At 43.2% G+C, this 144,179-nt stretch overlaps 2 protein-coding genes across 2 annotated transcripts; both read right to left on the bottom strand.

Annotated features, from left to right (window-relative positions):
- Positions 1 to 16,114: 16,114 nt before the first annotated feature.
- LOC311050763 (replication factor C subunit 5-like) lies at positions 16,115 to 17,125 on the bottom strand (the record flags this gene model as incomplete). The annotated part of the gene is made up of 1 exon (XM_084064911.1): positions 16,115 to 17,125. The coding sequence occupies one exon, from the start codon at positions 17,123 to 17,125 to the stop codon at positions 16,115 to 16,117; it is 1,011 nt and encodes a 336-aa protein (XP_083921037.1).
- A 13,613-nt stretch (positions 17,126 to 30,738) lies between these two features.
- dchs1a (dachsous cadherin-related 1a) lies at positions 30,739 to 142,238 on the bottom strand. The gene is made up of 21 exons (XM_084064827.1): positions 142,102 to 142,238; positions 130,304 to 132,124; positions 58,211 to 58,399; positions 56,310 to 56,541; positions 54,547 to 54,783; positions 52,923 to 53,954; positions 51,954 to 52,141; positions 50,992 to 51,088; positions 50,691 to 50,848; positions 48,260 to 49,106; positions 45,774 to 46,013; positions 42,754 to 42,879; positions 42,387 to 42,596; positions 41,348 to 42,214; positions 40,756 to 40,869; positions 40,427 to 40,638; positions 39,953 to 40,104; positions 39,289 to 39,419; positions 38,363 to 38,649; positions 37,428 to 37,569; positions 30,739 to 35,196 (listed from the first exon to the last, which is right to left on the bottom strand). The coding sequence occupies exons 2-21, from the start codon at positions 132,101 to 132,103 to the stop codon at positions 32,600 to 32,602; spliced, it is 9,858 nt and encodes a 3,285-aa protein (XP_083920953.1). The 5' UTR covers positions 132,104 to 132,124; positions 142,102 to 142,238; the 3' UTR covers positions 30,739 to 32,599.
- Positions 142,239 to 144,179: the final 1,941 nt, after the last annotated feature.

Genomic DNA, 144,179 nt, shown 5'->3' with positions numbered 1-144,179 from the left:
ACCTTGTGCGTATGTCACAAGTGCCACGGCAAATAGCTGTCTCGTGTCCAGCGTCCAATTTGTAAAGGCTATGCACTGAAAATGGCCTTTTTCTGACCCCTGACCTCACTGGACGGGCCCGCCACTTTTCAAAATACACCTGTTCGGCTTAGCGGGGAGTATGGCGTTGTAGGGGAGGTGTCCCCACACGCGTGCGTATGTCAGAAGTGTCGGCAGTGTCCGCCGGCGCCTGTCCAGTGTCCACTTTTGTCTGAAAACGGCACTTTTCTGACCTATGACCTCACTGGACGGTCCGCCACACTTTTTTTTACACCTCTCCCGCTTAGCGGAGAGTGTGGCGTTGTAGGGGAGGTGTCCCCGCACGCGTGCTTATGTCAGAAGTGTCGGCAGTGTCCGCCGGCGCCTGTCCAGTGTCCACTTTTGTCTGAGAACGGCACTTTTCTGACCTCTGACCTCACTGGACGGTCCGCCACACTTTTTTTTACACCTCTCGGGCTTATCCGAGAGTGTGGCGTTGTAGGGGAGGTGTCCCCGCACACGTGTGTATGTCAGAAGTGTCGGCAGGGTCCGCCGGCGCCTGTTCAGTGTCCATTTTTGTCTGGAAACGGTACTTTTCTGACCTCTGACCTCACTGGACAGTCCGCCACACTTTTTCTTACACCTCTCGGGCTTATCCGAGAGTGTGGCGTTGTAGGGGAGGTGTCCCCGCGCGTGTGCGTATGTCAGAAGTGTCGGCAGTGTCCGCCGGCGCCTGTCCAGTGTCCACTTTTGTGTGAAAACAGCACTTTTCTGACCTCTGACCTCACTGGACGGTCCGCCACACTTTTTTTTACACCTCTCCCGCTTAGCGGAGAGTGTGGCGTTGTAGGGGAGGTGTCCCCGCACGCGTGCGTATGTCAGAAGTGTCGGCAGTGTCCGCCGGCGCCTGTCCAGTGTCCACTTTTGTCTGAGAACGGCACTTTTCTGACCTTTTCTGACCATTTATCCATTTAGATAAATTATTAATGTTTAAAAAAAACGTTTTTGTTACACAGAAACATAATATGTGTTGTATAGCTTCGTTTAAATGCTAAATTTGTAGTTTTAATGTGCAAATTAACCGTTTTTCTACTTTATTTTTATTTTTAGCTGTGTACTCTTATTCTGAAGAGATCGTCCACCGGAAGTCTTATAGTTGCTCCGTTATAGTTGCTGACGGAACACAGCTGCATACACATGGGTGTCTGACTTTGTTTTTGTTTTTATGACAAAACATTGGAAAATGTAGACATGGAAAATACCACGGAAGGATAGCATGATGTTTCATTTCAGGCAGCTCTCAGCCCAAGTAAAGGTAAGCTTCCACTTCTTCTTTTTTGTTTGTTTAAAGGTATTGCTTTGCTTCAACTCTTCCATGCTGTGAGCATTGGTGCATTTTGAGGTATTTTTTACTTTACTGGAGTATTTCCAATTTGCAGTACTTTTACTTCTACTCCACTACATAAAAAAAAAAATGAACACATCACTCTAGTTTTGGCCTCTCTCAACGGGACATTCTGCGTAATGAGTACTTTCTACTTTTGGTACTTTAAGCACATTTTGATACCAATACAATACTTTTGTACTTTTACTGAAGCAAATTTTGAATTCTGGCCTTGTACTTGTAACAGAGTATTTCTAGATTGCAGTACCTTACTTAATTGAAAAATGTGAGTAGGCCTACTTTTTTCTAGCCTGGTAAACCCTCCCTCCGGAAATCTCATTTCAATCATTTCGAATTGAAATGAGATTTCCGGAGGGAGGGTTTACCAGGCTAACTTTTTTCCACCACGGTGCACTGACGTAGCGTACAACCTGAACTGTTGTAATATATTGCATTACCACAAGATGTCAGTAAAAGCTCACAAAATACGACACTATCAACTCCTCTCAATCCACTCAATTAATTTTCTTCTGAAACCCACTCATTCTCAGCTGTCATCTATTCCTTTATCTACTGTACGAATCTACAATGCTGACACCAGCAGAACTCACTGTGTTGTGTTGAGTTGAGTTATTTCTGCCATAAGTGTTTATAAGTGTTAATTGCAAAGTTATAGATTTTAAAGTGTAGTTTTGCAGATTTGCAAGTTCCCAGAGTTCCATTAATGATGGAGCGTGCACACACACACACACACACACACACACACACACACACACACACACACACACACACACACACACACACACACACACACACACACACACACACACACACACACAGGACACACAGCCTGCTGGTGCTGTGGTTTAAAATTTAAAACCACTTGTTTGGTTTCTCTGAGTTGGAGAAAAGGAAATTATCTGAAGCAGCAGGGTATGTCTTGCACAAGACCACTGCAAGAGGTCACTGACTTGTAAAACAAGAGTTTGACCACAAATGGACTGTCTTAAAAAAGGAGCAAAACAACAAGCAGCAAGAAATTACAGCAGACCAAAGTCTCACACCGGAGAAGGCACATTTACTGGAAACTATACATTTTGGACAAGCAAGACCCTGTAGAAATGTTAAAGATTTCAGGCTGGGACTCAGGGCATTTGTCACAAAGCTAATGTGCATGTGAAGGGAGCGTGAGACACAAACCACAGGGTACCCCTCCCCCTGTCATCTTATAGAACAGTTTGTCTTGTTTTTTAATGATCATTAAGCACGCTTCCAGATGTTGGGAGGGAATTCATCCCCACACAGTCCTTCCTTCTGTGTTCCTCAATATAGCAATCAGAGTGAAAAAGTATGTCCCCCAGAAAATCATGGCAGCGCACCACACAGCAGACTCCGCTGCCCTGTATGTCAATATTACCTGTGGAAACAATTACAAACCGTCCTTAGTGATTACTTTATATATGGAGCTGATCTTTTTTTCTGGTTTGTGATATTTCAAACAGAAAGTCAAGCTTTGTTCTGTCTTTGTTTCCTGTTTTGGGTTTTGGGGTTTTCAGATCTTATTCTTAGTACGTTTGTCAGAAATGTACCATTCATTCATCATTATTATGGACTCTTCTTATATGATGTCTGCATTCATAAAAGACAACAATAATATGTAAATCAATGGCCAGCCAAAGTTAATTATACACTTCACTCATACAAAAATCTTTATTTTGCAGGATACAGAAACAGTAGGACAAAGACTAAAACGGTCTTTTCAAGATGAATCATGCAAACTTTATCATGCAAACTTTTCACATTCTAGAATTATTTTTACTGTCAGCAATTATCTTGATTGATTGTTTGCTTTATAATATATTTAAATCCAATGGCCCATGGCAGATTGTTATTATTATTATTCATTATATTTTCCATTTGGTGGAACATAAACACAGAGACGTCAAGAGGGATTTTAACTAGTGGAAATAAGAAAATAAGCAATAATAATTTAAGAGCATTATAAAGTCAGTGCGCCTTTATTGAGCTGGAGGATGTAAAATACTTTTTCCTTGATCGTTTTTACCATACCTTTTCACACGCCTTTCTGTGGTACCACCGTACCACACTGACCCTGTGTATGGCGTGAGAACAGTGGCACCCATAAAAAAACAAGCTATCCCATTGCTCTGATGTTTTCAATTAAATTCACCTGCATAATCAGAAGGACAACCAGTCAGAGGCCGCAAATAAACATAGGGGGCAATTTTAGCATCGTAAATCCCACAAGGGGTTGTTGGCATGTTCACTGAAGTGTTAAAGCAGTTGTTAATTTTGTTTTTGTGAACGCTACCTGTGGTTGTCAGACAGAGGCTGTGGTCAGGCCATGCACGAAAGGGTAGTTGTTTAGGTCTTTTAAACTGTTTACTCACTTTGGCTCACAGTTTATCTCTCTGTTGCAATTCCCCAGTTTTGTAATTGCATTCTTTTCAGTTTAATGTCATGCATTTTCAACAGTCTTTTCTCAAACTATGAATTAGGCCAACTGCTAAATAAAGGGGTTTGTTCTTCAAATTGAGCACATTTTATACATGAACAAAATGTTTTCATGCCTTGTCCCTAGTGATCTCAGTATGTCTTAAAATCAAACTGTGTAAACATAGTTCTTGATTTTTTAAAATTGATTTAGCACATATTTCAATCAATCACTTTGCACATAGCCTCCAGTCCAAATGTGAACTCCTACAGTATTTTTGTTTGTTACATACAGTATATGAACAAAGAGATGGCCTCAATTTATTATCGTGACAAACGGTCATTTTTCGCTTCATGTGCTGACTTCCTGGGACATATTTACATTTTTAAATGTTATTATTAGCCCTATAGCTGTATTCATGACAAGCAATTATCTTTTGACTATTAATAATGCATGGAGATACTTTTCGAGAGACTATGCTCTCTGAGTTATGATATTGACTAGCTAGTACCCTGTTCAATGCATACGACCGAGTGCTAGGCATGTGATAAAATGATTATTTTCGTTTTCATAATCAATTATCACTAATTGATTAGTGCTCTTTGTATTGGTTAGAATATTTGATTGATACATTCCATTTGTATTCATTTAGGCCACCTCAAATTGAAACATTACAGTAGCATCAAAGCTACGTACAGTATAGACTTTGTCAGTCATGTGATAACTCTTGTGGTTCTATATGGGGCTGTGTCAACAGAAAGGATTTTTTGAGCTGCCAGCACCTCAGGGCGCTTCAAGCTGAAAATAATTCAACTTTTGGAGAGAAGCTCCACTCATCAATGTCACGTTTGATCCTCCTGGCTGTGTCTAACGACACTGTCATTTATGACCTGACATTGAATTGATACCACAAACATGAGAAGTCCATGTCTTACCATTGTTTCAGATAGGCTATTTGTGTCAAAAACGACAAATGACATGACATTTGAGCACAGCAATGGTTGATAGGTTTGATCGTTGCAGGCATCAATACACTCTCTGAGCATTGTTTCTGCTCTGGACATGATATCCAAAACGCTTTCTGTGGACACGACCCCTCAGAATTTTGGGCATGTACGAGTACAAATTTTGTACATGGACTAAAACCACCAATAAGGACGAACTGTAATTACTTAAGCCCCGCCCCCTCTGTCTGCCCATTGGCTGGGCTTTAAACAGCCATCATTCCAGTTTGCAGCATGCTACCAAGTACAAATTTGGTAAGTGGACTCAGACCACCAATAGGGACGAACTGAAATGAGTTAAGCCCCGCCCCAAAGGCACCGCTTCCTTCACACAGGGTGTGATTTTTTATATTACTCCTACAGATTTTATCCAAAACATCCATGCAAATCAGTACACAATATCTCTATAGTCATGTGATCAACCCGGATTTGTCCAATTTGCCAGATTTCATTCTCATTGGCTAAGGTTGGCTTCCAAAGTTTGCAGGATTGGTCCGTTTTGAGCAAAATGCCTCAAATCATGAACGCAGCTTGCGATTTCCCTGAATTTTCACACGCACATACCCACTAGGCCGAGGTAGAGGTGCCACCCTTTTCACATTGGCCTGTTATAGCACCACCAGCAGGTCTAATTTAGCAACACACATTTTTCGAACAAAATGCCTCAATCATGAATGCAGTGTCCGATTGCTGCGAAACGCCTAAGAGGAAATGGCACCCTTTTCACATTGGCCTATTATAGCGCCACCAGGAGGCCACGATAACCTACCTGACCTGGCGGAGACCTTCTAGTTTTCTGTTTGTTTTTGCTTTTCTTTGTCTTTGTTGTATTACCCTGCTGTGCCCAAATAAATAAATAAAAGAATTAAATAAAATATTTTTCTTAAACTAACCAGCACCTAAATATAAGGCTCAGGGGTAGAGCGGCCGCTTGGGTTTTGGGAGGTTGCTGGTTCGATCCCTGCATCCTCCTGGCTGTCTGTCAAAGTGTCCTTGTCCTTGAGCAAGACACTGAACCCATAACTGCTCTCGATGAGCAGGTTGATTGCCTCTACCATCGGTGTGTGAATGTAGTACACATTTGTAAAGCGCTTTGGAAAAAAGGCGCTGTATAAATTCACCATTCCTCAGCTTTTCGTCATCATCTTCCTGATGCATGTAAGCATTTCTAGCGATGCCCTTCCCATCACTTCCTATGGTGTATTGCAATGCTAACTGAAAAGTATGTGTTTTGTATTTATAACAATGATATAACACAACGACAGCAAGAATCTGCATTTTCATAATCAGTGTTGTTGATTTTGTTGACTAATCATTTCAGCCCTATTTGAGACAATCTTTCAAATGTACCAAATATAAGGTAAGGCAAGGAAAGGCAAGTTTATTTGTATAGCACGTGTAACCTACTCTATACTGCCTGTTTGGCATATGCCATTCTGTATACCCTGAACAAATGATTAAACAAGTCTCTAAACTCAGTGTCATAAGAATAGTCCGAAGAATACATCATCATATGAGCAGCTCTGCATATATTCACCAAATGTTCCAGTATGACGTGAATGATTCCCTTGACATTGTGCTCATACAGCTTTGAACTGCATACACACCATCCAGCTGAAGACACTATTTGTTTTCTTAAGCAGTCTGTTTATTCTCCCTACACCCTCCTTTTGGCACACACACAATAGCCAAATTGAGTCAATTACAAAGAAAACCCTTCCTTTTTGTCTCTGTTATTGCTTCCTTACAAAGGTTATTTTTTAATTAAATAGCAAAGGCAAAAATGGGATGATGTAGTTGCAATTACTTGTAGTAATACACATGCCGTGCTTCGCTGGTGAATTACATAATTACTTCTGGCAACATATTTATTGGCCAGAACTAGGAAATTTGAAACAATGACCATTCACAACCTTGTTATGACACTTTAATATGGTTCTTTTTGGCAAAGGAATAACAGGAAGATAGACTGGATAAAACAAATAGAGGGTAAGTATTGACAAACAATGTGGATGCTCTTTTGATGCTGTGATTCAGCTATTCTTCAGTATGGAACCACCACCTCAGCAAATAAATACTAACGCTCTATTATTCAACATGGTAACTGGTATCACCTCACCTGAAATGAACTACTGTACCAGTCAAACTGTAATGAAAGTAAAATGTGAATTCCACTCAAAACAACAATTCTCAATGGGTTGCTCAAGAGTAAATTCTGCACACACACACAAAAAGGCCTCAGTCAGTTGAGTCAGCAGCAAATGTTAGTGGTATCTAGACATTAAGAAGGCATTGCACATTACTAGAGGCTGGTAGAATAAGAAACTCATACTGTAGGTCTGCCTATGTGGCAGAGAGTAACATCTTTCAAGGCCATACTGTATGTCAGAGGAAGGGCTTAATGGAGTCCAAGGACCGTGTATTGATCTGTTTTTCTTGAGAAGTCAATTGAAATAATTCCAGCAACAGGTGTGTCACAATTAATAGCACTGGAAAAACTGAAACGTAAAACCCAATTTATACTTTGTTGTACAACAGCGTTGCGTCAAAAACGGCAAATCGGATTAGGAGTTGCCCCCACCAAAACCCATTTACACTTAATCGTACGAAGGTGTCGCCTGACGAATATTGTCGAATCTTGAGCTGATATTTTCTCAGAGCATAACCGCCGTACAACCAACTGAGCCAAGCCAAGTAAGTTAAGCATTGCAGCCAGCCTAGTAACAATCATAACTATGAAATCTTAACTACTAATGCTAATGCCCCAGCTGACACTGCTAATTTAGAGATAACTAACTCAGCGGGACAGAAACGGCATTGTACAGAGAATAAGGAGGCTGATTCTGTTGACTTGAAATAGCAGACTGGTACTCAACAACTCCGGATTGGGCCAGAGCTCTTTACGAGTTGTCGTAATCTAAAATATCGGCTGTAAATGTGAGAGAGTTTTACTGATGCAATGACATTACATGCTGAATAGCCCACTACATTCAGCGTTTGATCATATCTTTCGGTATGCAATGGTATTCAGGTCTTGGGCATAACAATGTAAACCACATTGTACAGCCTTCTAGTGTTGCCAGATGGATACACCAGTCAAACCCGGCCATCCCTTGAACATGCAAACACAAGTAGTCCGCACATGTCTTATTTTAATGTCTTTGTCTCTTTTAAATGTGTCTGTTGTTTTTAATGTGACAAGCACTATGAGTTACAGAGAACGGTATTTTGCTCCCATGTATGCTGAGTGTGTATTATGGAAATGACAATAAATTGATTCTGATACGGTATTCAAAAAGGTCAAGGTCACAATAAAGGTCAAGGGCAAAATTGAGAAGGAAGGGTGGATTTTTATCTTATTTGCCCCAAGGAGATATTTTGCCGAAGGCAGGGTTTGCACCCCAAGGTGCGTTTTCTTTTCTTTTTTTCTTTTTTCTCGCGGTCAGGAATGGTTTCAAACCATTTAATTATGACTGATCGTGGCTCTGACCATAGGCCTGCACATGGTAGCTTATTCATAGGCTTTTGATTAGGAGCAACAGTGCAGTCATGGGAAAATGTGAAGAAACATCTCTGTATCTTTTAAATACATGCTAAATATTTGCTCACCACTCTGTTCATCAGGCATTTTGACGGGTGATTTATAGAACCCCTGCTAGTTGAATGAAAATGTGATTTTAATATTTTGTTTGATAATATTGGGGAAGTCTTAAGGATGGGGCATTTTGCAAAGTTTGTATCTTTATATTGGAAAATAGTGTTGACAGTAAAATGAAGTGCAGTGAAAAAACATACACTCCTGCGCATAGACAGCATCTATTTAGGTGGGGAATCAAGTTGTAAAGTGAAAGCAGATGGGACCGTAGGCTAGAATATTTTCCACTTGAAGTATACCGCTCTTGTTTGGAGTTCTCTCAGTAGCTGGGCCTGTTCCAGAAGCAAGGCTGGAGAACTGAAGTTCGAACTGCTTGGCCCCTATCACTCTCCTCTAGCTGTGGTTGGGCATGAGATTGATTTACAAAAGAAGACCTATTACCACACTTACTTAGGACACAGATGAGGAATGACACCAGACAATACCATTATTTTTGTGCATTCCACTGAAGCAACCTACCATATTGTACACGTCTGTCAGTATAACTTTCTACAGGAAACTATAACTGGGCCAAAATACACTGCAGGTACTGTTGTGTCCTTTCTATCAGTTACGGCAGTCTGTTTAGTATTATACAGGTGCTTCTAATGTGGATATACTGTATATATTCATAGATAAATCTCAAAGAGACATATTCATCCATAGGAAAAATAAGTAGGCTAATATGTACACGTGTAAAGCCTTGAGTGCAGTTACAAGTCTCTACTACTAACTTTTATTTTATTCTTTGTTGCATTGTATATAAACTGATTTCAACAACATATCAAACTGGACAAAATAAAGAGTTAATTCAAGTGGCATTCAATCTGTGTACATTGAGAGGAGGAACGAGTCCTGCACTTTTGTGTCACAAAGTGCATGACTATGTTGTTACCTGTGTCTGACAAAACACCATGTGTATCATCATAGATAGATAAGAATGTGCTGAGTGGAGTGGAGACTGGAGACCTCCAGCAAGGCCTGAAAATCTCCCCAGTTTGTTAATTTGGAAGTTTGGCCTGATGGTGGTACAGCTGGTGCTAAAAGGCCACATGGGATCACTGATATCAATAGTCGTCTTTGGCCTTGTAGCATGAATGTGCGCAGAAAATGTCTGTACGACAAGGGGTCAAGAGATACACTAATATATATGAATATATGAATATGGATATTTTGTGGCGCAGCTGGTGCTAGAGAAAAGGTAATGGGGACACAAAAATTAATTGGTTTCATCCACTTAGGATCATGAATATGCATAACAAATTCCATGGCAATCTGGCAACTTTTTGACGAAGAAAATTAAATAACTAACCTCCTTGATGGAGATGTTGCTCCCTTTCAACATAATACATGCAGTATATTTCTTATATTATATATTCTCCTCAACATATATTTTGGAAGAAGATTTTTCTGATAATGGAATTACACAAAACAGAAGTAGGTTTTCTATGACCTTGAACGTCGGTAACCTAATATAAATGCTGTATACAATGCATATGTTACTCTGTAATGGAACTAAAAGAACCGCTTTCATGCTTGTCTCCAACACTGTAAATTCCCAAGTGTTAATTTAACCCTGAGAGTGCACAAATTTGTACACTCTCAAGAGTTAAATGAACACTCTGAATCTTACTGTAACACCCACAAGTAAACAGCTATAGGAAAAAGATCATAGCTGCTGACTCGACCACATAATGAGTGAGCAGATGGAAGTCCAGTCTCTGTTGGGTGAAATGATACCAAAAAGTGTTTACAGCGGAATATAAATGACTAGAGTTTCGGGGGGCTACGCCCCCCTCAACCCCAGCCGCGCACGGGGCCCAGCGTGGCCGTGTGTATATTGGGGGCCCCAAATCGCCGGAGTTAAACTGTGGAAATTTTTTTTTGAAAAAGGAAAAAATTTGAAGAAATAATATTTGTTATGTTTCATCCGCCATCAGGGGGTCCGCGGACCCCCTGATGGTCCACTGACCCCCTGTGGAGTGTTGGGACGCGCGGGGACACCCCTGGAACATTGCGGACCATTTCGGTGTTTTTTATTTTTTCATGAAGGTGGTTGCTTGTTTCTGGCGCAGGCTGTGCAAACCTGGCAACCCAGCGCATGCTGCGGCACGTTTAAGTGGCGTAGCGTCATGAGGGTGAGTGGGGCCGTGGCTCGGTCAGTGAAGACCCTGTAGTGCGGATGATATGTGGCATAGAGGGGCAGATTGTAAATCCACAGAGGAAACATCCGTGGGCTACCATTGGTTCAGCGATGTGTGCGGTCGCCCTGCGGCCCCTCCTCCTCCACCAATGTGCAGTATTGAGAGCCCTGACATCACAACAATTGGAGCGATGGGCACTGCACTGTGGTTGGTTAGGGTACACCTAGGGCCCAGGTAGAACCCAGTGAAAGCCTGCATGGGCAAACGCAGTTAGGACCCGCCTTGGTCCCACATAAACATGGCTAGTTGGGGCCCACCTAAGGGCCAGGTAGAAGCTACTTATAGCCTGCATGGGCATCGCAGTTGGGACTGAAGTGGATGGCGCTGACATTGCTGACATGGGGTCCATATGGTTTAGGCCACCTTGAAACCATATGGGAACTACGCTGGCATGCTGGCTGTAATGCAAACGCTGCATCATACCTGCAGTGTGTAGTTTGATGTTGTGTGTGTAGCAGATATACCTGCAGTGTGTAGATCAATGTCCATAGGAAAGTCAATGCCCAGCTGTGTTTTTTTTCCCCAGCAGAGTTTCTAGTGTCTCTGTGTCTCTGTGGAAGAGGTTGCACATGAACTCTGCAGCCGCACTGAGGCGCTCCAACACAAACACTCTGACATTAAGCTGCTTGACACAACAAACATCAGCACCACGCTGCTGTTTGTCCAAAAGACACAATATCTCCTCTCCCACTGACGTCATGTGTTCATTTATCGACAGCCGTACAGACTCCTTTTGACACATTTTACGTCGTTTATCCAGCTCTCACTGACTCTCCACATCGGGCTGTTATTTTGCTGCGATCAAGTCAACGATGTGAGAGATTAGCTATCACAGACGGACGGACAGGGGGTGAAACATAGTCTTGCGCCATGCCTTTCGGCCTGGTGGAGACAATAAAAAACCGAAAGTAAAGGAAATGGCCATTTCTGCAACAGAAGTAGTCAATAAACTATGCTATGAAAACATGGGCCACATTGGCAAAGAATGTAAGAAAGAGGCAATCATGTAGAAAATAGCCGATCTCCAAGCTTACAAAGCCTCTCAACGTGAGGCGTTTCGAGCTTGTAGATCGGCTATTTTCACAATATTTACTTGTGGAACGGAGTCTAACAGAATGGGGGGGTCCCAGATCAAGTACGTGTATTTGTGGGGGGGGGGGGGGGGGGCGGCGTGAAAGGGTTGATAAACACTGCTGTAATCGGAGCGAAATTATGTGAAATTACTACATGACCATAATGCAGCCTAACATGCGTTGCACGTGGCGGTCCTGCCATTACGTTAGTTACTGTAGTTGCTGTGGAGCGACATAGTTCTCCAGAAGACACACACAAACATACACCATGTACAATGGACGAACTGAGCAGCAATATAGACATTCACCACACGAACGTGCATTGTTGACAAAGTGATTGCACAGCCGCTGCAGGCATGACAACCAGATTAGCGTTAGCGACATGGCAGCTATCACAGCGCCCTGTCCGTCGTGCTGCAACTGCCTGTGATGGCTACAGCAGTAACAGCAAGCTGTCTGCGATGCCATTGTCTGGAGACTGCTCTTAGCGTGACAGGACCAATGAGAGTGAGCGCTGTAGTTGTTGCTAAGATACGGTGGCGTCTCTGCCCCATAGCTGGTAGATCTCTCACACATGATTGGCCTAGGCTGCGTTGCCAGGTCTGACTTTGTGTCTAAGCAATGGTCGGCTTATTTTTGCGCGCCTTTGGGCTCGTTTGCATTGTGCGCACGGCAGCGCTTGTTTAGCGTACGTCAGCGCGACGTGGCAACGGACGTGGCAACGTGAAAGGTGATTGGCTGGTGAAAAGAAACACCCGACGTTACACCAGAAATGGTGCCTGGAGAAAATGGTGACCAAAAAAAAAGTTTGGAAAAAAAGGGAAAAAAAACCCGCAGCGGCTGCCTGGTGTTGTGGTGATGAGGTCGTGCGCACGGTAAACGGTACGAAGCTGCTTCCACTTCCGTTGTGTCCGACATTTGGTGAGTAGAATTAATTATGTTGCGAGGTGGGAACGGTGTAGTGAGGCATGCCAGGTGGCCTACGCGAAACGTAAATTCAGGCCGGCCGCCGTGGCGACAGTGTTGGCGACATGTGGTCTGACGGTGTTGTGTTTAGTCGATCACAGAGCTGTGGGGTGTCGCCATTTATATAGTTAGATAATTTGGGCAGAGAAGACCTCAAACTGCTTCCAGGCTTGTTTCTGGTGGAGTGTTTGGGGTTTTGCTATCCTGTAGCAAGCATTAGACATTGGACTATATGTCTCGCAACACAATGCTTACAGTGCAAATTAGTTCTCATTCAGAACTTAGCTGATGGAAATAACATTTGCGCTATTCAATCTTGAATATATTATTCTATATTATGTCAATCCCAATGGCTTCATGTTTATTTACCGCCACTCCCCAAGTAAAACAACACTGTCAATGTTGCATTGATATAAAAAAAAATGTAGTTTGTAATTTGTACTTTTGAATACTCAATTATAAAGCATGTGCTTTAAAGCATGTATTTTTACTTCCTTAACTTTAACAGTATCAGTAAAGTATCTATACTTTGACTCAAGTACTGAGGTTGAGTACTTTATTACGTATGGATAAAAAACTTCATCTGGATGAAATCCATTAATTTATGTCATCCTGACAAAACCCATGCCTTCTGGATGTTCTACAAATGTAATTGTGACTAAGTGTACATAATTGTCAGCTTAACCACTTAAATCCCTGTGTCCCTCGTGGGTCTAGACCCCCTCCTTTTTTTCCTCTATTCTATAGTCTACTCTATACCAAATCTCTTTGCCAAAAATAGCCGACCTACAAGCTGTTGTGAGCTTTTTAGATTGACTATTTTCAGCGAATATTCGCCCAAGAATAGGGACACTAGGGTTCAAGTGTTTCAAGGCGTACTTGACACAATAGCACTGTTGAGAGAGAAGCCAAACCCAAACGCCCTGCCCTTACTGTAGGAAGTACTGTTGGATGAAAGCAGAACAGAAATGGAGAAAACGCAAAATTGCCACACATCTTGACACAAGATGCAATCTACAGGTATAATGAAGCTGTCAAAACAGAGAGACAATCCTATTTCTCAAATTTGATCACAATCAATAGCAATAACACCAGGATACGGTTCTGGATCTGAGATCAGGCCTCTCCGTCCAAATGTGAGGAATATGGCCTCTTTTCTTAAAGGGAAAAATATGTAATAGAATTGTTTCTGGAAATGATAAAGTGGTTTCTCCAACTGCCCATCCTCCCTGCATGAATACTTTAGATGTGGTCAGTGTTGACACTCTTCACAAATTGGTCGCAGGGACAAAACGGGGCAAGAAATGCTTGAACTCACTATCTTTTAATATGGTACAGATTTCTCCTTTAATATTAAAAGTGATGTTATCTCCTGTGTGTGTGTGTGTGTGTGTGTGTGTGTGTGTGTGTGTGTGTGTGTGTGTGTGTGTGTGTGTGTGTGTGTGTGTGTGTGTGTGTGTGTGTGTGTGTGTGTGTGTGTGTGTGTGTGTGTGTGTGTGTGTGTGTGTGTGTGTGTGTGTCAGGAACGTGACGGGCTACAGACAGTCTAGCTCTAGCAGAAGATATTTATTTATGTCCAGTCAGTCCAGGTGCAGACAGCCAGATCAGTCCCCAGGGTCTTTAAATCTAGATAATGCATGTTGTCATTGTGATAGAATGCACAGGATACCTACGCCTCCATTTCTACCTATTGATGGAATACACACATTGGACACCAGCCCAGGCGCAGAGGGCCAGGTCGGATGTTAAGTTATCTGTCTTTTATATTATAATGTTATCCTATTTGTTACTAGTGTTACTATTCTGATGTCTCTCCACTACCCCCAAACATGTGGCTTTCAGTTTACACACACATAAACAAAGGACCACAATGGAAATAAGCTCTCAAGCTTTTTTTGTGTTTCATCCTTTTGACAGATCTATATGTACAAATATCACATGCCTAAAATAAAAACATCAATCAATTAATCACTCAATCAAAAAGATGCTGAGAAGCTCATTCTTTTGTGCATAGTTCAGTCAGATAACTAATGAATAGATTGAACCAATATAATAGAACGAATAGATTGAACCAATATTATAGAATGAGAATACAAGTGTGGATGTAATAGCCACAAAGGCTACTGTACGTATCATTCATTGGACTAATATAATGCCCTTTATACTGGCCTTCCAAAATAAAGCAATAAGCTACCTGAGGTCGCAGTTTACCAAGTATTTTATAATGGCTGAGGGGCGTAGTGAGGCTCGAGGCACTAGCCGAGTGCCTCCGGGTCACTGAGACCCTCTCAGTCACAAAACCTAACTGTCAGCTCAATCTCATTGTAACTAAGATGTTTTATAGATAATTCATCATTTTTGAAAGCCTGATGTGGCTACTACGTCTGTGAACTTCCCGTGTAAACTGCTAGCCTCGGTATTTAGCATTGCAACCGAGAATCCAGCACAGATGGTTTGCGAGGGATGGGGAGCGCTTGTTTTCCTTACAAGCCACGCTCAAAGCCCCTCAGTCCTGCACGGGTGGTGCTTAGAAACCCTGCACGGATACGCTACAGATACACTGGATAAAATTGGCATTTTCAACCCATACATAATGCTGCTTCTAAAGTTCTCATAGTTTTTAAGGCACTAAATGGTTTGGCCTACATCACGGACAGACTGTCTTTTATTCCCATTAGCCAATGTCCCATTAGCCAATTCTAATATAGGATGCAGATCCAGTCCGTGTGCAACCAAGTACAGGGCCTAACATAAACTTTGCAAGGATATTCCATGGTTTTGACATCCCATCAAAGGAGATGCTGATAAGCTGGGAAAATGTTCATTGATAGACTGTTTTCATTAATATTGAGTCAAAATGATAGGTACAGTATGATTACTAGACTGGGATCAACACATTTTGCAGTTTCTGAATCCGGTCTAGAGGAGATATAACCACGTCTGTGCTTCTCCAAAATGATTTCCCTTGGCCAGGTGTCATAATTTGTTTCGTTTGATATAATCGTTTTGTTTGGTAGCCTATAATCGTTTGGTATATCCATGTATTCCAACTCGTAGTGCATCTGGCGAGACTAGACTACTTGATTTGGCATTAGTGTGGGGGAACAAAAACGAAGTGGTGCCATACATAACCGGAAATCATTTGGGGAGTTCTAGAGTAGTCGTGGCCTAGACTGGATCACACTGGTTTGGAATGAGCCACAAGTTATGGGCGTAACAATATCCTCTATCGAAGTGAATCGTGGGGTCCGGAGACCCCCAGAGGATTTTGCAGTGTAGATTTGGGTCTCAGAGATTCCTAATTGTATCAAATGGGGGTACGTGGCCTAATGCATAATCAAACATGCGGTCCTTGAAAAGTTTAAGAACTACTGGGCTAGGAGGCCTTGTTGACCTCCATGTCTCGGACGGCCTGGAACGCTGCCACCATAGAGCTCAGCTGGATCTTTTCATTGGTTCCTGATGCCAGTCTGTGCTCTACGTCAGCCAACTTGATGAGCAGTTCCATCCGAATGGCAGGGGGAAAGTCCACTCTGTGTATGAGCGGGTGGATCTCTGTGAGGATATCATTGAGGGCCAGACCTTTTCGTGCCTTCAGCTGAAGTATGTGATTGTACGCTGTGGTGAAGTCTACCTTGAGAGACCAGTCTAGGATGTCTGCTATGTCTGAATGGTGCGGGTGACCTGTGCATGTGTACACTGTGTCCTCCGTCACCTTCCCACAAGCCATACTGGTGCTCTGCAATATGTTGAGTGATCTTCTCATATCTCCTGATGATAAGGTCACAATGGCCTTCATTCCATCTGGAGTTATGTCAATACTCTCCTCCTGGACGACATGCTCCAGTCTGGGGATCATCTGCTCCTGGGAGAGGGGACCAAAGCGGAACCTGGTGCAACGTGACTGCAGGGCCGGGATGATCTTGGACAGGTAGTTACAGATCAAACAGAACCGTGTGTTCTCTGTGAACTTCTCAATCACTCGCCGCAATGCATTCTGGGCATCCTGGGTCATGGCATCCGCTTCGTCCAGTATCACCAACTTGAAACCTTTCTTAAAGATGGTTCTGGTGCTGGCAAAATTCAGGATGGGACCTCGTACGACATCGATACCTCTGTCGTCTGAGGCATTTAGCTCCAAAACCATAGAGGTGAACTCTTTGTCCTGGTAAAGTTGCCGGGCACAGGCGAGGATGGTGGATGTTTTACCTGTGCCAGGGGGGCCGTAGAGCAAGAGGTGGGGAAGCCTGTCCTCGCTGATGAACTTCTGGATGGTGCTTAGAATGTCTTTGTGGGAGATCAGATCATCCAGTGTCTGCGGTCTGTACTTCTCAACCCAGGGCAGATTCCTGGACTGCAGCGGTGTTGTGCAGTTGGTAGACGCCATCATGCTGGATTGCATCCGTGGAGGTAGATGTCAACTTTGTGTTTATGTTTGTTGATCAAAATGAAGTTCCGTTTTCATGCGCCTCCGTGCTTTGCATCAGCACCTCCAGGAACCGGGCTACAGGCTGCTTGGAGAGAACCAGGACAAAGCCTGTCTCAAAGTTCTTGCCTGCTCTGTCAGGTCCATTTATGTTCTCTCATGACGTCCCATGATGACGTCATGCCGACTTGGTGCAAGTAGCAGTTTCCTTGGTAACAGTATTGTATTTTATTTTTAGATGTTCAAGCCACTACGCTGCCTTCACACTTAGATGGATGTCCAGTGTCAAGGGGTCTATTTGCATGTTACGTTTGTGGCCCCGCCTATGTACTGTATGGTGAAAATGACACGTTTTGGGACAGTTGACAATGTGCGTGCAAAGTGTGATCGCAATCGGACGCTGCGTTCATGATTTGCGGAATTTTGTTCAAAACAAGCCACTACTGCAACTTTAGATGTAAATCTTAGCCAATCAGGATGGAATATGAAAAATCAAACACATCCGTCTTGATCACATGACAATAGAGATCATGTGTACCGTTTTGTGTGAAATTTGGATAAAATTGGAAGGAGTAATATAAAAAAAAGTGTTTTACATAAGTCGGCCTCCTGGTGGCGCTATAAAAGGCAGAAGTGAAAAATGCAGGGCAAAGGTTTTTCCTTGACCTCTAGAGAGTGCGTATACAAAGTTTTACACGATCGGTGCAGTTATAGGTAAAACACAAATCGGCCTGTAATAGCGCCACCATGAGGCTGATTTGAACATTTTCAAGTGGCATTTCTTCCTCTGCCTAATGTGAATGTGCGTGCAAAATTTCACGGAAATTGCATGCTGTGTTCATGATTTGAGGCATTTTGTTCAAAACGGAGCACTCCTGCAAACTTTGGAAGCCATTTTTAGCCAATCAGGATGGGATATGAAAAGTCTGAAAGACCCGTTTTGTTTAATGACTATAGAGATACTGTGTACCGATTTGCGGGATTTTTGAACAAAATCTGTAGGAGTACTGCCAAAAAATATGTTTTGCACAAATCGGCCTCCTGGTGGCGCTATAAAAGGCCGATGTGACAAATGTGGGGCAGAGGTTCTGCTGTGGCATCCAGGGAGTGTGTGTGCACAGTTTCGCTGCAATCAAGCCAACGGTGCCGGAGATTAGCTGTACACAGACAGAATGACACACACACGGACGGACGGACGGACAGGGGGCAAAACATACTCTCTCGCCATGCCTTTTGGCCTGGCGGAGACAAAAAATACATCTGTGTGCTTTGCTCCTTTCACAACTCGTTGTGAAAGTTTAGAGATGGACAAAATAGTGCAGGAGAGACATAATATAGTAATGACTCATCTCTCAATGAGCTCATGAAAAAACAATCTGCGTTTAATTGGTAATGATTAGTGAGAATCAATGGAATATGCTGAGCCTTGCACAGAGACTCATTTTCAGTGGGGTCTGGAATCGGGATCAGCATGATAGTAAGCAGACCAAGAATATATTTCCTGAACCAGACGTATTTTGTAATCCTGGAGCAATGCCACATTGCCAGAACTCTCAGTATGGTACTCTCAGGTAATGCATTTTAGGAGTGCAACAGTTAATACAAATAATGAATTATAAACAATAATCGATAATCGATCATTAAATAACATAATCGATTAATAGTCGATCCCTTGTTTGGGCATGTCATTCAAGGCGAAAAGCTTCATAAAATATAGAGACTACAGTACTACAGTAGATCGCCTATTTCCACTATTTTTGCAAGACACAGTTGTGCGACAAAGTATAAAATGACGCCTAAGTGGTTAATTGATTCTTTGGTAATACATTTAGGAAAAAGCACCCTTCTCTATTACCCGATGAATCGAAAAAATGATGGATAGCATACACTAGTAAAATAATTCTTAGTTGCAACAGCCCTAATGCATTTTCCCTCTTGCATGAGATTTAGTCACATTTGAGAGACAACTGATCCCAAAATACCACTTGTCACCTGTGATGACGTGTATCTGTAACCAACATTATTTCCGAACAATGGCAAGATTGCAGGAACTATCATACTGTCAAATGAGCAAACTGGGGGGACTTTTAGGCCTTGGGCAGAGGTCTGCACACAAGTGCATTCTTCTATCTATCTCACGTTATCTTATGAACATAAAACAGTAGAGTTATAAATATAGATGGGCTCAGTCCCTTTACCACACTAAAACACCAAGGGAACCAATTATTTGCTGAGGAGTCTTGATATTGACTATTAACATTACTGCATGTATGCCATCCTTTGATTTGTGGTCCCTACCTACCACCCCTAGCCTGAGATAGTTGGCAATAGGATACAAAAACACAGGCCCTTTGCATTATACTACCACTGATCTCTGATGTGCATGTATGATGTTATTAGTTCAGATTAAGGTAAAGTAGATCTAAGAAAGGAACCCTTTTCATGTGACAGAACCAAAGAATCCCGGAGGTCTTTATTTGGCAACTATTCTCTTTTATACTATGTGCCTTGTGCAACATTAGTCATGGCACTGAGTGACTGGCCGAATGTGGCCTGAAGCCCAATGGTAACTTTGTGTTGTGCTGTGTTACAGTATGTTAACATCTGGATTATTTTATATTCATTTGTTTCCTCCTCAGTCTCTCATGTGTCGATGGCAGAAGGGCATTGTGAGTATATTGCACTAACACCACTGTATAGGGAGGAATAAATATCAGTCACGATTACACATTTTGTTCTGTTAAAAAGAAAAAAGTGCAAAAAAAGATGGATCTAAAGGATTTGCAGTTCCTAGCTGTAGCTTAGCAAAAAAAAAGAAGGAGAAAACGTTTAATGTGCAGTGGACAGTGCTAATTTAGATCATACAATGGTGGTAGCATGTTCTTACAAACAGTCACAGTCCACACAAATCTTCAAAACTGCAATATTAGTCAGATTATTTTAAGCAAGATTTAAAATGTTTGTTTTTTCAGTGTATATGGTGATCCCTTTATTTTTCAGCTAGAAAATAATCCAGAAGTCGAAAATCCGAAATGTTATTAAATAAGAACAGATGTGCCAGATTTTTATTCATGTGGAACACAAATGATAACCTTAGAGAAGAGTAAGGCCATGCACGCAAGTAATTCGTCTCTGACTGCTTATCTATCTTGATTCTTTGTAATAACATCCTCATACAATATCAGAAATGTCACCAGTCCTCACCTAGCTCTTAGGATAGAATGCTGCAGGGAAAAAAAGGTCTTGGCAGCTAAGCTGCGCCATATGTTCTCAATTGATCATGTACACCATAATAAATCCTTAAAGACGCACAGTGTGTGCGTTTGATATAAATATCATTGGGGATCATCATAAATTATATTTGCCTTCATGATAGTTCTATTATTGCAACGCTTTCCTTCAACCAAGTGCTCTATGCAAATGAGAGAAAGCCATGACAATCTGATGGGATAAGTACGTCAATCTACCACTCAAGGCTCATACTGTAGTCTGAAGCATCTGTCTGGTAGGCCAATGCTGGAATTCTGCTGGCTGGCCTGTAAACCTACAAGATGTAAACTTACTTTACTATCCTGCTGCCCCATGATCCCTTCAATGTAGAAAGGAAACCCTTTCTACATTATGTCCAAGCCTACTGTACTAAGGCATCCTAAACTAACAATTAGAAATCTGCTCACCAGTCCTTTAGTGAGGTCTAAATTCCAAATTGCATGATTCTGTCATGAGTCTTTTTAGATATAGCCTAATTTGTTCAACTATATTAATGATTTCAGTAACTATAATCAGATGTTTGGAAAGCTAATTAACTATTTGGCATTAGCTAGATTTGACCAAGCTGTCACGTATGCAACTCCATATAACACCCCATCTGGATTCAGCCTTTATGACGTATTTGTGAAATAATACTTAGTTAGTGAGCTGTAATTGTTTTTATTTTGTCTCTCCATATCATAAGCTACAGTATGTTTCCATATGGACATATGGACACATGGCAGCAAACAATGGTTCATTCCGAAACGGTTATCTTTTAAAGTGCATTCACTTTCAGAATGACAGTATGTTCTACATTATCAGTAGGCTACATCTGAATAATTAGGAGTATGCCAGCGTGTCCATGTGTTTTGTCTGTTTCTATTGGTTCCCAAGATTTCATTTGATCCTGGTAACCGGTTGTGTAGTCACAATAATCTGACATTTCAAAATTGGAACAATACTGCAGTGTTGCAAAATGCTTACAGTTAACATAATATGAAGCCATCCCTTGGTATCTGGGTGGTGTAAAAGCCTCACGCTCCACCGCAGAGACCCGGCATAAATTCCTGGTAGTTGTGCCTCCAGTTTAGCGGGGTACTCCAATCCCAGTACTCTAATCGGGAAAGTGTGGATTTTGTGTTTGTCCGTTTGCCTTCCCACACAGCAGACCAGTTGTCTAATTGCCTCCAAACTTGACACAAATATCACTCATGGGTCTGGGCTTTGAACTGGCTACTTTTCCCCCTTGCAATGACTGCTGTACAATTTCCATAAAGCATAAACTTTTGCCCCATATTTCTGCCACTAGGGCACCTGCCCGCCTACTGCGCATGTGCGGACGAGTCTTATTCCAAAGCCAGTCTGCCATTCAGTAACTGCATGCAGGCGCACACACAGAACTCTTCAAGAAGTGACACTTACAACTACTAGGCTTCTAATAGAAACTGCTTAATTAATTAACTTATTCATATGCTTTGAGCACTGTTTTGCAGAGATACTGTATATGCAAATTTTATATAATTTTAATTCATCCAATAATGTAATTGAAAATGTTAACTATGTATTCTGTTCTGTTCTGTTCTGATTCTGGCAGTGGTGGAAGAAGTACTCACATGTTTTACTTAAGTACAAGTATCAATACTGCGATTTAGAAATACTCTGTTACAAGTTGAAGTCCCATATTCAAAATGTACTTCAGTAAAAGTACAAAAGTATTGGTATCAAATTGTACTTCAAGTTCAAGATGTATTAAAAAATCTACAAGCTCACAATGTGTCGCATCGCAACGTGAGCTTGTAGATCGGCTATTTTCAAATGGCCACAATGTATATAGGGTTGAAGTGGTTAATGAATGTTTTGTATAATCAAAATCTACAAAGCAACTAGTAACTAAAGTTTTCAAATAATTGAAGTGGGCTAAAAGTACAATATTTGCCCCTGAGATGTAGTGGAGTAGAAGTAAAAGCACAGAAAATTGGAAATACCCCAGTAAAGTAAAAAATACCTCAAAATTGTATTTAAGTACAGTACTTGAGTAAATGTACTTTACACCACTGGACTCTGGCATATTCACACATCTACACTACAGTGTAGCATCATCAGAAGCTGTTGAGATATCCATGAAGCCAGGTGGTGAGAGTTGGGCGTTGAAGACACACCATTTGAGCTTTGGTGTAAGGATAATTTGTATAGATAGAACCACCTGGAACATATAGACACATAGCAATAAAAGGCCTATTGTACTCTGGGCACATTATAAACCTTTTCCTTCTGCACCTGTGAACTAGGAAGATGTGGATTTAGTTGTCGATCTGCTGGTCCTCTATGCTGACCACGATGGGGGGAAACCTTTCAGTTGACTGGGGTCCCCTGGGGCTCTATACTGTATACTTGGCAACGTGACACGTTGTGAGCTTGTAAATCAGTATAGGGAGGCTGGGGTTAATTTCTGAGACTGTCTGAGTCTAACATGTAAAAAAAGAAAAAAAAGAAGTGAAGTGAACAAACTGACATTTCTCTCAGTTTTTCTATGGCTCAATATACTGTAAAGGGAATGGGGAGCTGTCGGCATTCACTCAATCAATCTGGTTCTCGAAGGCCTCGCCTTACACAGAACCTGAGTCCCATAGAGATATAGAACTAAAGAAAATAATCCCAACTCTCTCCAGTAAGGTTAGATCAACATGGTTACCTCTCAAGAAAAGCAATATCCCCCAAAAAAATGATTATCTGACGCTCACCACTTTAAGGTTACATATTTTATTAAGGGGGGAAAAAAACGTTCAACATTTGGTCATTTATGTCTGATTTGTTTTGGCTTCATCTATAAGTATAATGAAGAGAAAAATCTAATGCTATTTTCCTTAATATTTTCAAAAGTTGTTATTGCTGTCTAAACTGTAACGATAGCGGCCTTATGAATTATTGATTAAACCAAAGTCAAATTTTCTGATTCTCTTTCTAATTTCACTCAAGAGATTTTGTCCAAGTTTAAACCCAACTGCTTTTGTTCTCACCCAAACTAAACCGTGTACATACATAGTTTGACTTTGTACCACTGACCCTGTTCACAATCACATGGTGGCCATTTTGCTCTTGTGTCACACTCGGATGTGGGAAACCACACTTTTTGCCAACAACGCGCAAAGTTGTGGTATAATCATGACCTACCATGGCCTCGTGTGTATTATTGCTCAAGTAGTCTCACGTAGCCAGACAATCAGAGATCTCCGCCCACTGATATGTCTGGGGAAATCTAAAATCAGTTCGCTTGGACACCGGAGAAAACCAGTGGTAACAAACCTACGCCCACTGCTTTGAAAAACAATCCTGATACCATCCCCATGAAGAACTGCCCTAAAGTTTTTCCATTGTTTACAGTATGAGATGCTGTTATTTGTTTCCACTCAGTTTTAGCCAATTCGTTGACTTTAGATGTCACCAGACATATCAGTCGGCGGAGATCTCTGATTGTCTAGCTACGCTAAATCATTATTCTATGTTATTTTATTAAATTAAATTCAAATATTCTTATTCTTGTACAAAATGAAATCATGGAGACACAAACAATAATAATTAATAGTGGTATTATGTCATTAAAAATGACCTGGAGACGATAGTCAAGACATCTTTTCCACTATGGCACTGTGACTTGATTGTGTTTAGGCCTGACAGGCCCAGTTAAGGCCACCATGGTTCCCCAGAGTCTCTAAGGAAAGTTGCCTTCCCAGTAAAGTTGGTGTGGTTCTCACATAAGGAGAAACAATTCATCATCCTCATCAGGGCAACAGCACGCTGCTGTGAATCATTATACTCCACAACCACAACGTGCTCTGTTTTTATTCATGCCATAATGTTTTGGTCCATCGGTTTGACTGACTACAGCATCTTCAGCCTGAGCTGGCATAATTACAAGTAGTGTCATCATAAGTATAGATGACTTGTTGTCAGCCTTTAATACTCCTCTATAAAAGTTTTCAGATCCAATTACCTTGCGACCATTTTGATCCGTTAGTTTCTTTCCAAACAAAATCCCTTGTCAGACAACATACACATACACATTTGAAATAAGTGTCAAAAGTGGGATAAATAATTATATAGAAATCAGATAATTTTCGTTTTCCCTTATGTCTTCCTGAGGCTAGCACCATGAGTAAGAAGAGGGGAATGCAACATTAACCAACGTTGCCATGGATTTGATTGGTGGATTCAAATTTACTAAATTATGGCAGAAAATCACAGACAACTCAACAGGATAAAAACCACAGACAGCAGTGCACCAAATGCTCTGTGGTGGGCCTACCAAACTGCATGATGAAAATGAATTAGTAACGAACAAGGAACTTGAATGCAGCAATTTCATCATAGTGAATTTGAGGCAAAAAGCTAAAAAGGAGAGAAACGAATCAAAACAAAAGTAAAAGCCTGAACGCAAGCAGCTGGCCTAGTAATGGGAAGCAGGTTGGGCTGGTTGCTAAGTGACAGAGGCTAAGATGAGGGTCCGTAGTTTTGGCCGTGGTTTTGCAGGAAAAACACTCCTCCTCCCTAGTCTGAGACACCCTCTTTCCCTACTGCTGTGGTTCTGACGCTGGCGGAGCAGGACAGGAGGCAGGGCAGGCCAAATGAGAAACAGACGCCCTTCACCCCACTATTGCCTATTTCTCCCTGTGGCTTTTTTTGTTTTCAAAGAAAAAAAAAGGAGCACTCTCCAAAAATAGATTTGGGGCTCGCGTGCCAGTAGGTTTTGAAGGCTTTTTTTTCACTCCCTCTAGTCACGCAAGTTGCCTGGCAAGACCTTGAGGGAGAAGCAGGAAAAAACACAACCCATAAAAGAGGATCAGGGGAAAAAAGTTCTCTGTAAAGTGTTTGGAGAAAGAATCTTGGGAGGCTGAAGATGGAGCATCCCTGGAGTCTGGCCCTCTGCACAGGGAATGAGAGGTAGGGGAGACTTCCGTGCAAGCTGCAGGTATGAGGAGCTTATCGGTAATCCTGGCTTCGGTGGGAAGACCTCTGTCAAGGTCTAGCCTAAATTCAAATGGCAAGTACCATTGGCTTCTCCAGAGAAGAGTCTTGAAGTGCTTGCAGAGGGGAGTGGCCTTTGCCAGTAAATAAAACCAAATGCTAAATATGACTCAAATTCCTTGACATCATGAGACACACTCAACAGACATAATAACAACCATGCCGTCATATTTTAATGCTATTTAATCCTTGCCTGACTGAACACAATAGTTTTCAAACAGTAGACTCTAAGATCAGATCATTTAATCATTGGAATGAGACCTCAGACTACACTGTAAAAAGAAAGACATCAAACTCTATGCACCCAGGAATACAGTACCTGGAGGGCTGCCCATTTTGCTAGTGTCATTATGGAAAGTGTCTTTAAACATGAGACAGTGAAAAGGCCACATTGTACAAGTTGCTCTGCAGCAGCCATGTTAAAACCATTATATCCTCCAGCCATTTTTGACGACTGATGAAAGTGTGTAACGTCACAAGCTGTGACTTTCTTTATTCTGTCAAGGAATGACAAGGGACAGACGACAAGAGATCTTGTTTGAAAAGCAACCAACAGACTAAAATGACCATGAAGCAAATGGTTCTGAACACTTTCATGGAGGAGTAAGGCTGACAACAGAGCTGACATATTTTAGTTTTTTATTACATTCAGTCATCTCTTTATTATTATTACCTTGTTGTTATATCGTATTGTTAGCACAGCCTTGCGGCACGTAACACACCAAAATGTCACTGCGTGTACCTGTATGAGTATATGCAGTGATAAAATCAGTCATATAACCCTCTTGAATCTGACATTCATGACTTATTATTTAGTAATGTGAAATGACCTTACTGTCAGATGGAGTATGCAACATTGCAGCAGATCAGCTACTGTACAGTATAACTGACGAAAAGCATTGAGGATGAAATATTACTACCTCAATATACTCTAAATTCATGCCAGGCTTGAGCCTCAAAAGCAAGGGCATCAACTTCCTTGTCTAAGATTTGTGAAAAGGGTGGTCTTCAACCATTCTCTTTGCTCATAAAAAGGGGGGCATTTTCTCTAGCAGAAGGGGAAGGGTTTACGATTTTGTTTTGTTCTGAACGTTGGCACAATAAAGATATAGCATTTTGAAAAAGTATGTATTTTACAACAGAAGTCACTGGTGAACCATGTTGACCCATGGTTCACTCCAAGTCTATGAATGGATTATTCCGTTTAGGCTCAGAAGTGTGGAACTTATATTTGTCGGAGCACATTAACTTTCTGGGCATTCACAGGGGGCATCAAATTTAAAAAGGGCATTCGTTTTTTTCAACATGTATTTCTGAGTCCCGGCATGCATCTGCCTATGTAGTAAGTACCCCTACTCTCTGCAGTGTTGTTAGCTTTGCTGTCGTGCTGCAATATGTCTACATAGGTGGTGCGCCTGTTTCCCTTCCTGGCTGTGCCTTGGGTTGGCTCCCACAGTGTCAGTTTGCTTGCCACCAGTTATGGGTGCCTGACGCAGTGCCACTGCCCACTACCCAGCCAGCCTCATCCTTCTCTCTCTGAGCTTGTCTGTGACCCGTGGGAGGCACCCGTAGAGGCCCATGTTTTTGATGTGGTCCGCCCATGTGACATCAAGTGCCATTCGTTTGCATTCTTGTGTAGGCGGCCTACAGTACCTTTTCCTGCTGTACTGTGAGCCATTTCTCTGCCCCATACAGTAGTACTGAGTTCTGACTCCACTGTAGCTGCAAACTTCTTCTCTTGATGTCATCTCGCAATTTAGATTTCCACACTGCAAGTGCTCTCCAGACCCTCAGATCCTGTTCCGTCAAAGCAGTCCAGGCACCGCGATATGTGAAGTCCTCGACTACCTCGAGTTGGCAGTGGCAATGGTTTTGTCCTCTGTGTTAAATGCCATTACTTTTGTTTTCTACTGCCTAGTTAAGATGGGTTGAATGCAGAGGACAAATTTCCCCATGGGGATCAATAAAGTATAGCTTAACATATTGTAGTGTCTTCACAAGCAATTTAGAGTTGGAAAGGCAACAAAGGTAAATTGTGAACAATTCATGAAATTAGTTCAAAGTGTTTAAGCCGATGAAATGATCAAACATTTGTTCTCAGGCAAGGATTTCAAAGCCTTGATCTTTTCTCTGAGAAAGAATGGCTCAAAGAAATTAAACCAGCATGAACACTCAGACTACTTAATGATTATATGGAAACATAAAGGGAATGAATGAACTCTTTTGAGTAAACAGTAGTATAATTGTAGGGTTTTAATTAAATACCTGTATATGAACAATGGATACCAGTATTTTTCGCCATAATCACATCTCTGAGATAAAAAAGACACAACCGTTGAAGCATTACTTCATTTAAAATAGAAAGCTATTAAAGATATTGCAATATTGCATGTTAACGGAGCAACGTCTGCTGTGTATCTGATGCAAAAATTATAAGTTTCATTTGGTTTACCCCGGACCTCTAATTTATGTTGTGCGTAATGACTTGGCTTTTGCCTTATGACTCATATAATCTGAGCTGTGTTGTGTATATACTGGCTTGTGATCTGAGGTGCTGTGTCCGAGTTAAACTCTTCAACTCATAACCTGAATTTGCTGTGACACTGTGATGAGTTTACTTGTGCCCAATATATCATCACTGAGCTGTCCCATTTAGCCAACTCCCCAAATCCAATCTTTCCAGTCCAGAGACAAAAGAACTCATCAAGTTGCCTCAATCTTTTTTTCTGCTTTCTGTGTGTGTGTGTGTGTGTGTGTGTGTGTGTGTGTGTGTGTGTGTGTGTGTGTGTGTGTGTGTGTGTGTGTGTGTGTGTGTGTGTGTGTGTGTGTGTGTGTGTGTGTGTGTGTGTGTGTGTGTGTGTGTCGCTCTCTCTGGGGTGGGAGGGCATGTGCGCAATTACTCAGAATACCGCAGGGTTTGGGTTACAACTCCTTGAGCAGTAGAGGCAGACCCTGGCGCACAGATGTATAGCTGGTCCAGTTTCAGCTCTGTTTCATCAGGCAGCCAGGGTTCTGGCCAGCTCTGGGCCATCTGAGGGTGATGCAATGTACTGTACACTCATGACGGATAGAGCTAGATAATGAAAAATGATGCATATTGGTATTATTACCAAATTGCATTGATTTATCATTGAAAGGACCTGTCCTGCATACAAAAAAGGTTTCAAAAGATAAATGGTGTATTTATGCAGCGTCTTCATCCAAAGCGCTTTAGAAATGTGCATTACATTCACCCATTCACACTGACGGTAGAGGAAACCATGCAAGGCACCAACGTGCTCACTGGGAGCATTTAGAGGTTTTGCTCAAGGATACTTCGACACTGACACAGGAGGAGCCGGGTTCAAACCGGGCACCTACAGATTCCCAAGCAGCCGATCTGCCTCCTGAGCCACTACTGCCCCTTCATACTGTATTATTTGATCAAACTCCTGCAGTTCAATAAAACTGGAGAACTCCTGCAGTTCTCCAGTTGTATTGACGTTTCAATTGAGAATATAAATTTATCATCATTTTATTTTTTCGAACATGGAAGCACTTTTAAATAAGTACTGTTTGAGTGCAGGTATTCAGGTTTAAATACCAGTGCTTTAAATTTCAGTATTTTGCATCCTAGCCCTTACAGTAGCTATATGTTTGTACTGTATGCGTGTATGATGTTGTAGGAAATTTAAGAAACAATACAAAAAATGGGAACAAATATTTAAAAAGATAACTAAACACAACTAAAGGGGTTGTAAGAGATTTTTGTTTTTGTTTTGTTCAAATAAATGTTAAAATAGCTGTACTGTATATTCCAGAAGCAATCATAGACTGTTCAGTAACAGGGGTCTCCCCATGCATCTCTCCAAACCTTTTAGTATACAGAAAATACATTTTCAGGATACCAGTTTTATCCAATCAGAAGAGAGAAGAATACATGATATGCAAGTGAAATTGAAAGTGATGAGGTAAAAAAAAAAGGGTCTGACAAAATTGGAACTGGAACACTATAAAATTAAATGGATACTGATAAATGATCTTTTTCTCTCCTGATTGGATAACATTGGTATCCTGACCTAAAAAAATCTGTTTACCAAAGAGCTGGAGAGATGGGAAGACCCCTGTTACTGAACAAAGTCACTCTATAGCAATGATTACTATCGAGATGTAGAACTTTCCCGTCCCTTTTCTTATTTTTATTTTTTCAAAAATGTACAACTTACCCCCTTTAAGTGAAGGAGAACATTGCTTTGATACTTTGAGAAAATAATGCAATAACATACATTACATATTATTCCCTGGTGTAGTCAATGTTAAAATCTTGTGAGAGATGCTTTTCTAAGTCATAATGGACATTAATCTTGATGGTTCACACATCATGCAACTAGTATCTCACTTCAATCAATCACACTTCTTGCCCACATCTTCCAGTAATCAAAGATACATAGAAAACGGTAATAAATGAATTATGGAACTTTGGCTGAATGTATCATTTATATGTCTGTACCTAATGATGAGGTTGGTGTAAGAATATACATTAGCTGGTGAAAAGTAAACCTTACTATTTTGATTCACTTCACAGACCATATGCTGCTAATTTGTAAAAATAAATATTGTAGATTAGGGTTGGATAGGCAATAAGCCTATATACAGTATCATGGCAAGCCATTTGATGTTTCTAATGCACATGTTATGCTGGCATAGTGGCTATAAGAGTTTATACTGTAAGAGCCTGTTCTTACAGTACTTCCAGTGAGAGCAATAGCAACTTCCTGTCCAGAGAATGGGTTGATGCTGCTTTAATGGATGCTCTATTGTCGATTATTTATACTCTATCCTCTGTTGAAGCAGTTGAATCATGTACTGTATCACTCTCACTCGGAGTGAAACAGATTTGGAAATGGTCACAGTGGGAGGTCTTTACTCCTGGCCCTGTGAGACTGATTTTATACAGTGGTCATTGCCAAATCATTGTTCAGTGAATGTGTGTCATTTCAAATATGTATATCAGGTTCCAAATAACTCCCTGATGTCTATCCATTAGATCTAATGTGGTCGCTCGGGAATGGTTATGCCATTGACGGCATCATTTACATTTTAAATTAGACTAATCTAATTTATATGTTGGAATACATTTTTCCATGGTTGTACTTCTACTTAAAAACAATTATTAGATAAGGATCAAATGATAGACAAGGCTACAAAGTGGTTAACATAATTCATACAAAACAATCATTCTGTGCAGAGAAAAGAAAAAGTAGAGGCAGTATTGTTTGACATTAAAGTACTTTAATCAGGCACTTTGATCAAAATGTCTCTGAACAAGTCTAGAATGTTCGAAAATATTCTGAGAACCATCTCTTTTGTGTGGCACTATTGTATTCACTGTTTGAACAACAAATTAAACATGAATAGCAGATAATAACACTGTTCAAATCATACATTGCAAAACAAACAACATGGTACCTTCATTGTAGGAAAATAGGTAGTTTTCAAGATTTTTTGGCCATGGTCAAAAAATGGCAATGTAGGCTATTTCTAAATAATTTAACTACTGCTGAGATGATATTCCCATAAGAATAAATAAAAGTAGAAGTTAGTGTTCTAACTATTAACACAGTATCAATGTGACTATAAACCTGTCAAGGAAACAAACTTTAGCTTGAGAAATGAAAGGAAAATGTAACTTCCAGATTTAGGCCATGGAAGGGCTCTAGGCAATCATAAAAGAAAACTTGTACAGGAGTGTTTTTGCGAAGGCTGTCAAAACCTTAAGAATAACACATGAATGCATCTGAACTTGGTATGTTAATGACCATGTCATATTCTCATTATGGCTAAAAGTGTAAATAGAATAGACTATTATTAATCAATGACGAACAACATTCCCTTGTGCTTGATCATTCATAAATGCTAAGCTAAATTCTTATTACCAACATAACATAACTTACAGTATTTTTGTTAAGAAATAGTATCTGACAACATAGTACTCTACTATATAGACATTCGTAGTGTAGAAAGAGAGCCCATGGTCCAGATTAGCATTAATGATAATGTGTGTAAAACATACTCTCCTGAAATCTAATCAAATATCTAATCTTTGTGGTCCAAACTGTATGTTAGGATACTGGAAAATAACCCATTGATACTGAGCTTGGATTATGTTAACCCAGTTGATGGCCAATCACAATGAACAAATGAGATTAATTAATGAATTCTCAGGAATGTTATAACCTCGTGGGAAATTGCAAACTGAGCAGCTTATCTGCATTGTAACTAATGGCGGTAAAGCTGCTTTGGGTTCTGCTTTATTATACAGTAGCTATGTTAGCTGAAAAGCAAACACTGGGCAAAGGTAAGGCTTGTTGTGATAAGTTAAAGCAGGGTCACCTGAAAATTAGGGCAGATACTTTGTAACTGTTTATCAGGTTTGAAATTCCTTCAAAGAGAATAAAGTAAGTGTGTTTGGAGCTATGACAGCATATAAAATGTTCATCACAGTGAATTGTAATGAGAGAGCATTCACTTGATTCCTTGAAATTCTTATCGCACAATACTGTATTCCAACTGATGTTTCATTTGTTCCAGCAAGGATGCTTCTTCTTTTATAAATATTTACAAGCCTCTGGTACAAAATCCCAAATCATAAAACATTAAGGTTGAGCTTCATTTAAAACCACAAGAAGTTAAGAATGACAGGAAATAGAACCAAGTTACAGTACAAACAAGTATACAGTACGAGCTACAAATATACAAATATAGAAATATATTCTGAGGTTATCGCAACCTTCGACACAATAATGCCATTCCTTGTCAGAAGCCATATGTCAGTATAAAAATATAGACAGAAAAATGCTTTTTGTACAAAATATTGACATCACAATGAATCCCCATTTGAATGTGCAAATTGACACTAATCAACCGGAGAAAAAGGCATTGTCCATTTTGACCTGTTAGTCATGTAGTTCCATTCATTTTCTCTTCATTAGGTACCACACCCTCAGCTACAGTATACAAACTGCTTAGTATAATCCTGTGTATCTGTCCATTGGAATCAAGCAGTGTGGCAGTGAGTGTGAGAATGGGGTTACATCCCCCTCTTGTCATACAGTAGAACTATCCTGAACTCCTGTCTAGTTTTACAGTCAGGAGTTCAATCTTTAGATGAACTTTTGGGATTTAAATCCTTATCTCTGCCTCCTCGCTGTGCTCTAGATTGTGCTCAGTCGTGCTGATCATGGAAGCTGAGGGACCCTGGGAGACATTGAAGGGAGTTATTGCTGGAGAGCGGGCTGCTAGTGGTGAGAGCGAGGGGGAGAAACTTGGAGACATGGCGACTGATGAGATGGATCCCTCACTACTGAGGGGAGATCTCCTAAAGGAAGCCAGGTGGGGGAATGTCCTCCCCACGGCGGGCTTTGTGGGTACAGTTTTGGCCCCTGGATGAGCCACAGAGGTAATAAGGGGTGGGGGGTCAATTCTCGGTTCGGCCTTTGCTTTGTGAAATGGCCGGCGGGGATTAGGAGGAGCTGTTTCATCCTTTAACCGTGCTATTTCTGTGAATACATTAGCTAAAGGCTGGAACTGAGGACACCAGTTCAAGAGGTAGTCCCAGTTATAGCTGCCCCTCAACTCCTCATCACTGGCCACTATGGCTGTAAGGGAGCCATCCACAGCGGGCTTTCCATCCTCTGGGAAAGCATAGTCTTTAGGGTGTGAGATGTTGAGCCCTCGTCCCACACCTAAATATCCACCTCCTTCATCCCTATAAACTGGTACCTGGCCAGCTAATAGAGTGCCATTCAAACTTCCCAGTTTCTTTCCTTTAAACCACTGGTTGGCATCTATAGAGGGATCACAAGACACATCCGACAGCTGGTCTGCATCCTGCTGAATACCAGAGTCTGGGCCTCGGGCAGAGATGCGCTCTTGCATGGAGGAGGAGATGCTGGACACGCGAGGATACTCATTGATCATCCTGATCTCATCATCCTCCGCAGCCTCCGCCTCCGCAGAACCACGGCCGCTTGAGTGGGATGGGTCCAGTGACCCACCGCGGGTGTATGGCCCCCCGCTGTTCCCACCCTGATCAGGAGTATATCCAGGAAGGGCCTGGTGGTAGATCATTTCATTCCCTGCCAATTTAGTCTCCTCTAGCTTGTGCAACACCGTGCCTGACACTGGTGTCCGGCTGCAGGTTTTGTGTTGTGTCTTCTGACGTCTGAATTTGACAAAGAACAGTGCCACAGCAACAATCACAAGGATGACTATGGTCCCAAGGGAGACCGCAATCACACTGACAAGCAACATGTTCATGTCCGTGGAGAGACCAAAAGAGGAATGGGTCACATCGATGGTGACCAGGGTGGTAGCTGTACGGGATGTCTCCAGAGGGCTGTGGGCGGTCACATCCAGAGTCATCAGGCGCACCTCTCTCTTGGAGCGGCTCACGTGTCGGCTGTAGCTATCCATCTTCAGGGAAATGACGCCTGTGGATTTGTTGACCTCAAAGTAAGGAGAGCTCTCCGCTAGAGAGTAGAGGACAATACCATCCACGCCGCCGTCCTCATCTCTAGCGTGCACTTCACCAATGCTCTGCTCTTTCTTTGCCCCCTCGGGCACTTGGAAGGAGAACTCTGAGGGAGAAAAAACAGGATCATACTCGTCCTCCCCTGTCACATACACTTGGAGTGTGACTGTGGCTGAGTAGTTGCCGGCATCCATAGCAAGAGCCGCAAAATGGAAGGAGTTCACCTTTTCAAAGTCAAACGTGGAGCGTGTCCGCACTTCTCCCGAAGTTTGGTTAATGAGGAAAGCTTCTTTTCCCTCCCGAGAGTTGTCTAACATATAGTATTTCAACTGACCATAGACTCCTCTGTCATGGTCAATGGCGTGCAACATGGTGACTAAGGCATTCTGGGGCTGGTTCTCCTTGATGCTAGCAGTAAGTACCTGGAGGGGGAAGTAGGGCTTGTTATCATTGATGTCTTTCACCTCCACGCTGACTGGGGCCAAGGTGTAGTGACCTTGACCATCAGTGGCCTGGACCACAATCACATGGGAAGACTGCCGCTCATTGTCCAGGGGTCTCTGAAGCATCAGGGCCCCTGTCCACTGGTCCACATGGAACAGGCCTGTCTCATCGCCTGAACTTATGAAGTACTGCACCTCTGCATTGGGAGCAGAATCTGGGTCAGTGGCAGACAGATGTAAGATCTCCGTCCCGGCCACTGCCGCCTCGCTCAGCACCACACTGTACTCCGCTCGGCTAAAGGCTGGCGGGTTGTCGTTGGTGTCTATAACGCTGATGATGATCGGCACACTGGAGCTACGTTGAGGGATGCCGCGATCGGACACCACGACCGTCAGATTGTAACTGGGAACTGCTTCAAAGTCCAGCCCCTCTGCGAGAATCAGGCTGCCCACTGTCTGAAAGCCCCGGCCCTCCAGGAACCGCACGCTGCTTTCAATCTGGAAGGTGTTGCCGGCATTGCCGTTAGCAATGGCAAAGTCAAAACCACAGTTGTCCCTCGACAGGTCTCCGTCCAAAGCCTCAAAGGTCAGGATGGTGGATCCAGGGAGTCCATCCTCCGATACAGTAGCTTTGTACTCTGATTGGTGGAAGATAGGGGCGTTGTCGTTGATGTCATTCACTTGCACCTGCACAGTAGCGATGGACGAAAGAGATGGGGTGCCCTGGTCCCGAGCCTCGATCACTACCAAGATGGATGGGCTCTGATAATCAAACTCTGTCTTCTGGGTGATGAACAAGGTACCTGTTGGGAAACAGTTAGGAAAACAGTTAGGAACAAGATTGTTGACATTATTGTAATCAACTGTAAAGGTTTCTTTAAACTCTCAATAATCTCTAATTCATTAATTAGGCTGTTCTAGACAAAACAGTCAAGGAGAAAGGAAATATTAATAAAAAATAAAACAACACGTGTACTGACATCTGGGGTTATAGCTTGTTTAAAATAAGAAAGCATACAGTATGGAACAAATGACAATCTATAACTCTTAAGTTCCACCTTTGAGAAGACCCGTAAAGGATGTTGATGGTCCAAAACAATGGAACAAGTAATCTTACGGCACAATTTAACAATGAACATAAACAGTAATATATTGTTTCAGTTTGCAATTCCCATGGCAAAACTAAATAAAAAGTGTAGACTGAAGCATGTTTGATATTACACTTAATGAAGCTAGTGGGTTGGCAACAAACATCACAGGTGTGTGTGTGTGTGTGTGTGTGTGTGTGTGTGTGTGTGTGTGTGTGTGTGTGTGTGTGTGTGTGTGTGTGTGTGTGTGTGTGTGTGTGTGTGTGTGTGTGTGTGTGTGTGTGTGTGTGTGTGTGTGTGTGTGTGTGTGTGTGTGTGTGTGTGTGTGTGTGTGTGCCTGCATGAGTGTGAGTGTGGGAGAGAGGTGGAGGGTGTACTATAGTGTGAGGGCTCAACCTTTGATGTAACAGCAACATCTTTATGATCACAGAGAGAGAACCTTCAGGGGTTGACACAATGACACTAACGGTTGCCCGACTGCCTGTGGCAAGTAAATAAAACGTTCGGGCAAGTGGAGTTTGCTTTCAGGTTGCGGGCAAGTGCATTCGGTCTTCATTAAATATGATTGGCTATTCATGAAGAACAATGCTACCTTTTTACAACTATCAGTTGCACTCATTCTGGTTTCTCAAAGTGACTGTCACCACTCTGCAGTTATCGATTGAATTTGTTCTACAAGCGCACATTTTACCTATCATTTTACAACGATAGTATAACGATTTACGACCTCTGGGCAAGTAGAACATGACCTGTTCTTGCGTGACAGGCAAGTGCCTCGGAGACCTTAGTGTCAACCCTTTAATGCAATATTTTGTAGACGCCGAGTTTAATAACACAACTGAATCAAATAGCATTAAACGGGAATTTCACTTTAAAACACTTCTGGGGTAATTTTCATGTCTTGTCAGACTTGTGTGGACATCCTAAGCAGTTTTTAAGTTGCTTGATTCAATATTTGACATTCATTTGATCAGACATGCCCCCTCCTGTAAGCCCAATCAACTTCAATCAACTTCAAACTCCAAACTCCATGAAGACTCATTGAAAACAGACGTCCCTGGTTTTTCTGACTGATTCGTCCATAGTTATTTCATGCATGGACTTCATGGATTTCATGCATGGACTTATAGGACTCCTTGATGCAACATTACATTACAGAAAATATTAACATAAGGAATCAGAAAATGAAGGTCCCCCCATTCATTAGAAAGACTATATCAGTCACCAGACCCAGGGATGTGTGTTTTCAATGAGTAACATCAAGTTTGAAATTGAAGGGGCTTATATAGAGGGGGGGGGGTCTGATTAAATGAATATCAAATATATAATTAAGCAACTTAAAAACTTTCTGGGGTGTGGATGTGAAAATGACCCCAGAAGTGTTTTAAAGGGAAAATCCGCTTTAAAGGACCACTTCACATATTTTGATTTAAATAGTCCTCACTAATGCTCCTCATAAGATGGCACAATTTCTCTGAGGAGGGCTGTGGACAGTTCACCTGCCAACCAGTGACATCATCGGTTGGCAGGATTGGTAATTTCAAACAAGGTCATTTAAAAAAAAAAGTCATTCATGCAAGAATAATGTCTTGTATTTCAGGATGCTAACTTTCTAGGAAGAAAAAGGCAGTAGTTTCTAATAGCTTGGATTCCCCATTGATGATGACATTGGTAGGCAGGTTTCTGAACTGTCCAAGGCCTCCCAATGAGACCCAGAGTGAGCTGATGGAAATTGTGCCGTCTTATAATGAGCGTTAGCGAGGACCAATTATAAGAAGATAAGGTTGAAAATTGGTGACGTGCTCCTTTATGTCCTGTTTTCACTAACTTTTAATGGTCTAAATGATGCCGTGTGATGCATTAGGGAACGTCTCCTTTTTCTGAAGCGGTTTCTGAAAAGACTGGGAAACACTTGAAAACAACATGAGTGAATGTAACAATGCTACCGTTGTTTGGGTCGATGTAGAATATGTCCCTGCTGGATGACATCACTTTGTATGTGATCTTCCCATTCTCCCCGGTGTCCCGATCAGTGGCTGTCACTGTGACGACTGCACTGCCTGCTGGGAGGTGCTCTGACACAGTTACCTGAAATGTTGATCAACATGATACATGATGTTACACGGTGGTGTAATGGTGATGGTGGACAAGTCCAGTACTTGAGTCAAAGTATAGAAACTCCTCGTCAAATATGACTCAACTACAAGTGAAATTTGCAGTCACATTTGTATTTTAATTACTGGAGTATTTAAGTACGGTATTTAAAAGTACAAATTATGAAGTCCATTTTCTTTTAAATATCAATGCATTGCTGTATAAAACGTTTGACATTTTCGAAATAAATTCTAAGATTTTCCCGTTTTTTTCTAATCTATAGCTTGTAGATCTGCTATTTTCACTATTTTGAAGTAGGGCTTCAGTAGTCAATTCATAATGTACGTTTCCCCTTCCTAGAAATGTAGTGGCGTCAAAAGTACAATATTTGTCTAAGTATGAAATGTAGTGGAGTCTCAAATAAAGTACAAAAACTAAAAAAAAATTACTCAAGTACGTAACAGTACTCAAGTAAATGTACTTTGTTGCTGTCCACCAGTGGTTGCATGCTCAAACATGATGTTATGCTGAGCAGAGGGACATGAAGGTGTGATCGAGTACTATACTACGCATGGATGGATTATAGACTGGTCCAGTGCCCAGGGGCCCTTGTTTACATTCTAAAAGACTGCAAACAAGTCTCTACGTGTGCCTTCTTGACCCACAAAGGCCTTACAACCCGAGTACTGTGTTAGCGTGCCCTCTCGACTGCCCATTCTGGGTAGCCTCAAAGATAATTGGCCTAGGGGCCCCTAGCAAGTCTAAATCCGTCCCTGACTGTACGTACCTGATACAGGTCCTGGGTGAAGGTGGGGGTGTTATCGTTCACATCCTCCACCAGCACGGTGAGGTTGGCCCGGCTTTGGTGTTTGGAGTCTGAGGAGTGTATGATCAGACTGTACCAGGTCCTCTCCTCATAGTCCAGCGCGCCAGTCAGAGAAACCCACCCGCCGTAGCGATGGATCCCAAACATGCCCTGGCAGTCTGCCTCCAGGTACAGCATGTAGGACAGGGCTGGTCCAGAGTCCACGTCATTTCCTGTGACCTGCGTGATCATTGTGCCAATCACAGTGTCTGTATGGCGTGTGTGTGTGTGTGTGTGTGTGTGTGTGTGTGTGTGTGTGTGTGTGTGTGTGTGTGTGTGTGTGTGTGTGTGTGTGTGTGTGTGTGTGTGTGTGTGTGTGTGTGTGTGTGTGTGTGTGTGTGTGTGTGTGTGTGTGTGTGTGTGTGTGTGTGTGTGTGTGTGTGTGTGTGTGTGTGGGAGGGGGGGAGGTGAGGGGTGAAGACACAAGAACAATTCAAGTTTATTCCGCAGAATGGATGTAAAAGACTCACAATCAATCTCAAGTAATCTCAAGTGTGTGTGTGTGTGTGTGTGTGTGTGTGGGGGGGGGGGGGGGGGAGGGGGAAGGGGTGAAGACACATGAACAATTCAAGTTTATTCCGCAGAATGGATGTCAAAGACTCACAATCAATCTCAAGTACAGCTTAAAAAAAAATCCTCTGTATTAAAAAACATAAAGGAAAAGAAAAACATGATGTTCCGGAAAACCCTTGACATCAAATAGACAGGAAATCAACTCGGAGGAACTCGGCAGTAGAGGGTTTCATCAAGGGGTCAGACCTTTATCACTGAGTCCCGCTGAGTGTGCTGAGTATGATATGGGTCTTGATAAGATCACTGGACTGACTTTCACTGAGAAGTTGACTTACCCTCAGGCACCCGGATCTCCTGAGGCAGAGGAATTGTGGGACTGTTGTCATTAAGGTCGATGATGATCACAGTCAGCGTGGCAGAGCCAGCGAGCCGCGGGGTTCCCCGGTCGGTTGCCGTAACAACAAGCCTGGTGCCACAAAATAAATGTCAGTGTCTGGACTTTGCTTTTTATCTTTTATGAACCATGTTTCACAACGTTTCATCTTCCCCTTAGAACCCGCGTCTCATTTTCAGACTGAGCATTAAAAGAGATTTATTCCTCAGTGCAACAAGAAAAGGTATTTTTGGGGAAAGTGAAATGGTACAGTGGAAATGACTGCAAGTTAAACTTTAAATATCAGCCAGAAGGAGCTGATTTGAGAAGAACCACATGGCAAGCTGCTACATTTACTCTTTATGTATGCCATACACTCCTTAACCACTTGAACGTATAGCATCAGCATGGGCGGAACATTCTCCCCAAAATAGCAGATCTACAACCCCTATAGCTTGCAGATATTTTCGGCAAAGAGATTTGGTGTAGACGGGAAAAAGGAACGGAGCAAGTAGCCAACACCAGTCAACTATGTATTAGTTTACTAAGTATAGAGGGTTTATGGAAGTATTCCACAGAAATAATGGTGCTGTAAATCTGAGGGAAGAAAACAGAGCAAGCCTCACTTTGTTTGTGTCCAGATCTCCCTGTCCATGATGGCTGCAGTGGTGATGCTGCCGGTCAGTGGGTCGATCTTAAACAAGCCGCTCATGGATGATGACCTGATGGAGTAGGTCACCTGGCCATTCTGACCTTGGTCTAGGTCATCTGCCAAAACCTAAGGAAATGACCAGATTGAAAATGAAAACAAAGAAATGTGTTTAACATCAGTGTAAAGGGAACTAGTGAGCAATATTGGACTTGGAAGTCTGGGTTTGTAAAAAAAAAACAAAGACCTCAGTGGCCCTGGCTTCATGGCACAACGGAATCTATGTATTCAACATGGATGTTGAAAAGCATAAGGAAAAGAACACAATCACTTCTCAGTGGGACTGAAACTGTCCAGATCTCTAAAGTTTTAGCTGAGTGTTTTCTATTCTACAACTTCACACTTAAATGCATGCCAACCATAATACATGCATGGGGACAAGCTACTGCACCTGAATAATGGGGAAATCGTAGCCCTGTGCCTCTCTAATGTAAGCTACATAGTTCTGGAGCTGGAAGCGTGGCAAGTTGTCATTGACGTCCTGCAGGATTAGGTTGACGGCCATGTAGGAGCTGGAGGACGCCGTTTCAGCTTTCACCACAAGGCGGAGTCTTGGGGTCTCCTCAAAGTCCAGTCCTTCAGATTTCTGGACCCAAATTTCACCTATTATGGTTAAAAACGACAACAGTGGCTCAGAGAAGGATCACCATTGCATACAGTATACTTTGGAGACTGCTTTTCTTGTGCACCTTTACATTCTAAAACTATCACTGCACTTACCAGTAGTGGAGCTGATTCCAAAAGACTGCATTCTGTTTCCACTAAATATACTGTAGTTGATACCAGATCGGGAGCCATCAGGGTACTGCGCCTGCGTCTGAGTAACCACAGTGCCTGGAAGATAAAATAACAACAACACATAATGAATTTCGTTGCTGTCGGGCAGAAACCTTGTATGTCTAAATGTGTCACTTTTCATGAAATGGACTAAATAACCTGCGTTCCAATGGATCCAGTGTAGTTATTATTTTGTCACAAGCTCTTGTTAATACTTTTCATTTGTTAAATATGTATAAAGCCCACAGACAGACTTAACCACTTTCAACCAGATTTTTTTGGGCATATCATTATAGGTGGAAAAAAAGTTTAAAGGAAAAAAAAAGAAATAGCAGATCTTCAAGCTCACAAGACGCTGCCTCACAACGCATTGTGAGGTTGTAGATCGAATCAAGCGGGGGAAAAAGATGAAATATGGAGTTACAAGGTGTGTGCCCGACAGCGACAATATATCACTCTATCCATGAAATTTACCCTATCGTCCCTAAACCGGGCAGGACAGCGTGCAAAGGTGAATACTCTGTGTTTTACAAACCTTTGGCAGCATTCTCCTGCAGGCTGATGTCCCGTGCGTTGCGACTGAAGCGGATGCCCCTGTAGCTCTGCTCCCTGATGTAAATGATCACCACCCCCAGGGAGGACTGAGACGGGCTTCCCTGGTCCATAGCCTCCACTATCAGTGTCCTCTGGCTCTGGGTGAGAGACTGCAGCTTCTCCGTGGCCTGGATGTCCCCGGTCAGGGAGTTGATGGTGAAGCCCCTCACAGGGCTGGCAAAGCGGTAGAACACGGAGCCGTTGGCCCCAAAGTCCTTGTCCTCTGCCCTCATGGTGGCCAACACTCTGCGGTTGGACACGCTGCCGGCGGAGATGTTGAGGATGAGCGGGTCCTGGATGAAGAAGGGAGCGTTGTCGTTCACGTCCTGAATGTAGACGGTGACCTGAGCAGTGGAGTTGCGTGGGTTGGACGGGGAGGAGTCCGTGGCACAGACCTCAAAGCTGTACGCGGCGGTTTTCTCTCTGTCCAGGGGTGCTGCTGTGATGATGCGGCCCGTGCTTTGGTCTATGATGAACATGCTCTGAGCGCCGCCCGTCAGGAAGTAGAGCACCTGGCTGTTGGCGCCCTGGTCTACATCTATGGCTTTTACCTCCAGAACCAGGGAGCCAATGGGGACGTCCTCGGACACGTCTGCCGTGTAGCCGCTGCTCTGGAACTGGGGACTGTTGTCGTTGATGTCCAGGACGGTCACCTCCACCGTGGCTGTGCTGCTGAGCGGTGGGCTACCCTGGTCCTGGGCTGTCACTGTCAGCGTGTAGCTAGCCCTCTTTTCTCTGTCCAGGGACCTTGAGGTGGACAGAACACCCGAACGTCTGTCCAAGATGAAATCTCCCAATGGATCCCCACCTGCAAATGTTAAAAACACGAATAATGCACAACATATTTGTCAGGTTCCCAGGCTATCTCACCATCGGATCGTGCCATAAATAGTAAATATCAATGTCTGACCAGTAATATGCGGGTCACTAGCTGCAAGGATGCATAAAATATAGTACAATAAGTGAAGAGAAAATGTCACCTGTAATCTTGTAGTTAATCTCCACACTGTCCCCAGTGTCCTGGTCAGTGGCTTGGAGGGTGAAGAGAGCCAGCGGCTCCAGGTTTTCAGGCACCTCCAGACTATATAAGAGCCTTCCAAACACAGGTGCATTGTCATTCTCATCAAGTACTCTGATCTTTACAGTGGCTTTCGCATGGTTGGGTGGCAGGCCTCCGTCTTTAGCGTATACTATCAGGACAAAAAACATAATGAAGAAGAAGAAGCATAAATAGAAATGTATAAATACTGTAGGTACAGAAAGACAGTGCATGTCTATTTTCAGTCATTGCCAGCTTATGTGTTTAATTAATGATAACAGTGTTCTAGTGATAGCAGGGGACAGTACCTGTCACTGTGTGGTACTCCTGTACTTCCCTGTCCAGGGCGTTAGTGGTTGTTATGACACCTGTGACTGGGTTGATGGTAAAGCCTTCCCCTGAGATATCTCCATATGTCACCTGACCATTGGTCCCTAGAAAAAAGGGGGGGGAAAAGCAAAGTTCTTATTTAAAAGATGAATCAAATTAACCATTTTAACTGTTAATCATCCAGGGAAAGTGGAATGAGGTCATATTTTACAGCATTACCCTGCTTCCCCTTAACACATAAGGTATTCATAGCTGAGTGCTGTTTCTTATGCCCAGTCTTTCACTTTTGTCCATTGAGCTGCTCCACGGGAGAAATTGATGATCAGGTGCCTTGCTCAAGGGCAACTCAAGAGTAGTTGTTAAATGAGGAAGGAGCATTTCCTTTCCCCAGCTAGTCCGGCCCAACCGCTCCAGAGATTCAAGCCAGTGACCTTTCCGGTCACCAGCGGGCTTGTCTAACCCCTAGGCTATCATCATAGTTTACTCTAAACCATGTGTAGGTTGGATCACATTTCCAAACCTTGTTACGCTGGACCAAGTTTCCTCACACAGACTAGGGGGAAAAAATGCCTGAGAGCTGTAAATACTTGTGAAAATACACTATTTACTTTTCTCATGTAAACACAGTGGTATTCCTTTTTTTTTATTTGTTTGTAGCTTCTTTTGCTGTCTAAGCAGTTGGTGGTGATGGCCCTCCCTCAGGTGTCTGGATGCCAGATTGCGTGCTAACAGAGAGAGCAAATCTGGCACCCTCACCTGTTTACTTCACTAATTGCTCTTGGAGAGAGAGTTTATAATCCTTCTGTTTTATGTGCTTCTGACTAAGGCCAAGGGAATGTGCCCTTCATCCACCCCCTCCCTCCTGTGTAGTCTTCAATTAAAAACAACTGCTAATGTCCGTGATGTGAACATGCGTGCGGCACATGTTTGCTGACATGGCACCAAAAGTGAACTGTGAGCATTGCTTGCTGATACTCACTGGCATCCTAATTTTGAGAGGGACACAGTTTGACGTCAGAAAAAAAGAGAATATATGGCTTTGGTTAAACTATGATGGCACCCTGGATATCTTTCCAGCAATGAAAGATTGATTTTAAACATACGGTATTCTGTCACATCACGTCTCTGCATCGAAACGTCACTCGGTTTTGTTTGCCCCCAATACAATATTGCTCCAGGACTTTACGTTTGTCAGATGTTGCCCATTCCTGTTTCCGAAAGACGCTGGTCTCTGGAGTTTGTCAGCTCAAGCAGCGATACCCCCACCTTTGTTTAACAGTTTGACATCTTTCACAGGAAAATTAATGTAGTATATTTCCAATTCCATATGTTAGAATTAATATAGGATTGCAGGTCTACTTTGGGCTGCAGACAGAAGAGTGGATTCAGACCATTTGTGGGCTCCAGCTTGGCTGTGTGGGGGTAGGCTAAATTAGCATTGCCTTTTGTTTAACCTGGAGTCACAAGGTCTCCATCCTGGCACACCCGAATTGTTGATTAGCAAGTGGATCAAAGACTGATGCAATCACCTCTCCAGATACAGACATTAACATTTCAAATGTACCTCCTCTTTTTAGCGGTGCCAACCGCTCTACACTTGACTTTGTCCGTATGTCCGTCCGTCCGTCCGTCCGTATCAGCACGGGATGATGAGCACGGGATTTTACACAGCTATAACTCCAGTTTGCAACATGCCACCAAGTCCAAATATGGTATGTGGACTTAGACCACCAATAGGGACGAGCATGAATTGCTGAAGTTATCACAGCGGGGTCCAGGGACCCCCCGCGTATGTTCTGTCCGTCCGCCCGTTTAGGGCACGGGATTTAAAACAGCTATAACTCCAGGTTGAAGCCTGCCACCAAGTCCTAATTTGGTTTGTGGACTTACACCACCAATAGGGACGAGCATGAATTTCTGAAGTTATCACAGCGGGGTCCAGGGACCCCCCGCGTATGTTCTGTCCGTCCGCCCGTTTAGGGCACAGGATTTAAAACAGCTATAACTCCAGTTTGCAGCATGCCACCAAGTCCACATTTGGTATGTGGACTTACACCACAAATAGGGATGAGCATGAATTGCTGAAGTTATCAAAGCGGGGTCCAGGGACCCCCCGCGTATGTTATGTCCGTCCGCCCGTTTAGGGCACGGGATTTAAAACAGCTATAACTCCAGTTTGCAGCATGCCACCAAGTCCAAATTTGGTATGTGGACTTAGACCACCAATAGGGACGAGCATGAATTGCTGAAGCCCCGCCCCCTCTGTCTTCCCATTGGCTGGCCTTTAAACAGCCATAACTCACGTTCGCAGCATGCTACGGAGTACAAATTTTGTGCATGGACTAAAACCACCAATAGGGACAAACTGTAATTACTTAAGCCACGCCCCCTCTATCTGCCCATTGGCTGGGCTTTAAACAGCCATTATTCCAGTTTGCAGCATGATACCAAGTACAAATTTGGTAAGTGGACTCAGACCACCAATAGGGACGAACGCCCCAAAGGCACCGCTTCCTTCACACAGGGTGTGATTTTTGTATGTGGCCACATGCTATAAGATGGGGTGTTTTGTGACTGTGTGGGGTGTGTGTCTCAGGCCGGAGGGCCGCCTGTGGGGACCTCAGGGTCTCCACAGAAAGCTGTTGTACTCTGTCTGTACTATGATGAAATAAACTGGAAGAAGTAACCTCACTACGGAGTGATGTCTCATCCATTCTTCACCATTCATTCACATCTCTGGAACATCAAACTAACTTTACAATATGGCGTTGTTGGCAATTAGTATAGTGCATAAAACCTGTAAGTCTGTGGTTTTAAGATACCACATATGACGCAGACGGCAGGATACCACATAGGATGGTTGTCGGCAGGATGGTTATCAACGAATACCACATTAATTAACAGAATTAACCTATTATAAATGTAGAGTAGTATGAAAGGGCATCAGTTACAGAACATACCGTGTGAGTATGAGAGCACATGGTGCAGTATGACTCACCTTGGTCCAGATCGGAGGCAGACACCTTCAGCACAGTGGATCCTGGTGGCTGATTCTCAGCTATCTGGGCTTCATACTGGCTCTCCTCAAACCAGGGCACCTCGTCGTTAACATCAATCACATGGACACATAGCAGCTGACTGGTTGACAGCTGAGGTATCCCATGATCCTCAGCAATTATGGTGAGGTTAAAGATGTCCTGCTCTTCGCGGTCCAGAGGTTTGAAAATAGACAGAGAGCCTGGAGAAAGATGAATTAAAGATGAAATATGAAGAGACATCCTCTGGCTTTGCATGCGTTATGATGTCTCATGGGAGCGTGTGAGTGGCTGACAACTGTGACAGTGTGATATCAAAGGCCAGAGCGAGCATTCCATGGCTGCATGTTGTTATGTGACCGTAGTACACTTTAAAACAAGCAGAAATAGCAAGTGTGAGAAGATGTCGTGTGAGGACCAAATCAGAGCTAAGTTCCTCTACACCAGCATTGCCTACCTGAGTGCTACCACCACTGCTGTAACAGCCCAACTATCTGGCCACAGTTTACGAGTTTTTCCATTGGAGAATGCCGCAGCCGACGAAAAAGAGGCAGTAAACACACACTGTAGACACGCAACAACCAGGCCTGCCGTGCTCTGTAGAAATTAGGGGCACCCTTGCCTTTTCATTATCCTGCCCTAAGAGGGTAGAGCTCGCATTGATTCAATTTCAATTTCATGCTTTAAAATGAGCCGCAACCGTTAAAGAGGGGCCAGGACACTGGGGCTGTTTTGGTTTTGTTTTAACTTTTTCTATGTTTTCTCTTTGTATCTTGCTAGCTCTGAGATAACTTGCCCCTAAGCCTTTAATCTGGTAGGAGTTACTGGCTGGAATACTTGCAGCGAGTTTGACTCCTCTGTGATCCTGCCATAAGCCTGGTCACTGATAACATATGGGCAGAAGAAAGACAGTGGGAAACAGGGAGAAAAAAGTTCTTATTTTGGATGTTTCCAATTCCAAGTGTACGTGGGTTTTGGTGTGCCAACCCTCCAGTCTGAGGGTTAACTGAGGTAATTTCATGAGCGCATTTCAGACAATGAGTGGAACTGTTTCTTTTCTCATATGGGGAATTCATTCATCAACATTTGATGTTTTAATCTGAGAATAGCACTGGCTGTTGCTGAAAGTAATTCATCGTATCACAAATGTATTTTTCCCTCTGTCCTTTCAGTGGACTGAATGACCTGACTGCTGACATTGAGTAATGCGAATGTGTCAGGCAGATAGCGAGTGAATAACACCATACACTTAAAAGATGACCGTACCTCATCCAACAGCTTTGGGGTTCCTCTAATAATAGCGCTGTGGTTTTCTCTATTGTGGTCGAGAGTAATAGCAAACTAATGAAAATAGAATGTGTAAGAGTAAGAGATGGGGCCGGTCCTTCCCATCACCGACCCCGGAACGGGAGCAAACCAGGTGCTCAAAGGATTAACTCTGTCATCGTCCTAACAAATGGCCAGTGTGGCCAAAAACACTTCAAGATGGGCACGCACTGTGGGCTGAGCAGTAGTGACATGCATGACAGACCCTGACTGTTTCCATCCCCCTGCCGGTCCAGGGGGGATCCCAGCAGGGGAGGGTGGAGCCACACCCGACGCGTGTCTCAAACACCACAACAAAGCCCACGGGACCAAAGAGCCCAAGGTCAATGTTGAGTAAGTGACAGAGTCTCACGCAAGTACACAAACTCACATGCTTGCATATGCACACACACATGCACACGTGCATAAAGGCGCACTGCGCATGCACACACACACACACACACACACACACACACACACACACACACACACACACACAACCAGGCGTAACTGATCCCTTCTCTAATGGTTCCCAGAAGCCTGAGCAGGAGGTTCTTTGGTCTTTCATGGGAATAGATCCACAATAACAGATGATGGGCTGTGTGTGTGTGTGTGTGTGTGTGTGTGTGTGTGTGTGTGTGTGTGTGTGTGTGTGTGTGTGTGTGTGTGTGTGTGTGTGTGTGTGTGTGTGTGTGTGTGTGTGGTGTGTGTGTGTGTGTGTGTGTGTGTGTGTGTGTGTGTGTGTGTGTGTGTGTGTGTGTGTGTGTGTGTGTGTGTGTGTGTGTGTGTGTGTGTGTGTGTGTGTGTGTGTGTGTGTGTGTGTGTGTGTGTGTGTGTGTGTGTGTGTGTGTCTGTGTGTCTGTGTGTGTGTGTGTGTGTGCGTGTGTGTGTGTGTGCGTGCGTGCGCGCACGCATGTTTTGGCAGGCTGCAATGTCTGGTCTCTGAAAGAAATAAGTCCTGAAAGGTGAAGCAAGAGTTCTATTGAACTCAACACTAACAGGACTATTAAAAGTCTTTGCACACGTGCATGTGTGTACGTACGTGAGTGAGTGTGTGTGTGGTTTTATTGTATCAGCATGAGGAAAAGTGAGATCTTAAATGTCTGTATCCCTCTCCAAGAGTACTCGCAGAGACTTGACTTACCAGTGTTGGGGTTGAGGCTGAACGTCCCCCGGACATTTCCGGCCTGGATGCTGTAGGTTACCCTGGCATTCTCCCCTTGGTCAGCATCTCTGGCCATGACATACAGCGCCACGAACCCCACTGGCTGGTCCTCCATCACACTGACCGCCGTGGGAGAGCTAAACACTGGTGCATTGTCATTCTCATCAGTAACATACACCCTCGCCGTAACAGAACCCCGGCGCCTCTGACTGGCATTCAGCGCCGAGTCTGTTGCTTGGACAACAAGGATGAGGGAGGAAGTGACCTCATGGTCCAGTTCTTGTCCGAAGGAGAGAATGCCAGAAGAGGGGTCAAGGTTCAGGAGGCCCGGAGTGCTGGGCCACTGGTGTAGAATGGAGTAGGTCAGTTCACTGTTGGGCCCGCTGCCGTCCTTGTCCGTGGCCTGGAAGGTGTAGATGGAGGAGCCGGCCTCCATGCTCTCGGGAATGACAATGGTGACAGGGTCTTCTGGGAATTTAGGGGCGTGGTCATTACTATCCTCCACGTCGATGTCCAGCTGGACCAGGGTGCTGCTGGGAAGGGCCTTGGAGAAATCGTCCACCTCGATCTGCAGGGTGTATCGCGCGTCCCGTTCATAGTCCAGAGGCCTGGCCAGGTAGAGGTCTCCCGTCAGGCGGTCCAACACAAAGGTTCCATCCTTGTCTGTGCCGCCAACCACTGTATAGGTGACCTCCCCTGGCTCTGTGAACTCTCTGTCGTGTACCCTCACGGAACCAATGACAGAGCCAGGCTTGGCCTCCTCCACAGAGTTGAAGGTGATGGAGACGGAATTGGTCTTAGAGGGAGGTCTGCTCAAGCTGAGAACCTGTGACAAAGAGGGACCATCTTTGTTTGAACATTTGTACATAGAAACATAGAAAAAGAGCAAAACTGACATGATGATCTAATCCTGCTAAGAAAATCGGCAGAGAAGTTCAAGTTGTTGGTTGAACAGCAATCGTATCTGATATAATTTAATAGGCACATTTGCCTGATGGCAAATTCTATTTTACAATTCCCAATACTAAAAAAATAAAATACAGAGTTGGGCAAAGCACGAACAGATTTTGGCCACGATGTGAGAGTTGAGAATGAAAGAATCCAGTTTTAAGAGGTTTTTATGGACCTGAGTAACATGCTGTGCTAGTGTTAATCAGACCTAATCAGATTGGCCTGCCACTGCCAAGAAAAATAATAAGAGATAAAAGTAACATAATCAGAATAGGAAATGGTGAGCGAGTTTAAATCTAGCACTACCACCTAGTCCCGTATGCACATGGTTTTACACTGCCCTTGATGACCAATCACAGTGACTTCAAAGGCGCCAATTTTAATGCTTCACTGCCTTGCATGAAAAGGAACACCATAAGTTGCACATATGACACATTGCTTTAATAATGGCGTTTTTCATCTCACGCTTTCAGAGGGGTATGGAGGACGCATAAAGTGAAAGTGGGAGAAAGAGAGCGAATGAGAGGGGAAAAGAGGTGAAAGACAGAAGAGGGAGAGAGGCTGCGCTGATCCAGTGTTTTGAGCTGTTGCTGGAACAGCCTTTTAAAGGCTTACAGGATGTTTGAGATGTTCGGGATGGCATCCACTGTACCCGCAGTGAGTAAGCTATCATAAAATAAGCTGTGTGCGTCTTATGAAACAATACGTGACAAGCCGTTAATTGGTTCCACATTATTTGCAAAACGGAGTGTTCCAGAGTTAAATTGGTGTAGTCTTGTCCTGTCAGGGGTGGATTAGGGGAATCTGTCTGAATTGATGAAACATTTTTGTGAAATCTATCGGACAAAAACAATGCTACACTGTTTAAGCCAGTTAGTAATTATTACTTTCCTTCTTGCTGGAACGTGGAAGGGGAGAAAAGAAGAAAAAAAAGACTCAATGGAACTTTTACTAGAGACCTTTACAAGAGTGCTTTATTTTCCTGGAACCCAGAAGTCTGGGTTTCTTCCAGGTTCCTCCCATCGTGTTCGCCGGTCACCTTTCTGTTGTATATTAAACATTAACTTAATTAACTTCAATGCTATGTTTTATATGAGCATATATCATTGCCTTTTTTTCTACTTTTCTTTCCTTTTTTTTAAGGGCTACCGTATTGAAAGTGTTGAAGTCATTGACTATGACCTTGATCAGAGGAGTCTACAGCTGGGCCTCATCACAAGCCAGCTGGGAGTATTTGATTCAGGGCTACTTTTCCATTTCAGATAGAAATTTCCCTTTTTTGAAAAGTCACAGAGGAAGAAAGGGGAGGAGAGGGGAGGGAGGCTTGTCAGAAGTGAGGCTGATATGTCTGCTGCTACTCTTGAGGCGCTTCACGTCCAGAGGCCCTGCTTATTCTTTGATACAGAATAGGTGAGTCTCGGTGGTGTGTGTTCTGGCCGGCTTCCAGCGTAGCACAGACCTGTATGCTGACGGAGCAGGAGGTGCTGCGAGGAGGCAGGCCTCGGTCAGTGGCCGTTACGGTCAGGGCGTACTCGGCTCTCTCCGAGTTGCTCAGAGGCGATGAGGACCGCAGCTCCCCGGTGATTGGGTTCAGAGAGAAACGCTCAGCCCTGGGACCTATAAGGAGACACAACGGGAAGGTTGAAATCCCATATTACTCACACGTCCACTCGTCTAAAGTATGCGCACATACAATAAACCCATCAGTCATCTACTCGCGTACATAATCCCTCCCTTGTTCTCCCTGCGGTTACTGGTACCTGACAAGGAGTAGAATATGGTGCCGTTCTCCCCCTCATCAGGGTCCTTGGCTTGTAGTGTGCCCAGTAGTAAACCAGAGGGCTGGCCTTCCTGGACCTATGAAAACCAGATACAGTATTCAATAAAGCCCAAAGGCAACTGGAAACTTTGTCACATGACCGTGTGGTATGATGTGTTGTATTATCACATACCCAGCCCTTATTTCCTCTGGGTGAGAGGGGGATTAAATGACAGTGGGGCTACCATTTTGCAGTTCCTGAGTGACGGTAATGTTAATCTATTTATCCAGTTAAAGTGTTGATGACATTTTCTCATTGACTTTGTGAATAGATAAGGTTATGGGTATGTGATGAACAAGTTATCTCCTCAGCATTGCTGAATCAGCCTGTGGTTGGATAACATCAGGCAGAGAGGAATGCCTGGGTAATAATCTATCGCCTGAACAATATGGACGTATCGATGTACTGTCAACTGAAAGTTGTCTGAAGCTAAGCTGTCATGCAACAAGCCTTAAGCCATTAAGACCTGGAACTGTGTCATTTTTAGATTTGAGCTAAAAAGCATTATTTTAAACTTTGGGCTATTCAAAAATAGCAGATATACAAGCTCATAGCGCGGCACCGAGTGCCGCGCTATGAGCTTGTAGATCTGCTATTTTTGAAAAATCGTGAAAATGTGCGCAAATCTTTGAATATATATATGTTCAAAGCGAACATTTTTAACTCAAATCTTTGCTTCTGGGGGTCCTTGGAACAAAATATTTTGATGGGGGTCCGCGGCCAAATACATACAATTTTGGGGGTTCTTGACATGAAAAAGATTGAGCACCACTGATATAGAAACATACGTTCTTGAGAATACTGTTGAGATTTAGGAGACATGTAGAATCGGCCTCAGGTCTCAATGGGTTAATTTGTTGTGTGTCTATTCTGCTGTTATGTTTCTGATCTGGCTGCATCACCTGCATGAGGAGAGTTTTGCCAGGCTGGATGTGGGTGAACGAGGGCATGTTGTCGTTATCGTCCAGCACTGTGATAAACACTGTGCCTGTAGCACTACGAGGTGGAGAGCCTCCGTCCTGAACCACCACCACCAGCTGGTAGCTGGACTGTTGTTCTCTGTCCAGAGCTGTCCTCGTGCTGATTTCACCTGAGGAGGGAAGGAAGAGATGAGAAGGATTTCACGGGGAGAGGAAGCGCTGGAATAATGATGTGAGATTAAAGGACCAGCAGGCTTTGATCATTAATCATTATTATCTACATGAACCTGCACATTCATACACACATGCCCATGCACAGACACATACTGTACACACAAACATGCAGACACTGCAAAGATGCACATCACAGGCAGGAACTCATCACAGAACAGACCGTGTCTCTCCACCCACTCGCTAACACACTCAGAAGGCCAATTAGTGCCCAGCAAGACATACTGTAACTCTGTATTACCATCAGCTGACAAATTTATAACAGCAGGGAACAGAGTGTAAAGAGCTCAATACTCCAGCAACACTTGTAGTGTACTGTATATACTGTAGAACAACAATATTTTTAGACCAATGCGTTTCAGCATAAGCCTAAACAAAATGAGTGTGGCTGAGACCCTATGGCCACAGCATGTGAAAAGACTTAACAAGGCTTTTCACACATTCACTTCCATAAAACATGTATGTTATTTACATTTAAAAGCTGCACACCTTTTCGAATGCTATCTATCCATAAATCATCAATAGACTCAACAAAATCCCTTTGAACAGATGACTTAATTAGCTTGTGTTTCCTGCATGACCCATGAGGCTTGCTTAGATAGCTACCGTACTTCACAAAGTATCAAAAGAGGCTATTCTGATGAAAATGTAATTTTCATGCGGAAAGAAATACGTTTAGCAGTGACTTAGTAGGTAAAGGTGCATCACATTTTCAACTACCTGTTTGGGAGTTGATCTGAAAGTAGCGGTCAGGATGGAGGAGACGGTAGCTGAGGCGCCCGTTAGGGCCACTATCTCGATCTGTGGCCGAAACACGGCCGAAGCCGGTCCCCGCTGGCAGGTTTTCCTTCACAGCCAGGAAAGCCCTTTCCTGTGTGAGTCGAGGAGAGTTGTCATTCTCATCAGTCACCGATATCCTCACTGTGGCACTGCCGGTCTTTTTCAGCTGCCCATGCCCTGCACTAGCCAACACTGTTAGCAGATACATGTCCTTTACTTCTCTATCCAAGGCACTCTTTACAAACAGCCAGCCGCTGTCTGCCATGATACCAAACCCTGCAGCATCTCCATCTGGACGCAAATGATAGGCTAGTGGACTGGAGGAGGAACCTGAGCTTGGGGTCTCTCGGCTCAGAGCCCTGACTTGCAGGAAGTGTGTATTGAGGGGGATGCCTTCCTTTAGCTCCACTCGGTAGGTGAGGGTATCAAATACAGGTCCCTGGTCGTTCTCTGCCTGGACGTGAACCACTAGCATGAAGGTGGCACTGAGCTGGGGCACCCCGCCATCCTTGGCCGTCACCTGGAGGTCATAGCGGGGGACACTTTCATAGGACAGACTCCCGACCAGTCGGATTTCTCCACTGCTACGGTCTATGCTGAAGGTCCTCTGGGGTCCGTTGGAGGAGCTCAGGTCAAAGCTGAGTTGGCCATTGGCTCCCGAGTCGCTGTCCTCAGCCTGGATGCGGTAGACCACGGTGCCCATCTCGGTGTGTTCCGGCACCAACAGTGACTCCGAGGAGGAAGGTAGAAAGACGGGCGCATTGTCGTTCACGTCCGCAATGGTGATGTGGACGCGCGTCTGGCCAAAGGCAGGGGGGCTACCACTGCGGGCCTGGACTTCCAGGTCTAGCGTTGGCTGAGCTTCATGGTCCAGGGGCAGGCTGGTCCTCAGGGCCCCTGTCTCAGGGTCCACAGTAAAGTAACCTAACGGGTCGCCAGAGCTGATGGTGTAGGAGATATCCCTCGAAGGACCTGGAAAAGAGAGAGAGACAGAGGGATGACAAAAGCCAGAGATGTGTCAGAGTAACCCTGGAGTCTAAGCAAAAAGCACTTTTGTTATCGTATACTCAAAAGGGGTAATTTTTCAAATGTTAAGGCTATAACAGAGCTCTAAGTATCCATGGTAAATGATTATATAAACAAGGTTTTGAAATGGAATTTTTGATTGATGTGATTTCTGAGTGTGCTGTGTACTGTGGCCCGATACCTATTTGTACAAGTGTTTCAGGGAACAGAAAAAAAAAACTTTCAGCACATTCTGCCCTGTGATCCCATGTGACTTATAAATGTATATTAAAGTGCTCAGTCATACCACTGAAGTCTGTGTGTGTGTGTGTGTGTGTGTGTGTGTGTGTGTGTGTGTGCGTGTGCGTGTGCGTGTGCGTGTGCGTGTGCGTGTGTGTGTGTGTGTGTGTGTGCGCGCGCATGTGCATGTAGGCAAGCGCACATGTGCATGCATGCGTGTGTGTGCGCACACGTCAATGTGCACATGCATGTACTGCATTTGCCTGTGTGTGTGGACAGGTGGTCTTTTGTCAAACAGGTCTGAGCGGAGCCCACCCACCAGTCTTACTGCTAGCCTGGACGATGCCGACCACTGTCCCGCGCAAGACCACTTCTGACACAGCGAAGTAGTACTGTGCCTGTTCAAACACAGGGGGTGCCACGAGCCCTTCGACCACGCTGATATTAACCCTGGCGTTGACCAAGGCCACCAGGCCACCACCATCCTGGGCTGAGACCCCCATGGGGATGACAGAGTTGGCCTTGCCGTGGAGAGAGCGAGACAGGGAGATCACACCTATAAGACAAATCATAAGAGCTCATACTCACACGACTCACATTACACATTGGTAAGCAATAAGCACAGAACAACATTTAAACAGCTGTAATGATTAAAATGCAGAAAAAGTAAGATAGTCAATGTTAATATACATTCATTGTAACTCAGAGAGTGTACAATGTACATTACAAAAAAAACATGAAGTATTTTGCAGTGTAGATGTCGTCTAGCCCTAATTTAAACGGTATATCCCCTCAATAGGAAGTTCACTTAAAGATGTGTGTACTGTGTGGCACTGTATAGACTATAGAGCATTGTGTTGTAATTTAAAGATGTGAGCAGCACTGTGTAGATCAGGGGTGGGCAACTTTAATGATGGATTTCCACACTCACTCCAGGTGGCCAGATTGCGTACCTGCACTCTCACCAGTAGTATACCGTAAGCCCCATCACTCAAATAGCCTATAATTGTCACAAATGTAATGATAAAGGGATATTAACAATTATTGTTCACTGTAAATTAGAAATACCTATATTAACTTCACTTGTTTGAACTTAAATACAAATAGGTATACTGGGCATGAAAACATATACTGTACAACAATACAAACAATCCAAATTTAACACAATGACTGTAGTAAACGCCGGGTCATGTAAATTTGCAGGTTTTGGAATTGGAACAGCCTGAAATCAATAATATATCAGTATTCGGATATTGACCCACAGGCCGCATTAAGTGACGGTGGGGGGCACATTTGGACACCAGGCCGCCAGTTCCCCCAGTTGCATGTAGATCATCATGTCGTACTTTAAAGATGAGTGTAGTATTGTAAAAAGCATTATTTTGTACTTTAAAGATGTGTGTAGCACTGTATATAGAGCATTATGTTGTATGTAGCACTGTATAGAGCAGTGGTTCCCAAACTGGGGGCCCCCAAATTATTTTGGGGGCACTTTGAAAACCACTGATGGACCCCCTGGAAATCCCTCAAGGACCCCTGGGTGTCCCTGAACCACATTTTGATAACCACTGGGACAGGTGAACCCTTGTTAGGAACATCCACTCTCAGAGTCACCAATCATTTAACTGGGGCCCCCTGGGAAGAAGGTCAAGGGGTTCTGTTTGGGCCCATTGAAAGTCAATGGCGTTTTTGGCGTAGTTTCTTGCGTATTACGTCACCGTGGTAACACGTAATGGCAAGAAATTGAATATCCCACTTGTTCTGGCCGAGCCACACGTTTTGATATATATATTGCGGGGGTTTTGTCAACCATGAGGGCGACATTACGTGCCGAAATTCGCAGGAAGAATACATAAATATTAAAGAAGTATGGCGGATTCCAATAAGTGTTTTGCCATTGGCATGGCAGGCACACTTAATAATTAATGACAACATTTAGGAAACAAAAGAATAAAGGGAGATTCACTCGCGACCCACAAAAATGGATCCGCAACCCACAAATGGGTCCCGACCCACTGTTTGGGAACCCATGGTATACTATAGAGCATTATGTTGCACTTTAGGTGAGAACATCTGACCAACCTGTGTCTTTGTTGAGAGTGAAATACGGCGAGGCCCCTCCAGGTACTGTTCGGTACGTAACTCTGCCATTCACCCCTGCATCGGGGTCAGAAGCCATCACCCTGACCACCGAGGTCCCAGGTGCGCTCTGTGTGCTCAAACTCACGGCGTAGCTCACAGGGTAGAAGGTGGGCCGGTTGTCATTGATGTCGACCAGGTCTACCTTCACGTAGGCCACCGAGTTCAGTCCACCCTGAAAACCAAACAAAAAGCTCTTTTGTTATATTGCCGTCACATGTAGGCTACAGTAAATCAGTCGTTTTCAAAGTGGGGGTTGCATTTTCAAAGTGGTGGCCCCTCCAGGGGTTGTGAGCTTGTAGATCGGCTATTTTTTATTATTTTCTGGGTTTTTTAAAAGCTGTTACGCAATAGGGGGGCAGCAGCCCAGAGGCTATGGCTATTTGGGGGTCCTTGGCATGGAAAAGTTTGGGAACCCCTGCAGTAAATCATGACCAACTGGTTTAACAGAAAAAAATATCACCTGAATGTAAGCTTTGGAGCACATTAACGATGCAAGTAAAACGCAGCAGTAACCCTGTTAAAATTGGATGTATAGTATTGCCTCTAAAATATGGTCCCCGCAGTTTTGTGCAGGGATTTACAGATTGATAGTTTCCCAGGGGAAACAGCAATCTGTCAGGACCTGTGGAGGGTGAGAGGGCTCAGCCACTATAGCCCAACCGCCTGTTTCACAGTCTTTTCATTGGGAGAGACTACAGTACAGGCTTTTCATTTAGACCAGGTGGTAAGAAGCAGGGAGGCAGCACTCCAACTTGTTAAATATTACTGCCTGACAGTTGAGGCATTTCTCCAACTGATTGCTTTAACATGACTGTAGTAATTTCCCTTCATTTTTAACTGTTTACTTTTAACCACCACTTTCAACCTGGTGTCCCTATTTTGGGCATGTCATTATGGGTGAAAGGTTTTCAAAATTAGTGAAAATAGTAGATATACAATCTCACTTCTTTTGCACAACACCACCGTAGGCTGACATAAAGTGCCATGCAGAATTTATCTTTTTTTTTTGGCTGCCCAAATATGAACTGATCCAGACTGCTGCAGCATGCCTGGTCTTCCAAAAATGTTCACGTCACGTCTTTGTGTTCTGTTCATTGGCTGACAAAACACTGGTGTTGGCCTACAAGGCTACGAGAGGCATGCCACCCCCATATCTTCAGGACATGATCCAACCCTACAACCCTTCCCACTCACTTTGATCAGCTAACACAAGCAGGCTGTTTGAGCTTTCTCTAAAACACCCTGGACAACGCTCCACACGTCTTAGAGTAGACTCTTCTCCTTCCTGGCTCCAAAACTGTGGAATAAAATCCCCCTTGCTGTCAGAACTGCAGACTCACGCCAGATTTCCTGCTGCCGTCTGAAAACTCGCCTCTTCAGACTTAACCTCACCCCCTAACACTCATCTGTCCTTGTATCCCTTCTTGTCACCTTTTGATAGATACTAGTTACAGTATACTGCAGATATGCTGTTTAGCTTGACCACAAATGTTAAGAATGTAATGTAGATAGCGTATTTTTTAGACAGATGCTAGGATTGTTGATTGTATCCTATTTTCTATGAAGCACTGCTTTGCTTTCTTTGCACTCTACTTATGTCACTATTTACCCTGTCATTTGTTGACAACAGTTCATGCTTAGTCTGCTTACTCTGATTCACACATGTAAGTGACTCTGGATAAGAACGTCTGCTACAGTACATGCCCAAATGAAAAAGAAAGAAAAAGCTTCTTGCTTGCTTTGTCTTGCTAGGCCTTTTCTCTCTTGTCACTGTGAAATGCAGCACTGCTGTGTTTATGGGATTACTCAATGATTGAATGGATTCATATTGGGTAGCTCACCCCGTCCACTGCAGTCACAGTGAAGTCGTAGCTGGTCGGCCCCTGGTCCCTGTCCAGTGTGACGCTTGTGCAGATCTGGCCCGTCTCTTTGCCGATGGTGAACTGAGATGGTACAGCACTGTTGATGCCAGAGCCCAGAGAGTAGGTAATGGACCCAAAGGAACCACTGTCTGCATCTGTTGCCGTCACCTGCGGAGAAGAAGACAATAGGCTATTGGTTAAAAAAAGCTTTAAGAAAGCTTAAAGAAATTACATTATAGTACATGGACTATAATGGATTGATGGAAATTTGTAGTGTAAAGATTTATTTGTACGATAATTCATCCTCATCATGAAACACGTACATATATGTATTGTGGAGTCTCACTAGGGCGCCGCCCGACAGGTAAGCACCTCACCAGGGAGAAGCAGTGGGAGAGAGGCAGAGAGAGGCCAGACAGACAGCAGCGCAGCCTGGGACACGTCATAGAGGGGCGGTACCTACCTGTCCTCATTATGAATCAGCCCCAACTCCGCACACCTGCGCTGGCCAGTTAGGTGTGGCCCACAAACATTTAAAAGCGCAGCCACTCTGCCTCATTCTCCACTGGCTCTCCTGGTGACTGGACAGGTGCTTTCGGGCGGTGAGTGAGATCCCACATTAAATTCCCTACACCGTTAAATGACTTTGTGTGTGAATTTGAGAACTAAAAGAATGTCTCTTTTATTTTCATAGGCAACCTGATGGATCGAGCTTTAAACACCAAATGTGAATGTGAATGGAAAATGTCCCCAGACCTGGGAGGAATTTATGTTGTTTTCCCTATTATGATTTAAGTTTGCCAAATAACGTAATAACAAGAGCTCTCTGAGCTAAGAGGTTGAATAAAAACCCTTCATTGGGCTTGTACCCTGCCTATCTGTGTCTTGGCCTTGATCAGTGTCCCACATATGGTGGAGAACACGGGTACACTGATCTACGTCAAGAAGCCACAGCATGGAGCACTCTACCGCTTTAACTGCGCTTCTGAAAAGCCAAACTGACTTACAGGCAGCGGTACAAAAATTAATCGACCGCATCTCCAGAGATGTTTCTACGACTCGCGCACCGCGGGAGGTGCTCACTAAATTGTCACCAGACGACGACATAGAAGCTTATCTTGAGGTATTCGAGCGGACCGCAGCCAGGGAGAGATGGCCGGCAGCAGAGTGGGCCTCGCTCCTGGCGCCTTTCCTGACGGGCGAGTCACAGCGGGTCTGTCGCGACCTGACCATGGCAGATGCCAGAGACTATCGTAAGCTAAAAGAAGCGATATTGGCCAGCCAGGGCTACAGCCTGCCCGCCCGGGCGCAGCGGTTCCACCACTGGGCCTACCAGCCGGCCCAGCCACCTCGGCCCCAAATAGCGAGCCTGTTACGCACCACGCACAGCTGGCTGACGAGTGGAGGAGAGCCACCCATAATCGACCGAATCGTCATTGACAGATGCATCCGATCCTTGCCGCCCGACGCACGCCGCTACGCCTCGCAGGTGAGCCCAACCTCACTGGAGGCCCTCGTAGCTCTGTTGGAAAATCACCAAGTCAGCGTTGAGATGATGAGGTCCACGCGCGCTGACGCACCCAAGACGGCGCCAGACGGAAAACCCAGCCGTGACCGCCGGAGGGCCCAGCCGCCACCGCCGTCCACCAACCGCACCGACGCGGCCGTCGCCGAGGGCCCCGGCCGGGGCGCCCAGCAGAGACGCTGCTATGTATGTGGCCAAGCCGACCACATTTCCTGGTCCTGCCCCGACCGAGACCGCGACGTGTCCATGGGAACCGCCGCCAGCTCCGACCCGGCTCGCCCCTGCCTGCACACCGGTACTGGACCTCGACGCCACGCCCGACTGCCGGTGAAGATAGACGGCGCTGACGCCCACGCGCTCCTCGACTCGGGCAGCGCCGTCACCCTGGTCCGCGCCGACCTGGCAGGCCGCCTCTCCACCGCCACCGTGCCCGTGTCGTGTGTACACGGCGACGTCCGCCACTACCCGGTGACGCAGCTGCGGGTCCAGACACCACGGGGAGACGCCGTGGTGCCAGCGGGGGTGGTGCCGAACCTCCCCGTGCCGCTGTTGATCGGCGTGGACTGCGTCCTATTCGAGCGGTACTGGAAGCCCGGCCTGCAAAAGAAGCCGCCCCACCGACGACGCCGCCGCGCAGAGCGCAGCGGACCCCCAGCTCCACTACACGCCTGCCCGGCGTTTCGGCCCACCTCCCCCGGCTCCGAGAGCGGCGCCTCGCCAGAAGAGGCTCCAGGCGCCCCAGCAGCGGACGACGAGGAGGCGAGCGCAGGAGAAGAGGAGGTCCATTCTCCGCCAGGCCGCGCCGTCTCGACTGCGGCGAGCGACCCCGACCCGTTCGCCGAATTCCCCAGGCCCGAGTCGCCCGAAACCCCGAGGGGGGGGGAGTACGCCACCGCCCAGTGGTGCGATCCCACGCTGGAGATGGCGCGTCAGAGTGTCGCCGCCATTGATGGGAAGAAATGTGACGGGGTGAGTACACTAAAGCCCCCGTACTTTCTTGTTAAAAATGGACTATTGTATAGAGGAGTGATAGACGAGGGGGGGGAAACGTTAGAACAACTGCTTGTGCCTAAATCATATGTGTCACGAGTCCTGTACCTAGCACACACGCACCAGTTGGGTGCTCACCTGGGGGTGAAAAAGACACACGAGCGCATTCTAGCCCGCTTCTACTGGCCCGGTGTTAAGCGGGCCGTGGAAGATTTTTGCAAGGGCTGCCCGGAGTGTCAGAAGTCCGCCCCCCGACCCACGTTCCACAACCCACTGGTCCCGCTACCCATCATCAGCACGCCATTCTCACGTCTCGCCATGGACATCGTGGGCCCGCTGCCAAAGTCCGGCCGCGGACACCGCTACATTCTGGTAATTCTTGATTATGCCACTCGATATCCAGAGGCCATTCCCCTACGGACCGCCTCGGCCAAAGCCGTGGCCCACGAACTTATGATGATGTTTAGCCGGGTGGGGATAGCCGAGGAGGTCCTTACTGATCAAGGCACGTGTTTTATGTCGAGGGTTATGACGCTGCTGTACAAATGGCTAAAAGTGAAACGTATACGCACCTCTGTATATCACCCTCAGACTGACGGTCTCGTGGAGAGATTTAATCAGACACTAAAGAAAATGTTGAAAAAACTAACCACTGTTGATGGGAAAGACTGGGACCAGTTGATCCCTTTTGTACTGTTTGCCATCAGGGAAGTGCCGCAGGCGTCCACGGGGTTCTCCCCCTTCGAACTGGTGTACGGCAGGAGACCCCGTGGATTGCTCGACATCGCCAAGGAGACCTGGGAGAGTCAACCCTCCCCCCACCGCAGCGTCGTGGACCACATTGAGCGCCTCCAGGCCAGGGCCAAGGCGATCTGGCCCCTGGTGCGTGAGCATATGGAGCAGGCGCAGCGGGACCAGGCGCGCACGTACAACCGGGGCGCCACTCTCCGTGAGCTCCAGGTGGGGGAGAAGGTGTTGGTCCTCGTTCCCAGCAGCGAGTGCAAATTCCTCGCCAAATGGCAAGGGCCGTATGAGGTGGTCGAGAAGATGGGGCCCGTCGACTATAAGGTGGCACAGCCCGGCCGGAGGAAGGGCCACCAGATATACCACATCAACATATTGAAGAAGTGGAACGCCACGCCGCCGCTGTCCCTGCCCGCCCTACTCGCCACGTCCGCCCCGCCGAGCCTGCCCCCGGTTCCCCTCGGAGAGGACCTCTCCCCCGCGCAGAGCCAGGACGTCAAGGAGCTGCTGGGACGGAGCCGAGACGTATTCTCCGACCTGCCTGGACGGACGAACGCCATACGGCATGACATACGCACCACACCAGGGAAAGTGGTGCGCCAACGGCCCTACCGGATTCCAGAAGCTAGACGGGTGGCGATTAAAGAAGAGGTGGCCAAGATGTTGGAGCTCGGCGTCATCGAGGAGTCGTACAGCCCCTGGTCCAGCCCCATTGTTATCGTCCCCAAGCCAGACGGCTCCCTGCGGTTCTGCAACGATTTCAGGAAGCTGAATGACGTTTCCACGTTCGACGCCTATCCGATGCCGCGCGTCGATGAGCTCATCGAGCGCCTCGGCCCGGCCCGGTTCGTCAGCACCCTCGACCTGACCAAGGGGTACTGGCAGGTACCACTGACGGACCGGGCCAAAGCAAAGACGGCCTTCTCCACACCCGAGGGCCTCTACCAGTACACGGTGCTGCCGTTCGGCGTACACGGGGCCCCCGCCACGTTCCAGCGGCTCATGGACCGAATCCTGCGGCCGCACCGCGCCTACGCCGCAGCCTACCTGGACGACATCGTCATACACAGCTGCGACTGGGGCCGACACCTACAGCACCTAGACGCAGTAATCGAGGCCCTCAGACGCGCCGGGCTGACCGCCAACGCCAAGAAGTGCCGTCTCGGGCTGACCGAGACCGACTACCTCGGCTACACGATTGGCCGGGGCTGTGTGAAGCCACAGACGCGCAAGGTGGAGCGCGTCCGGGACTGGCCCCGTCCCACTACGAAAAAACAAGTAAAGTCGTTTCTCGGACTAATATCATATTATCAGAAGTTTATTAACAATTACTCTACTGTTGCAGCCCCGCTGTATGAGTTAACCAGGCAGAAACTACCGCACCACGTAACCTGGACGGACGAAACGGAGACGGCGTTTCAGCGGCTGAAGAGCGCACTCTGTGAGGAGCCGGTGTTAAAGGCCCCCGACTTCAGCCAGCCGTTCCTCCTGCACACGGACGCGTCCGGCACCGGGCTCGGAGCGGTCCTCGCCCAGGTCATCGATGGCGAGGAACACCCAGTGACGTATGTGAGCAGGAAGCTGTTAGACCACGAGAAAAACTATGCAACAGTTGAAAAAGAGTGTTTGGCGGTGAAGTGGGCCATACACCACCTCCGCTACTATCTATGGGGACGCACTTTCACTCTCATTACAGATCACGCACCATTGAAGTGGATGGCGACAAACAAGGACAGGAACGCGAGGGTGACGCGCTGGTTCTTGGAACTCCAGGACTACAACTTTAGGGTGGAGCACCGGCCTGGAAAGGACATCCCGCACGCAGACGCCCTGTCCAGGATGTATGAGGAGGAAGGAAATGAAGCCCCCGGCACAGGCGGTGGGCTTAGGGGGGGGATATGTGGAGTCTCACTAGGGCGCCGCCCGACAGGTAAGCACCTCACCAGGGAGAAGCAGTGGGAGAGAGGCAGAGAGAGGCCAGACAGACAGCAGCGCAGCCTGGGACACGTCATAGAGGGGCGGTACCTACCTGTCCTCATTATGAATCAGCCCCAACTCCGCACACCTGCGCTGGCCAGTTAGGTGTGGCCCACAAACATTTAAAAGCGCAGCCACTCTGCCTCATTCTCCACTGGCTCTCCTGGTGACTGGACAGGTGCTTTCGGGCGGTGAGTGAGATCCCACATTAAATTCCCTACACCGTTAAATGACTTTGTGTGTGAATTTGAGAACTAAAAGAATGTCTCTTTTATTTTCATAGGCAACCTGATGGATCGAGCTTTAAACACCAAATGTGAATGTGAATGGAAAATGTCCCCAGACCTGGGAGGAATTTATGTTGTTTTCCCTATTATGATTTAAGTTTGCCAAATAACGTAATAACAAGAGCTCTCTGAGCTAAGAGGTTGAATAAAAACCCTTCATTGGGCTTGTACCCTGCCTATCTGTGTCTTGGCCTTGATCAGTGTCCCACAGTATATTAGACAGAACAGAACACCAACAAATCTAAATTCCCTAGGGATGTGGGAGTCAATTCATCCCCCCAATAGCAGAAATAATACACCACACCAGGTGTTGTTTGAGAGCATCTTTGGACCCCTTCTTCTGTTGTTTAACTGAGTAAGAGTGTGAGGCCAAAGGGCCCCTTTGGCAGTGAGCAGCAAGCAGAGGGGAGGGGATGGGAGGAGAGAGAGGGGGGGGGGATGACTATGACAGACCCTGGGAGTGGGAGGGCTGCCAGGAGAGAAAACTGCCTTCCACAGGAGTGGCGTCTGTCTGCACAGGACAGTGACAGGGACAACTGGGGAACAGCGGGATACCACACAGTACGCTTCAGTGCAGCACATTATGCTCTCATGTAATGCCCCCCTTGCAGTCTGGTTTCAATAATGCTCCACATCTACACAGGACTGGAACCACTGGAGTTATAAAAGCAGCTCACAAGCCATCAGCCAGGGAGCCGACTCAATTACCATAGGAGCTCCCAAGACGGCGTAAGGCAAACAGGCCAATCAGATTGGGCCCCTGGGTACCAGCGGGATAATTGTTTGCAAGTGTTGGCTGGGCTTCGCAGCTTGAGAGAGATTACATTTGGGTTTAAGCCTCACAAGTTGATGAGAATTCTCCTTCTTTAAGTCCGTTTTATAAATCATTCTTTTTTAGAAAGTGGTAATTAAAGAAAAAAGAAGCCCCCCCAACAACTCAGCACGGGGTGACGCTTCTGCACAAGTGAAGGAGAATTCATCAGGAGCTCTGCCAGGGAAAATAAAACAAGCCACGCTTATCAAAAGCAGACTATTTTTTAAAGATGACATTGGTATGAGTGTGTGTAGATGGAAATCACTTATTGGAGGTGATGAAGATTTGGCGTGCGGTAATAGAGCCTTCAGCCGTGTTCTGCCGAAGCAGATGGCAGATGGGGGGGTGAGGGGGACTCGACAGAGAGCAGGCCCTGCACATTCAACTGGAGATCCTCTCAGGGACTGAGTGGTGTGAAGGAGTGAGTGAGCTGGCAGAGACAGACCAAAGTGAAGAATAATAAACCACAAGGACATGCCTGGGATCACGTCTGTATCTTAATAGTCTTTTTAAATTGTGTTGATAATACACACATTTGCATCAGTATGTATATTTGTATCAGCTAGAAGGATATTGTGCGAGTATGTGAGTGAGATGTTTGAAGAAAAGTATAACCAAAGACTCCATCTTAAAATTAATCCTAAAGGAGACAGACAACCAGTGTAGGTTGCCAGTGTCTTCTGCTGGTTTTAGTTAAAAGCCCAGCAGCACCATTCTGTACAATTTGGAGCCTATTGAGTGTTTTCTTTTGCTTAAGACATGTTAAAACACCATTGCACCATACTGACATTTATATTTATGATACGAGAAGCTGAAAAGCGAGCTGGTTGATAACATCTGGAATATCAACAGAGAATGAATGTTATTATGGTGAGTTAAAGCTGAAGTACTTTCTACTCTCACAATTGAAAACAATAAAGTTCTATAAAGGGTGGGGGTCACACACAATAGTATCCATCTGAAAAGTGTGCTGGAAACCTTTGAGGGAAATGAACTAGAAGCCAAACGAAACAGGTCTGAATTGATTATGCTGCCTGCAAGAGCAAGTAGTAGCACATTCACAATAATGAATAGTTGTAAACTATAGAAACCTTGTATCTCCATATTTAACGTTTTTTTATGTTTTTTGGTCAATTAATATCCTAGTTTGTCATACGAGTGCCGCACGAAAGTAGCCTAAAAAGTAGATCTACCAGCTCACAACATGTCGCATTGTGCCATGTTTTGTCAAGTGGTTTTATAAATATTGAACCAATTAAAAGTAATAACAAGAGCTTGTGACTAGACTACAACTACATTAGATCCATTGGAACAGGTTATTTTTTTCCATTTCCTGAAAAGTTTTGGACATACAAGGTTTCCACCTCACTCTTTGGAAAGGAGCAAGAAAGGAGCGAGTCATACAGGTATAAAGATGTGTAGAATAAAGTATTGTACCATGTGTTGAGAAGATAATGGCCTGTCTGACAGTAAAGTCAGGGGATTCAGAGATTTAGTCATGTAATCAGAAATTTGATTAAAGAAGAATAGCGAGCACATCTATGTAAGTGCATCCCAGGTTGGCCAAGGTTTCAGTCCTTTGATAGCTGTTAAAGTGCAGTACACAGTTAGTCAGTCTTTTACCCTGACAAAAGACTGGCAAAAAAAACAACAGTATTCTTTAACCCATTAAGACCAGGAACGCAACTGTGTGTCATTTTTTGATTTATTTGGCTATTCAAAAACAGCAGATCTACAAGCTCACAGCACGGCACCTGGTGCCGCGCTATGAGCTTGTAGATCTGCTGTTACAAATGTTCGCTTAAAAAATATATAGATTCAAAGATTCAAAGCTCACAGCACGGGCGCTATGAGCTTGTATATCTTCTATTTTGGAATAGCCAAAGACATCTAAAATGACAGAGATGCGTTCCCGGATTGAATGGGTTAAACAGATATTTCACTCCGTTATTATTCGTGTGACAACACATGACTTATAAATGTGCACACCTTGTACTAACTTTACTCAAAACCATACAATTCAGCTACATGAAGTGGATATCCTTCGCTTTACTCTAATTACATAGCTCTCACTGCAACCAAAGCTAGCCATAAAGTATATAGCCGGAGAGTATATTTAGAAACATATGTGGTATGGAGAGCCTGGGAAGAACACTGTATATTCTGTGAGTTAAGTGCACAGCTTTTTTAAGAATGTAATAGAATAAGCAGCACAATCAAATTTGCATAAATCTCAACCGCTCGAAATAGCACGCCTAAAGCAATCTGTCAGTCGATCTTCAAATCACCAGAGACTGGCATTTCAATTCTACCCTCATTTATAGGTTAATAACAGCATATCAGTGTCATTCTGGAATGGAGAGGCCTGTCAGTCCATGGGATTATCCTCTGCCAACCACCCATACAAAATGATTTCTGTACTGAGGCCTGATGTAGACGAAATGAGAGCAGTGCAATTAGCCAAGCCACAAACCATGCATCCTAAGAGATGAGGATAGCCCAATAAAATCAGGACTCTGGCATGGAAATGGCTTTCATAAAAGTCTGACGGAGAAGATTATAATAAATCAAACCCAGGAGGGAGGGAAGTGTAAATCTCTTTTAAAATGTGAAAAGACTCTCATAAAGCCACTAACGAAGATCGATGTGCACTTAGGATATTGCATAATGTGAGAATTCTTCAACAAAGTCACCACAGGCAGACAGTACTTCATTCACCATCACACACATGCTACACAACTCTTCATGTCACATCTTGGCAAAAAAGAAAACACACTTCCAGCATCCATTTCCAAATCCCATGGGTCCTTTTCATGACTAAATGTCCATCATTAATCATGGACCTTGACTTTAATTGTGACTAAATGAATCCCTCCTCTGCAGTGGTAGTTAGATATTTAGATGGGCAGGTATAATTAGCAACAAGAAAGTTAATTGATATATGCCACTCATAAAAATGTTCTGCTCTGCAGGAGGAGAGAATTCCCACCACCCACTTCCTCCTACTGCAGGGGTCTTCAACGTTTTCAGGCCAAGGACCCCCTAGCTGAGTGAGAGATGAAGCAGGGACCCCCTCTATATTGCATAAAATTGTGTTTCAGATTTAACTTTTTTTGTTTACTTGGTCTGCTCTTTTTTCCCTTTACACCAAACACCTCTTTGCCAAAAAATAGCCGATCTACAAGCTCACAACGCCTCGCAGCGCGAGGCGTTGTGACCCCCTGTAGTAACTCTGAGGACCCCCTAGGGGTCCCGGACCCCCTGTTGAAGACCCCTGTCCTACTGGTGTCCACTGACTGCAGTAGAGCAGAGAAATCGTATCCTGGATGCCTCTCTCCTCATTCTCCACAGTCTTTGTTCCTGCCCACAGAAATATATAGATGTCATGCTAGATGTCTCCTTTTTTTTAAATTGAATGAATAGTTCAAAAGTTAAAGGGGGCTCTTTAGATCACTGTCGGCAGCCAGCAGTATTCCCTCTACACTCAGCGTATGTGAGTGAAGCATGATGGGAGCTGGCTTATCAGCAGGGGAAGGGGAACGTTTGGCCGAGCCTTAAGTAAAACAAGCCTGGGGTATCCAAAGATAACCAGGGCCGAGGGCTCTCTGTTGTACCCATCACAATCCAGGAACCTGCCAGACCTGCCACGTTATCTGATGGTCGACCAATTAAGTGAACAGGATTCATGAATTTGTGCATTTTTAGATAGACAGACAGATAGACGGACGGACAGATAGATATAGATAACACAGCCGTAAGCATTAAACACAGAACAGATCAAGAAGACATCTGCACTTGCAGTGATCTATTTTTGCAATGTGTGTCCAGCTAGGGTAAAGAGCCTGAGGTTTTTGGACGCTCCAAAGACCTCTGGTCCATGTGGTGTCTTCACTCACTGTGATGTCAGACAGAGATCCAGAACTGGAAGAGGCTTTGAAGATCTCTTTTATATTGTTGGACATGGAATGCGACAAAAATGAAAAAATCTCCATGAATTCAAGGCTTCATGGGGTGTGTAATTGATAGAAAATAAGTCGTTCTTGGGTGAACTACTCATTTAAACTCTGAGAGCTCATTTACACTGAGGATTTCACTGTGGATACTGGACTGACCTCATATGACCTGCACGCGACTGCTCTACTGTAAAAACTTTTTTTTTGGCACAAAGTACTAAGAATAAATGAATGATACAGAGCCGAAACCACTGAAGCCAGCGAAGGGGCGAAATGAAGGCAATGCTGTTTCTCGATTAGGTTCCTTTTATTTTAGAGTGCCCAGTCAAACAAACGTGTCTCACGTAGCCCAGTTAAACCACCCAATCAGGGCCACACCTCTGCCAATCCAAACAGGCCACAAATGATGGAGTGTGTGTGGATAGGCATGCCTGCCGGGAAATTATCACACACACACATCAGTCACCAGACTCTCCACACGCACGCGCGCGCGCGCACACACACACACACACACACACACACACACACACACACACACACACACACACACACACACACACACACACACACACACACACACACACACACACACACACACACACACACACACACACACACACACAATACACATGCACGCGTTGGTAATGTATAGATCAGCAGCAACTCTCAATTTAGTATTTCACTTTGAAGTTGCTTTTGCTGTTATTATGCTGTAGTAGTAATGTGATCTGGTGAGAAGATGTAGGCAGCACTGGGGGCGAGTCCTTGATCCACGTGTGTCATTGAGTTGGCTGGCAGCCAGGGCAGGTCATCATGTGTTCAAATAATCATATTTGAACTGGGGACCCCCCAACCTGACAAGCACTTGGAATTGTAGGAGTTGAGGCATTACATTTAGTTTGACTCGGTTTCACAGGTAAATATTGCGAAAATAGCCGATTTACAAGCTAACAACGCCTCGCAAAATGTTTGCATCTTTCTTATATTATTTGACAATTTGACCAAATTACAGTATAGTTAGTTGATTGCTTTTAAAGCAGTAATGGTCTTATTTCTTTTTTTTTTGTTTTTTAAGTATTAAGTCCTTACATTGTCACTTTACTGACATCTGGGGACCGCCCTAAAAACAGCGCAGTGCTCCGACATTAAACAGTAAACCCGAACCAAACCCGCACCCTAACCCTAACCGCACGCGGATGCCACATAGTCGGAGAAAAGGTCTGTCGGATTAACGCATGCCTCCCGTAGTGGACAGTGCAGTATAGTAGTACATCATCATGTGTGAGAGACTGTGCGCATACATAATGTGCAAGAGAGCGAGAGAGAGTGTGTGTAGGACTCTCCATCATTCTGATCCCAGCAGACGTGCCAACAGGCTGCAGGGAGGGTCAATCAACCGTGAGGCGGGACTAAGGCACTGAACCACCATTATAGAAACTGTTACTTTTCAGGATGCAAATTCAAAAATAGCAAAAGAAGCAGATCATCATCAGGGATATACTACGCAGCACAAGTGTGTGGGATCCATATGGAGCTAAAGGTGATTGAGAGCAGTCCAGAATTGTTTGTAGTCACAGGAACCTGTTAGCAAACAAACCAAGCACAGTTGCAGTAGCAGCTTCAGTAACAATGGTTCAGATGAAACATTATGACAGCATGCACGTTGCACAAAGAAAATGTGTTGCTCTGAATGTGTAACACTTAGAGAACACCGTAGGATAGTGATTCCCAACCTGTGGGCCGGGGCCCACTGGTGGGCCGCGAGGGTATTGCAAGTGGGCATGTATGTAGTATATGGATATTGTCGCTGTCAGGCTGAAACCTTGTATTTCCATATTTCATTACCTATTTTATCCTTCGTCGTGTCAGCGTCACATAAAAGTAGACAAAAATAGGGACGCCAGGTTGAAAGTGGATAAGTCTGTCTGTGGGTTTTATAAATATTTAACCATTGTAAAGTTTTAACAAGAGCTTGTGACTAATAATAACTACATTGGAACGCAGGTTCTTTTTTTGTCTTCTTTTCATGAAAAGTTACGGTTTTGGACCCGACAGCAATGATATTGGATATGAGCTGGCTGCCATTCCTTGAGATTCAACATTCATTCAACATGAAGAGGACTTTCTGTGATGTGCAGTAGAGATTTAGGGGGGATAAAGAAATAGCATAGCATCACTCAGTGTTGTTTGAAGGGATTCTCGTCTCGATACCGTGTCTCTGTGAAGGTTATCATTGTTCATGCCGGGCACCGCACTCCCTCGGGTCATCGCCAACACGCACGGCGAGTTTGAAGTGACATCATCACTGACACCAGCAAAATGTATATAACTGTCTGCACACCAGAATAGTCTCCATATATGGGCATGTTACGTTTGAACCCCACCGTCCACCCACAAGGCAATTTTAATATATATTATTGTTTTGTTTGTTTTGATTATTATTTGCAATATGAACATTTTGCTGACATGTGCAATCTTGCAGTAGTAGCATTCTAAAAAAAAAGAGCAATTAGAGACTGCATGTCAGTGGATTAATACAGACACAAGCGGGACCATGGAAAGAGTGAAAAACATCAAACGAGTGGGCCCGAAGGAGAAATCTGGACACCCTAACTGCTGTGAGCTTTCACAGCTGGTGTGAAGCAATGCACACTCCTCTCTCCTCTCCCTCTATTGTCCTGGCATCACTTCTGAGGACTGAGGAGATGAGGAGAGAGGAGGTGGAGACCTCCCAAAGATCTCCGCCTCCCTCACTCACTGAGCCTTCTAACTGAAGTAGCAGGTAGAGTGCTGTACTACGACAGGCGCTTTGTGATAATGCTCATCACCACACAAAGGCCCCTAACCTAAGACCACACCAGCCAACTGGAAAGAAAAGGCCCACGCAGTGTTGACAAATATCACAATACCAAACTGTTGCCACACAGGGAGTTCTCCTTGGATCCCATCCAACCATATGTGAAAGATCTTGGTGGTTGTAGCGGTGGGGGAAGAAACCTCACAATCTTTATTACAAAGTTAAAGACATGGGTAATGTCCAAAGAATGCTGACACTAAAAACATGTTAAACTTGTAGCCTATGATGTGCGCGTGTGTGTGTGTGTGTGTGTGTGTGTGTGTGTGTGTGTGTGTGTGTGTGTGTGTGTGTGTGTGTGTGTGTGTGTGTGTGTGTGTGTGTGTGTGTGTGTGTGTGTGTGTGTGTGTGTGTGTGTGTGTGTGTGTGTGTGTGTGTGTGTGTGTGTGTGTGTGTGTGTGTGTGTGTGTGTGTGTGTGTGCGTGTGCACAAGTGCCTGCCTGCCTGCATGCTATGTGTAATAAGAAAAAAAAAGTCTACTGACTCCAAATAAAAAAGGCTATTCCCGCTGATATCACCTCTACATTGATTTGAATAAATCAGAAGTGAACCTCAGCCCAGCACCTGGTTTCTAGTGATATGAGTGGATGTGTGTGCTTTATTGCTTGTTTCGGTCACAAGGACCCTCAGGAACTCTTAAGACATGTGATGATGTCCTGACAAAGGTCCTTGTGACCTCAATATTGACCTTTTTTGCCAGACCCAAGGGGTCGGCCTACAGGAGGCTTTGTCGGTCGGTCTGTCCCTCTTTTCCTCCGGTCTGTCCCTCTTTTCCTCTGCACACGTCATGCGAAGTCCGGACATTCAGATTTCAACCACTAGGGGTCTGGCAGTACCAGGTCTCCTGGTTCCCTTGTTTAAATAAATCAATGCTGAGGTGATACGTGTGTGCAGGAATTGCCTTTTTTCTTCTGAAATAGATCTTGGGGGGATTTGATTCCCTGCACCACAAAAGAGACAAAGCAAGTGATGTGCGTGTTGTCTGACTTCTAACTTCAACTGACTTCATAGCTTTTTTTTTTTTTTTAAAGGTTGAAATTATGTTAAAGCAACTTCCCAGCTGTCTCCTGCTGTTCCCCAGTAACTCACCAAAGGGTGAGCGCCGAGGAGGAACAGTATGAGAAAGCCAGAGCTGGGAGGGGCAGGAACCTTGCTGAAGGCCTGAACGACTCCCCTGTGCCACCACAGGAACAACTCTGTGAGCTTCACTAGAAGAACACGAGGCCCTCTCTGCCATGGCCAGTGGTGGGAAGTAACTAAGTACCTTTACTCAAGTACTGTACTTAACCCATTCAATCCGAGTACGCATCTCTGTCATTTTATATTTATTTGGCTATTCAAAAATAGCAGATATAGAGCTTGTAGATCTGCAAAAGTGCAAATTATTTTTTGCAACAGTTGTAAAATAATTTGTTCCAGGGACCCCTAGAAGCAAAGATTTGAGTTACAAATGTTCACTTTAAAAAATATATATTGAAAGATTTGCACACATTTTCAACATTTTTCAAAAATAGCAGATCTACAAGCTCATAGAGCTTGTGTATCTGCTATTTTTTAATAGCCAAATAAATCTAAAATGACAGAGATGCGTCCCCGGATTGAATGTATGAAGTATGATTTTGAGGTCCTTGTACTTTACTTGAGTATTTCCGTTTTTCGATACTTTATACTTCTACTCCACTATATCTCAGAGGCATATATTGTACTTTTTATTCTACGGCAATAATTTGAAAACTTTAGTTACACTTTGATTACAGAACATTTAATACAGAGTATTTCTACATCGTGGTATTGCAATCTGAGTACTTCTTCCACTACTGGCCTATAGCTCAGTAACCTGACCAATGTACCATGGACAAGAACAGTCCAAGAACAGAGGCCTTAGTGAAGGAATTCAAAAGTCTTCTTTTATTTTATTAATAACAAATAATAATGTAATATAATGTACAGTATGTGCAATGAGCAACAACATGTGCAAGCGGCATATAAACCAAATCTTGGCTGTGAATTGTAGTCATAATCAGCTATTCATATCCACACAGCCTCCTTGAGTCACCCTGCATGACATCACTACATGAACATTAATTCAGAAGAGCGCATCCCTGTCAGACATGATAGGTTACGGTACACAGTGCTGTATATCACTATAAGTAACTATCAGAATGACTTCTCTTTCAGTCCATTCCAAAAGTATAGCCTACACCTCTGCATCTCTGTAGCCAAAACACTATCATCAAGTTCAGTTCAGTCCTTTCTATATGGAAATGATGAACTGTCTTAGCGGATCTGGGCGTACAACCAGACTAGAATTATCCTATAGGTGGATTTCAAATGACTGCAAATGGCGCACATAAAAATTCTACTGCATTACTTTCTGTAGAATAATCAGGACAACAGATAATATTTCACAGAAAAAGGCACAGAATTGTGTAATCCTGATGTCATTCAAAGTAAGTGTGTATTGCTGGTTGCCCAAAGAAACATACAGTATGTCTGTGACTATGAGAAGCCAAGCTTTAGTTTGCAGTCCCAGCAAAACGCGTTGATTACAAAAACAATGCTGATTTTGTTAACTGGATCATTTCATTCTGTCCTGCACAGTATAGTACATTTGGGTTAAAGGCAGTATGTATGTTTTGTATAAGAACAGAGTACAGTGCAGACTAGAGCAGACATATATGGATAAGGTTTCATTCTCTCGCTTTGCCATTGACAACTGACTCACTGTAACCACAACACTCCAAAATACATAATCAAAACATTAAAATGACTTTGTTTATCAAATGTCTACCTTGTCGCGATGATCATTTCAAATGAGTGTCCATTGGGGGTATTTATGTAGTGTATCAGCAAGCATACCAAATTGTGTAGGCTATGGCAAAACAAAAAAAATCTTAAGTGGGAGTTCTGTTTCTCAACCAATACATATGATCCTCTAAAATGTCATATTCGGAGAGCCTCGAGACCCAATTAAGTTGTTCAAACATTCATCAGCGTAGGCTTCAGGTCGTTCACTGTGGTGTGCAAACACCAGCAACTTCTGGGGTTTCACTGCCTGTCAAAGGTTTAGTTGCAAGCACTTTTTGGGCTTCAGAAGGCTTCACCTTTAAAAAGGAACGTGTCTGTCTTTCATCTGGACCGTGCAGCTGGAAGTCATTAAGCATCAAAACATTTAAGAAAGAAAGTGCCACAGAAAAAGCACAGTGGGCCTATAGGAGAGACTGAGCCATTATTAACACATGAACCCATAGTGTCACTATTCTGGGGAGAAAATGAGTAAAGAGCAAACCTACAAGCTCACAAAGCATCGTGTTGCAGTGCGTTGTGAGCTTGTACTGTAGATCAAGAAGAGATTTGGAAATCTTTTCTACAGGGAAAAGGGAGCAGAACAAGTATAGAGCCCTGGGGGACCTCGGTCAACAAAGTGTGTTTAAGAAGAAATGAATATAGCTTTTGTATTCAGGGGGAGGTAAAGGAGTAAACAGCAGCTAAACATTTTGAAAACAGAAAAGCAAGGTGTTTGGATTGATACAATTTACAATTTACAATTTATGCATCTTAATCCAGAGCGATTTACAGTAAGCAAGGAAAACGAGAGGTGATATGTATCTATCTATATTTATTTGTATCTATAGTGCATTATTACCATTCCACTCATATTAGTAACAGCTATAGGAGGATCCATATGTAGCACAGCAGTGTGCTGTAGGTCATCAAGTAGGAATGTTACTATAACACCTTGAAAACAACTTAAATGTGCGTTTAACAGCCCCCCTGTCTGTGCTAACCTGCTCACTCTTTGATATGAGACCAAATCCCCCAAGGTAAACTGAAACCATTTGATTTGTAGCTTGTGCCCTAAAATGTAATTTTGTAATAAAATATTTTGCAATTTTGTCCTGAAAGTCACACCGAAAAAAAAGAAAATACTCCAGGGAAAGACCTATGCACTGAACAGAGCTGTGGAGGCACGGAACTGGAGTGGACAGAACCAAAAGGTTCAGCACTTAGCCCACCATCACCAACATCCCTGATATCTTTGCACAAGATATCAGGGATACTTCTCAAGGAAGGTTTAACTTTGCTTAGAAAAATAAACATGACAAAAACTCCACTGGAAATGTAAGCTTTCTGGTGTGTGCTAAGTTAACCCATGGCCAGCTGGAGTGACAGAGGCAATCCAGCAACTCAACTGATAGGCCCCTGCTCAAGGCATTATAGTCTGTTTATTTTCCAAAGGTCAAATGGGAGAAACAAACCTGCCGCTATTTTCTTATGCATGCTGCTCACTGGTTGAGCCAATGGAAAGAAAATAAAGAGAAAATTACAGGGTTGAGTTTGCATGGAAGGCCAGTCATTTTGAATGACAAACCCTCACCAAGATGTGGGGTTTAGATTTAAAACAAACAAAGGGGCAGGGGGAGCTTGTCCTTTACCTAGGTTTAATATTTCCAATGGTTGTAAAATTGTTTGCCATGACATGCCTTGAAGACTCAACATGTGGTCTGAATTATTAATCTCTTGGTTTATCTCTGAAAGGCAAACGGTTAAATGGCTATTGGTGCGGCATGTTCTTTCATTGTAGATTTGAAGTTCAGATGTTGACATCTTCAAGCCAAGATCAAAGGAAACTTGAGGGTGGAAAAAGACAGCAGTTGCTGAACTTTTGACTTTTACTTCCAACTGATATATCATATGACACAAATAATACCACCATTAGAAAGAAATAAATACAAATGATTAGAATAAAAATGCAGCAAAATAAATAAATAAATAAAAGTAGAACTGACAAAAACCGATGGCATGTTTGATCGTACGTCTTAAGGCACAAACTGTACAAAGATTGAGGCATCCGGAGAGACTGGGGTTCGATTCCTCCAGCTTGGCCGGAGGTTCCAATTAACATAATTGGCCGTGTTCACAGGTGAAAAGCCAACAGGGGAGGGTGATTTCTGTCGCTCCTCACACTCAGCTGAAAAGAAGCAACTGGAGACTGAGGAAGGATGAAGTGCAGCTATAGACTCCCAGTGAGTGTATCCATACTAATTGGATATTGGATAAGAGAAGGGATCTGGCTTCATCAGAAAGTTGGCCCTGGCTTCATTTAGTTTCAGCCAGTCATCCACCTCACCTCACTCCATACAGCTGCCCAATAGCAAATTGGCCCTGGTCAGTGAAGGCTTTGGATCCTGGGGTCCCGGGTGGGTTGGTGGGAGGTGAGCCATAATGTGAACCATACACAGCGTGTGGGGGCGTGCAGAAGCACTGATGTGGAGTAGCATAGCACTACAGCTGCCTACAGTGGGTGGGAGAGTGCCCACTGAGCATGGCATGCACAAACACAGCACAGATGCGGTTGCCGGGCCAGATACTGTAGGTTCCTGTTTCCCACATATCCCCACACTCGTTTGATGAGGCGGGGGGAGGAGTCCGCCACAGAGTCAGACATTGACAATGCTGGGGTTTTCCCTCTCCATGTGCGCCAGACTAGGAGGACTGGCTGGTGGAGCCCTGTGATCTATCAGTCTTTCAGTAAACGCTTGACACTCAATGCTAAATTTGCTATCAAAAGGCGAGGGTATAATATACCAAAAAGACATATTAAACCTGGCGCAAAGTGTTTGTTTCCAATCGGGACATTTTTCATTTTGCTAACTTATGTGGAGTGAGAGAAGTCAGACATTGATTGTGCCTTAGATATGCTCTTACCTGGTGTACAGTCAGTCTATAGCGCAGTACCCCATCATAGCATTTCTCTGCTATTTAAAGAGCACATTATATTAGATTGACCTACAGTATACTGTAGGCGGGTTCACAATGTGCACAAATAGCAACATGCCATGGTGCAGGCGAACCTGACCATTAAAGGGAATGGGAGCCGACAATGGGAGGCCAAAACACACCCATGATTAATTCCGAGACCCTTTTGCACCTTGCGCCTTAATTGCTACTCAGATAACTTGCCGTTTACACTTTACAGTAAGTAGCAAAATAAGAGTTGATTACACCCCCAATGCATTTGTGCTCTGCGTTTTAGAACAGGTGCCATACAGACAGACAGACAGACATACATACAGTACCTCCTGTACAGTATGTACAGACAGACAGACATACCGAACCCTATTCTAGACTGCTTGGCCTTCTGCCACGCCATAAAGACTGATGAATGTAATTTATGCAGGGGCTCTAACAGACAAAATGCAATTCATCTTTAATGTATACATACTCTCCTAATAGCGATATTCAAAGCAAGGACCACGACATAGCTCAAAGCAGGACTTGTATTAATATGCACCCCAGTGCAGACATCAGATTTGGAAGATTTTTGTTAATCAGGAAATCAAATCTTTCTGCTCTGCAGCTCTGGTACAGTATTCTTCCAAGAGGGTTTTTAAATTGGCATGAAAGATGATGCAATATTTATAGAATTATATGTAAGCTGAATGCCTCACATATACTGTATGGACACAGATACAGTAGTCAATGTAGACAAACACTGACATACTGTACTTAATATATAGGGGTGGCAGTGGCTCAGGGGTAGAGTGGCCGGTAGAGCGGCCGGATGGCAACCAGTTTGATCCCGGGCTCCCCGAGAGTTAGTGTCGAAGTGTCCTTGAGCAAAACGCTGAACCCCTAATTGCCCCCGAAGAGCAGGTTGGTGCCTTGCATGGTTTCCTTTGCCATCGGTTTATGAATGTGTGTGAATGGGGGAATGTAATGCACAATGTATGAAAAGCGCTATATAAATGCACCATTTACCATTTATAATAGATGTGTTGCAATGTGTTTAGTGTCCCCGAGGCCTGATGAGTTCAGTAGTTAAGATTAACAGTTCGGCAGACTGGTTGTACACTTCGCCAGCACAAAATACAGGGAGCCAGATCTGTGGTGTGGCAGGCACCCCGCTCTTCCAAAACACTCGCTGCAACACTTCAAGCTCCAGACAGGCCCTAATGAAATACCAGCGCTTCATCTCTCCACAGCCCTTCATCTTTCAGAGGGCAGGAAATGGGAAAAGCATTGCACATGGGGTGGCTTCCAAGAAACATTGACTTTTTTTTTTTTTTTTTTTTTGAAAAAAATGGAAGCCACCCTATAGGAGGGATGCGTTCATTGACAGTCATACTGCCATTGTCCTTTCATTTTGGGCCACAGGAAAACAGTAATTAAAGAAGACAGAGTATTGTTGTGTCGGTGATTCATGGTTAGCTACTTGTGCTGTACGTGGAGCGTCTCGACCTATCTTTTCATAGGACAAGCATGCACTGCTGCCTGAATCTTAAGCCAGGGGTTTTCAACTGATTTTGACCCAGGGACCACCATCCTGACTAAGAGCAACCTGGGGACCACCACTATTGTGTGTGGTGGGTCCATCATAGACCCACCCCACACAATAGTGGTAGGGGGTTCATGCACCACAGGGAGCTGGAGAAAATAGCTATAATATCAATATAATATCTAATAAAGTACAGAGATTTTGTTTGAATATGATGGAATATGATTAAGGATTACTGTGATTATGGTAAGCTCACATTTCATATCACACACACACACACCATACAGAAAGAACTCCTGTAAGTTCTTAAAAGTAAAACATATTTTTTGTTTTTTTTAATGCATGGCCAGGGACCACCTGCAATACCTGGTGGTCCGCGAACCACCGGTTGAAAACCCCTGTCTTAAGCCATTAAGACCGGGAACACATATGTGACACTTTAGATTTATTTGGCTATTCAAATATGGCAGGTATACAAGCTCATAGCGTGGCACTGAGTGCCGCGCTATGAGTATTTTTTAAAGCAAACATTTGTAAAATATTTTGTTCCAGGGACCCCCAGAAGCAAATATTTGCTCAATATATATTCAAAGATTTGCACAAATGTTCTTGATTTTTCAAAAATAGCAGATCTACTAGCTTGTAGATCTGCTGTTTTTGAATAGCCAAAGAAATCTTAAAATGACACAGATGCGTTCCCGGTCTTAATGGGTTAAAGCACCTCATTGGTCGTGTGAAACTGAGTTTGTGGCATCTGAAATCCAAGGGCTCACATGCCTCACAAAGAAACAAACGTTTGTTTTTGGGCTTTTGTTTCAAGTTGTAGGCAAAAAGCATAATCAAAGTTGAGTGCTGTAATAGTTTCATGGAAGCAATTGACCTTGTTACTGTAAAATGTAAACAACAACAAATCAGTAGATCATCAAGAATGGAATTTCCACTATTGCATAATGTTGTAGTTGCAATGTTCAATGGCTGTTCGCGTCATGACTCTTATTGTCTCCTCACGAACATCTGTATGCTCCAGATTGTTACAACAAAGCCATGGTACTGACTGCAACATAAACATAAAGTAAACACACGCATTTTATTAATCTACAGTATCAATGTCTGATCAAATTAAACATCCTCTTGGCCGTCTGCTACAGACAAGCTGTAAAGTTGACCAGAGAGTTGCTGCTGGGTCGAATCCCCAAACTGGCAGGGAAGTGAATGTATTCCTTTGGAATAAGTTATTGGAAGTACCTTGATTTTTTCCCAAGTTCCAAGATACTATGACTGTTGGGTGAAGCACAAATACTCCGTCGTTGTTGTTGCTTCACTGTCATCATTCACATGATACTAGTTTTAGCATTTTGTTGAAATTGTCACAGTGGTAAAAGTCCCTGCCCACCACCACGTAGGTTGTGGGTTCGAATCCACCGTGGCTTTGTCGGGCGTCTACAGGAACACAATTGGCCTGTGCTCGGGGGAGGGAAGCTGGGAGGGTGATAATTGTCACTGCGCGTGCTCCTACGGGCTGGGGTGGCACGTCAGTGGGGAGTGTAGGACAAAGGCTCTATGTCCTCCTAGTGGGGGCTCCTCACAGGCAGGTGAGTCAATAGGATACAACAGCAGTGACAACATAAACATGTGTGTGGGGAGGAATCAATTGGCATAACAACTAAATTGGGGAGAAAAAGGGGGTAAAAAATGATTGGCTACTCCAAATTAAAGGGAAAAAAATTAAAGAAAAAACAAAGAGGCACACTTAACAACTCTTTAGCTGCCAATGGCGAGATTTCTCGTCATATTTTGCTAACGCACAGACTGCCAATGACGAGAATGACGAGATTCTGAGTTTTCAGTTACGCTAGATGGCGCTGTTCGCTAATACATGAGTCATCATTTGACTCCCAGTGAAGCAATGAAGCAGCAAATCATGTGATCACAAAAAAAACATCCACATTCACTTCCATGTTAATGGATTTGGAAAAATTGCCTTTTCTCTGCTTTCTGTTGCTTTTTGGCGAAAAAAACAACCCACATTCAACTGCCCATAACTATGGAATGGATTATCGCGGCGGCACAAATTTCTTTCTCCGATTCTATTTTTATTGTTTTTATTTTATTTTTATTCTGGCAGTCAAAGAGTTAATATAGCCCATTTTTACTGTGTGCATTTCATAGACAGTTTTGGACCAAACAATTGATGCTGAATCTCCCTTGTAAACACTTCAGTCTGGTAAACGTTCTGGTGAGGTGACGATGATTACAGCCCCGCATCCAAACCCAAACAACTTTAGAGGCGTGCAGCTCCAGCTATATTGCACTACTGTTTTAGCAATGTAATCAGTCCTGCGGAGGGGCAGTCCCCCATATGTCCCCCTTTGCAGTCTGTCGCCAAGACTCTCACACCACAGAGATGGAGAAAGGGAGGGAGAGGACAGGGAGAAGAGGGAGAAGGGGAAAGAAAGGAGAGAAGGAGGGGGGTTCAGGGCACTGGGGGGGCCATGAAGGCCTACTGGAACCATGCACATAAACACACCCTGTCACCGGTTGATAAACACGGCAAACAAATGAAGGCTGCCGGGGCGGGGGTGCTGGCATGCGCACTGTTGCTCTGGTGAGGTCTGTTTAGCTGTAGGCCCGATCCCAGAGGAACGGGCCATTCCAACCTTGGTTCAGACCTGGGTCGATCAAAAAAAAAAGAAAAAAAGAAAGGATTCTGGCAACAGAGACGGTTCTGAGGGCTGAGTGTCTGTTTGGATCTGTTTCTTTTGTTTCATTGACTCACATAATTACAAGGAAACAAACATTCATTCTGGACTGACAGACATGCACGCACAGAGACGGACGGACGGACGGACGGACGGACGGACGGACGGACGGACGGGTGGATAGACAGATAGATAGACGGACAGACAGATGGACGATCACGCACAAGACAGTTGGACAAATGGGATGGATTGACACAATGCACATTCACATATTTTGCTTGTGAAGCACTTTCTTGCCAAGAACAGAAAACAGCTGTTTTCTTTACTGACATAGAGAAACCTCACCACCATCTTTTTTCAAACTTGCAGGATACTTTTTGATAATGTGGTTTTTCCCTTTACATGTCATTTCAAAACACTAAATCTCCTTATTGGCTGCGAAAATATCTGTCAACACCATTTAAAATTGAAATTTGTTCATTTCTAATCATTGTTGATGGTCTTCCCAATTCATGAAGTTTTTTGTCTGACCAAATTCATGCTGTTTTGTAACACAACTTCTTTTGAGCCCCCAAGGCAATAGACCGGTTTCATTTCCTCAGCAGAGTATATTTATTTAGTTCCAAGCAAAAATATTTAGGTGATAGCGTAATTATATTTTATCTTGTATACATGTCCATTCCACTCATTCAAGTGATTCATTTCAAACAATCCCTGCAGAGTATACAAAAGGTAGTCAGTGAACACTACGGTTGTTTCTCAAGACGAGAGAGACTTGGACAGTAAACACGTCCTCCGCAAAGGTTACACACACGCAAGCTCTTAAAAGGAACACATAAAACTCTGAATTAAACACATCTAATCCATTTGAAAGATGAAAACCTGTTTGGCCCACACACAAGCAGAATGTTGGCCGGGACCTGCCGCGGATGATCCCATAGTATATTCATACACACCTCAAATTCACCTCATACACTATCCCAGAGCACTTAGCCACAAGCCAACGTCAGTTCAATGATTACATTTCCCGCTTTCCGCTCGGCAATGAGACTTAAATAGGATGGCGTTGTTATTATCAGTGTGTCTGGACCTGCAATATGCCTTAGTATTAATTGCTTGCTCAGCTGTGCAAAGTATGAATGCATTTGGTAAGGTGATGAAAAACCACAAGCTTCCCAACATACTTCTCAAGTGTTAGTATATCAAAAGGAGGAGTATATATTTTTTACATTTGTATATGTTTTCAGCGCAACAGCTTGAACACTAGGAAGCCCCCAGCACACATTTAATTGTTTCATGTCAATGTTAATTCATTTATGTACTGTATGTAGTACTGTATATTGTGAACGTGTGTGTGTGGCCTAAATGATGCATTAGTGTGTGGCTTCCACTGAAAGGAGGAGAATGAAGCATACCTAATCTAAAGCAATCAAGCAAAGAGTTCTGGCTAACATATGAGGACGTGGGCCAGAGGTCAGCCAAACGTCCAGCTGCCCCTCTGTAACCTTTAACCTTTAGCTGACATTTATTCTCTCTTTCATCTAGTAGCCAGGCACCCACCACTTGTGTGCTAGTTTACTAGGGCAGTGTGTGAGCTGCTACTGCCACCATCAATAACTATACGTTTGAGGTGCCCCTGTACCAGGAAAATGAATTATAGTGCAGAGTGCATGTGGAGTATTATATATCTCAGATAAACTGGCACCTAATCTCTCCCTAGAGTCCATTTAGTGTATTTCTGAGATCCAACGACATGTTGTTGGGACTTTGTAATGAAAGGCTGCTCTGATGTTATTGAGGTATAATGTTATAGGGCCTCCAGGACCAGCACATTATCTTCAAACAACCCACATTCAGCCATTTATTAAACCGGCAATTCAAGCCATAAAGACAACATTTAGTTTTATGTTTTAATAGGTTATGCTACAACTCTACAACTCTGCGGCATTAACCGTCTATCATTTGTACATTGGATCCACTGCTTCAGCGGCAACGCTTGAAGCCCATAACCGACCCGTTTTAAAACATCCCAATTAGTGGAGGTGCTAAGCAACATTTGACTTCAAGTCATGATACAAAGGTCCCCTTTGGTATGGAAGTACCTTAGGGCCATAGAAAAAGAATTATCCAAAGAGACGAGTTAGATCACCCTTCTTTTTTTTTTTATAGGCGTTTTTAAAAATGGCCGCCGACAATTAACCACTATTACACCAGACCCCATATCTTTGCTTCTGTTAGAGCTATAGTAATTATATTGGTGTCAAATTGTACATTTTTGGGGTTGAGGAATTCAATTAAATAGGTTTCAATGTAAAATACCCAATGCTTTACTAATTGCCATGACAGCGGGGGGTAAAATATGTAAATTTCATTTGAAGAATACGTTTTAACAGGGTAACTTACCCCCCCTCCTCTAAAACTTTGATTTACTTTTCCCTTTGGTATAGAAGTACCTTAGAGCACTAAGAAAGAAATGATCCAAAGAGACAAATAAGATCACTCTTCATTTCTGAAATATATGCGTTTTTAAAAATGGCCACCACCACTTGAAGTGATACAGCAGAACCCATATTTACTTCTGTTAAAGCTATAATGGTAAACATTTTTAGGGTCAAGGAATCCAATTAATTAGGTTTCAAGGCAAAACAAATCCCCAATAATTTTCTTACTACCATGACAATGGGGTTGTTGTGGTAATTTGAGTCTTGCACTTGCAAATAACCAGTTCTGGCAAGTCCCTTGAAATAATTTAAATTGAAGCCATTCATCAAAGGGCAAAAGGAAGAGGGGGCTCGACTCATCATTTACAGCCTTTTCCAAATATCGCTCATAAGCCTTCATCACAAGTACAGAGCAGCTACAGACACCTGATGCATGTACCAGGTTCTGCAGATGTGGTCAACACCAATGAAAGACTGAGCTTTGCCACTTGTTGAATTACCACAATTGGTGAGAGCTGTAGTCCATCCACTGCCATTCATCCAGCCAGTCTCCAGACACACTCCAGAGCATCTTTTTTGGCAAGTGTGAATAGGGGTTGATCAGCTAACATGACTGGTGTCTGACCTGGATTTAGGTAGTTGATTGCTTGAAGGAGGACATTCATTGCATGCCAAGCCAAGCCATAGTGGGACTGGTAGGAGACTCTGTGAACAGTGGCAGTATGTATGATCTGGGTGGGGGGGCTGAACAAGGCTCTGCAATGCTTGCATAATATGCACCCCATGAGATCCATTCTTCATCCTCAAGGTTGTCTTTCCCCACAAGGTGTCGGTGACTCTCTCCAACCACTGGCAGCCTTCTTCAAGTATGTTGCTGAGAGGACAAGAGGCTGGCTGAGGATGACTGTTTGTATTAAGGGCAGGAACATGAGTTTGGAGTGAAACATCCAGATCCATTGTTGTGTAGAAAGCTGGAAAGGATTGTACATGCTTCTTCCCCATCTTAGCTGGAACTAGGATGTTAGTGAGATTGGCTGTTTGTTGGTCATCTGACGGGAAGTGCTGCTGAATGCTTATGCATGTCCCGTGGAGGGCTGATTTTGCTGTTGTTGACGATGGGTTGAGGTCAATGTTGTCAAAACCACCATTAGTGAAGACACCCTTAACTGCCTGAGGTGGGACCACCACACCAATCTGCTCCCACTGATTGATCACTGTACTCAATGTTTTCAAGCGATCACATGATACACCATACCTCGCTTATGCATGGTATCCACCTGGTGTTTACTGCCAGTATGCAGGTGCAGATTCATTGCCAGATACAGTGAAGCTGTGGTTCCCTTTCTCTTATGTGACAACTAACACTACGGACATTTCTTGGATCTGCATTTCACAGAGTTGTAAATGATTTGCTGCCCAATTGATGTAGCAACCTGGCACTTCTCTGGTTCAGGGGCTGGCTGGTCAATACCTTATCCATCCAGAAGCATCTTTAGGAACAATTGCAGCAGGGGAGGGATTGAATCAGGAGGCTGTGAAGGAACCTGTAAATTATTGTTTCATCGGAAGATATTCTTCCCGGAGGATTTTAGCTGCTCTGAAGATGATGGAGACATCAGTAAATGTGTTGCTTTTCATGCCAACAACAGCTTTCAGGTCATCATCAAACAACATAACAGGGACCAGCCACGATCTAGTCGCACAGATCTGATGTCAATATCCTCTCGAAGGCGCGTGGTGTTACATTTAATAATAATTGATTGACTCAAACAATTCATTGAGGACGTGTGCTCTGATGACCTGTGTTGCCTTATTTTCTGTCGTGTCACAACGGCGGTTTCTGCTTTTCTATAGAGCCTAGTCAGGCATGCACGATGATGCACTGCCTCCATAGCTACCATGTCACCAGCAGCTTGTTTAGCTAACAGACACTTGTCACCCAGCACCTGAGCACATTATTTCACTTTTCGATCCAATCCCAGGGTGGAAGCCGTCCTTAGTTCCTTTCTGTTGCCAACTTCACCACAGAAGAAACACGGTGTGGTTTATTCATGAGGATGATGATGAGCATGAGAGTATAGCCTGTGCAGTGAACATGCCACCACCATTCATGCACTGTGTTTTTACTGGGCTCACAGACTCTTCATGTCTTCTTCTTGCTCTGTCGACTCTGTCCAATAATGGCACAGTTAACATAAAAAACATTCTGTATTAAATGAGAAAGTAATACAAACCTCAAATTGAACCTCAAAGTGTCTCAGATTTTCTGTCACCTCTGATTTAATCAAATTGTCGCAGTCCCTTGTGCAGAATTTATGTTTTGTGGCAGCAACAGGTGTAACTCTCAGGTGATAGCAGTCAGACATATACACTTACAGTCAGACAGACACTAATCTCTCAAGACAGATTCAGAGCTCTGCAGCTGAATCTGTCGGGAGCTCCTGATACAACGTGTATAGTTAGGAATGTTAGGAATGTAAACAAAGACACATAGACCGGAAGTGGAGGGCTGAGGGCGGACCTAATGGCCACCATCCTGTTTTCCACATTCTATTGGGAGGTCCCCCCCAGAGTCAAATCTTAAGGAAAAAAATAGCAGAGGGTGCCGTTTTTTCCTTTTTTTGACTGGGTTCCTAGATTGGACAGACACACATAAAGCATATGGCATGTGCATAAGAGGTTGTACTTCTTAAAGTTTTTTTAATAGGGGGAACATTTTAATGTCACTTATTTTGTTGATGAAATGTGCATATTTTACCCCCATTGTGAGGGTAATGAGAAAACTATTGGGTTTTTTAGTCTTGGAACCTATGTAATTGTATTCCTTGGCTCCAGAAATGTACACTTTGACACCAATATTATCATCATAGCCCTAACAGAAGCAAAGATATGGGCTATGCTGTATTGCTGTAAATGGTGGCGGCCATTTTTTTAAACACAAATACTTTAGAAATGACGTCTTATCTAGTTTGTGTCTTTGGATAATTTATTTCCTATTCCCCTAAGGTACTTCCATGCCAAAGGGAAAACTAAATTAAAGTTTTAGAGGGGAAATAAATGGAAAGTTACCCGTTATTTACGTATTTTTCTAATAAAATGTGCATATTTTACCCCTGTTTTCAATGGCAATAAGAAAATGATTGGGTTTTTTGCCTGGAAACCTATTGAATTGGATTATTTGACCCCAAAAATGTACACTTCAAAGTGTACATTTTATTATAGCTTTAACAGAAGCAAAGATATTGGTTCTGCTGTATTGCTGTAAATGGTGGCGGCCATTTTTTAAAACGTGTATATTTCAGAAATGAAGGGTGATCTAACTCGTCTCTTTGGATAAATGTTTTCCTATGGTCCTAAGGTACTTCCATGCCAAAGGGGAAACTAAATTAAGGTTTTAGAGTGGGGAAAAATGGAAAGTTACCCTGTTAAAACAACATTTTCCAATTAAATTAGCATATTTTAGCCCTGTTTTCATGGCATTGAGAAAATGATTTATTTTTTTTTGCCTTGAAACCTATTGAATTGGATTACTTGACCCCAAAAATGTACACTTTGACACCAATATTATTGTTATAGCTTTAACAGAAGCAAAGATATTGTTTTTGCTGTATTACTGTAAATGGTGGCGGCCATTTTTTAAGTATAATGTATATTTCAGAAATGAAGGGTGATCTAACTCGTCTCTTTGGATACATGTTTTCCTATGGCCCTAAGGTACTTCCATACCAAAGGGGACCTTTGTATCATGACTTGAAGTCAACGGCATATTTTTGGGTCCTAACACTTCCACTAAATATACCGTATGTACAACTGCTCTGTTCTGTCATGAGGAAGATTGTAACCTGTTAAAATAAATGAACTGCAGCGCAGAGTTGAACTTACCTCACTGTCAACGAAACCTTATCTAAATGGAAAACACACATTACATATAGCAAATGAAAGGTGAGCAGGTCATCTTCCATCATCTCCCTATCTGCAAACACTCATCACATCCAGTATGTCAGCCTTTGCTATTGTTTCAGTTTTTAGTACGATGTTGTTCAAACAAAACATAAATCTCAGCACTATAGTTAAACTCTTATCCTGGCTCATATGGGACCAGATAATCAATTGCCAGCATTAGTTTATCATCTGTTTCCTGTGAACTTCACACTCTAGAGAGCTCTTCTTCTTTAGGGGTAACGGGTGCGTTTCTTTGACACCAACAGATTTCTGGCTGCTGACATCAGTATCCCTCCCTCTTCTCTGATTCAGTCCACAGGAAAATAAAAGACCCTCTTTACCCCCCAATAATGCTGACAGAATACAATTTTAGAGTCTTGATGTCTCCTTTGAAGTGTAAAGTAACAGCTGCTGCTTTTAATCCACAGAACTACTTTTCTTTGTACAAATGATAGGATAAAGCAGTCCCGCGAAAACGGGTGCGCTGTAAAGCAGTCCAGATACTGCAGAAATGAATCTAAAATGTTACACTCACATGTGGATTTGGCTTTGAATTATAGACATTCACATTAACCGTTAAAGCCCTGTCTACTTCGTTGTATGATGAATAGCGAAAATAGTCGATCTACAAGCTCATAACACTCAGAACACGCAATGTTCTCTTTCTATGTTTTTAGATTTTTCTAAAATAGTAATTTAGGGCGATCCAAATGTTTACAATTTGCTGCATATAGCACTCTCCAACTCTCTCTCTCTCCTTGTTAACTGTCTCTCTACCCTGTATCTTTCAAATACCCCCCCCCCCCCCCCCCTGTCATTATAGACTAAAATGTTAGTCTATAATGACATGCCAATGACATACAAAAAGGGATGCTAAGTTGAAAGTGATTAATGTGACCAAAGGTCACATTGTTTATTTATTTGAACATGAATGAGACTTGCTTGGAAGATGCTCCATTGGGACTAACATTATTAAAGTAATTCATTAGGAAATCTATTAAAAAATCCTTTAAATATTCAATCAGATATGTCGCCCCTAACTCTACTGTTTTCCATCACCATTCATTTCAGATCTTGTCACTTGCACACTCCAAGCACACCATGGTGTAGCACTTGGTTGACCATAATGCCCTCCCCCCTGGAGCTCCAAGCTGTCTAATGGTGTTCTGACTCAATTACACCAAGAGGAACATAAGGCCAGACCCATCCCACAAATGGTGCCATGTCTGGATGACAAACTGATCCTTCTATAGGAGAACCAGATTTAATCTGGTTCGTATATTCCAGATGCCACGGTAAAATTAACAAATTATCTATTGTGATGCTTATTAGTTTCCAAAAGTGCATTATAATAAAATGGCAAATTATTTAACCAATGAAAGTTGTTAGAAGCCACAAGGCTGAAATTGAATTGGTTACAATAAAATATCCGACTGTGAGATTCCAAGGAGTGTACTCTGTGACCCTGTGCTGGGCATTTTGGCTTCTAACCTTTAGGTCAGTGGTTTTCAACCTTTTTCATATCAAGGTCCATTATTTATTCGGCATGTGAGCCACGGACCTACTCTCAGACCCAAAACTTTGAATATTTTGTTATCGTTGGATAAGATTTTGTCCACAAGTCTGTGCTGTATTGATGTGGTACCAATGGGAGAGATAACAGGCAAACGTTGATCAAAAATAACAAATCTATGAAAAAAAATCTGTGGCTGAGGACCAGTGAGGTAAACGAGGCAGCAGGAAGGAGTGTGTGCAAAGGGACGTTGAAGTGTGTGTCGTGACTCGTGTCGTCAGTGTTCCTGAAACAAACCACTGAACACTGGCAAGGAGCATGGAGATCAGAAGGCAGACATTCAGTTTGCATGGCCTGTGTGAAGGACAAAGCTCATTATTCTCCTTCTCCTTTGTTTTGCACTTGCAGCTCTTTTGTAAGCCAATATAAAGTAAGATAACAATAATGAAATGGCGCTCTTCCCTTTTTTTCGGCTATGTTCAAAAGCTTTCACACTGACTTGCAGATCAGTCCTCATATGGTCTTCATATTAGCAACGTAAATATGAACAGATTCTTTTGAAGCACCTGCTACATGCTTCTTTTTTTTTTTACCATAGAATTCCGAGGGATTTTGCAGGGCCATATTCCTGATATAAAACTGTCAGTGTATTTCTTCAAGCCGGATGTTAGCGTCGAAGCCAAGGCCCATCCTCCATTGGAGATAGCGGTCATATTGATATTCCATTATAGACTTAGGGGAGGGGTCTGGGTCAGGGAAGAGCTGCAGTGAAACAACAAAAACTCAGACCTTGACCACATCAAAGAGAGGTGTAAGGCTGTGCAATGCCAAGGGCCATTAAGTGAGTTAAGTCACGTATAGTGAGGATAAGCCGCATGAAAGAAGCCCAATTCAGAGCGACGAGAGGAGCCTTTCTGAAGGTTGCGGAGAAAAGTCGCAGCGCTCTGAACTAACCCAAAAGGAAAAAGAGATTCCACAGTCAACAGCACACGTACGTATGACTCACTCAGAGTCTAAGCAAGAGCCTGACAATAGCACACACTGGCCTTGGCAGCTGTAGATCAGTGTTTCTCAAAGTGGGGTCTGGGGACCCCCAGGGGTCATAGAGGGAGTTCCAGGGGGGCCCAGTAAAATGACATAATATAGCATGAAAATCAGTTTAACAAGTTTAACTCTGTATACATCTGGCTTTTGAAAATAGCAGATCTACAAGCTCACAGCGCGTTGTGATACATTGTGAGCTTGTAGAGCTGCTGTTTTCAGAAGATCTTGAAAAAAAACTTGAAAAATGTGGAATATATTTCTAAATGTTTAGCAACACACTTCTTGCATGGGGTCCCTAGCTGGCACACAATGTTTTCGGATGGGGGACTGCAGCCAAATGCATATTAATTTGGGGGCCCGTGACATGAATAGGTTTGAGAACGTGCGTTTGCGCAGCAGAGGTGCATTAACCCAATCAGGCAAAAAGGAGCGCTGGATCATACCAAAATAAGCAACTCATCAAGGGATGGAGGAGGTGTGCATAATTAATTAAGCACACCAATAAGAAACTGTAAGCAAAGGAGTTGAAGAAAAATGAAGCCCAGCTGACTTATAATAATAATAACAGCGGGAGAGCAAAATGTGTGGGAGAAGCTGATGGAACACATGTGCTGATTAACTGTGCCTCACGACACAACTGTCTTAAAACCTTAAGACTAATCCCTCTGATAGATAACATTTAGTGCAATATTGCCTGAGTTCTCAAAGCATTAGTCACATCCAATGATACTGTCCTTGCTGCATCCGCTTTTCAACAGGAAACCATCAAATTGGCCCATAGGCATTGTAGGATTACATGTGGCATGGAAAAATTCCATGATTCTCTCAAATTGTGGACCTCAAGACTTATAAGCATTTTGCTCGCTGGCAAACTAGCAATATTATGGTTTGAACTCTGTTATGATTTGAAAATTGCTGATGTATTCTCTTTATTGGAAGCTGCAGGATTCAAAAGTAAAGCCACATTAAAGAACTCCAACAACACTCAAAGAGTACATTATCATTACTTGACCACACGGTCATAATTTCAGTTTGAAGTTTCACTTTTTGACTTGTTTATTACTGTTTGCGTTTATCTGTTATTGACAACTTCTTAATTAGAGCTGCGATGACATGGATCTAACAACACCCAGGACCAACTGATCTCAATAGAATCTAGTTGTTGGCCTCAGTTGTTTGATCTATACAAATGCCAAGAAACTATTTGCCAACAGAAAGGATTAGCATCTGTAAATAGGGTAAAGTTCAATGTCAGGAAAAGAGGAAGAAATTGTAAAAGAAAATAAATAATGCAATGAAAATCTAGAGATTCTCCAAGCCCTGTTTCCCAGTATTCCTCTGAGGTTGGCACCTTACAGGGCTCATTCAGCAGCAGCTATACAAGGGTTTCCTTCCCTTTAATATGGGAAGGAAACCATGAGTAATAACACCACCTAACAAATGTTTCTTCAAGTGTGGGGTTAATGCTGTGACAGATGAGCATGGCTGCAGTGACATATGGGAGATTAGAGACCCTACACAAAAGCGCACTACACATGCTAAGACAAGTGTTGAAGCGACAATAGGAATGTTGCAATTATTCTCAGATATGTTTCGCCAATAAAAGCATTAATGCCAATGCATTGCTAATGTGGTGTGACCACATACCACCCAGAAAACATTTAATTAAAGACCTGAATTTAGGCTAATGAGGGATTAGACGTGGCTTCTCTAAAGAAACCAGAGGCACTGTGTGCTGTAGAAGTGTTAATACCAGAAAAGTGAAATGGCACAATGAAAACACATAATTGTAATCCAACAAACCAGGGGGAAGGGGGAGGGGGGCACTACGGATTAATGGCAAGTCATGGGATCGCTCAAACTTTGCTTTACCAGTACAAACTTAAGCTCATTTGATGGGTTAAAGATCCAGGTGTCACATGATGGTAGATTCTTTGGGAGAAAAGTGCCTCTGATTGTGTGCAGTAAAACGATAAGCAGCTCAATGAGCCCTCAAAGGGATTATATTTAATTTCAGGGGGCAAAGGCTCGGAGAGGAGTGGTGGGGGGGGGGGGGGGGCTCGTCAAACAGAGATTACCAGGTGCAGGGCCTGTGTTGGACTGGAGAATCTTACTTTATCAAACAGTACTGCACAGAGGCGGCCGGCAGCTCACCTTCTGTGAACTCACAGTGTCATAATAAACAGAGACAGAGCAGGTCACCCTTCTGCTGCAGAGGGATTGATTCAAAGCTTTAGGCTCTTCTTGGAAATATGATGAAGGGAATTCCTAGAAATGAAATAGCCTGAACTAGCCTCTCAAAAATGTTCATACCGCCAACTTCTTTCTCTTTGCCAAAGCACTGCTCATTCGAGGAGAGAGCAAATGATGAACCATAAAAAAAACTAAACCTCAACTCTCTGGAAGGGTTTTAATACTTCATTAATAATTAATTAATTAATACCACGCTAACACTATACCTAAGAATTCTATCTGCCTATTTCGTTCATTTTCATAGACTGTGGCCCAGAGGGGGAAACACTGCACACTCGGCAAAAACAAAATATTTGAGATGGAGTTTAAAATTGCTTTCTTTTGGGATATTTTATCATATTTTGTCCTCCACACTGTTCGGCTTTTGTGTGAGAGTTCAAAGGGAAATAGTTTTGGAAAAACACATTTCACGCAAATGAGAGTCTCTGGCCTTATTTTTGAATTGACATAAGACCTTTTGGCTGACTAGCAGACGCCTTTCTGAGCTTTTCTTTGTTTGATTTGATTTTTCAACAGAGGATTTTCCTTTTCGTGAAGGCAGGATTGTGCGTAAACATTCCAGGATATCTCTCATGCCAGAATTAATCTTCGATTCTCTGCATATGGCACTGCCTAGTACCCAGAATCCCAAGCTAGTGGACAAGGACACTGATCAGAAATTCACGTATAGGAAGTTATTGACAGTGGTCAGCAAAGTACTCAACTCCAGTTCTTGAGTCAAAGTATAGATACTCCTGGTCAAATATTACTCAACTCCAAGAGGGTTGCTCTGTCAAATTTGTACTTGAGTTAAAGTACCAAAATACAAAGTACAACATTTGCTTTAAAAAATACTTACATAGGGCTACTCAAAAGTACAAATTACAAAAATGCCCAAAGATTTTCCAGAAACTTTAAAATAATATCAATAATAATCAATAAAACACATCGCAATGTGATGCGTTGTGAGCTTGTACATCAGCTAGTTTCGCTATATTAAAAATAGGGCTTTAGTGGTTAATTCATAATGTACTTTTTCCCTTCCTAGAAATGTAGTGGAGTCAAAAGTACAAGTCTTTGAAGTGTAGTGGAGTGAAAGTCATAACATAAGTATCCAAAACACTCAAGTAAAGTACAGATACTCACTTTTATTTTTTACTTAGGTAGCCTACAGTACTCAAGTAAATGTACTTCGTAACTGTCTACCACTGGTTGAGGAACAGCTTATAGCTTTCAATGAAATACTTGATCTTGTAATCTGGTCTTTTTTTCAATTCCTTTCAAAGCTCTTCTCTCAGATCAATTATTCTCAGCTAGGTCCTCCTTGAGTAAGTTCCAGGGGGTCCCCAGCTAAATGATGGATAGTTAGGAACCAAATGGATCCTTTCAGGTCTGTAACTCTGAGAGTTAGGCAAGGATCCGTAGGGACCATTTGGTTCCTTTTGTACACGCTCAGTTAAATTAACACTGAGGATTTTTACAGCGTAGATTGGGGTCCCAGAGATTAAAAAAATAAATTGTATATCAAATGGGGGTCTGTGGCCCTAATGCATATCAAACAGGGGGTCCTTGAAATTAAAATCACCATGTCACAGATCACAGTCACTCCAGAGACAGCTGCATGTAAGGGTGGAGGGTGGAACTTTCCTCAGACAGAACCTCAGCATATATGACCGTGTGTTTATGGGGTGTGTTTGAGATGTGATGATGTCACTGCGGCTGTGTAAACACGTTAGACTAGCGTTCCAGAGGCCTTAATGAAAATTCTAAGCGAGGAACACAGACGAACACAAAGACATAGAGCGTTGGTTCTCAAAGTGGGGTCCGGGGACCAGGGGCGTCACAGGTCGGGTGTAGAAAAGAGTCACCTAGTCAGTAACAGCAACCCTCCCCCTGGCCTATTCCCATGGCTTGGCTCCACCCCTCTCACCTGCTCTCACTCACTCTCAATCCCTAATCACACCTGTCCCTCACTCACTCCTAATTAGAGGCCTGCTATATATACTGCTTGAGTGCCTATCTGTCCAGTTTTTGTTTGTCAGCAGCAGCAGCAACAACTCCTCTGTGGTGGAGTCAGCAGTCAGCAGGCCTCGATTATGCTCAATGAAGTGAGTTCTGCAGACAACCTTTGAATCTTATGTTGCATTAGATGACTTTGTGATAAATGTACTGCAATTAATGTTAGTTCACCTGCTTGCCTTGAAACTTAAAGGGATTGTGTGTAATGTGCAGTGGATATAATGTACTTTGCAGTAATCAAGGAAATGCAGTAAATTAACTTAGAGAATATTGTGAATATGTGTTTGGGGTTTAGTGTTCTGGTATTAGTGGTAGGCCTACCCACTCCTAAGTTGCCTGAGTGCTACTCATCATTGCCCTAATTGTTGTTTGTTGTTTGTGTTGTTGATTTGTATAATAATTATGTCTTTCTTTCTTTCATAGTAAAAAAACATAACCATGAAGCCGCCTCTCCTCCTTTCTCAATAACTCATGTGTGTGTGTGCAACGGAAATAAATGGCTTAAATGGAAATTTGTTGTCCAACATTCTTGCCGATGTGCCATGACGATGTCAAATAACCTTTGAACCAGAAGTCTACCTTACAGTGGGTGTAAGTGGGGACTGAGTTACTAGGCCCCCCCCAAAAAAAAAAAAAAAAAATCTTAGGGGGGCCCACAGTGAATATTTTTCCCCAGGGCCCAGAATTTGGTGCTACGCCCCTGCCGGGGACCCCCATGGGTCCTTGGGGGGGTTCCAGGGGGTCCCCAGCAAAATGTGTTACTATAGCGTCACAATATTTTTTTACCTTTTATACTTTGGCTATTTAAAGCGCGGCTATGAGCTTGTAGATCCGCTATTTTTGTTTTTTTTTGTTTTGTTTTTTTTCACATTTTTGAATATGTATATTTTTTAAGCGAACATACATTTGTAACTCAAATCTTTGCTTCTGGGTGTCCCTGGCACAGCATATATATTTTCAGGTGGGGGTCCGCAGCCACATACATATCAATTTGGGGGTCCTTGGCACAAAAAAGTTTGAGAACCACTGACATAGAGAATGATGAGGGAATGATGTGTTGTTGGGCAGGGCAGTGTGGACAGTCCCCACTCCGCACATGTATTACCACGCAGCAAAATTCTCAGTGTTGATTTAACTGAGGGTATAGAAATGGATCTTACAGGTCACAGGGGAAACGCATGACAATCGAACACAACAGTGAATTATTATTTAACCATTTAAATCCTCCATACTTAGTGAAACGGACCTGAGTTGGCTCTGTACTTGGTCTGCTCTCGTTTCCTTCTAATCTACACCATAGCGACGCGTTGCAAGCTTGTGGATGAGCTATTTCTGAACTAATTGATGACGTAGTAAACAAATTAGAACAATTAGGGACAAAATGTATGAAGTAAAATCCCTCAAATGTCCATTTTTACAATGAGTTAAATGAACACAGGATGAATGTTGTGTCTTTAATGGACAACAGTGCAAACCTTGTACTGTATACTGCAAAAACTGTGGATCCAAATCCAGCCATCTTTCATCTCTCGCCAATGTATAGCCTGCCATGTAATGAAACAAAACTCTCATAAAATTCATCTAATAATAACTATTCAACACAGTTCCGCTGAAATTAAGAATGTAGTGGTACACACTATGACTTAAGCAGAAATGTATTTTTTTTACCCAACACTTTGTCAGAGGAAGCTGTTTTGGCACACGGTTGCATTTCGACCAATGTATGAATACAGTATTTAAGAGAGGCATGCTGGAATGACATCATAGCACAGAGATTATAGTACCTTAACCTTGCCAAAACGCACTAAATACAGTAAATGAAATGAAGAAATATACAAAATAACGCATGCACGCGCGCACGCGCGCACACACACCTACTACAGAATGACAGAAAGCATATGCCTTTCATAAACCTTTGGGTAGAGTCCATGAAAGGATTGCCTAGTGTTTTATTTACTCTTGAGTTCAACGTGGAAATGTAGGGTGAGATTTATTTTTGCCGGTTATTCTTCAGGTGTGTGTTGAAGTTGCCATCACTGCGAGAGAGCTTTACAATTTCCACACTACAGGGGGTGGGGAAGCTGATCTCAAGTGAAGTCAGCACTCACAGGAGATTTCATCACAGCGCTATATTTCACTTACTATAAACAGCCCAGTAAGGGCTATGTTAGAAGCATAAGGAACACAGTGGGTAATTTATCTTTGGGGGAGGGGGGTTGGTCATGTAAATTTGACGGTTTTAAGAAGGCTTACCCAGCCGTCACAGATAGATAAAGTTTACATTTAACTGCAGAACTTTTTTGGCCTGCTCGATTTAGAACAGTTCAGTAAACAAAGCATGCTATTTGCTAAATTCACACAGTGATTGTTTATCTTCAAGTGACTTTGACATTTAACAATGGGGGAAAACTGTTCACAGTGACTTTGATCAAGCAAGTTCATGGTATGTTGTCTTTAGCTCCATTTGGATGGGATTAGTTTTACAGGGGAAGCAGGGTAATGTAATCATTACCAGAGCATGTCCGTGATGTTAGTCCCATCTGAATCTGTCATGAACTTCTATTGTATGCATGTGCCTATGCAAGGAAGGAATTCCAGACTATTTTTCCTACAGCTAATTGCCATGTGAAAATATCAGTCTGAATTCTGTCAAAATCTATTCTAAATGTCCCTTATTTGTGGGTAGATGTTGTTGTTTTTCAACTTTGGATGAAAATCCATAATTTAAAGAAAAACAAAGGTAAATTGTTGAAAGAAAATGATAACACTTCTTCAGGTACATATTTTATTTACACCATCCACCATCGTCATTCTCAGTGTAAGATCTGCCTATGGCAAGAGTTAAGCATAATGCTGTGTTGTGCTCCACTGATCCAGTCAGAAAGAGGTGGACATGACATAGAAACCCTACACTTCCTGACCAGATGTACGGAGAGTAGTTTCCCCCAAAACAGGGCCTACGCTCTGGCCAAGCAGATTAGGACCCCAGCTATCCCACAAGAGGAAGACCTAAAAGAGATTATAGGCTTCCCCGCCGCTCTAATCATGATGGGAATTAAACATTGTTCCCGTAATGACGCTGACTTAACCTAAGGATTGGATAGAGAGGAACAAATCAATCGTTGCAAGATGGTTACTATTTCCCAACTTGTATGCTTCTCTATGTCCGGTTTCACTACAAAGAACGACTCCTCTGTCGTCTGTCTTTTAACTCACAGGCTGACATGCTCACCCCTAACCCTCCACCCAAGGGAAGTCCTTCATTCACATATTATGCACTCAGGCATGCAAACATGCATGTCTGTCTCTGTCTGTCTGTCTCTTAAACACGCACGCACGCACGCACGCACGCACGCACGCACGCACGCACACACACACACACACACACACACACACACACACACACACACACACACACACACACACACTTGACAGAAGCTTATGAAACCCTTTTGCACTTTGAGAACTAGGAATTCATTTGTATGGGCAAGATGCCCAGAAATCCAAGTCATAGTACTATGGAGAAAGTAGATCATTTGTCTTTGAGCTGTTGTTCCCCTCACCAAAGAAAGAGGCCCAACTATACAAGTTGGCTTGAAATTCAAAGTCTGAAGTCTAAAACGAAGACTGCCATAGAATGCGTAAGATAACCAGAATGAATGCACGAGGGGTTCCTAATTCACTTATTGCAAAAGTGACTTCCTTTCCCCCATGTAGTTATAGATATTCAAATACCTCACTATAGTTTGTAAAGAGCACCAATTAACAGCTATTCTATGTTCCCACTCTAAAAGCTTTGACTCTCTTCTCCATGTACATAGATAGCTGTTAGTGTTCCAAATAGCACCGTAAAAGTGTAATACAAAATGAAGTTGTAATAAATAATGCTGTCTCAATAAACCAAAGAAACCAATACAGGCTGCGGAATAACCAATAAATGGGGCACATCCAAATCTTGATCTCAGATTACATTGATTTGGTTTGCCAGAAATATAGAAATGTCGCAATCACACTGCGTGTGTGATGCAGCAGACCACTGCATGGTTTTAGGACACATTCATGGTTGTAGAGGTTTAGATTGAGATCGATTGCAGGGAATTCCCAAGAAATTAGGAACTGCAAAGAGACCGCATCAATCAAACACTGAGTGTTTTCCAATGCCTCAGATGTGGACCAAGTCATTACTACAAAATACGTTTGCATTTCATATAATAGCTGGGCCTGTTAAGACTGTGTGCTTAGTGCACAAGGGTCCATCTGTCCATGCAAAAGGCCCGGACACAATGGCCACCAGTGTCATGGACACATCTTCATAGGCACGATGAGTGGGTGAGCCATTGGGAATATTTAGCCTCTGTCAGTAGGTGTTAGATGTGATTGAAACATGAGGCTGCAGGGACAGACTGACAGGTGGGCCATAGCAGTCAGTGGGGGGACAAGGCGTCCCTGTAGGATCTGGAACTTGATCTTTAGTGTGTGTGTGTGTGTGTGTGTGTGTGTGTGTGTGTGTGTGTGTGTGTGTGTGTGTGTGTGTGTGTGTGTGTGTGTGTGTGTGTGTGTGTGTGTGTGTGTGTGTGTATGGGTGCGTGCATGCATGCATTTGCATGCACATGCACATGTTTTGTTGAAGAAAACTGGGGGAACCACTATCTACTATTACCATATATTTACCACCAAAGTAGATGCTAATGTAATATAGTTACTATAAAAATACCCATAATAATGTACAGTAATAGTAAGTACTACATCATTTCCTAGCAAGTACATGGAAACCAACAAGGAAACTAGATGGTAATAAAAAATAGTTAATACGAACCTATACGAAATTATCTAGTAAATATTTGAAACCTACTATGAAACTAGAAGACTCAGTCAGAAGAGCGCTCATCTTTGGATCACAAGTTGCTCCCAGAGGTCTAGCACATTGAAAAGGGGAGAGACACCCTTGTTCTCGTCTGATACTAACAATAATCCATTCAGACCTTCTTATTTACTTACTGAAAGCTAAAATGTAGGATATAATATGCTGCTTGATGGTTGCACGCTTTCACTTTTCCCTTAGCAGGATATTGTTTGTGTCTCCTCCATCCTCGGTCATGTTATTCCATAAACACACCCATGAGTAATTCAGAGCCTCAATACAACCACTTTGCACTTAGCACCGTGCTTTGCACGCAGACAATGTGCCATCTAACAGGCAAAATTGGAGGGGAAACATGTCCAATGCAATTGCGCCCTGCATTCTACACCCTGCGCCATGCGATATTTGTAAGTGCACGGTGTGGAAGCCTCGCCCCTTGGGGCGAGGCTTCCCCTATTGGGCGGGCGCGCGGGTGGGGACTTCTTTCTTCTACATTAGAAGAGTTACGACGTGACGACGTCACATTCTAATACAGCCCGAATACCCACTCTCAGCACCTGCCTCAGTGGCGCACCTCGCTAATCATTAGACTCCCAATCCACTACCACTAGGAGTCTGCGTTTGACTCCTGCTTGGGACAATACTTTTTCAAACATCCGCGGACAACTTTTTTTCACCGATAAAGTATAGTTTTGGACCATGACGGAGGCGCGCCGACTCAGCAGACCTTGAGGCCGAGGAGGCGCGCCCGAGCGCCTCCAGGTGCGAGTGCCCACGCCGACCGGCCGATGGTCTGCTAGTCGACTAAGCGCCGTCCGAGTTATGTACCGATAGGCACAGAATCGTAAATGATGTTGGTGGGGACTGCGTTTGCCCCAACTGCCACTCAAAGTGACTACTGGCCAATCACAGTGCATCTTTCCTGGGACTTACCCAGCTCTCAACTTCCGGTACACAACCAGAGTGCACTAACATAGCTCGCCTGCGCCATAGATCGTGTGACTAGGGCCCATAGACCTTTTCTGTGGAGTTTGTTTTCCTCCACATACATAGAGGAAACTGGCCAATACATACAACTCACTGCCAAAGGCTGAAATGCCTCAATGACACATAATGTTGCTCGAAAGAAAGGTGAAAAACGATTTTGTTATTGCGACAATTGAACTTCTCATTGAGATCTATCACTTGCTGTATATGGAAATCTTTCAGGCTTTTTAAACTGTACTGAATTGTGTTTTTGGCTGTGGCAGATTCACATGGAGCACTTGTTATTTTAACATCTTAGCTGGCAGTCACAATGTGGTTTGTGTCAACTGATCACGCTGAGATAATAAGAAGTCTTTGATTTGAGGTAATTCCAGGTAATGGCTTCCAGAGAGGGCCGTTCTGTGCTGTGGAATGCAAAAGTAATCTGGTCACATTGGTTCTGCTAGCAGCCCTCCAGCAGGGTCTTCGCCCTCTGAATACCAGCCCACCTTCAATAGAGAGAAAAATGAAGGGAAAGAAAAGAGGGAGTGTGAGAAGGAGAGCGCTCACACTTCATCAGCTGGCCCGTAGCTACTGTTCACATATGATGAATGCATTCAACGGTGCCATGAGCTGCAGGTGTGAGCTGCTGGCTGACCAAATGGAGGGTAACATTAAATCATTCTTTTTTTCTCTTCTTTTTTGTCAACGTATCAAAAGAAAAGTCAGTATCACAGAGTTGGGAGAGAAAAACCTGCTACCGCTCAACTGAGTCCAAACATTCACCACAAATCCCATTTGTTTTCAGTCACACAATTCAACTTCTCCTTTTTTTCCCTATTTTATACTTACAATGCTGAATTATACTGCCTGTGTTTGAGAATTTGCCATTGCAAGCCAGAGGGAGCAAGAGCAGCTCTGCTGCCAATGTACTTTTGTGGTATCCCCGAGCCAACAAATTAAGAACGCCTGGCGTACTTTGTGAAATCCTGTTACGGATACTGTTGATGGGCAGGGACTTTGTCACTCCGGAGACAATGGCCTTGCTTTCTGCTCCGGGGTCATTTTCATTAATTAAGCAACGTGGCGCTCAAAGGCAAATCCAATTGCACGGCGATCCTTTCTCACGGTTTCAGGCCTGGCTTCTGGATGGCTTTGGAAGGACTTGCTGCTTGACACCACCAGAGACACAACAATATGCGCTGCCAAACAAACCCAAGACAGAGGGGTGGGGACCAGGGGAGTGGAGAGTGGAGGCGGCCGCGGAAATCACAAACCACCCATACATAATCCTTCGCTTCCAAATCCAAACAGTTGCCTCGACCTGAGTTGCAGTATGTGAGATCTTGTTTGGTGCTTTGACTCACTCGCACAAAAGACCGGTCACAAAAAAAAGCCAATCGCTACCATTCATTTATTTACTTTGTTATCATTTTTTAACCACAAATCCTATGCATTGAATGGAAAAGAGCACCTTTCAAAGGCCATTTCATTTTTTTGCAACTTCTTAGCTTCCAAGTTCTTTCTCTTTCTGGCAGAGTCATTTGAACATCCATGAAACCCTTTGGGTCAGTCAAACCATTTGCCATCTTGTCTTTCAACACAGCAACTTCCTACACTGAGATCACATGCTGTGTGTACAGTATGTCCCTGTTTGAAGCCATGCTGTTCCTGTCTTTACATTAGTCATTAATGGACCCAGAGTTTGTTTTCGAAAAAACGAATAATTTAGGCTTTTCTTACTTCATTATTGATCAACGAGAATGGCAAAAAAATGGCTTTGAAGGTTATGTCTGCTTATAGGGCATGCAAAAAGTCAGCTGTAGCCCTGCACTTCTGAATGCCATTCAACACTTCAACACTTCAGGTCTGCCCAAAGACTCACACCTTCACACGGCATTCCCATTCATTTACATGTATCACAATTATTCTCATCTTTCCACATTCGCGAAATATGAGCCTCCAAGGCTGCATGCTTATGAAGTAGTACTTCTTTTTTTTTTCTAGATACGTTGCAGGGGTGGCTTCTTTAAAGTCTAAGCTGAGCGCCCCACTGTGAGTCTCCATGTGGTATTGTATGCCACTCGACCTCATGCTAGAAGTCTGATGAATCCCTTCTGACTTAGAACCAGGCCTGCTGTGACTGATGGAGAAAACAGACCCTTCCATAATAACAGGAGGGAAAGAGAGAGCGACAGAGAGAGAGAGAGAGAGAGAGAGAGAGAGAGAGAGAGAGAGAGAGAGAGAGAGAGAGAGAGAGAGAGAGAGAGAGAGAGAGAGAGAGAGAGAGAGAGAGCTGTGTGTGTGCGTGCGTGCGTGCGTGCGCGTGCGTGACTGTGTGTGTGCACGTGTGTGCATGCGTGCAAAACACAAGAGAGAGAATGGAACCGAGGAAAAGGGACCATCTATAGCAGGGGTCGGCAATAGGCGGCCCGCGGGCCGAAATTGGCCCCCCAGAAATAATATCTGGCCCGTGAGATAATTTTGAGAAAAAAAAAAATTTGAATTTTTTTTTTTTTTTTTTTTTTAGAAAAATATTTTTTGATTTTGAACCCACTTTTGAAATCATGCACTCATAAACACGATGCATTTTAAAGGATTTATAACATTTTATAGCTAGATTAGAGGAAAATGGAGAAGAAAAAAAAAATCACCAGAAAAATCGCCTGTGCTGATATTTAAACCGGAAAAAATGTTGATTTATATTGGTCAAACAGAACCGAATTAGACCCAAATTAGACCCGAATTAGACCGAGTTAGACCCGAATTAGACCCGAAAAATTTTGCGCCCGCGCGCTTCGCGCGCGGGCGCGTGTTGTGCGCGTGCATGATCGCGGGGAGGCCCGGCCCGCGATGGAATGTCTGGGAGTGATATTGGCCCTAGGCTTATCTCAATTGCCTACCCCTGATCTATAGTGTCTTGTTTTCTCTTGTTCATATTGGATGGGAGCTTTAGACAGTGATTTACTGTAATTTCAGGGTGCCTGTGGAGTATCTGGATATATGGCTGGCCAGCCTGTGAACCCTGACCCCGTGACCTTATCTACACTGATGATCTATGACTAGATAATGGTATCATAAATTGATATGGCTTAAACTCGTCACTCAAAAGGGTCTCCAGCCTCGTTGGCCGTTGAATTTTATTGTGCCGCATCGTGCTTTCAGTGCAATTATTTGAAACATTTGTCTCAGGTTTGCAGTAAACAAGTGTTCTGTTGTTAAGGTAAAAATGAGGTTATGCAAATTGTATAAAATCCTGAAAAATAAATCAAGTCTGACAAGTCTAATCTTAGGTAATTTATTGAGGCATTTAAAATTGTGCTTCAGAACGATAGTGGATCAAAGGATCAAACGTTATTATCGACGTCTGGATGCCATAACGCAATCATTCTCGCTGTAACTTTTCTAGCAACTACTTCAGCTCTGATGGATCTCAGAGCCCATTTTCTTTCCTCTCCATGGGAGGTCTCTTTGTACATTTCCTACCGTTTCAGTGAAGGATTGCACACAGCAATATGTACGCTGGATCCAGTGGATAACTGCTGGTGTTTTACCACTTCCTGTTTCATATTAGTACTCTGTTTTATACTAATACTAATACTAATATTAAACTTCATTTGTATAGCACTTTTTAAATAACAGACACAAAGTGTTTTAACCCATTTAGACCTGAGGCCGATAAAACACTGTCTAAATCCTGACCTGAAGTTTTCTGGAAAACTTCAAATATTTATTCAGAAATTACAAAAAATGTATGTTGCTATATACTGTACATAGCTAGCCTGACACTCAGCCTGAATTTTCATTTTGTTTCACTCCATCATTCAGTCTGAAAGCCCTCTCAGTGAAGCCGATTTCTGAGATGGGGGCGTGGCCAAAGTTAGACTCTTTGGCGATTGGTATATACTGGATTATCCCGATCCCGATTCGTCGTACAGATTTTCAACCGAGAAGACCCTGCCTTCGACAGCGTCACCAGACCCTGAATGCGAGGCTAGCGATTCAGGGGGTGGAGCCAGGTTAGTACATAGCAGCAACAACCCCAAAAGGGGGTCCCCGGATTGAAAGGTATAGTTACATATAGGGGTTCCCGTTCTAAATGGATTGAAAAGCATTAAAGATAAAAACAACACAACCAATATTGCGCAGGGAACACAATAAAAGAGGATAAAAGAGAACACAAAAACAGACTAGTAAACAGGCAGTAAAAGTGTGAGAAGATGTGATTTAAAAGACAATACTGAATTTGCTAGCCTGATAGTTCACCCCCAAAATGATTTTTTTTATATCGATTAGTCACCCCATGGAGACTTTAGTGATATTTTTGTGTTTTTGTCGCATTCCTAAGCCAATAATTTGATGACCGGCAGTGGTTTCGGTAGGAGACACAAGAGTCTCCTTTGTGTCTCCTACCGGAATCGCTGAGTACCGGTCCGCTGGTCATCAAACTATTGGCTTAGGAATGCGACAAAAACACTAAAATATCACAAAAGTCAAGACTCCATGGGGTGACTAATCGGAGAAAAAAAGAAGATGAACTATCCCTTTAATGTAACAGTGTAGTCCGGTTCACATAATACTATAATCAGTTATGTTATGCTTTGGAAATAGGTGGGGTTATATGACAGTGGCGATGAAGGATGTAATTTCGTTCAATCAGGGGAACAACTGTTGGATTACGCCTCGGAACTCCCAGAGAGTCAGACAGCCTAGAGAGATCTACCATCTAACAGCGGCCCTATTTTTACAACTGTTGCCCTCAGATTAGTGCAGCTGACAGACAACATGTGGGTGTTGATGGAATTACTGCTAAAGCTGGCAACTCGAGTGTGTGCCACTCTCGCCTTCGGCCTCCATACTCCCACCTGAGCACTGTGCAAATCTGGCCTGAGACCAGCAGACAGCTGCCTGGATGAAACCACCCAGACATCTCAGTCCAGTAGGCCTGTGGCTCTCAAACTTATCTCAAAAATATTTTGTGCCAGGGAGTTTTCAAAAATAGCAGATCTACAAGCTCATAGCGCGGCACCGAGTGCCATGCTATGAGCCTGTAGATCTGCTATTTTTGAATAGCCAAAGTATAAAATATGGTTAAAGTGGTTAAAATGATTGTGACGCTACATTAACTCATTTTGCTGGGGACCCGCTGGTTACCCACCCAAGGACCCCTGGGGGTCCCCGGACCCAACTTTGAGAACCAACGCAGTAGGCCACCGGGGGCATGCAGGAGTAGCCACAACCCTCTCCTTCTTGCTGCTCTGCAGGCACAGATCTGGTGTAAATAAAAGACTAACATTGATTGGTCCTCATCCATTCTGATATCTGTACTGTCATAACAGTGTCAGCCTTGAGGGGGTACATGTAAGAATTAAACACAGTGTTTAATGTTCATTTCTCATTCTCATTTCATTTCTCTCTTCGGCTTCTTCAATGGGTGTAATTCCGTGTTTCAGCAACTGCACAGCGGCATCGATTGGTATCGATTCTAAGTCTTGGGTCTGAGAGTCTAAATCTTATCAAATGGTGGTCCGTGGCTCAAATGGCGAATAACTAATGCACCTTGATATGAAAAGGGTTGAAAACCACTGCCCTACACCCTCTGAACTGATACAGTAGATGAGACTAAGATTGATAGTACAGATATCAAAACCAATCAATCTTAGCCTCTGTTGAGGCTACTAGGCTAGCTAGCACAGACAAAAAAACAAGGATGAGAGTTATTTAATTTCATAGCATGTCTGCCTTGGCCTCAGGAGTGCCTTTTCTTCTCAGAACCAAATGAGTTCTCGTGCTTGTTAGCAACTGTAGTCTTGCACTTTGATTATACATGCTATTTTGTTCAATGCCTTGGCAAGATGCATGGGCCATCCGAGATCCTTTGTTGAGTGCAAATTAGGCAGGAGAGCTTCACTCGAGTAAAATATTGCCTTATGCCGTGTCCAAGACAAAGTCTAATTGTCTACTTATAAATAAGTTCTTAACTTCTTCCAAAGTGGCTTCTCAAACGAGCTTGATAGATATTAGACCGTCGGGACTGTAGAAAACTCCATTTGAGTGTAATATGAGAAACCTGAAGTGCAAGTGAAATCTATGACACATCATACCATAACATGACATTGATGGAGTGGATACATGCCATGTCATAATATGACATGGCATAGTCAATGTATCAGTGTCCACCCTTAAGCCATTATGACCGGCGGGAACGCATCTGTGTCATTTTAGATCTATATAACCCTTATTTTATACTTTGGCTATTCAAAAATAGCAGATATACAGTTTTTTGAAAAAACCTATATTGCTATATCAGTGGTGCTCAAAAATGTTCATGTCAAGAACCACCCAAAATGAAATGTATCTGGCCACAGACCCCCATCTCAAAATATTTTGTTCCAGGGACCCCCGGCAGAAGCAAAAATTTGAGTAACAAATGTTCACTTTAAAAAATATATATTCAAAGATTTGCACACATTTTCACATTTTCAGCTCATAGCGCGGCACTCGGTGCTGCACTCTGAGCCTGCAGATAAATGATAGTCTGCAATCATTGCAACAGCTGACCCCTAAGAGACAGGGGTGTAGAGATGGGCTTGTTGAGTTAAACAGGTGTTTTGCAGTTGAACAGGTAACCATTAAGTTTTCCATTCTTGTCGTACGGTTGTTGGAAAGAGTCAGCGTGATAAAATATTATATCGCAGAAAAGAGGGCGGGGGCAGGAGCTCAGACAGCATGCATCCCCTCATTATGGCTACTGGTACTCCAGGGCAATCTTGGAAAAATATTGTTCTCCGGTCTAGCCGGACCTTGGCAGACTGCTGGACTAACTCAACGTGACATCTACCTCTTGTGCAAAAGAAAAAAAAAAGAAAGGGGGAAAAAAAGCCCACCTTCTACACACAAACACATGGATTTCAGTCTCTCTCGCTCTCCCTCTCTCTCAGACAGAGTGACGGGTTAAAAGAGGAAGCCCAGTGTTCAGTGAGTCATTGGGGACCCCGCAGGAGCACTGAGGTGAAGCGGGTACAGACCTTCCCTTCTCTCTTACCTCCCAGAGGAGCCCCGCTCTCCTTCCATTTCACAAACAACCTAAGGACCACTGTGCAGGATGTGGAAGTTGAGGAGTCTAAATGCATAGAGAGGCCTCGGGATAAAGTGTGTGCAAAGATAAAACAAAAGGGAGAGAGCTGTACCCTACACAGTAAATCCTGAGTGTTCGTTTTTGATTCATTTGCACATCTGAGAGCGCACAAATGTAACCAAATGGACCCGTAATGGATATAAACCTGGGACTGGAAAGGCAGTAGAACGATTGATAAGAAAGCTGTTCAGTAACTTGGGGTTAATTAAAAATAAAGGTGTCATATATTGAACTGTGCAGTCCATTCAAAATTATACAGCACATGTTGGACCATTTAATTTATCTACAAATAAACGTTCCAATGAGTAAAGTCTCACAAAAAATGGCAACAAATTGTATTCAATGGCAATTTTTGTGACAAGACACCATGAATAAGGCATTATTGATCAAATATGTCAGTGTATTAATACATCTCTTTTTTGCAGTGTGCAGCGTACAACATTCATATAAGTTTACTCACATAATAAATACAATTATAAATTGTAATTCCAAGTTTTCTTTTGCTTCTGCCAAATGATAACCTACATCCTACAGTACTGTATTGCCATTACTGTATGTCCTTTGGTGACTTCTAATCTTCAGATCAAGACAACAGAGATATGTGTGTTTGTTTTTGGTTTGTATTGATGTTAGGAGCCACAGTATAGACTTGAATGGTGTATTGAAGATACAGCCCCCGACTACAGTGTAGCATCAACATAGTCTCACACACACACACACGCACACGCACACGCACACGCACACGCACACGCACACGCACACACACACACACACACACACACACACACACACACACACACACACACACACACACACACACACACACACACACTCTTGTTGACAAAGATGGGAAGCAGCTGCTTTCTGCTGGCTGCTTCAGGGGGTCTCACCTCAGCCTGGCCTAGTAAAACAACTCAAAGTTATGTGCGATGGGAGACGTGGAACAAACGAAGGTCAGATTCGGGTTAAAACCTTGAGTTTTGAATACGTGCAGAATACAAGGCGGAAGTGACAGCAGCTGACCACTTAGATATGTCTAGTTCGCCGTGATCCATGTTAGTGTAGTCTCATATTGTGTTCTGTCATGTCTCTGTCAAACCCCCCTGGCCGGGACACTTTAACCCTCCGGTACTCACGCATAAGATATTCAATAAAGTTGAGAAAACTCAGTGGGCTTGTGTTTCCAACAGCTGAGGCTGAGTACTGCAAGATCCTAACTCTTAACTCCCTCTCATTTCTTGGCAACACTGTTCCCTTAATCTCTTTTATCTAAGTAAAACCTTGACCGCTCTCTTCTGGTCTACGGGGTGAATGTAGTCAGCTGCTTGGCCCTTTCTTGCGTCTGATTCATTTTAAATGGATTTATTTAGAAACTTCTCATTTCCTTCTCTCGGCCTAGTCAAAGGCAGACATCCTGCATCCCATAATCCCATAACGCATCCCTCCACTGACCTTCCTGATGGGACACGCTGCAGTGCTGCACGCTTAAGATGCTCAGGGCGGTGCTGAGGAGGCTGCATGCACCGAAAGACTGTCTTTCCATCTGTTTTAGACCCACATGATAAGACTTCATATCCAGGTTCATTATTTCTTCCAGATAAAATGGTACATTCATAAAGATATGGCCTGCGATGTGTGGGAGATAGCTGCGAGTCCTTCACCGACCTGCCGGAAGAGCTAGCCCATCCTCCTGACCACATGCTCATGAACTGTAAAGCATGGAACTAGTTAGAGTAGGTAAATATGTGATGACTTTGTGTGTGGGGTGAGGGCATTCATAAGAAAACAAAGTACGGTCTTTTCTTTTGAAGAAATGCATATGGAGACTGTAATCTGGCAACAATCACTTATGCATGCACACAGCACCTATTTCCCCTGTTTGCATTGAGGCCTTCTGCAATCTGCGGCTCATTTTCTCCACCAAGCTCAAACATTCTGTGGTGACAGTCTTGTGAAACATGAAAGAGAACCCAATTAAAACCAATGTTCTGTGTATGAACGAAATCAACACATTTAACTGTAATCCCACTATTATCTTAAGAATAATGAGCAGACAGCATTTTCCTAAAAGGGAAAACCTTTCACTTAAAGCTCTGCGTTCATCTTAAAATAAATATGGGAGATTTCAATTTGATTCCCTTATTTTCTTGTCCGTCCAAAGGCAATTACTTGCAAATGAAGTTTGAACTGGTATTTTCCATTTTAAAAGAACATTATTCCTCTCCGCATTTTCTACTCCTTTTCACATTTCATTGCAGCAGATGACAGTGGCTGATGAATTGGGCTTTTGGTGGCTGAAACTGCTCACAGGGAGATTGCTACCAGATGAGAAGGTCTTAAGAGTGTAAAGTGGGCTGGTTTGAATGAAGCTGTTACTCTCTACTCACCCAGTAGTGTTATCCAGGCCCACCAAATGAAGAACATGGGTCACATCGTCAGAAATTAATCTTAACTTGACCCAAATGGCCCAGCAGACAATTTTGACAAACTGATTTACAGTTTTCTGAACAAAGCAAACACAAGGAACAAAACAGAGTTCAGCTCTGTCTTGTGGCTCAAAATTGTTCTTAAGAGAGTGGCTTTTGAGGTGTGCAGTGTACACAGATAACCCTGTTTGGTTCCATTTATACATTCTTCAGAGTTCAATGAACGCAAGGGTTTTACTGTGTAACTAGGATGGAGAAGGGACATGATTGACTGATTCACACATAACGCCGCACATTGACATCTAAAACTGTACTCAATCGCATTTTTTAAGAAACACTACAGCAGGACATGTCCTGTAAAATAATATTTCAGTTTGGTGCTTTAAATGTATTCCTATTTTTCTGTTCTTTTTCACCTGAGCAAGGAAGTGCACTGGAGGAACCTGATCAATCATAAAGAAACACGTCTCGAATCCTGAAGTACACAAAAAGGGTCAACTTACAAATCCCTGATATAGAGTAACTGGACCATGTAACTATTCAGCAAAATCCCTGTGGGTTTCCAAAAATATAGGTTGCACTTCTTTGGTATCTAATTATATACAATTTTTCAGAACGGGCGAGTTGAAAAAACAAAACAATAAAATAACCCCCTCTTTGCACAAATTCAGTGCAACCCCCCCCCCCCCCCCCCCCCCCAGTCTGATTCATAAATGACAAACACAAGGAAACCAAATACTGTTCATAAAAAAACTAATACAGTCCAGATGTCTTTTCCAAAACTGAGGTAGAAAATATCTGTATACAGTTCCCTTAATCCACTAAATCCACTTCCCTTAATACACGTAATATGTATATTTTCCCCCTGTGCAAGACTCTGCAGATGAAGAAGCGTGTTTGTGTTGTCTAGTTCGCTTCCCTGGTCTGTCTTTCACCAAACTCCCAGATGACCTCACAGACTTCCTGATAAACCAGACTCTTTCTGCTCTTTAGATGTGCAGCATGAAATTCATCTTACCTGCACTGCAACTCCAAGCCGTGGGAAATACTGTGCATGACTGAGGACAATCCATTGCCTAAGCAGACAATCAGGTCTCTTTGCAGTACACAGGATAGCAGTAAAATATAGCAGCCGTGAGCACAGAGCTGGCTATCAGAGGATTATAGGTGCAATAGTCTGGGTTGCGCTTTCATTTCTTTAACCCATTCAATCCGGGGACGCATCTCTGTCATTTTAGATTTATTTGGCTATTAAAAATAAATAAAAAATAGCAGATCTACAAGCTCATACGAGTGCTGTGCTATGAGCTTGTAGATCTGCTATATTTGAAAAATCTTGAACATATCAAGATCTTTGAATATATATTTTTTTCTCAAAATGTTTATCCCACGATTTTGTAACCCCATTTTTTTCACCCCGACCAGATGCAAAGATTTGAGTTACAAATGTTCGCTTTAAAAAATATATATTCAAAGATTTGCACAAATTTGCACACATTTTATGAGCTTGTATATCTGCTATTTTTGAGTGGTGCCAACCACTCCTATATCTGGCTTTGTCCGTGTGTCCGTATGTATGTATGTATGTCCAATAAACAAACATTGATGACAACATCAATACAGGGGTCAATACGGGGCTCATCAAAGGCACCACTCTCTTCACACAGGGTGTGATTTTTTTTAATAATAGCCAAAGAAATCTAAAATGACACAGACGCGTCCCCGCCCAGACCGAATGAGTTAAATAATAAGTTTAACATTCGGGTGCATTGTTTCTTTTAATTTTTCCTCTTAGACCTATTGTCTACTGCTTGCTCTCTCTGAGCTGCACAGTCCCACTGGGAACAAGAGGAGGACAGGAAGTGATGGTAACACTGTGGAATTTCACTCCCAGGGTCAGTGATCTCCAGCCAGGTCTGTGTCTACTCCATCGGCCCCCATGTTGCCGTGATTGATGCGAGCTGCTCTGTTAGTCCGAGGTATAACAACGTGTACCGAGGTCGAAGGTTAGCCCTCTGAGTCAGTACTGTAGCTCCCACCTGCCACACGCTGGGTCAGTGCCATCCTTACCTAAACATTTTACTAAAGTAGAGTACTTAAGTAAATGTACTTAGTTACTTTCCACCACTGACACAGTCATGCATCACAACCAGGGAAAGACGGCAGCAGGTCTGATGAGACATCTCTCAGCTGGAACTTGTCCCTGATATTTGACTCCCCGGGCTGCAGACTCCCTGTTAATGGGGCCTATATGAGATGAAGTGTGGCTGAGGGTTACCCTGTCATCCAGTGAGTGGAACAACTTTTTGTTACCTTTCAAAGTTGAAATGTCTGCCCCCCCCCGCCACCCCACCCCAGCCCTGCACACCCCCACGACCAGAGAGAAAGCGAGCACGCCTGGCGCTGGAGTCTTGGCAGCCAGCAGGATCTGCGGTGTCGCCCCTCCTTTCTCGCTGGGTCGGGATAAGCCAGGGAGTGTGGCGCCTCTGAGGTTAGCGGGCTGCCTCATGGAGACGCTAGCTCCATCATGGGCCTATTTTTATTCCATTCTCCTCTATCTCTGTCCTTCTCCCTTCTTATTCCATTTTCTTTCTTTCAATCTTACCTTTCCCTTAATTTCTTTTACTTGTGCCCCCCCCTCTCTCTCTCTCTCTCTCGCTCTGTATGTCTCTGCCTGTTTCTCTCTCTCTCTCCTGCCGTCTTTCTTCCATGCTCTTGAGCAGTGATTCAGTCTCTATGCGTGACAGAGGAAAATGAAAAAAGAAAAGAAAACCTACACAGTTCTTGGTTTCTGGTTTGGATCCCAACATTCACTCTCCTTTTTTCCTTCTTTCTTTTTGCTGTATTTATTCTGTAGAAGCACTTGCCAAGACGGCAAGGGCTCCCTGTCACTGGTTTGGCAGTATGCATGCAGTGTATATATATTTTTACTTCTTTAACCCATATGCACACAAATACTTTTGTTTTTTTGTGTGTATTAACAGCAAAAAAAAAATGCCTTACCAAATAACTGTCTCGCTTCCTTTGCTAATCTTCATGGAGCCCTATTTAAGCTGACCATGTCACCTAAATCTTGGTACAATGTAGAATAGCATAATTAACATTTTGGCGGCTATATTCTTCACAGTCTGCTGTGAATACGGAAGCACAGAGAATGGCTGGCTTTCTTGGTATCCCGGTGCCCTAAATGTCACGATTTCACTTTTGAGGTAAATTATCACTCTATTTAACCAGCTAATCCAACATGTTGAGTCAGTCCACGTTCAATGTGGTTATGCTGGCAAGCTAGAAGGGGGTCCCCAAGCTTTCAGGAAAGGAGTTTACCATCATAAAGCAGTTGTCCTGCATCCCCAGCCCCCACAGCCGCAGACAGTGCCATGTTTGTGCCATAAGCCATTCTCCCCCAGCACATTGTGTCAGGTTCTCTGGCATTTGTAATAGCCTGGCAACAACAAACTCACAGAGTGAAAGGGGTCTAGACTGGTTCACTAAAGAGACCCTTGCATCACATTAGAAAAAGGAAACATTGAAACACAGATACTGACCAATTGTATCTTTGTGACACCTGACTGAGGTCATGCCTCTTAAGATAAAAAAAAAAAAGAAACAAAACCTTAATTTGGATGTACTGCCTCTCTAGGCACTCGGGCTGTCTGTCTGTTACTCTGGAGGGAGAAAAATAGCTACTGGTAGAAGTAAATGTAGACCAACTAAAGAACTGCATTGTCCCAATTCCTAGCTGAGGACTTGTGTTGCACATCATCCCTTCTGTCTCCTGTCTCTCCTTTCCCTTCTCCCCACTGTCAAATGGGGGTAAATCAATAAAATATATCCTTTAAAAAGACAGAACAGCAGTGTGATTTATTTAAGAGCAGTCTGCTACATTTGCTCGCATCATCAAAATAATTGATTTGATGCCCATAATTCATGCTGTAGAATGGCATACCCCTGTTGATTAATTAAAGCACAGTGGCACTTTCCCCGAGTCCTTTGTTATTGTAGATCTAAAGGACAAAGATATTGCATTATTATAGCTAGCGAGTTCATCTAATAACAAAGTCTGCTGTCTTCCGTCTGCAGTGAGTCTGGATTACATTTGAAATCCCTGCATTAGCGCGGTGCTGTTTGAGCTAGCAATTTCCTCCCTGTCATCCCGACTGCACAGCACACACCACTGCCACGGTGCTCATTTCCACTGGCTTCCTGCTGTGCCCACATCTGAAGATCCCCGGGCTTCAGTGGGGATTGGAAACTGACTGACTGTCCAGTGCGAGCAGAGCTATGTGAACACATCATGCCACTCTTTCCAGCCAGAGGACTTTGACGTCACATTGCTAATCCCTCTCTCCATACCACCCAGGCCTCGGGGAGACCACACCAAATCCTGCATGCTCCCCTTCGAGCAGAGTGGTTGGTGCCATTAGGCTCCCTTTAATGAGGCTCATTACATAAAGCGGCAATGAACTTCACAGAAGGCAACGCAGTGGAAAAAAGCATTCCACCCTTAAGAGCCACAGCAGCGAAGGAGAAATCATATCAAAGCAACCAAAGCTATGTGCCAGTTAGGAATTCATATGAAAGAAAAATGACTGAGCTATTGAAAACAATTGGTGGTGTGAGTCCCAATTCAGTTATACTGCTAATTATTAGGCCACTTGAGGCTATCATCTCACATTTTATAGATTTTATATATATAATATAAGTCTCACAACATGTATCACATCACAAAAAGCACAGCACTTTCTGAAGCATCAAGCTTCTTGTGAAATCACAACCTCACAAGACACATTTTTAGCACTTCAACATGGTATAGGATTAGGAATATAGTATATTGTGGTGTAATCAAAACGTTAATGGACTCTTGGATATTATAAGTAGTGGAATTAATAGTTCAGTGGTTTCTACTGGTTCCTGCTCCCACAGTTTTCAAAAAGAAAAGCCAAGCACAGAAGCTGCTATAACTACAAAGTGAATATCTTCAGAGACCGTTCTGAGGTATTACTTTCTACTTCTATTGCCATCATCATGGTCTGTGACTTACAGTAAAGGAGATCTTCTGTCATTTCCATTTCCAGAACTAAACTCAGTGCAGTTCCTCATCCACCCCACCCTAAAGTATCCTCGTCTTCTGGAACTTGACAAATAAGTCACTGCAGGTGAACCATTTGGCAAGTCCAGTGAATGAAAATTCAGCTGTTTTGGGATGTGGGACTTCCAACTAGCCATTCATCTGTTTAATTGCCTATCCCCCTCATAATTCTTTCAGCCATTTCCCGTTGTTGAGCACTTAGACCAAGTTGTTATAACATCATTCTAGGACTTTTTTTTCTGGAAAGTTCAGCAGGAGCCTGAATTCGGGCATCATAAGCCAGTTCTTTGATTTCTGCTGAATCAAATACAAATTAAGATACAGATTGCTTTCAGATCCCACTGGCCTAACGTGGATGTTTCTGCCTTGATTGAAGCAGTGTCTCTTGTTTGCTGATGCCAAAACTCTTGTGTGCTTTGGCCCCATCTAGATTGCACCCCTCTCCTACTGAAAAAACACAGTCCAGATCCAACAACTTTGTCCCACCTTCTCAGAAAAGGAAAAGGAACACACTGGCACGCAAGCTGTTGCAGAATCCATCTCTCCCATCCACTAATACTTTCCCTTCATGCGCGATGTCATTTCACATCCATTCCATTTAGATGCCATGTCTGAACTGCACAGTATTAGCACCTATAGGTACCAGAGAAACCCCTAATCTTTTATGAGAAAATCCTGTCAGTCCAGTAAGCGCTCTCAATGGGGGTTTACACTGTTTCCTGCAGTGGGTACACAGGCTTTGTCCGGTCTGAGATAATGGATGTGTGTCCGTTGCCTCACATGAGTCTAATACAGGAGATAAAGGCTGAATGGTTGTCCATGTCTGGGGGATGTAGGTGTGGGATACGTTTGTTTCTGGAAGGAAGTGTTTTTCGGGCAGATAGGTCTTCCCTTCCCAGTGGAAAATAAAGGGCAAATTGAATCTAAGCAGGCTGGCACTTCATTACGATGACGATCTCTTATCGGGAGTCTCGGGACCCAGAGGAGATGGGAAGGCAGGGTGAGGGGAAAGACCCTGCAGCCAGACACAAAGCAGGGACAAAGACAGCCGAGCGGACTCGGAGGTTGAGAGTGAGCCGGGCCGGCCCTGTGAACTCCCCTCCATTTATGCCCCTCATGACAAATGCAGACGCCCAGCCACTGACAGTGTGGGGGGCGGGGCCGTCTATGTTGAATAAACACATTGGAGTCCTCTTCTACCCTTACAGCGCTGTCAAAATGGAAATCTCAGTTGAGACACAATAAACAAGATCCATCTGATAGCTTTGTTTATGTGATGTGTTTATACAGTACACCGGTCTGGGATAAATGTGCCTTCTCTGAAAAATACATGGTGATGTTGCCATTTTCCAAACAAACACCCACGGTTGCTTCTCCGTGTCCCATGGCGCTCATGGGATGCGTTGATGTTGCCGTATGATAGTCTCAGGAAAAGCCTGAAGGGCCACAGCAATAAACACCAGAAAAAGGGAAGCTTACTTAAGTAGCTCTTTAACAGTCCAGTTATAGTATACCTATTAGAAAAGTAAATGAACTGTATTCCTGAGAGAGGATGTCGGAGAGGTTGATGACTTCCTCTCAATAACCAAAGTAAAAACCATGATAAAGTTTCATCATTCACACTATCTCACTTTAAGTATCGTTTTTATGATTTTGTACGTATATGTTTTGTGGGCAGATTCTCGAATTCTAAAATGAAAAACTTGGGGAAATGTTTATTTGGCCAGCCACTTATACTTTTACATGAATGAACAAACAGTGGTGTACTTCTGGAAAAAAAGAATATTTAAAAAAAAAACGTATATTATTTTTACTAAAGTATTTTTCTAAAACTGCTGTAAAAAATCAAGAAAATGTTCTAAAAATATTTTGTGAAATGTAAAAGATGAAATGTTGTCTTTGGACAAAGTGTTTATAAAGTCTTGGTACCGACCCCGCTCACCAGGTGGGGCTGGTAACCAAAATCATTCATTTCTGTATAAAAAGAGGTCATATCCTGCTTTCTTGTTTACACTTGAAAAAGGCCGAAAGGGTCGAAACGTCGTATCATGAGCTGTGTTTTGTTTGAATAAAACCTGGAGCACAAAAGTGAGTTGCGAGCCCTATCTTTTTCTCAGTACTTCTGGAGGGGGACATGTAGCTTGGGTTCCTTGTTGTTTACACTGCTTGCCCTTCTTGCCAGTTTCTCCTATTTCCATAGTAACTAGCCAACAGTGCAGCTTCATCCACAACACGTTTGCTTTCACACCGCATGAGGTAAAATCACTCCCTGCTCCTTCGCTGACAGTTTTGTCTTTCACTCTTCATCCTTCCCACTTACCCTATTCATCTTCTTTCCACGTCTAATCCGTTGTTCAGCCCATTCCAGTTTTCCACCGTGCATCTTCACTATAAATTCTTTGCTATGCTCTTTCACCCAACTCCAGACTACAGAGTTCACTTGGCCAACAATGTGTGTCTGGTTGCGTGCCATTTGAGAAATGTCAAACGACTGGCCACAAGTCTTCCTATGCTTGCCTTGTGTAATGGCGGGAATTTAAATCACACTGCATAACAAGCAACAGCACGGATGAGTTGTATTTAATTTGCATGTTATTTGTATTTGATTCATTTGATTCAATGTCAAGTGACTGTGATTATTTTATTATGCTTGATTACTGTTGGATCTACAATGATTTTACGCCATGGCCTTAGACAAAGCCATCAACAACAGGGTTTGTGTATAAATGTATGTACAGTATTTATATCTGTCCCCTCAAAAGTAGATAAATCACATCTTCTTTCACTATGCACATGATGTCATGAAACAGAAGTGATGATGATGTCCACAAAAGTCTGAAATGCCTGCAAAAGTGAAACTTATGAACAGTATGATAATTTGTTGAAAATCTATGTATGTGTAGTCTTTTAGGCAAATCTCTTATTTACACCAACATTACACCAGTATTTCTAAAGATTGCTATTTCCATTTAGCCAAATGAGGCATAGACCGTTACCACACTAGAACATGCCCACAAGCAGCCAGCATGTTTAGTGCGGTTTCGTCATCACCACTGAACTCCACATTGTGATTTGAGCGGCTTCGTTCGGAAACTGCACACATACTTTATTAGACTCTGTGTTGTTATTCTTTTTTTAATGACTAATTGTGTATCCCATCTCTTCGTCTGTGATTGAGTGTCTCATTGTATATTTTGTAAAGCATATTGTAACTTGGTTAAGTGCTGTTATAAATACACATACGGTATTACTATAATAATTATCTCTTTCTCTCAATTCTTCTTCTCACTTGTATTCATCTGCATGCCAGACAGTACAAATCCCCTTCTGCAGAACATGTCTCTGCCCAGTCCCACGGGATCAGTGGTGGTGCCCTTTTTAAAAACAACATCCATATCCATCCTACTTCTCTATACATGTGTGTTATTGTGGTGAATAAAGAGAGGAAGCAACCAGGCATAGGGTAACTTCACACTTAAACAGCCTATTTACAAGCCATTTAAAGACCTGCAGGAGGGAAAAACACTGGCAGCCGCTCTCTGCTCCAAAAGAAAGCCTCTCGATTAGAAACATTCTAGACAAGCAGACCATGGCCGTAGAAAACTTCAGTTAACCGGTTTATTGGAATTTGTGATATCTTAAGCAACAGAATTTCATACCATATTAGTGTAGCAAGGAGAGGTTAGAGCTTGAGCAGAAGACGCCTTGGCAAATCATTTCAGAGAGTGATATTTCAAAGATGAGTCACATCCTTTGCGGTAATAAGAAAATAATAAATGTATGCATATAGCTAAGCCTGTTAAGGAGTGTAACATTAGCATGCTTGAGGTATAATGAATGTGGCAAGGAAGCATCATCAATAATACATCATGCTGTAGCAGTGGTTGAAACACAGGCAGAGAAATGACTGAGACTGAGGCCGAGATTAAAAGCGTAAGATCCCAATTCAGTTCTTTCAACTTTCACTCCAACTCACATAAAAGATATTACTGGTACCTTGCACATGCTTGTTCACTAATTAAAAATCATAATTTCAGCAATAAAGACAGATTCAAATCAGATTTTCTGGTAAATATTTGAATATTTACAAAAGGAAGAAATATCCACACACTGAAATATGTGCTCCCAATATTTAATATGTTTACACTCACTATCATTTGGTCATATGGACCTAGTCTCTCGTAGCTAGATGATCAGCAATATCTGCCTCCTGATACAGTATGTCTGGTGACATCTAAATTCATTGAATGGGCTAAAACTGTGTGGAAACAATTCAGAAAAGTTAAAAAAAAAGAACTGCATTGCAGAGCCAACCAGACAGTTCGTCATAGTGGGACGTGATATGATTGGTTTTCAAAGCAGGAGGCTTAGGTTTGTCAGAGGCCATTCTCGCCACTGTTCTAGCCCATACACTGAATTTAGAGTTCCCAGACATACCAGGCAGAGATCTCTGATCATCCGGCTATGATTGACCTTCATTAGCCATTAAAACAGCCCACCCAAAGTTCATGATCGAAACACTTATTTTGTAGTTATGTCTTTATCCTGCACCTGAAACCACATTCGGTTGGGTGTACACACACCAGGTCACCTTTTTTCAAAATGATGAAACTGGCATCACTGCCAATTGCCAAAATGATGGCACTGATGCTGACATAATTTGGACCTTAATAGAAAACCTTATAGGCCTACATTGCAGAATTATCTCTAATCTTTTCTCACAGTTTTTTTGTCATACTGTACACTACATCTTACTTATCAATTCTCTCATCAATCATTCTGTTTGCTTTAAAGACTATCATGTCCAATGAATTTTACCCAGTGGACTTTGCAGGACTTTGCAGAAAGACATTAATCTTTAATGAGATGAAAATACTATTCATATTTAATCAAAGGCTATGTTATACATAGGGATGACAAAGTTACCCTTATCTTGCTTGATCAGTTCAAGGCCAGCTGTCAAGCTGTTAGAGGTGTTTTGTGTGCTTTGAATGAAATAATATCACGTCAACGTGCCATGACTTCAAACACCAAGTGCAAAATACAATGTCCATAACTTATAATGTATGCTGCTTGGCCTAATCAGGGCCTGTAGTTGATAGTGAGAATTGGCAGCAAATGGCTACTTTGTCTTGCTAAGACCTTGGACCAAAGACCTAAATGGGTCTACAAGCCAAACTCTTTCCCATCTGCATTTTTGTGAGATTAGTCTCAGAATCAGAACCAACAACTGGACAAAGAGGCAGTATGCTAGCAAAATAAGCAAAATAATTGAATATAGCATAAAAAGCTGTTCAACCACTTTAACCTTATATCCATCGGATATTTGAAAATAGTCGATCTACAAGCTCACAACGCGTTGTGAGCTTGTAGATCCATTTTCAAAAACCTTGAAGAATTTGCAATATTTAGAAACCTTGTAACAACACACACCGTGCATGGGGTCCCTGGCACAAAATATTTTTAGAAGGGGGTCTGCGGCCAAATACAAATGAATTGGGGGGTCATTGACATGAAAATGTTTGAGAATCATTGATCTATACGTATGACCATTAGGCCAATTTTTTTACAACTTACAGTATGTGCAACTTTGCAAAGTTCTGTGGCCTAGTAGCTCTAGTAGCACATAGCTGATTGAAATACACCACTGTCAGTGTCATCACGGTAGTAAAGAAGTGCTGATAGATCCAGTAAAAACGTAACGTTCTATGAGCAGGTGATGCAGTATAACAAATGATAGATTTGCAACAGGGATCTAAGACTTGTGTAATTCTATCTCTGCAACCCGGGGAGAGACATAATTTCATCAGCACTTTTCAAGCACTCAAGCATAAAGGCACAGCCAGGTCTGACTGGAGACAACCCCTGAAACCAGATGTCTGGATACCTTTATTCCCTGTTGATATTACACTGGCCTACACTTTTGTTTTTTTGGAGCACCAATTTCTCTTTTTTTTTCAGATCTCTTGTTTATCCATCATCTCAGCTTCTCCTCCAAGTTCTTCTTCAAAATAGATATGATATTACCGAGGCCACAATAGACGAGCTCAAAAAGCAGTTTCTGGGCACCTGACCATGAAGTATTTTTGATTCATCCTCTGAGGCTGATCATCTTGGTCAGAAAGAGAATCTCCGTACAGACCGCTTACAGTGAAAACACAGACATATACGCTCACTATTTTCCTTGACATATTCCAACGCGAGTCCATGTGGTTCTGCCCTGGTTGAATCACTGTGATTAAATGCCCTGAATTTAAAGTATGCTGGGTAAAAAAAGAATCATGATGCATAAGGCTTACTGGCTAGTGGCTATATGGACATCTTATTTCGAGTAGAACACGTGTGGAGCCAAAATGGGGTACTGTTGCACCATAATAAACCTTGCCTGCTAGTTACAGTATACTCTTACGTTGATGCCTTGGGAGTCCTTGTGAGTTCTTGTGATGCACTTGTGAGGCAATCCAAGGTAGAACACAGGGCAAAGATTACAGAATTTCTTCCACTCTCTCACTCCCCCCACCACACAAACATATCCACCACACACCCCAATCCCTGGCTCTTTGTTCCCCTGCTCAGACACCACATCATACATCTTGAGTGCTGCACTCACCCTAATTACAGCAGAGCTTCCCACTGCTCCCCATGCTGCCTTCAGGCCCCCTCAACAGCATCAAGCTACATATACACAGCAATCTAAACAGAGATTTGGCCTTTCAGCGCACTAGTTAAAAGAAGCAGAACACCACTCTCAACATAAACTCTGCACCCGGGGCCGCACAACACCAGATCAGTCCTATTGATAATTAAGTACACAGAGTCCTCTGGTAATTAGAACACCCCCTGTACAAAGTAAATCTCTAAATCGCCTCCAAGCTGAGCCCTTATATCACCATGTAAAAATGAATCTATACTGTAGACATAATTGCTTGGGGCAGATAAAGCATGATATAGCTAGTTTGCTATCATCCCGCATGACACATGAGGGAGCCTTTTGGTGTAATGTTGTGAAACACTTAACCACTTAACTAAGCCATATTTTATACATTATACAGAAATAGTAAATCTACAAGCTCACAACACGTCATGATGCAACATGTTGTGACCTTGTAAATTTGTTATTTATGTCATTTTCTGAAATGTTTTGAAAGATTTTGAAATGTTGTGAAAAACAAATATTTTGTAAAATGAAATATATATATTTTTAATGTATTATTATTATTATTATAATTATATTATTGCCTATAATAACACAGCCAAAACAGGGACGGCAGGTTGAAAATGGTTAATGAGTTATAGTGAACCAACAGTGTGACGATGGTGGACCACCGTGGTGTAACAGTGACACACAGACTGGGAGTGTGCAGAGACAGGGCTGAACCAGGGCTGGGTGCCTCTCTGTCTGAGGCCAAGAAAGACAGTGATGGCTAACCACAATGTAAAAAGGAGCATCTCCCACAAGCATCCCTCACTGTGTGGTTCATCTCTCTCTCTCTCTCTCTCTCTCTCGCTCTCTCTCTCTCTCTCTCTCTCTCTCTCTCTCTCTCTTGGAATGGGAAGAACACTGGGCTCTATGCACAGCAGCCATATTGGAAAGAAATTGGGCCTCTTCTTACTTCCTTCACAGGTGTTACCAATGATACTAATGAAGGCTCTGTTCCATTCTGGTCAGGGTGCTGATATCGTGCATGTTGGCTCACTAGAAACACTCCATTTTGGTTTCCAAATGCCCCCTCGTGGTGGGTGTGTAACTCTGAGAGTGTACAAATGGAACCAAATGGACCCGTAAGGGTCCATTTGGTTCCATTTGTACACTCTCAGAGTTATGGGGGTCCTTGAAAATAAGACAACCACTATGCCACACTAAATGGAACAGAGCCTTAATTAGGTTTATTGGTAACACCTGTGAAGGAAGTAAGGAAGGGGCCCAATTCATTCCCAATATGGCTGCTGTGCATAGAGCCTAATGTCCATGGTAAAAAAGAAAAGAGGACGCAGTCCGTGCGACAGGTGAGAGATTTCACAGCATCATTATTGTTAACAAGCACATGTGCATTGCGTGTGTGCATGCAGGTCCCACAGTCCCACGGCCACAAAGACAAATAGACATGTTTACAGGCTGTTCCTGGACTCATCTGTCCCTTATATATATATCTGTTTTACCCATCTATTCCCCAAACGCAGTCCCAAGTCATCTTTCTCTCACAGAGAGCCGAGACATTGGATAATTACCTCGCTGTCAGCCATCTCTGCAGCTCTAATTAGACCTGGGAGTAAACCCTAATTGATCTAATTGAGAGCAGAAATAGGAAGATCTGACCTCAATCCTGGCATCATGCTCTGCTCTCCCTCTCCCTCTCTCTCCCTCTCTCAATCTCGCTCTCTCTCTCTCTTTCTCTCTCCGTGGGCTCGTTGGGATCGGCAGCATTCTTCTCAAGCATTATTTAAACTGGCAGCACTCTAGCCAGTCTGAAAAAAAGTAAAGAGGCCTGAGGTTACTGGCAAACTTATGGGATGCATTTTTTTGTAACAGTCAAGATTTGGATGTGGAGACAATTTGCTCAGTGGTTGCGATATTTTAAGACCGTGTGTATATATAGTGCATGCTTTCGTAGGAAATTGCTGTTTTGTCATGAATGTGGAAAAAAATAAAAAAAATAAACTGCTAGTAAATCAGTAACTGACATGACAAAATCTGCACCTCGTCAACATACCGAAAGATGTTTTGGTTGTTATTTGCCTGGGATCTGGAGGTTTCTTTGTTACACATTTTGCTGGTGTACCTGGCAAGTTGTTTCTCGGGGTCTGTTTTCCAGTCTGGTGGCTTCTGATGGACAGTAGGGGGGGTGGATGGATGGTTTAGCACAGATTTGCTTTGGAAGTGAATAGCGTGAGCAGATGATGCTTCCTCGCGCCCAGTTTGTTTAGCAACGCCAACTGCCGTGCACATGTGCAGGGCGACCACGGGCTGTGAGAGAGCAGAAGGCCTGGCACTCATCCTGGCAACTCTCTCTCTCTCTCTCTCTCTCTCTCTCTCTCTCTCTCTCTCTCTCTCTTTCTCTTTGTCTTTCTATCTCTCTCTCTCGGTGAAAGAAGGAAAAAGGGAGGCAAAGTGAACAACTGTAGCTTTTTTTGCCATTGCCGTGTGCTCTGGTTCTCTTTGAACCAGAGCGCTCAACACTGTGGGAAAGTGTGCCTGAGCAGCACACCTGCAGCCTGACCTCACTCCATTGGTAATTTACACCCAATTCTTTTCCGGTATCGGCTAATTGGCTAATCCTAAGCCTGAGCTGACGCAGGACCCACTGGGGCCGTGGCGGTGTGTGTGTGCGTGTGTTCACCTCATTCCGGGGAGGCCTGAGGGACTGTCCGTGGGTCAGCAGATGTTCTGCTCTCACCTGCTGTAGTCCAAGTACAGTACATGTCACCCCTCTTCGGGGAGACACAGCAAGCAGAGTTACTGTAACTGGATCACAGAATGTTGTGGGAAAAGGAAGTAGGGAAAGAGATAAAGGGGACCCTCACTGGAGGAGGCAAGCAAACAGAGAGAGGATAGAGAGTATCTTTCCGTTCTGTATCACACATCGACTCAGAGGATAGACGTAACCGGTGGGGAGGGTGGGGGTCCACACAGCTGGGTCCAGCTGCAGTGTCCACTGTTTTCCTTCCCCTTCCTATCCCCTTTCTCTCTCTCACTGCTGCTCACGCCTTCCAGTATTTAAACTTATTTCCAGTTGTGAGAGGAGTCCTCCTCACCTGCAGCAGACAGTCTGGCAGACGTACTGCACCGCCACCGCCTAATGACATTTCTTGTCCCAAGAGATATGAGATATATATGAGTCCATCTTCCCTTCCCCACCAGATGTGAGCAGGAAGACCCTGTCCCCAGCCACGCTCCACAACCCGCCTGTCCCTACACCACAATATCCGCCGTGTTCATTTACCTCTCAGAGGGTAAATTGACACCCCGGATTTTGCAGTGTGCTAGTGAGGCCTTTGCTTTCACAGACATTACTCATGCAATGGTAACACCATGGCCAACATGCCATGGTGCTACCACTATTGCCATGGTGTTTACAGGCAGTCGCAACCACTCAAACACCTACACCATGCAACTCTAACATCAAGATATCCACATCCAACTGGTGTTTGTTTGACTGTCACAGTTTTAAATCTGATTAGGAGGATCAAACTTGGCAGATGACTCAGGAGGACCTGTGCTATTGATTATCATTTTTTTTTTTATTATTAATCCGAAAATAGCCGATTGACAAGACCTTGTGAGCTTGTAGATCTACTACTTCTGTCGAATTTCCGCCCCAGAATAGGGACGCTAGGGTTCAAATGAGATTAATAATCCAAATCGATCCATCCCATTACAGAGGGTAAGCTTGGAACATCCACAACCTATAGCTTTCCACCACTGAACAGCATTTTCTCTCCGCTTCATTTCTCGGCCACATAAGATTAAACATTTGACCACACAAGCCCCTATGCTCTTCCGGTGTTGTTGGAGAGACAGAAGCAGCCGATTCGCTGATGGACATCTGAGCACAATAAAAGGCGCTCAGCTGTCTCGAGCACGGCAACTCTGACCTGAACACCCACACTCTATCCAGATGTACATCAGTGTTTATGTTCGCTTCAGTGCCCCTGCTAGGCCCAGGAGTAAGTGTTCAAGGAAGTATTACATTTGTGAACACATTAAGTAGCACATCCAGTTTCCTGCAATTTTGCCTGTTCCCTGTAAATACTGTGTTAAACCACAGAGCCACAGAGGAGCTCGGTAGTTAGCAGGGGAAAAAGAAACACAGGGAGACTAAAAGCAAGAGTCAGCTTGCCTCAAGCAGGCCCAGTTTCATGGTCAAACCATCCAGCATGGCATTAAAACAGACAACCTCCTCAGAAGAATGTCTGGTGAGAATTGATTACATGGTTTGTGTATAAAAATACCAGACCAAAACTTGTCATTTCACTGTACTCAGCAGTTGATCTTAAGCATCATTTTTACTTTGACTGAGTAGCTCGGTGGAAGTAACTTATTGTGGACAGGAATACTTTGCATATTTATTTGAGATTAAATTAGATTGTCCTAATGAAATGTCCTTTGCATTTGCCATAATCTATTGGGAAAAAAAAATCTCTCTTTTCAGGAATATTAACTGCGTATCTATCTGTACTAACGAAAAGGTAGGTCTACGTTCATAGGTATAATAACAGCAATTGAGCATAGTAGGACTGCAAGTTGCAACTATAGATTAATTTCTCAGACCACAGTTGTGTATACAAAACTGACCCCAGAGGCAACTCCAGAGGCAACTCCAGACTTTCATTCTGACATTATTATATGGAGCATTATGCATTAGGATAAATGATTTAGGGAATAGGAAAAATATGACCTCACATGACTGCAGTACCCAGTTAGTACTTCATAACAATGAATGACATTCTGCTGCTTACAACAGGTACATGAATAAAGGATGAATGAAGTTAGCACCTGCCAAGTAGTTAGGCCTACTATTTGGTGGTCACTGTCTGCAGCACAGCAGTGTACTGGAATGGGAACAATGAATCTCTTTGAATCATTCATGCTTTCTCTTCAGGGCAATTATGAGCATTCTAGTCTTTTTTTCCCCACAGGCCTGCTGTTTTATGTTGGCAGGCATGGAGAAATGATTCAAAGGGCTGCTTCTTTCTTTCTAGCAAGTTGTTCATTAAGTAATTCAGCGAATTAGTGTTGAATAATCTTTCAGGAAAAAAGGTTACTAGAAAACACGCTGCACTCGGCTCTCTCTATACATATATGAAATATATGTGTGTTTTCTCTTTCTCTCACAAAAAAAAAATCAGTTTTCTTCTCATGTTGCTAAGGGCCCTGCAGTGATGACAGGCCATCCATTCTGTCACAAACATGGGGGTGGCATGCAAAAACCACGGGCTCTATTCAATCCTCACAACAACTAATTAGAAATGAAGTGAGATCAGATAAGAGATTTGGAGAGCGGCAGCCCGAGAGACAGACGAGGAAGCCCCCCTACCCGTGTCACCTCCGCCACCCATGCCAACACTCGTTGGGCCTCATTTCCCCCTCAGCTGCCTGGAGACCCCCTCTCCCCTTTCCACTGGAGCCAGACCAATGCCCCCAAAACAGAGGGGTGATTCTTAGTCCGGTGCAGCCAGAGACACACTCTGACCCAACAGAATGGCACTGTGTTAATGAAGTGTCAGTTCCCAACACAAGATAGTGGTATAACCAATGGTCATATACATCATGGATTAGAGTCATACAACAGATGAAAATCAGGCAATAGATCTTCAGTAAATATTGAATTTTGAGACATTAAAGCTAGGCTGTGTGCTTAAGACCTCATTTTGCATCCCTCTACTGAATTTAGAAAGAGACAGGACCTTGACTAAACTTACCAGTTTTTCCTCCTTCAATTAAATTGTGTTATGGCCAAAGTAGCTAATATAAAAACAAATAGACTACGCACCTCACTTGGTTGAGGTGCTGGGTTGGAAAGTACAGTAACATGAAGAAAAAGAATAAACCCGCACATTCATCTGCTCCAATGGAAGGTTTGACACAATGAAGAGCCTTGGCTCGAAACGTTGTCAATAAATACAGGCATGCAAACAGCCTCGAGGTGAAAAAGGTGACAACATGTTGTTTTTTTTCGGGGCAGGTGTCACACAATTGCCCTATTTGGATTCAAGCGGCTATTGTAACTGAAAAGCTACAAGGTTGCATGTCTGAAATAAATAAACTTTTTATTTTTATTTTAATTTTTATTCAAAGTAGCTAAAAGCTATGAGTCACAATGTATTGGTTTGTGACTTTGATTTGTCAAATCAAATAACTAGCCATGCACCACTTTCAACCTGGTGTCCCTAATTTGGGCATGTAGGCAAAAAGAAATTCACAAAATTCACAAAAAGTGAAAATGGCTCATCTGCAAGCTTGCGTCATGACATGTTGTTTAGCTATTCACTGTATGATGCAGTAAGTATAGGGCTTAGGTGGTTCACGGATTGAATTGTATGTGAAAAGCAGAGTGTTTTAGCAGTGTGGTTCCTATACTGAAAAAAAGAAGTGACTCATGTTTTACGTGTACTTCATCCGAGAAAGTTGTAAAAAATATCACACCTACAGTATAGAAGAAAAAGAAAGGTTATTAAGAGAAGAATTAAGAATGTTGGCGCCTTATAAACCGCAACCAAAATGCAGCTTATGATTTGCAGGATGTCACTTCATGAAATTCTTATTTCTCCCCTCTCACAGATGACCTACTTTCCTTTTCAGTAGGCCTTACATCTTACATTTTGCATTACAAGACTGATTTCTGCTAATAGGTTTAAGGGCTTACACTATTTTCAATTTCAATCATGTCTTTTTTTATTCATCGCACCTAATTTTAACTGTTCCTCCACATACTGTAGCCAATGACACATGGGGCAAGTGACAAAATCTCACACATAGAAATGTGGAGCCAGACTGTATTAGAATAATCAGGAACTGCTGTGCTGGTGGTTTGGGGAGCAACGAAATCGTACCCACTTCAAAAGTTTGCATTAACGATTACAATACCCGTATTGTAATGGCTTTCTGGACAGCTCTGCGCACGGAAAAAGGGACAGTGGGAATTTTATAAGCAGAGAGAAGAAAAAAAACGTCATCAGATGTCTTGCTGGGATGTTTGGATGTAGTGCTGGCACCCTGAGCAAGAGCAGTCTGTTCTCACATGGTCCGCCAAGCACACGTCTTCAACATCCAGGCAGGCCCAAGAGAGACCTGCTGGGAATGCTGGCTTTGAAGAAATACTTCATACTCGGAGGCTGTAAGGCAACTACTGGTCAAGCCGAGCGTATCATTCCCTGAGGGCTGTCCAGGCAGGTACTGTGGTAATGCTTCAGTAGAAAGATCGAGGAAGGGACATGGTCGACAGACACTCTTTACTTCAGCTAGAAATATCATATTTTTCCCACAGATTTCTTCATTGTATTAACATCAACACTATTGGAAGCAATGGTTAAAGCCTATATAGTTGTGTGGGGTCCCCCCGGGCTCTATACTTGGTCCTCTCCTTTTTTCTCTCTACACCAAATCTCTTCGGCAAAAATAGCCAGTCTACAGGCTTACAACACATCACACATCACGCGATGCGTTGTGAGCTTGTAGATCTGCTATTTTCACTGAACGTTCACCCCAGAAAAGGGACGCTAGGGTTCATGTGGTTTATGTGCTCCAAACATTTTCCTCTACGTGCTATTCCATATTCTATAATCAGTTTCAGTGTCTCTTTATCCCAGTGTTCTCTGTGATTTATAATTTGGGGACCTCCCAAAAGAACCACTCTTAGCTTCTATTTCTGCTTTCAAGCCAGGAGCCACAGCCAGTACTGAATCTCACTTCACCACCACCCTCTACTCCCTTGTCCAAATGCTGGGCCAAAATCCCATCTCCTGAGCCCTTTGTCAGGACTGCACTATGCATGCAGGTCCTTGGCCCATGCAACCACACCACAGACACCGGTGAAACAGGGATTATGGGAACCTGTAACTTTCAGAAATACTGGTCTCTGGTATTACCCCCAAAATCTTTATTACCTCTTTATTACCCCCAAAATCCTCATTGCAGTAGCACATTTAGTGAAACAGTTGGATATCCTACGCAGAATAAGTAAAGGCAAGAAAATATCTAAAAAGCAGAATGAAGATTTTTTTTTTTAAATAACCTAAAAAATAACCCGAGAACACAATGTATTAAGCTAAAACACCATGGAGGTGTCGTCAAATGCTGTAATTTGTCTGATTATTTATTCCTTGTTATCCATGGCCATTTCTTTGGCTAACACTCAACCAGGCTAATTAGGGTGACTTGTGTTGACTCTTGGTGACATCAATTTCTTTAGATAAAGCCCAGATTCTGTCTCTGTCTGTCTGAATAAGTTGAAACCCCCTTTTGTGCCTGTTCTTGACAGAGGCCTCTACACTGCCTTTGTTACCTTGGAAACCTTTAAGAGGTGAGGGAGAGGACAGCCAAAAGTGAGATCCTCTTGTCCTAAAAATCTGCAGGTAAAATCCACACTAAAGCTGTCCAGTTTAAACTGCTTCAGTGTTAAAAAATGATACGCATGTCAGTCACTGCTTCAGGCCCTTATATAACTATAGTATATCAACTCTCAGCCCCTTAATCTTAAAGTGTGTTCATAAAATAATTCAAGTCATAAGGATTTAATGCAATAAAAAAAAAGAAGAAATTTGAGAGGAAAAATGTCCTACCTCAAGAATGCACGTCCCAGCAGCTGTGTTCTCCTTGATGGAAGCGTTGTAGAAGTTCCTCTCAAAAACAGGCTCGTTGTCGTTTATATCCTGCAGTATAACGTTTACTATCGCCGTCGACGACAGGGGCGGCTTCCCACCATCGGTGGCCACCACGGTGACACTGGGCTTGGGGTCCTTCTCATAATCCAGCTGGGACAACGTTGTGATGATGCCTGTCACGGCATCTATGCTGAACCAGTCTGAGTGAGTCCCGTGGTCCTGCAAGATGCTGTAGTTGATGTCCCCGTTGGGTCCTTGGTCTTTATCTCTAGCGGTCACCTGCAGCACAAAGCTCCCTGGAAACACCACTTCTGGAATGATCTGTCTGTAGACGGGCTGGTCAAACAAAGGAGGGTTGTCATTGACATCAACTACCTGGATTGTGAAGGAGGACTCTGCCCTGAGGGGAGGAGTGCCTGCGTCTGTTGCCATCACCCTCAGTTCATAAGTATCCCTCTCCTCGCGGTCCAGAATTTGGTCCACACAGATTAGATATATGATGTTGTCCTTGGTGGTCAGGGCGAACTTCCCATCGCCGCCCTCCAGAGACACATTGACATTGGCGTACTCGCCATAGTCCGGGTCAGTGACTGAGATCCTTGCCACATACTGGCCTGGCTGTGCCCCCTCTGAGATTTGCGGGGAGCCGTCCTCACTGAGGAAGATGATGGTCATGGTGGGCTGGTTGTCGTTGTAGTCTCTGACATGGATGGTGACAAAGGCATTTGTGACCTCGGGCTGTGTGGCGTTATCTTGTGCCTGAACCACCAGCTCATGGACTCGCCTCATCTCAAAGTCCAGGGGCTTGTTTAGAGTAATGATGCCTGTGCGCGTATCTATGACAAAGTAGCGGTCCGGATCACTCTGTCTCCTGTTTATCTCATACAGCACCAGGCCATTGTCTCCTTCATCTGCGTCAGAGGCAAATACCTGTAGGATGTTGCTCCCTGGTTGAAGGTTCTCAGAGATGATGGCATGGTAGCGGCTCTGGTTGAAAACAGGTGCGTTATCGTTGATGTCCTGCACAGTTATATCTAACGTCATCTGGTCGCTCCTTTTCGGAGAGCCACCGTCAAAGGCCTCTATAGATAAAGTGTACGTGGACCGTCGCTCTCGGTCTAGAACGGCATTGACCACCAAGTCCAGATAGAGAACCTCATTGCTACCCCTCCTGGTCTCCAAAGTGAAGGCCTGGCCAATGTTGCCATCTTTGATGAGGTAGCCCTGGGTGGTTAGCTGGTCTTCATCGGCATCCAGGGCGGGGTCCAGAGGGAACCTGGTGCCAATGGCCGTCTGCTCAGGTATTTTAAATGTTGCCCTCTTTTTAGTGAAAGCTGGGGCATGGTCATTTATGTCATTCACCTTGATGGTCACCTCCACAGTCACTCCTGTCATTGTGACCGCAATGAAGTTGTACCGGTCCCTCAGCTCCCTGTCTAGAACCTTGGCAGTTTTAATAATACCAGTGCTCTCGTCTATGTCCAGGTCGCTACCCACCCCCGTGCCCTCATGGTCTGAAATGAAGTACAGGGCCGCGGTGATGCCAGGGGGCAGCCCAGTGCTGATGTCCCCAACGATTGTGCCCGCCGGCTGTTCCTCATCCAGCTGTAGCTCGAGCGTGCCCAGGACCATGGGTGAGTGGGTCGTTATGAGCTCCAACACCACATACACAAGCAGCACAAGCCTCTTGCTCCAGCAACCCTCGTGGTGCAACGGGGCCATTGTAGACTTCCCCAAACCCTTGGCGGCTGTCTGCATTCTGGCTCCTTCTTTTTAAAGCTACGGAGACAGAAAAGGGGAGGGGGGGGGGTGTAGATGAAGTGCTGAGTAATATCAAAAGTGAACAACAGTAGAAACAAAGGAACCGTGTATCATTTCTTTGCATAATACCTCAAGCTATTTTTGGAAAAAGTGGATGGCTTAAAGACTTTTCCATATGTTCCATTGGGCTCCTTTCCTGGCCGCAATGCACACAATACAGCCTCGCACATAACATTTTCCTATACTTCTTCACCTAATAAGTCAACACCTTGTTACTTCAGTGGACTAGAAAGCATTCCTTTGCTCAAATAACATAAGGAAACAGCATGCTGCCTTAGCCTTTACGGTATATCCATTCAATTCTAGGAAAAAAAGATACTAGATATTTACCAGGCCACTCTCTATGACAAGTGTATAGTAACTAGAACCATGACCTCTGTTGTCTGCTTACATTGACCAGTTCAAGAAAAGTATATTTGCTACCTAACCTCAGTGATGTTGACCTCTGAGTCGCAATTTTGTAAATACATTTACTCATTCATGAGTTGTGCTGACTGAACTGTTGTTATTCCTATTCAGCTATGGCAGTCCCCAGGCCAGTACATTATTGGGAAGCTAGCTACCATATGAGATCACATTTTAGTAATGATGATGCAATTAGTATAATCCATTTGACTGCTGTGTGTTGTCGTTGTTGTTTTCAGCAGAATGAGATGCTCTGTTAGTCAGGAACAGTGTATAAGGCAAAATATTTTAGCTGAATTGTTTAGGTGTGACAATTAGTCATTGCCAATTACCCCTATGTGTACTATAGCCCCTGCTGCTGCCAACCTCCACTCTTGGCCTGAGGATTTGCACTGTTGTACATACACAGATATGTATTCTTTGTCCAAAATATGCTGAAAATAAACTGAACTGAACTGAAAAAGAGTGTAGTAGACAACCACATGCCTCCTCTGACACATGGAGTCGCCAGCCGCTGCTTTTCACCTACAAGCAAGGAGGTTCACTGGGAAAGCCTAATGCATGCAAAGGTTCATGCTATCTCCCCCAGATCCCCTCCCCTCCATTGAACAGGCGCCCTGGCCAAAGGAGGAGTTGTTTGTGCATTTACAAGGACACAATCCCCTCTCCACCAGGGAACGCTGACAATTGTGTTTGTCATGCTGGAGGCACCGCTGCCAGGAAGCGAACCCACATCTCTGCAGCGGTGGGTGATTGTTTTTTACCTCTACGCCACCCAGAGGCCCCAAACTGATGAGTTTTTGATGGGTATACTTTAAGTTGTTCTTGGTTTATCTGCTGGCTTTGTGTGAAATGTTGTGATGCAGCAAAATCAAGTTTGGCAACATAGCCTCAACATAATTGTCAAGGCACTCCTCCATTCTCATCCCCTACAAACCCATTATTCTGGCTTTCTGTGGGTAAACCACACTTGTGTATTTCCCCAACAGAATTCTCATGTACGTATATAACTCACACAAACTCATTTACTTTTATGAGCAGAGGTTGATGGAATCTCGAAATGTATAAAATATTGGAGCATTCGTGATGTAATTTGAGAGGATGTTCTGCTGGAACAATAGGCATTGCACTGATCTGGCAATGGGCTGCAGAGAATCTGTAATTTGGTAAGAGAGAATTTATGGAGTAATGTCGGAACTAGTCAACAAGACTGTCACCATCTGCAGAATAAAGCCACAAAGCATTTGGCACATAGAAAAATGTTTGTGTCTTATAAATTACAAAAGGAAATTAGTTTCCAGTCATCAGTCGTTATGTTTAAATAGCTTGAATTCTCAATTCATTTGTCTTATTACAAAGTTGTTGTTTTTATTATTAATATAAGAACATTTATTAGATTTTTCAGTAATTCTGCACTGTATTGCGCAAAAAAATGTAAAGGCTCCCCCCAGTGGCTTTGCTCAAACCTGCATGGAAATAATCATCCAACATCTGGGTGTGAGAGTACACACACATGCACAAGGAGTTGTGGGTGCTACAGAAACTATCTACAGTGTGTCCCTGAAGGCTCTGGGCCATGATGGTGACAGAATTGTTGAGTGGCAGAACAGAACAGAACAGAACAGAGTACTACAGCAGAGTTAAAGGGCTCCATGCAGTCTACCTCTCTCTTTTTCTGGCTCTGCAGCATTGTAATTGAGGTCTGCTGGAAGGCTGCCATAAGCCAACAGGATTCCAAGGCTAATTTCAGTCTGCCATGATTCTGGCCCCGCAACACTGAAGATGCTAACTTTTACAGTCACAAATTGGTTCACAATGGTTTAGTATGACTGGAGAAACAGTGGACATTCAAGTTTCTCCTCTTATATGACGTTCAATGCCATGAAGACCATATAAAATTGTTTAATGCAGTACTTTTTTGTTAATATTTCCCAGGTTGCAGTAAAACGTTGTGGTGGAGTAGCCAACCGATTAAGTTAATAGCAAAAAGAACTTTGGGTCAATTTACTGTATCAATTCCTCATTACAATTACACCCAGACAGGGCATAGAAATAATCATAAATGGTAAAACCCTAAGTCAAGCAATGCACAATCATCGTTAAACGCCATACTTCTTGGTTTCCTTTTTAAGTGTGTTGTTCTCTGATATAAACTAGAATATAGCCGTGACAGTCCCAAAAGCTTGAAAGCATTAAAATTTCGAAAGCACAGTAATGATTTATTTTCCTGCAACAGTGGGGAACATACTTTAAAAGTACTTTTTCAAAAGTACAAAGGATGACTTTTCAAGGCTGGAATCTTTGTTCAATTGCCATAACTGAAATAATGCACTCTCTAGTTGGGCTATAGAGGACCACTGCAGAGCAGAGCTGCCTAATGGTTATAGCAGACAGTACTGGGCAGACTAATTACTGAATACCAGGTTAAGCAAGACATGAAGTTAAAAATATTCACTTACTCAAGACGTCAAGAGAAAGAAATCTGTTTTGATTTTTTCAAAAAAAAAGAAGAAAGAAATCTGTGTTATTATAACTATAATAGATCTTTATTTGTGTATTAAATAATAATAATAATAATAATAATAATAATAATAATAATAATAATAATAATAATAATAAGGGTAAATATAGCTGCAAGCAGCGATAATACGGGGCCAGGAGAGAGAAAGAGAAATGATAATTCCTTTAACAGGTCAGTTCATGAAAGTCCTTGCGGTCTTGTTTCCAATGAGGGCCTGTGAGCAATTAGGGGTTAAGAGTCTTGCTCAGGGACAAATTTCATTTTGTCGACACATTTGCTGGCCTGGAATCGTACCTGGGTCAACCAGAGCCTCTGGCTCCCTAGGCGGGCTCACTAACCACTCAGCTATGGCCGACCCTCAGAGAGAGAGAGAGAGAGAGAGAGAGAGAGAGAGAGAGAGAGAGAGAGAGAGAGAGAGAGAGAGAGAGAGAGAGAGAGAGAGAGAGAGAGAGAGAGAGAGAGAGAGAGAGAGAGAGAGAGAGAGAGAGAGAGAGAGAGAGAGAGAGAGAGAGAGAGACATGGAAACGGAATAGATTGAAGATAGAAACGGAATAGATTGAAGAGACAGAGAGAGAGACATGGAAACGGAATAGATTGAAGATAGAAACGGAATAGATTGAAGAGAGAGAGAGAGCCATGGAAACGGAATAGATTGAGTCATGTTTTTTGCAATTCAACTTAAATGAGTCTGCATCAAGTGAGGCTTGAACCGGAAACCTTGCGATCGTGAGGCACTCTTAGGTAGCTGAAACACTACCTATAGTGCTATAGCTTTGTCTAGGCTGATATTGTCTGTTGAGGATCACAAACTCTTGCCTTCTGTCATGACCCAAGCCCCTGTTTCACTAACACAAAGATCACTCGTTCACAAACCATTTACCAATGAAGAAATTGTACATCTCCTCAGAACCAAAACTAGTGAAAGTAGCCGATCTACAAGCTCACAAACCATTAAAAGTTGTCAGATTGTACATCGGCTATTTTCACAATGAAGTATGTTATACATTGAAAAAACATACTCTCATTGCTATCTGAAAAGTTGTGAGATTGTAGATCAGCTATTTTCACAATGAAGTATGTAAAAAACACTCAATTAAGTATTTCATGTTATCTTTAACAATTGCAGATGTATTCATTGATAGTCATGTTGTGTGAAATGCAACTTAGATGAAGTCTGCACCAAGTGAGGCTTGAACTGGTGACCTTCAGGTTGTGGGGCACACATTTAAGCGAGAAGCCACCAACAGACAAGAACCTGTGAAAGGAGATCACACAGATGATACAGTTTCACGCAAATAGCTGAAAAATCCTGGGTTTAAGTGTTTTTCAAACTGCTCAAGATTGCGGACAATATAAGGGCGGTGCTTACTGGTTAACGTGATAGATGTGTTCCTCATTAGTCAAGGCACATGTGTAAGCAGGTCTAATGGCTGTCGGCCAAACGAGGCATGACTTTTGTCTGTTTAAAGTTTCAATTTTCAAAAAATTGCTATAGCGCCCCCGTTTGACAAATTGGAGTAAGATTGGTTTCAGTGATATTTGGAATGGCCCTTTACATTTCTGCAAAGTTTCAAAGAATGGTAAGTCTGCATGTATGTGTTAGGGGCAGATGAATAATTGTCATAAAACTGCAATATTCATTGGCTCATTAAAGCTTCATTTTTTCACTTATGGAAGATATTTTGCAAACGTTTTTTGGTATAGGTCCAAAGTTCATGTGTAAAAAGTTTCGTGCAGATTACTCAAAAATCCCAGGAGGAGATAGGTTTTAACTGTTTTTCATATAATTCGAAATGGTGGGAGATCTAAGGGTCAGAGGTCAAAAGTCAGAGTGTGAAAGTTGTTCATCATGAGGAGACGCATGTGTGTATTGAAGTTTTATGGCTGTAGGTAAAACAGGGCATGAGTTGTACCTGTTCAAAGTTGGCATTTTCAACTGAGTGCTATAGCGCCACCTTTTGACGAAAGATTGTGAGATTTATTTTTTGATCGTTTTTCATGACCATCTATCATATGGCCGAGTTTCATAAAAAGCGTATGCACGGTTCAGCCAGAACTGGCAAAAACGGCAGAAGAAGAAATGGAATAATGCGAATAACAATACGGGTCCATGCTGGAAGCCTGGCCCCGTAATAATAATAATAATAATAATAATAATAACATGACTGCTGTACATGGCTAACATTGGTCCAGCTTCATGCCTATTATACTAACCGAGCACACTGCAAGTGGTCTGATCAAAAAGGATGTTGTGTCTAGTCTGGATACAGAACAGAACAACTTGGTTATGTTGTTGCCAGGACTTTTAAACATGCCCATGGGGAACAGAGCATAGGTTATGGCTTTAGGGAAGAAATCTGTAAAAACAGACATGAGTACGAGCCAATCCCATTGTGGGTTTGATTCAAAGGTATTCTCTTCACTTCACTGAAATGAGTGCATTCATCTCTCACGGGCAGGTATTTGTGAAAACCTTGGTCAATATAATGTAACCTACAGGATGAAAGCTGCATGCAACTTAAGAAAATGTTTATATGATTCTAAATAAATACCTTACATATCCACTGCATTTCTCTAGATAATCGTGTGTTTGTGTGACATATGTTATGTACTCAGGGGTAATCTGAAGAATTGACCCAGTTTTCCTAAAATCGTTGACATAGTTTCCAGCAACTATAGGACTAAGGTTTTGAGGATTTAGAAGCAGAATTAACCCTGATTTATAGTTCACCTCACAAAGGTGTTGCATGCTGAAAACAGCTGATCACAACTACCTATAGAACACCGGGCAGCACAAGTTGACTGCCTTCGCTTGTTTATTCCATGTTTGATCCAAGTGAAAGCTGTTTTCTTTTACAAAAAGTCAGTCAGTCAGCCTTCAATTACAGTGTCAAAATGCTTAAATTAAAGTGTGGATATGTTAAAGCATTCTGCAATAGAAGACCTTTGAAATGTCACTGAAATATCACTCCAACTGAGTGAAAAAGTTATTAAAAAACATCAATATACACCATTTCTATCATTAAGGCTAAACTCCCTGTTTTGTGAGACACAGTGAAATATTTGCACGTACTTATAAACCAGATAATAGAAACCTTGAATTTGCTGCAGAAAGAAATGTTCAGAATGTGATCCTTACTTGCATTACTTCAATAAAAAACACAGTTATCCTTCCAAACCATTTTACCACCACAAGGCACAGAGAGAAACTCTGCACTACCATGACACACACAAAGGCTAGCCCCCAGCTTGGCAGATTTCATCATGGACCTTGAATAGCACCTCCAAGTTCCATGTCACGATTCCAGCTAATTCAAATAAAACATCTCAGCTTCGGAGCAGTATATAATCACTTAAACCACAACAGTGTCTAATTGGACTCAATGATAGATGCCACTGATAAAGAGCAAAATATAAGGCTTTGGATATTTGGCAGACTGCTACCTGTCAGAATGAGTGCATTTCCCTGCCCTGTAATAGACTGTGCAGCTTCATATCCTTCATAAGGGCATTGAAAGGGCCAGGAAAATCCATCACAGACCTCACATGTGTGTGCGCTGCCAGGCCATAACAAACAGAGTACTGGGCAAACCACACCATCTCCCCTTTCATGGTGAACTGATGGTTTCTGAGGACAGGCAGGATCATCTATTTCCCACACCAGGAAGCTGCATGGCCGAGTTCAATTGTTTTTGTACTGTAAGGTTTTCTGGGAACAAACACAGCTTGTATCTTTAAAATGACACCACCATTGGATATCACGTAACAACTACCAGAGGTTTGGACATTAAAACACAATCACTTACAACTGGGAAAAGAGAAATTGTTTCACAATTTGAGCTGAACACAGACAGAGAACAAATAGAGAACAGAGAACAAACAGAGAACAGAGAACAAACAGGATAAAACTTGTTGCATCCCATAATCTATTCCCATTCCTACAATCTATTCTTGTGAAGGCATGATTAACGATCATTCATATTTTGTTAGATTTAAAGTGTGCTCAAAAGAGGTACCCAGTTCTTTAACAGCTCAACAAACGTTTTGATTATTATTTCAGTTACTTTTCGACCTAACAGTCTTTGGTCTCTGATGAGAAAACCTGCTCCTTTGGGGCTTTGGCCCACTGAAATGAAGGCCTACGTGGTCTAAATGTGAGATTTACCACTGTGTTCACTTGGTTTGCTCTAATAACAACATAATAACAACATAATAACAACAGGACAAGGAGAGTGGTATATATTAACCAGTACGTTACGTACTCTAGGCATCATACCTTAGGAAAGAGTTTTTTATTGCAAACCTACAGTCAACATGTGCTCTACTGTGGAGTTTTCAGTCTGAAATTAACAGCATATGCACTCTACAAAGGATAGACAAGTGAAGTCAAATGATTACTTCATCAAATACCCTAGGGGTTTATGACACAATCGTTGTTCTGTCATAAAAGCTCTCAATGCCTAGAGTATCTTTTCATCCATCAATTCTGTGTAATGTCCTTTTCTGCTTAAGTCATACTTTTTTAGTTTTTTCCAATCCATGAACTGTAACGCTGTCGTAATGCTCTGGATCTGAGCTCATTCAAAACAATGTTTCAATCCACACCTTCTTTCATGCAAAGCAGTTGCAATATCATATGTACAAATCTAATCTGATTATTAGACACCACACCAGGCCTATTTAAGCTTCCTTGCTGGTGTGTGGCTATAGATAACTAATACGGTCTGGGCAATTATTTTCTATCACTTAAGCACTCTGTTGAGTCTTAAATGCAACAAATGGTCTAGAAGAACCAGTGGTTCTCAACATGTGGGTCGGGACCCCTAGGGGGGTCCCCACATGATTTTGGGGGGATCCCCAGATGACAGTGAAGTGACAATTTAAGGACTTTTAAGACCTTTGTAATACCTCAAAACAATCAAAAGCAATCAACCAACAATATTATTTTCACAATCGGAACCCAGTCAAACCAAATGTAATGCCTCAACTCCTACAATTCCAAGTGCTTATCGGGTTGGGGGGTCCCCAGTTCAAATATGATTATTTTGGGGGGTCCGCCCAGTTCAAATATTATTATTTTGGGGGTCGTGGCCTGAAAAGGTTGAGAACCACCAGTCTAGACTGGAGACAACTCATGGACTGGCTCACAAAAAAGGGAGCACTTAACAGAAAGTTTAAACCAAAGTAAGACTGTAGCAGAAGTCTGCTACATTCAGTTTGAACTGATGAATGGGCGGAGAGAGGAAAGAAAGGAGGGGCTACTCCTCGCTGTGTAAGTCACAAAAGAAGCTGGAAGCTGTACCATGGTAACCATCACACACTTCCAACCAAAGTGTGTAGCAATGGAACCCAGTGGAGTTTCAATTAATTCATTAGTTGATTGAAAGAGGCACATATTCACGGTCAACGAACACAAGCCTGCAGTGGTGGGAAAAGTACTCACATTTTTAAGAGACTTTAAGTAAAAGTACGCTACCAAATACTGCAATGTAGAAATACTCAAGTAAAAGTCCGGAATCCAAATTTTACTTAAAGTACTAAAAGTCAATTTACTCTATGCACAATGTCCCATTTCACAAGTTTTCAAATGTATAAAATGTATTAAAATCTTATGAAATTAGCAGATCTACAAGCTCACAATGCGTTGCATGAAGTGGTTACTGTATGTTTTGTAATAATAATTAAATCTACAAAGTAACTAACTAAAGTTTTCAAATGATTGTAGTGGCCTACAATATTTGCCTCCAAGATGTAGTGGAGTAGAAGTAAAAGTACTGAAAATTGGAAATACTTCAGTGAAGTTAAAATACCTCAAAACTGTACGGTACTTGAGTAAATGTACTAGTTACTTTCCACTACTGCCTATCACAGGTCATAGTGGTCTACTAACTACAGGACAGTATATTCTATCACAAAAGTACAGCACCCCCCCCCCCACACACACACACACACACACAATGGAATTCCACACATTAACCAATTTGAGAGGAATGTTTTGCAGAGGCCCAATGATGTCTGATATGATATATAACAATACGAAAACCAACTAGTATTCGAATAATATGTTTTTGAGCGGTCCGTTTTGGTTTGATTTGTAGGACTAAAGCTGATGAAGCGGGTAAAGAAGATGAAGAAGAAACTATATTTGTTTTTAAATCAAGCCAATATTAGACTAAATGCATTTTCATGAAAATAAAAATAAATCTATATAGGCTATAGTGCAAACGATAGAAGGCTGCATCGTTAAGAGTTGCAGGCATAGGCTCTCTATAGCCTTTATACACAATTGGTTCTCAAAGTGGGGTCCGGGGACCGCCAGGGGTCCTTGAAGGGCTTCCAGGGGGTCTCCAGATAAATGATGGATAGAAGAACCAAAAGGACCCTTAGCTGTAACTCTGAGTGTACAAATGGTTGTCCGTGGTCTAACGCAGGGGTTCTCAAAGTGGGGTCCGGGGACCCCCAGGGCCCTATATATGCATCAGCTATTTTCAAAAAATCTTGACATTCTTTGAAAATGTTTGAATATTTTTAACACCACCAATCTGGGTTCCTTAGTTGGCACAGCATCTATTCAGATGGGGGTCCGCGGCCAAATACACATTCATTTAGGGGTTCTTGACATGAAAAAGTTTGAGAAGCACTGCTTTACACAATGACGCGTTAACATGACACCAACTGTCATTCTCACCTGCTTTAGCCTAACTAATTAACAATGGTTCTCTTGCCTCTTTTCTTCATCTACTTATTTATGATGGACTGCAGGCGCGGGCTGGTGTGTGTGTGTGTGTGTGTGTGTGTGTGTGTGTGTGTGTGTGTGTGTGTGTGTGTGTGTGTGTGTGTGTGTGTGTGTGTGTGTGCGACTTGCGTTAAAAAATGTTTTAAAAAGTTGTCTATAACGTAGGCCTACCCAGAAATGAGGACATACTTATGCCTCTGGCTTTGAAATACGTATCTACACAAAAACAAAGATGATGTGGTAAGATGTGATGATGATGATGATGACACTTACACGCATCTGTTTCTTGTGTCTTTAAACAGACAGGTCCAGCCAGCATCCGAATCCTAAAGTATTAGTATTCCCCAATGAGACGTGAAAAGTCAAAAGTGCAACAAAACTCCTAAATGATATCCATTTCTGAACAAAAAGTAATATCCTTTGCAAACGCTTCGCTCTTTTAGTGTTCTCTGAAAGAAAGAAAAAACTCCCCTTTGTTTCCAGTCCTGTTCTCGCCGGACGACTGAAGAAAAGTCAAGTTGTCCTGATGATCCTGTTACTTCAGAGACATATTGCTTGGGATGGAGGTGATCAACTCATCCACACAGTCAGTCTACTATAGCAGACACACTGCACTGAAACCCAACACCGTGGGGCTACGAGATGGACGTCCCTCTCGCTCTGTAACGTCTGACTAATTTATTCAACACGTGAAGAAGTGCGACCTCCTGGTATATGCTTGCTTGCTTTCTCAGCTGAGGTGGATAGAAGCACACTGACTGCTGAAGTCCACATTATTCCTGAACTCTGGTGCCACCATCCTATCGAAAAGGGAAGTGAAAGTGAGGAGCCTTCCCTCCTGTCTCCTTATACAGTAGGTCACCGTTCTCAAACCTTTTCGTGCCAAGGACCCCCAAATTGATATGTATTTGGCCGCGGACCCCCATCTGAAAATTATGTTGTGCCAGGGACCCCCAGAAGCAAAGATTTGTGTTAAAAATGTTCACTTTGAAAAAAAGGTATTCAAAGATTTTCACTAACGTTCAATTTTTTGAAAAATTGCAGATCTACAAGTTCATAGCGCTGCATTAAGTGTCGCGCTATGAGCTTGTATTATCTGTTATTTTTGAATAGCCAAAGTATAAAAGGTTAAAGTGGTTAAAATCATTGTGCTGCTATTTTAACTAATATTGCTGGGGACCCCCTGGAACCTCCCAAAGGACCCCTGGGGGTCCCCGGACCCCACTTTGAGAACCGATGTCCCAGGCCACGCAGGGTTCCAAGGCACCCCTGAATACAATTGTTACTTTATAGAACCTTACACCTGTATGTGTGCGCGCGCACACACACACACACACACACACACACACACACACACACACACACACACACACACACACACACACACACACACACACACACACACACACACACACACACACACACACACACCGTTCAAAGAAGATGTATGAGATCAATCTAAACTATAGTTAAACACTAAACAAAAGTATTTGAGCCCAGATATTAAAATGACACAATGCTTTTCTTTCAAACACTGCATAGCAAGATCATTATTATCTTTCATGGAGGATATTTTTCAGGATTCTTTCTTGTAGAAAAACAGGCATGCTCTGGTAAAGGAGTAAGGGAAGAAAGGCCCCAACATCTGCTTTTGTGTTAGTCTTGTCACTGACTCCTCTTTTCCCTTACATCTTCTGACTCTTTGAAAGGAACATGTTCTATCTCCAGTCAGGTCCCTGGAGGAGTTCAAGTTTTATCTTCAACAGAGCTGGAGGCACAGTCTCACTTCACTTCCCTGTGCTGTCAATCACTGCGGTAGCTCTGAAAGTCATTAAGAACATGACTTGTCATTTTGCATTTAAACTTTATAAACAAGAGTAGGCTATGGCAAGCCTTATGCTATGACAGCCATGATGAGCCATCATATTCATTGCTGAACCCAGTAAATATAAGGGAGTAAACAGCATGCAATGGATCATTATGTATATTTGTTTGTTTCTTTTTTATGAGCCTATTAATTCAAGTCATTATAAAACAAAATTTGAAACCTCTTGAAAACACTGCCTCAGTCTTGGCTGAACAATATTTTACATGATCATCATCCAGACTTTTGTATCTGATTATCATCATGCTGTAGGCTCTACTATGTGGTTATGACAGCAAAAGCCCCATCCAGGCGTCGTCTGAATGTATTGCTGAAGACAGCAATTTATTATGATTATCCTGTCTTTTCAAAAACTTCAAATCAAACTGCTGACATGAAGCAGACTAGCGTTCTGTTTGTTCAGTTGCAGAAAAATATCCTAAAACGCGTTAAAGTTGGGACAGTTTCTGTTGCTTTGAGAATTTGC

Source organism: Gymnoscopelus microlampas (genome assembly GCF_963454915.1).
Source record: "Gymnoscopelus microlampas genome assembly, chromosome: 8".
Lineage (NCBI taxonomy): Eukaryota > Metazoa > Chordata > Actinopteri > Myctophiformes > Myctophidae > Gymnoscopelus > Gymnoscopelus microlampas.
This window is presented reverse-complemented; position numbering and strand designations above follow the sequence as displayed.

Bases quoted from the DNA above. Each gene is read 5' to 3' on its own strand.
- dchs1a (XM_084064827.1), bottom strand. From the start codon at position 132,103: ATGCAGACAGCCGCCAAGGGTTTGGGGAAGTCTACAATGGCCCCGTTG. The intron at 54,784-56,309 runs GTTGGTCAGATG...TTTGTCTTATAG, and splicing joins CACTCTCAACAAAGACACAG to GTGTGATCTCCCTGTCTCGC. The intron at 46,014-48,259 runs GTAAGTCAAGTC...ATCTTTCTCCAG, and splicing joins CAGCCTCAACCCCAACACTG to GCTCTCTGTCTATTTTCAAA.